Here is a 144,179-nt window from a genome sequence, read left to right as displayed (position 1 = left end):
CACTGCTCCTCTGCTGCCTTTCTCCACCTTTCCCCCCCCCTTTACATTTGCTGTACATACAGTCCCCTGTATTGGCACCTGTATTGGCAAAATTTTATTTTCGGACGATGTGTTTTGGTGGCCGAAATTCCGGTGCATCCCAAGTAAAAATAAACCTCCATGAATGCGATGATGATAAGAGACAAACTCCATTCACATAGTGCTCCATACATTTACTATTGGATTCCATCGCCTGAAGACAAGGCTGCCAACAACTGAGTCCTTGAGGTCATAGTGTGCAGTTGAGGCCGGAGGTGTTCTCTCCCATTCTGCTGGAATCATATAATCCTTTAATCCTGCTGCTTAGAGCTGGTCACCGGTGATGTGTATAAGGATTAGATGACTTCATAATGTACACCCTCATCACCCATGTATGTCTGGATACGTAGGTTAGAATATTTCACTTAACAGGGCAGTCAAGCTATTCTGTCAGTCAACAAAATTCTGGCAATGTCAGAAAATCCCTGATGAGAGCTCAGTTGTCCCTGTCATAGGTAATGAGCTTAAAGTGTTCCTAAACCCAGGACCCTGCATTCACTATATCTGGTCTCCCCGGACCCTGCATTCACTATATCCGCTCTCCCCGGACCCTGCATTCACTATATCCGGTCTCCCCGGACCCTGCATTCACTATATCCGCTCTCCCCGGACCCTGCATTCACTATATCCGCTCTCCCCGGACCATGCATTCACTATATCCGCTCTCCCCGGACCATGCATTCACTATATCCGGTCTCCCCGGACCCTGCATTCACTATATCCGGTCTCCCCGGACCCTGCATTCACTATATCCGGTCTCCCCGGACCCTGCATTCACTATATCCGCTCTCCCCGGACCCTGCATTCACTATATCCGCTCTCCCAGGACCCTGCATTCACTATATCCGGTCTCCCCGGACCCTGCATTCACTATATCCGGTCTCCCAGGACCCCACATTCACTATATCCGATCTCCCCGGACCCTGCATTCACTATATCCGGTCTCCCCGGACCCTGCATTCACTAAATCTGGTCTCCCTGGACCCCGCATTCACTATATCCGGTCTCCCCGGACCCTGCATTCACTATATCCGGTCTCCCCGGACCCTGCATTCACTATATCCGTTCTCCCCGGACCCTGCATTCACTATATCTGGTCTCCCCGGACCCTGCATTCACTATATTTGGTCTCCCCAGACCTTGCATTCACTATATCCGCTCTCCTAGGACCCTGCAATCACTATATTTGGTCTCCTAGGACCCTGCATTCACTATATTTGGTCTCCTAGGACCCTGCATTCACTATATCCGGTCTCCCCGGACCCTGCATTCACTATATCCGGTCTCCCCGGACCCTGCATTCACTATATCTGGTCTCCCCGGACCCTGCATTCACTATATTTGGTCTCCCCAGACCTTGCATTCACTATATCCGCTCTCCTAGGACCCTGCATTCACTATATTTGGTCTCCTAGGACCCTGCATTCACTATAATTGGTCTCCCCGGACCCTGCATTCACTATATCCGGTCTCCCCGGGCCCTGCATTCACTATATTTGGTCTCCCAGGACCCTGCAATCACTATATCCACTCTCCCCAGACACTGCATTCACTATATTTGGTCTCCCAGGACCCTGCATTCATTATATCCGGTCTCCCCAGACCCTGCATTCACTATATCCGGTCTCCCTGGACCGTGCATTCACGATATCTGGTCCCCCAGACCCTGCATTCACTATATCCGGTCTCGTTAAACCCTGCATTCACTATATCCGGTCTCCCCGGACCCTGCATTCACTATATCTGGTCTCCCCAGACCCTGCATTCACTATATTTGGTTTCCCAGGGCCCTGCATTCACTATATCCGGTCTCCCCGGACTCTGCATTCACTATATTTGGTCTCCCCGGACCCTGCATTCACTATATCCGCTCTCCCCAGACCCTGCATTCACTATATCCGCTCTCCCCAGACCCTGCATTCACTATATTTGGTCTCCCAGGACCCTGCGTTCACTATATCCGGTCTCCCCCAGACCCTGCATTCACTATATCAGCTCTCCCCGGACCCTGCATTCATTATATCCGCTCTCCCCGGACCCTGCATTCACTCTATCCGCTCTCCCCGGACCCTGCATTCACTATATCCGCTCTCCCCGGACCCTGCATTCACTATATCCGCTCTCCCCGGACCCTGCATTCACTATATCCGATCTCCCCGGACCCTGCATTCACTATATCCGATCTCCCCGGACCCCGCATTCACTATATCCGCTCTCCCCGGACCCCGCATTCACTATATCCGCTCTCCCCGGACCCCGCATTCCCTATATCCGCTCTCCCCGGACCCCACATTCACTATATCCGCTCTCCCTGGACCCTGCATTCACTATATCCGATCTCCCCGGACCCTGCATTCACTATATCCGCTCTCCCCGGACCCTGCATTCACTATATCCGCTCTCCCCGGACCCTGCGTTCACTATATCTGGTTTCTAGAGGAGTTTTTTAGCTGTAAAAATGCTCTAACGCTGAAAAACACAGCAAAACGTGGTAAAACGCAGTGAGTCGCAGAAAACTGGCATTTTTGGATGTTTTTTGTCAAACCGCCCCCCCCAGCCCCAATTTTTTGTATTTGGTAAGTTCTCATGCACACGGATGTTTTTACAGCGGCTGTTTTTGGCTTTTTTTTTTTCTTTTTTTTTTCTACAGCTAGTAAACCTCCCAGCATCTTATTCTAGGTGTCCATACACACATAGACTGGAATCAACGTTTTTTAGCTACAAAGAGCAGGACTAGTGGCTTTCTAGAGGAGTTTTTTAGCTGTAAAAATGCTCGAACGCTGAAAAACGCAGTAAAACGCCGCAAACCAGCGTTGTTGGATGTTGTTTTGACCAAGAAAAAAAAACATGGGAAAACGGTAATGAAAAAACTCTAAATAAAGCTGAAAAACTCACGTTTTTAACGTGACTTTACACATCTAACATTACCAGCGTTCTCAAAACACGGCTCCAGTGTGCATGAGGACTAAATGATCACATTCCCTCTGTTCTCAGCTGCATAAGATGCTCGGAGAGCTAGGGGAAGAGAAACGGCAGCACACTGATCTTCCCAGTAAATGGCTGTGCAGCCAGGAGTGGGCTGTCAGCAAAAGTCTGATCATTGGAGGAGAGCAGGCTGAGAACCCTGCACAGCCAGAATACTAACCGTGCTGTGCTTGCATGCCTAGTGTTGTCAGTTTTTAATAGGGAACTAGAGGGACTGGCAGGAGCACCAGAGATCTGACACAAGGGAAGCAATACAGAGAGAACAGGAGACTCTTCCATAGAAGTACATGGTACAGTAGACACATATCAGGAATATGAAATGTCGGGATTACCTATTCTTTAATCCTTTTGTAGGAGTTGAAGCATCTTATCTTGGAAGCTGCGGATGGTTTCCTATTTGTGGTATCCTGCGAGACGGGCCGGATCGTCTACGTGTCTGATTCTGTGACTCCGGTTCTCAATCAGCCTCAGACCGAGTGGTTTGGGAGCTCCTTGTATGACCAGGTCCATCCAGATGACGCGGACAAGCTGCGGGAACAGTTATCTACAGCAGAGAATGCCATGACAGGTAAGTGGCCATTGGGCTAATAAACCGATCCACGTGTGACTTGTTGCCTGGGCAGTGTGTGTCACGATTGGTGTCTTACTTGCAGGACGCATTTTGGATTTGAAAACTGGCACAGTGAAGAAAGAGGGCCAGCAGTCCTCTATGAGGATGTGTATGGGTTCCCGGAGGTCGTTTATCTGTAGGATGAGGTAAAGGTTTTCTCGTTTTCTGCATTAGCTATATTAATAGTCGCAGTGAAACAGGCAAATGACTAAATAGACAGTAAAAATACATATATACGTGTATTCCTCAGGGTTTCAGCCACATTTGTTATTTACAGTGAGGAACAGAAGTACTTGAACCCCCTGCGATTTTTATAAGTTCTCCCACTTAGAAATCATGGAGGGGTCTGAAATTCACATTGTAGCTGCATTCCCACTCTGAGAGACAGAATTTAAAAAACAAAATTCAGGAAATCACATTGTATGATTTTTAAAGAATTTATTTGTCTTGCATTGCTGAACATAAGTATTTGAACACCTGAGAAAATCAGTGTTAATATTTGGTACAGAAGCCTTTGTTTGCAATTACAGAGGTCAGACGTTTCCTGTAGTTCTTGACCAGGTTTGCACTGCAACAGGGATTTTGGCCCACTCCTCCACACAGATCTCCTCTAGATCTGTCAGGTTTCGTGGCTGTCGCTGAGCAACACGGAGTTTCAGCTCCCTCCAAAGAGGTTCTATTGGATTTAGGTCTGGAGACTGGCTAGGCCACTCCAGAACCTTGATATGCTTCTTACGGAGCCACTCCTTGGTTATCCTGGCTGTGTGCTTCAGGTCGTTGTCATGTTGGAAGACCCAGGCACGACCCATCTTCAATGCTCTGACTGAGGGAAGGAGGTTGTTGCTCAAAATCTCACAATAAATGGCCCCATTCATCCTCTTCTTAATACAGTGCAGTCGTCCTGTCCCCTTCACAGAAAAGCACCCCCAAAGCATGATATTACCACCCCCATGCTTCACAGTAGGGATGGTGTTCTTGGAATGCAACTCATCCTTCTTTTTCCTCCAAACACGACGAGTGAAGTTTAGACCAAAATGTTCTACTTTGGTCTCATCTGACCACATGACTTTCTCCCATGCCTCCTCTGGATCATCCAGATGGTCATTGGCAAACTTCAGATGGGCCTGGACATGTGATGACTTGAGCAGGGGAACCTTCCGTGCAATGCATGATTTGAAACTATGACGGCGTAGTGTTCTACCGACAGTGACCTTTGAAACTGTGGTCCCAGCTCTCTTCATGTCATTGACCAGCTCCTCCCTTGTAGTTCTGGGCTGAATCCTCACCTTTCTTATCATCAGTGATACCCCACGAGGTGAGATCTTGCATGGAGCCCCAGTCCGAGGGAGACTGACAGTCGTCTTTAGCTTCTTCCATTTTCTAATAATTGCTCCAACAGTTGATCTATTTTCCAGCCTTTTGGAGGTCCACAATTTTGTCTCTGGTGTCTTTTGACAGCTCTTTGGTCTTGCCCATGGTAGTAGTTGGCTTCTGACTGACTGTGGGGTGGACAGGTGTCTTTAAAGAGCTCAGACAGGTGCTACTAAGTTAGATTAATGAGTGGAGTAGAGGTGCCCCCTTTTCTTGGTGATCAGTGGAGCTTTGCCTCCTTGTCCTGGTGATCAGTGGAACTTAGCCTTCTTGTCCTGGTGATAAGTGGGACTTTGCCCCCCTTGTGCCGGTGGTCAGTGGAACTTTGCCCCGTTGTCCTGGTGATCAGTGGAACTTTGCCCCCTTGTCCTGGTGATCAGTAGAACTTTGCCTTCTTGTCCTGGTGGTCATGGGAACTTTGCCTTCTTGTCCTGGTGATCAGTGGAGCTTTGTCCCCTTGTCCTGGTGATCAGTGGAACTTTGCCTTCTTGTTCTGGTGATCAGTGGAACTTTGCCCCCCTTGTGCCGGTGGTCAGTGGAACTTTGTCCCCTTGTCCTGGTGATCAGTGGAGCTTTGCCCCCTCGTCCTGGTGGTCAGTGGAACTTTGCCCCCTTGTCCTGGTGGTCAGTGGAACTTTGCCCCCTTGTCCAGTTGGTCAGTGGAACTTTTCCCCCTTGTCCTGGTGGTCAGTGGAAGCTTTGTTGTGTTTTTCTTTTAAGACAAAAGATGTTAATGTGTGGGTTGTTTTCTCTAAACTATAACCTCAGTATTCGGGTTTAATTGCACTGCTGGCACTTTGCGATAAATAAGGGGGTTTTGGGTTGCAGTTTGGGCACTCGGTCTCTAGAAAGGTTCGCCATCACTGAACTAGTGGGTTGAACAACCAAAAATGAATTTCCGATCCACACATTTGATGTGGTTGGGGGAAGCACTCCCGCTGTGCTATTGCATTTTGCTGGCAGGGGGCCTTCCCTGATGAGGAATTTTACAGGTAAGTCAAAGTTCCTATTTAGTTTCAGGTGATCATATGCTACTTACTCTAAATATTTTGCAAAAGCTGGCGAATGTTTTCTTTTTTAAAGTCAGACTTTAGGCCCCTTTCACACAGGACGGATCTACTTTGCTTAGCAGGGGATCGGTCTACTGAGACATGGACTGAGCCCGCTCTGGTCAGGTGTAAATGGATCAGCTGTCCGTTTACTCCCAATTACCTCCGATCTGCTTACATTTTGTGTTAAGTGGACCGGATCGGATCAGAGTTAGGCGGGTGAAAACAGACACAAGCCCATTTACACCCGCCGGCCAATAGAGATGAATAGAGCGTCCAATCAGGTCCACCTGAAAAACTGCAGTGAAAAACAAAAACAAAGCATACCAACCTTGCGCATCACCTCAATTAGCAATTGGTAAATTTATTGATTTAAGAAATATACTCACAAAAGTAGCAATATAAAAGGCATATAGAATCCAAAATCGAAGCGCTGGATTAGGAGACACGTGTGAATCCCATCGAAAGGGAACACTCCCAGGGTAAATCTGACACGTTTCAAAGGGGGGGTCCCTTCTTCCTCCAAACCACCTGAAAAACTGACAGGCGGACCCAGGGGCGGACTGACAACTCATGGGGCCTCCGGGCAATAGGGGATCATGGGGCCCTCTGTGTCCTTGTCCAAACTCAAAACAGCCTATGAAAAAGGTACCAGGGGCATCTCATGGGGCCCCCTACTGACCCCGGGCCCTCGGGCAGTGCCCGTTTTTCCAAATGGTCAATCCGCCCCTGGGCGGACCTGATCGACACGGTCACGTGAAAGGGGCCTAAGAGTCTGAAACTCACAATGCTCAGTAGTGAGGAGGTTTTCTATTGTATGCTGGTTCTGTTTTCAGTTGAGATCTTTGCTAAACTTTGGTGAATGTTTCACCTTCTCAGGTGTGGAAACACTGCGGTTGACCCCGCCTCCATGAACAGGCTGAGTTTTTTGAGGAACAGATGCAGGTAACGGTCCTTAGCGACTTTTACTGTTCGACGCTCATGTTGTAAAAATGTTGCCTTATTATTCTTTTTTTTTTTTTTTTAATTTTCTTTTGAAGAAACGGTCTGGGCCCACCCAAGGACGGGGAGCCGCAGTTTGTGGTTGTGCACTGCACAGGGTATATCAAAGCTTGGCCACCTGCAGGTAGGAATGTCATTCTTTCTATTAGTAAAGGACGCTATTTTACGTATCTTTTGTAGCTAAATTAAAGCGGAACTTAAGTCAATACTGCTCTTTTCTACAGTATATTTAATATAAAAATGCTATTTTTTTTTAATATTTTTAGTAAAAATGTGTTTTCAGGTTCTGCTGTATATGTCCATGAACACATTCCTTTTCCAGGCCCACAGTTTCCTAGAAGTCACCATGTTTTCTAATATAGGAGCAGGTGGAACATTCACAGTCTCGTTTTATGCCCAAGCACACACTATTTGTATATAATAGGTGATATGAAAACACTGCTACACTTTCCCTTGTTCCAGATCTTTTGAGCACTGCCCTTGATCCGTGTCTTCCCTATACAGTCCCTTTTTGCTTCTTTCTCTTGCACTGCCCCGCTGTGTGTCTTCAGCACTGCCCCATTGCATGCCCCTTCTGTACTGCCGCTGCGTGCTGTTGTGCCTCCTCTGTATGTCTTTGCTGCAGTGCCTCTGTTTGTCTTACCTGTAGCGCTCCTGCTTTCTGTCTCCTACACTGGCCAAAGCTACTGCACAAGCCGTCCCGAGGTCCTGAGAGATCCATGAAATGATGTCAGCAGACCAGGATCTCGTGATAACTTCTCCCTGCTCTGCTGACCTGTGAGAGCTTCTCATTCTCGGCAATCTTCTGGTGCCGGGACATGAAGAGAACTACGCATGTGTAAAGCTGCCAAGTGAGGACAGTAAATCTGATTATCTGCTAAAAGGTACATTTCTTTGCTTACCGCACTGCCTAGGGATCAAACCGTCTGCGGTTCATGATACGTTTTTCATTGTTGACTAAAGTTCCGCTTTAATTTTTTACATATGGAGATCGGGAGTTATAAGTCTGATTGCTACATGCTCAGTCTGGTGTGGCAGCTCGGATGTTAATGGTAGACAAATGGGGGTTTATTTACTAAAGCTGGAGAGTCCAAAATCAGACTCCCTTCTGCATAGAAACCAATCAGCTTCTAACCTCAGCTTGTTCAATGAAGCTTTGGCAATGAAACCTGGAAGCTGATTGGTTTCTATGCAGAAGGGAGTCTGATTTTGGACTCTCCAGCTTTAGTAAATAAACCCCATGATGTCAGTGTTCATGGAAGGAGATCAGTCAGAACAGGCAACTGGTTTCTTTTAGTGCTGGTTTCCTTCTAGGGCCTCGTTCACACTGGGCATACTAAGTCTCCACGCACACGGGGTGTTTTGAGAACGCTGGTAACGTTAGCAATGTAAAGTCAGGTTAAAAATGTGAGTTTTTAATTTTTTATTTTTTTTAGCGTTTTGCTTTAGAGTTTTCCTGCGTTGTGCCACATTTAGCAGCGTTTTTCCGCATTTGCGGTTTTTAGCAGGTTTTCTTTACCCCAAAAAATATTTTTTTTGCCAAAAAAAGGTCCAAAAATGCAGCATTTTACCGCATTTTGCCCCATTTTTAAGAGTTAGAGCGTTTTTACAGCTAAAAAAACAAAGTACGAGTCCTGGGTTTTTTGTCCAGCCAAAAAACGTTGATTACAGTCTGTGTGTGTATGGACACATAGGATAACATGCTGGGGGGTTATCCTCTGTCCTATGTTTGGATGTTTTTTGGGTCCAAATAAGGTCCAAAAACGCCGATTTGCAGCGTTTTTCAGCGTTAGAGCGTTTTTACAGCTAAAAAACTCCTCTAGAAACCCACTAGTCCTGGGTTTTTTTCCAGCCAAAAAATGTTCCTTCCAAAAAAAACTTGGATTACAGTCTGTGTGCATGGACACCTAGGATAACATGCTGGGGGGTTATCCTATTTCTGGACCTTTTTTTGGTCCAAAAAAGTCCAAAAACGCTCGTTTGCATCATTTTACCGTGTTAGAGCGTTTTTCCAGCTAAAAAACTCCTCTCGAAACCCACTAGTCTTGGTTTTTTTTTCCAGCCAAAAAACTCCCCTGCTAAAAAACATTAATTACCGTCTATGTGTGTATGGACACATAGGATAACATGCTGGGGGGTTTACTGGCTGTAGAAAAAAACGTCAAAAGCCAAAAACAGCCGCTGTAAACACGTCAAGTGTGCATGAGGACGTCATTGGATTACAGTCTGTGTGCATGGACACATAGGATAACATGCTGGGGGGTTATCCTCTGTCCTATGTTTGGACGTTTTTTGGGTCAAAATAACGTCCAAAAACGCCGATTTGCAGCATTTTTCCGCATTTGCAGTTTTTAGCAAATTTTTTTTGCCAAAAAAAGGTCCAAAAATGCAGCGTTTTACCACATTTTGCCCCATTTTTAAGAGTTAGAGCGTTTTTACAGCTAAAAAAACTCAGTACACTGAGTCCTGGGTTTTTTGTCCAGCCAAAAAACGTTGATTACAGTCTGTGTGTGTATGGACACATAGGATAACATGCTGGGGGGTTATCCTCTGTCCTATGGATGTTTTTTGGGTCAAAATAACGTCCAAAAACGCCGATTTGCAGCATTTTTCCGCATTTGCGGTTTTTAGCAGGTTTTTTTTACCCCCAAAAATTTTTTTTTGCCAGAAAAAGGTCCAAAAATGCAGCGTTTTACCGCATTTTGCCCCATTTTTAAGAGTTAGAGCGTTTTTACAGCTAAAAAAACTCAGTACACTGAGTCCTGGGTTTTTTGTCCTGCCAAAAAACGTGGATTACAGTCTGTGTGTGCATGGACACATAGGATAACATGCTGGTAGGTTATCTTCTGTCCTATGTTTGGACGTTTTTTGGGTCAAAATAACGTCCAAAAACGCCGATTTGCAGTGTTTTTCAGCGTTAGAGCGCTTTTGCAGCTAAAAAACTCCTCTAGAAACCCACTAGTCCTGGGTTTGTTTTTCCAGCCAAAAAACGTTCCTTCCAAAAAAACTTGGATTACAGTCTGTGTGCATGGACACATAGGATAACATGCTGGGGGGTTATCCTCTGTCCTGTGTTTGGATGTTTTTTGGGTCAAAATAATGTCCAAAAACGCCGATTTGCAGAGTTTTTCAGCGTTAGAGCGTTTTTACAGCTAAAAAACTCCTCTAGAAACCCACTAGTCCTGGGTTTTTTCCAGCCAAAAAATGTTCCTTCCAAAAAAAACTTGGATTACAGTCTGTGTGCATGGACACCTAGGATAACATGCTGGGGGGTTATCCTATTTCTGGACCTTTTTTTGGTCCAAAAAAGTCCAAAAACGCTCGTTTGCATCATTTTACCGTGTTAGAGCGTTTTTCCAGCTAAAAAACTCCTCTCGAAACCCATTAGTCTTGGTTTTTTTTTCCAGCCAAAAAACTCCCCTGCTAAAAAACATTAATTACCGTCTATGTGTGTACGGACACATAGGATAACATGCTGGGGGGTTTACTGGCTGTAGAAAAAAACGTCAAAAGCCAAAAACAGCCGCTGTAAACACGTCAAGTGTGCATGAGGACGTCAGCATACGTGTTTTCCCGCAGGTGTTCCATGCATCCCCTTGCAGGCAGCCCTATTGATGTCAATTGGGACGCAGTAGCTGTGCGGACTCAGACGCTGCTCCTAATCTGACATCCGTGCGGGTGCATGGCCTCAAACGCAGACAGTGTGCGTCTGGTACCATGCACCCCAACAGATGTCAGATCAACTGACATCAATCAGACTGCCTGTTTGGGGATGCACAGAACACCTGTACATCCCGTGCGGGTAAACACGGCCCTCAATGGGAATATGTTTTAGTAAGCCCCATTTGAACGAGGCCTAAAAGAACTTGCTGCCGAATTGCTTGGAATTCTGGGTTTCTGAAATCTACATTAATTTTCCCACTATACCTATTTAAATAGTTGCATCTCCAGCCAGAGGTTACAGACATTTTGTGGGAGGTTCACCATTTAGAACCATTGAACTCTTGGGCAGGGCCAGATTTACCATTAGCCCCAATAGGCTTGTGTCTGTAGGTGGCAGAGGCAAAGAGGCCCTTTACAGTTATCAAGCAATTTTTTCCCCTAATCAATGATAGAAATAAATTAATCTCTTAAAATTTACTTATACTTTACCAGACTATTCCAAACCAGATTAGGACCAGGAAAATATTCTATGTAAATGAGGCAATCCTGTTCACCCGTAAAAGAAAAGTATGGCTTTCTGTATAATAATAAAAAAAAAAATCTATACTTTCCTAGGTGGATGTAACATCAATCCGCCAGCTCTGCACTCAGAAATGAGCGATCAAACAGCTGATCGCTCAATTCTCCCCTCTACTCTGAACACAGAGCCGCGACTGACAATCTCTGGCTTTCTGCTCTGCCCCTCCAACTCAGGCTGTGGAGGGGGCAGGAGCGGCTGGCTCAGGCTTTCTGCAGCTCGCTGATAGGCTGAGCCAGGTGCCAATCCAGGCTTCTAGGTAGATCCCGACAATATGTTCGGGATCTTTTCAGAACCAGGACCAGGAAAATATTCTATGTAAAAGAGGCAATCCTGTTCAGCCTTAAAAGAAAAGTATGGCTTTCTGTTAAAAAAAAATAAATCTATACTCGCCTAGGTGGATGCAGCATCAATTCGATGCTGCATCTCTCCCGCCAGCTCTGCTCTGAGAAATGAGCGATCAAACAGCTGATTGCTCAGTTCTCCCCTCTACTCTGAGCAGAGAGCCACGAATAACAATCTCTGGCTCTCTGCTCTGCCCCTCCAGCGCTTACGGGAGCGCCAGGCTGTGGAGGGGGGCAGGAGCGGCTGGCTCAGGCTCTCTGCAGCTCGCTGAGAAGCTGAGCCAGGTGCCAGTCCAGGCTTCTAGGTAGATCCCGACAATATGTTCGGGGTCTTTTCAGAACCAGGACCAGGAAAATATTCTATGTAAAAGAGGCGATCCTGTTCAGCCTTAAAAGAAAAGTATGGCTTTCTGTTAAAAAAAAAAAAAAAGAAAATCTATACTCGTCATGTGGATGCAGCATCAATACGATGCTGTATCTCTCCACCAGCTCAAACACAGCTGATCGCTCAGTTCTCCCCTCTACTTCGAGCAGAGAGCTGCAACTGCGCTTACTGGAGTGCCAGCCTGTGGAGGGGGCAGGAATGGCTGGCTCAGGCTCTCTGCAGCTCGCTGATAGGCTGAGCCAGGTGCCAATCCAGGCTTCTAGGTAGATCCCGACAATATGTTCGGGATCTTTTCAGAACCAGGACCAGGAAAGTATTCTATGTAAAAGAGGCAATCCTGTTCAGCCTTAAAAGAAAAGTATGGCTTTCTGTAAAAAAAAAAAATCTATACTCGCCTAGGTGGATGCAGCATCAATTCGATGCTGCATCTCTCCCACCAGCTCTGCACTGAGAAATGAGTGATCAAACACAGTTGATCGCTCAGTTCTCCCCTCTACTCCGAGCAGAGAGACGCGACTGACAGTCTCTGGCTCTCTGCTCTGCCCCTCCAGCTCTCACTGGAGCGCCAGGCTGTGGAGGGGGGCAGGAGCGGCTGGCTCAGGCTCTCTGCAGCTCGCTGAGAAGCTGAGCCAGGTGCCAGTCCAGGCTTCTAGGTAGATCCAGACGATATGTTCGGGATCTTTTCAGAACCAGGACCAGGAAAATATTCTATGTAAAAGGCAATCCTGTTCAGCCTTCAAAGAAAAGTATGGCTTTCTGTTAAAAAAAAAAAAATCTATACTTGCCTAGGTGGATGCAGCATCAATCCGATGCTGTATCTCTCCGCCAGCTCAAACACAGCTGATCGCTCAGTTCTCCCCTCTACTTCGAGCAGAGAGCTGCAACTGCGCTTACTCAGGCTCTCTGCAGCTCACCGAGAGGCTGAGCCAGGTGCAGTCCAGGCTTCAGAACCAGGACCAGGAAAATATTCTTTATAAAAGAGACAATCCTGTTCAGCCTTAAAAGGAAAGTATGACTTTCTGTAAAAAAACAAATCTATACTCGCCTAGGTGGATGCAGCATCAATCTGATACTGCATCTCTCCCGCCAGCTCTGCACTGAGAAATCAGCGATCAAACACAGCTGATCGCTCAGTTCTCCCCTCTACTCTGAGAAGAGAGCTGCGACTGACTGGCTCTCTGCCCCTCCAGTGCTCACTGGAGTGTCAGGCTGTGGAGGGGGCAGAAGCGGCTGGCTCAGGCTCTCGGAGAGGCTTAGCCAGGTGCCAATCCAAGCTTCTAGGTAGATCCCGACAATATGTCCGGGATCTTTTCAGAGCCTGGACCGGCTCTGGGACATCAGCTGACAGCAGGCTTCAGCCCATTGTCAGCTGAAAACAGGTCACAGGAGTGCAGAACTAACTGCATTCTTATGATCCATAGGAAAAGTGTAACCACAAAGCTTTGACTATACTTCTTTTTCAAGTATGGACAATAATGTGACCCTGTCACCAGATTACTGTTTGCAGGCTGGATATATCCTTCAAATGTGTGAACGTAGCACAAGTATATTCTGTGTTCAAGTTGGTACACACGGATAAATAGGTTGGTACATATGGATACATTTACATTTTTTTATTGCATTAGAGGCTTGATACCTTAATACAACTTTGTTTCCAGGGATTCATTTGGTTCTTTTGCATTTAGCGCAGTACACACGGATAAATTAATTAGTACACGCAGATATATGAATCATATAGTGATTTTATTTTTATTTATTTTTTTACACAGTACTGCGTGGCACTGTATTTATTTATTTTTACACACATTTATTTTCTTTTACTTGTGGGAACACATGTGTGTGCAGCGGTATATAAAGTTGTAGGAGTGATTGCGCTTTTGTAGTTTTTTTTTTTTTTTTTCCCCTGCTTTATGCGCACAAGGTTTTCCGAACACTGGCCAAACGCTTTGGTGGCATCAGGCTCTGACACTCCTGGAAATGTCGGAGGTTGAAGGGAGCTACCAAGGCATTTATTGACAAAAGGTAAAACAAATTATAGTAGGAGCTTGAGTAAGTATTGGCTTCATACATTCAGCGTAATGTTCGGCCTACAAAACCTAACTCAATAACATTCGCTCATGTTACTTTTTGATACGGAGAGCTGGATTAAATTCTGTTCTTCTGTGTGTAGGTGTTTCCTTACCAGATGATGACCAGGAAACTGGACAGAGCAAGTTCTGCCTGGTGGCTATTGGCAGATTGCAGGTAAGTTGTTTTTGCAGCTCATGATGAAAAAAATGAGTGTGCAGTTTACATACTGTAAGTAGAGTTCCCATTTAAAGTCCTATACATCCTTAACCTTACTAGTGGTAATCCTGAGTGTGGCTCGGGGTTAATTTACAGTACTAAAATCACTAACCCCGATCCACACTCGGGATTACGCTGTAGTCCTTGTCCTGCAATTCCCCGATGTCCTCCTGCTGTGTCCTCTGGCCGATGTCCTCCCGCTGTGTCCTCTGACCGATGTCCTCCCGCTGTGTCCTCGGGCCCATGTCCTCCCGCTGTGTCCTCGGGCCCATGTCCTCCCGCTGTGTCCTCGGGCCCATGTCCTCCCGCTGTGTCCTCGGGCCCATGTCCTCCCGCTGTGTCCTCGGGCCCATGTCCTCCCGCTGTGTCCTCGGGCCCATGTCCTCCCGCTGTGTCCTCGGGCCCATGTCCTCCCGCTGTGTCCTCGGGCCCATGTCCTCCCGCTGTGTCCTCGGGCCCATGTCCTCCCGCTGTGTCCTCGGGCCCATGTCCTCCCGCTGTGTCCTCTGGCCGATGTCCCCCCGCTGTGTCCTCTGGCCGATGTCCCCCCGCTGTGTCCTCTGGCCGATGTCCTCCCGCTGTGTCCTCTGGCCGATGTCCTCCCGCTGTGTCCTCGGGCCGATGTCCTCCCGCTGTGTCCTCGGGCCGATGTCCTCCCGCTGTGTCCTCGGGCCGATGTCCTCCCGCTGTGTCCTCCACACGATGTTCTCCCGTCTTCCCGGTTCCCTTCCCTGTGAGCGCCGTGACGCAGAGGGGGCGGAACTGGCGGGACATTCAAAAAGTAAACCTGACATACACACAATACATTGTAATCTGTTAGGATTCCATTACGGTATCAAACCATTTCACCTAAATTATTGAATTACATTTATTATTATTTTTTATAATTATTTATTATATTATTATTTTGTGTTTCAAACTTTATCATACCCGGGATGTTTACTAGACTTTTGTTTGCACAGATTTAGGATTTTGGACAGATTTTGAGTTATTCCTAAGAATTGCAGGCCTACAATATAAAACAACACATTTCCATGCAAAACAATGTACCGCTTTGACATTCAAAAATATTGACATAATCAGGTTAAAATACTATTTACATTTTTTAAGGAAGGCAGGTTAGTCATAAAGTTGTCACACTAACTGAAGCGTACTTAAGCTGCTAAAGTTGATCTGGGCCTCTAGTTTTCGACGACCACTGGTAATGGTGAGTATGTTTCAATTTAGCCACTTCCTGCCAACCTGGCACATATATGCGGCCTCTCGGGAGGGGGGGGGGGGGTAAGCTTTCAACGCCGAGCGTCCGCCTATATGCGTCCCTAGGTAAACACTTTGCAGAGAGCGTGCTCCTAGCACAGTAACAAACCGGTACCGGAAAGTTCCCGATGCATATTTGCAATCAGGAGGTTTCTAATCATGTACAAAAGGGATAACAGGCGCTCGGTGTGGCAGTCCATGTATGTTTGATGAGTTCCAAATGGGCAGGGGTAAGGGTAGTCCAATAGGCACTAATCATGTGACTGCTAGTCACAGCGGTCACATGATCGGAATGCCCACCTCCACCTCCCCACATTTAGAACCTCTTAAAGCAGCGGTTCTCAACCTGGGGGTCGCGACCCCTTTGGAGGTCGAACGACGCTTCCACAGGGGTCGCCTAAGACCATCGGAAAACACATATTTCCGATGGTCTTAGGAACCGAGACACCGCTCCTCGCCGCCGTCGCCGCCACCGCCGTCTCCAGGTGTGGGCGGGATGACATGCCGCCCCTGTCATCTGGACACACCTCGAGATCAATCCTCGCCTGTGATTGGCCGCCGGCACTGTAGCTCAGGAGAGGCACACAGGCGGCCAATCACCGGCAAGGAGGTGGAGCTTGGAGAGGAGGAGCCGAGCGGCACCACGAAGATCGAGCGAGTGAAGAGGAGGAGAGCGGCCGGAGAAGGAAGACATCTGACAGGTAAGTGTCGGTACCATGGGAGAGGGAGGGAGCGAGCGAGCCCAGGCTGGAGCAGGGGTCTGCAAGGTAAGTATCATTGGTGTCAGTGGGAATAGTGCCCCATCATTGGTGTCACTAATACCAATGATGGGGCACTATTCCTCCCACTGACACCAACGATGGGACACTATTCCTCCCACTGACACCAACGATGGGGCACTATTCCTCCCCCAAATGACACCAACGATGGGGCACTATTCCTCCCCCACTGACACCAAGGATGGGGCACGATTCCTCCCCCCACTGACACCAAGGATGGGGCACTATTCCTCCCCCCACTGACACCAAGGATGGGGCACTATTCCTCCCCCCACTGACACCAAGGATGGGGCAATATTCCTCCCCCCACTGACACCAAGGATGGGGCAATATTCCTCCCCCCACTGACACAAAGGATGGGGCACTATTCCTCCCCCCACTGACACCAAGGATGGGGCACTATTCCTCCCCCCACTGACACCAATGATGGGGCACTATTCCCCCCACTGACACCAATGATGGGGCACTATTCCCCCCACTGACACCTATGATGGGGCACTATTCCTCCCCCCACTGACACCAATGATGGGGCACTATTCCTCCCACTGATACCAATGATGGGGCACTATTCCTCCCACTGATACCAATGATGAGGCACTATTCCTCCCACTGACACCGATGATGGGGCACTATTCCTCCCACTGACACCGATGATGGGGCACTATTCCTCCCACTGATACCGATGACGGGGCACTATTCCTCCCACTGACACCGATGACGGGGCACTATTCCTCCCACTGACACCAATGACGGGGCACTATTCCTCCCACTGATACCAATGACGGGGCACTATTCCTCCCACTGATACCAATGACGGGGCACTATTCCTCCTCTCACTGACACCAATGACGGGGCACTATTCCTCCCACTGATACCAATGATGGGGCACTATTCCTCCCACTGATACCAATGATGGGGCACTATTCCTCCCACTGATACCAATGATGAGGCACTATTCCTCCCACTGACACCAATGATGGGGCACTATTCCTCCCCCCACTGACACCAATGATGGGGCACTATTCCTCCTCCCACTGACACCTATGATGGGGCACTATTCCTCCTCCCACTGACACCTATGATGGGGCATTATTCCTCCTCCCACTGATACCGATGATGGGACACTATTCCTCCCACTGATACCGATGATGAGGCACTATTCCTCCCACTGACACCGATGATGGGGCACTATTCCTCCCACTGACACCGATGATGGGGCACTATTCCTCCCACTGACACCGATGATGGAGCACTATTCCTCCCACTGACACCAATGACGGGGCACTATTCCTCCCACTGACACCGATGATGGGGCACTATTCCTCCCACTGACACCAATGACGGGGCACTATTCCTCCCACTGACACCAATGACGGGGCACGATTCCTCCCACTGACACCAATGAAGGGGGCACTATTCCTCCCACTGACACCAATGACGGGGCACTATTCCTCCCACTGATACCAATGATGGGGCACTATTCCTCCCACTGATACCAATGACGGGGCACTATTCCTCCCACTGATACCAATGACGGGGCACTATTCCTCCTCTCACTGACACCAATGACGGGGCACTATTCCTCCCACTGATACCAATGATGGGGCACTATTCCTCCCACTGATACCAATGATGGGGCACTATTCCTCCCACTGATACCAATGATGAGGCACTATTCCTCCCACTGACACCAATGATGGGGCACTATTCCTCCCCCCACTGACACCAATGATGGGGCACTATTCCTCCTCCCACTGACACCTATGATGGGGCACTATTCCTCCTCCCACTGACACCTATGATGGGGCATTATTCCTCCTCCCACTGATACCGATGATGGGACACTATTCCTCCCACTGATACCGATGATGAGGCACTATTCCTCCCACTGACACCGATGATGGGGCACTATTCCTCCCACTGACACCGATGATGGGGCACTATTCCTCCCACTGACACCGATGATGGAGCACTATTCCTCCCACTGACACCAATGACGGGGCACTATTCCTCCCACTGACACCGATGATGGGGCACTATTCCTCCCACTGACACCAATGACGGGGCACTATTCCTCCCACTGACACCAATGACGGGGCACGATTCCTCCCACTGACACCAATGAAGGGGGCACTATTCCTCCCACTGACACCAATGACGGGGCACTATTCCTCCCACTGATACCAATGATGGGGCACTATTCCTCCCACTGACACCAATGACGTGGCACTATTCCTCCTACTGCAAAATTACAGTTATGAAGTAGCAACGAAAATAATTTTATGGTTGGGGGTCACCACAGCATGAGGAACTGTATTAAGGGGTCGCGGCATTAGAAAGGTTGAGAACCACTGTCTTAAAGGGTCGTGAGGTGGCAGCGGCGGCAGGAAGCATTTAAAAAAACAGATCACTTCAAAGTTTCACAAGTGCAGTAGGTTTAATTGTGAGGTTCATAAAAACCCATATTATTGTCTATAAGAATCATTGTATCATAATGGTCAAACTCCGTCTTCCAAGCACCATACATAGTAGGACAATAGTCTCGCTGTTTACAAAGCATTTTGCGTCTTTTGATTGCAGCAATAAGTGGTTTTTTTTTTTTTTAATACAGGTGACAAGTTCTCCTAACTGTACAGATATGAATAGTGTATGCCAGCCAGTAGAGTTCATCTCCCGACACAACGTCAATGGCATGTTCACATTTGTTGACCATCGGTGTGCTGCCACCGTGGGCTACCAACCACAGGTGAGTAGATGTATGAGTCAATTAGTGCTGAGGTTGTTGTTTCAGATAGGTCTTAATCACATGCCTACTACCTGCCCAGGCCAATTGTCAGCTTTCAGCGCTGTCGCACTTTGAATGACAATTGCGCGGTCATGCAACATTGTACGCATTTGACATTTTTAGCATTTTTTTCTCACAAATAGAGCTTTCTTTTGGTGTTGTTTATCACTGGGTGTTTTATTTCTCACTAAACAAACAAAAAAAATACCAAAAGTTTTGAAAAAAAAATGTTTTCTTAGTTCCTATTATAAAATTTTGCAAACAGGTCATTTTTCTCCTTCACTAATGTGCGTTGATGATGCTGCACTGATGGGCGCTGAAAGGCGGCACTGATGAGGCATCACTGATGAGGTATCACTGGTGGGCATTGATGAGGGTGCACTGATGGATGCTGAAAGGCGGCACTGATGAGGCATCACTGGTGGGCATTGATGAGGCTGCACTGATGGGTGCTGAAAGGCGTCACTGGTGGGCATTGATGAGGAGTTGCTGATGAAGTTGCACTGATGGGCACTAATAGGCAGCTTTGAAGAGCACTGACTGGCGGCACAGATTGGAAGCACTGCTTGGCAATGATGGGCACGTTTGGAGCTGCTATATTAATCATGACACTAATCGGTGCCCTGCTTATCAGTGTAGATGTCTCCTTTCACCCTTGACAGTTATTGGCAGTATTTTCCTCATACTGTGACAGCATGAAGAAAATACTGCATATAACAGGCAAGTGTGAAAGGAGACATCTACACTGATAAGCAGGGCACTGATCACATGGTGATCAGCTGTGACTGGACACAGCTGATGATGTGGTAAAAGGCCGCTGTGATTGGCCCTTTACTGTGTCATGTGATCAGGTGTGTCCGAAGGACGCAGGAATCACAGAGAACGCTGGGTGTGCGCTGCAGGGGGGGGGGGGCACGATTCTGGGAGGACGTCATATGACGCCCTCCCTGAACTTGATGACCGCGCTGTGGCCATCATTCGGCTATAGCACGGTCAACAAGTGGTTAAGCCAGCCATAGATGGTTTGAATTGATTGGTGCAAGCAGCTATTATAGCCAATTAAAATAAATAGTGTAGCTCTAATAATACTAACAATTACGTGTTAAAATGCACAAACTCTATATACATCCCCTACATATATATATCCAAGGTGATAAATCAATACATTAAAAATTAAACTAATTGTGTCATACGTGAATTCCCTCACGGGGAATATTTTGTGAAAAAAGTGACAAACACACTCCTATTTGCACATTGTGAAACAATATGTATACTGGTGCACAAAATTGGTGAACAAATAATCAATTCAAAAAGTCCAAAATGATATAATAATAGTAATAGGATAATTTGTGGTGATACCCCACACTTCACTCTTCATGCAAGAATATATAATGTGCCGTATACGTGGTACACACGTGCCAATCCTTTACCAGCCAAAATACCCCCTCACCTCCTTCATTAGACCCCACAGGGGCAACACGCTTTGAGGATCAAGTGATCCTATCAGAATGGGTCCCTCTCAGGCTTTCCCCTTACGTCTCCAGCCTCCAACAGACTAACAGCCAGCTCCTCACAGGATCATGATAAGACACAAGCAGAGACCCTCCATAGTGCCACCGGTTTTTATTGCATCAAATTTAAAACGACAATAAGTATTACACTCACATTTACCCACGAGTTTTCCAGCTTTTTACCACATGCTATGGGTGTACTCAACAGGGTGATCCAATATGGCCCCCACGCCGGAAATGACATCACCGGAAGCTCCTCCCCACGTACCGACGCGTTGCGCCACGCCAACCTCGTGACTTCATCAGTAATCACTGTCCAGCTCGTGGTTGCAAGAAAAAAAAAATGTACTCCATCTATGGCCTGCCTTACACTGGTATTGTGCACCAGTCTTTTTTAGTCTGGGGGCTTGAAATCCCATGATAATGCACTCTTGCATTGTGCTGGAGCGCATTATTGCAAAATCTCAATTACCCCGCTTTCATGTTAGACAAAGGACCTCCCTAGTGCCTCGAGTTGGTAGAAGCCAGGATCCGAGGTAAGATTTTTACTTTTTTTTTTTTTTTTTTTTAACCACATTGTTACGATTTTGGCACCCTTTTGTAAAGTTTTTTTCCTTTATTGGGGCATAGTAGTCTGTCATTTTAAGTTGATCTTGAAATTTTTAGCAGTAAAAATGTAATAAAGTGCACAGAAATATCACCAAAATGCAATAAACAAAATGCTTGTGTGTTTTTTGTTTTTTGGGTTGTTTTTTAAAGCAGACATGTAAATGAGCTCCTTGTGCAGCAACTGTGGTCGTATTGAAGGGTTTGTTCACCTTTACAGAAAGAAAAATGTAAAGATGGACTAACTCTAGATACCCTTACCCACCCCCACCTACCCCCACCACTGCCGGTCTCTACTGTGCTTACTTCCAGCATTGCCAAGCTGTCAGCACGCCTGCAGCTGCTGCAGCGGTCCAAGGATTTGAAATCCCGACTCCTCCAGGATGTATATGACAGCACTGACCAATCAGAATTCATTTGGTCCAGCTGCTGCAGCGGTCCAAGGATTTGATATCCCCACTCTTCCAGGATGTATGTGACAGCACTGACCAATCAAAATCCATTTCGTCCAGCTGCTGCAGCGGTCCAAGGGTTTGAAATCCCGACTCCTCCAGGATGTATGTGACAGCACTGACCAATCAGAATTCATTTGGTCCAGCTGCTGCAGCGGTCCAAGGATTTGATATCCCTACTCTTCCAGGATGTATGTGACAGCATTGACCAATCAGAATCCATTTGGTCCAGCTGCTGCAGCGGTCCAAGGATTTGATATCCCTACTCTTCCAGGATGTATGTGACAGCACTGACCAATCAGAATCCATTTGGTCCAGCTGCTGCAGCGGTCCAAGGATTTGAAATCCCCACTTTTCCAGTTTGGAACATGAGGGAACCCTTGTCAACATGACGGGATGCTTTGGGGTTTGTTAGGCAGCTTCATACCATGTTGGGCCTCTTCTCTTCCCCCCACCATCCCATTGAGGGCATGTGGTCTGGTATGGTTGGGTGTCTTGGGTAGTCTTTTTTTATTGTCTAGGATAGAGTAGGAAAGGGTTAAAACCTCTGCCAGGTTCTTTCTTGTCCTTTATCCCACCGAGGAAATTTTCTTTCATACCCTGTCCTGGAGAAGCAACTGGAACTGAGCAAAATCCTACATAAAAGGAAAATCCTCTCATAGACAGCTGTAAATGAAGCGGATGTCTCCAGTGGGAGATTTCCACCCCACCCCAGTCCCCATTCCCACTATATTCTATTCCCTGTGCTGTTGCAGTTTGCAGCCACTAGCAGGAGTTCACAGTAAATGTTCACATTCTCAATTCTCATTCTCGTTCTCAATTTAGGAACTCCTGGGGAAGGACATAGTGGAGTTTGCCCACCCAGAAGACCAGCAGCTTCTCAGAGACAGTTTTCAGCAGGTAATATGTGAATGTGGACCTTTACACTTGGTGTTGCATACTTAGAAATGTTTATGATCTGTATGCAGGATATTAAATACTCCAGTCAAAACCAAAAAGGAAACCTTAGAAGCATCCAGAAAGCACACTGTTGAATATGGTATCGGAGCCTAGAGGGAGTTGTGGCATCACCCCCTCCACCATGGGACCGCTAGGCACCATAATAGGTGGTCAAACAGTACACTATACCTGGCAAAACCAAGTATTTTACAGTGACTGTGCCAGTAAAAGGCACTGTAGGAGAGTGCTAGAGAGGCAAGTATCAGCGGGTCAGGGAGCCGCATAACAAAGACTCTTGTCATTTATGCCTGAATGGGTGACGTGACATTGTCTTTTGGTCACGGCTTTTTTCCAGTGGGAATGTGAGGGAACACAGTTACAGCACCTCCAGCACTGAAGGTATGTAAAAACAAGGGGTGCTAGGGTGTGCTGGAGAGTCTATGGCTGCTGGGGAATCAGTTGTTGCAGTGGGTCTGTTGTTGCTGGAAGGGATCTACTTTTGAGGAAGGAGTCTATTGCTGCTGGCTACTGAGGAATCCATTGTTGCAATGGGTCTATTGTTTTTGGTAGGGGACCTATTGTTGCTGGGGGGTCTTATGTTTCTTGGGGGGGGGGGCGGGGGCGGCGTCAATTGTTGCTGGAAGGAATCTACTTTTGAGGAAGGAGTCTATTGTTGCTGGCTGCTGGGGAATCCATTGTTGCAATGGGACTATTGTTGCTGGTAGGGGACTTTTTGTAGCTTGGGGGTTTTATGTTGCTTGGGGGGGGTGTCAGTTGTTGCTGGAAGGGATCTACTCTTGAGGAAGGAGTCTAGTGCTGTTGGGGAATCCATTGTTGCAATGGGTCTGTTGTTGCTGGTAGGGGACCTATTGTTGCTGGGCAGGTATTATGTTGTTCGGGAGGGGGGGCCAGTGTCAATTGTTGCTGGAAGGGATCTACTTTTGAGGAAAGAGTCTATTGTTGCTGGCTGCTGGGGAATCCATTGCTGCAATGGGTCTCTTGTTTTTGGTAGGGGACATATTTTTTCTGGGGGGTCTTATGTTGCTTGGGGGGGTGGTGTCAATTGTTGCTGGAAGGAATCTACTTTAGAGGAAAGAGTCTATTGCTGCTGACTGCTGGGGAATCCATTGTTGTAATGGGTCTGTTGTTGCTGGTAGGGTACCTGTTGCTAGGGGGTCTTATGTTTCTTGGGGTGGGCGGTGTCAGTTGTTGCTGGAAGGGACCTACTTTTGAGGAAGGAGTCTAGTGCTGCTGGGGAATCCATTGTTGCAATGGGTGTATTGTTGCTGGTAGGGGACTTATTGTTGCTGGGGGGGGTTCTTATGTTGCTTGGGGGGGCAGTGTCAATTGTTGTTGGAAAGGATCTACTTTTTAGGAAGAAGTCTATGCTGCTGGGGAATCCATTGTTGCAATGGGTCTGTTGTTGCTGGTAGGGGACCTATTGTAGCTGGAGGGTCTTATGTTGCTTGGAGGGGCAGTGTCAATTGTTGGAAAGGATCTACTTTTTAGGAAGGAGTCTATGCTGCTGGGGAATCCATTGTTGCAATGGGTCTATTGTTGCTGGTAGGGGACCTATTGTTGCTAGGGGGGTCTTATGTTGCTTGGGGGGGCAGTGTCAATTGTTGCTGGAAGGGATCTGCTTTTGAGGAAGGACTGTACTGCTGGGGAATCCATTGCTGCAATGGGTCTATTGTTGCTGGGATGGACAGGAGGGGCTGATGGGAAACAACTGTGTACAGCTACACAAGCAGAGCTGCTTGCCTGTATAGCTGTGCGTGTGTCAGCAGAGGGGATGCGATCTGCTTGTCAGCTGCCTATAACTTTTGAAGGGGATTGGCTTGCTTGTGCGTTTGTGGTAACGCGCACTGTATAGAAACATTCGGCTCTAGTCCCATCTGGAGCTTGCCACCAAGAGTGGCCCCAAAGGATTCTGCAAAGAAAACCAGGGCTAGCACTGCAAAGAACCAGTTGGATAAGAAGGAAAGAACAACTTTAATACATTATGAAGCCTCATAAATTGTAAAAAAAAAATGAATGTTTTAATATCACTTTTAAGTAATTTGAGTCGGCTATCAAATTGTAACACAGTTGCTGTGCTGGGGTGGAATTATTAGTTCTCTGATTGTTTCTTTGCTTTGTATTGTTCTGTAAGATGTGCTCGGCTCCTAATTCTTTCTCTCTTTCAAGGTGGTGAAATTAAAAGGCCAGGTGTTGTCTGTCATGTTTCGGTTCCGGTCCAAAAACCGTGATTGGCTGCTGATGAGAACCAGCTCATTCACCTTTCAGAACCCGTATTCCGATGAAATAGAATATATCATCTGCACAAACACCAACGTGAAGTACGTAGATTTACTGTCAGAATCCTAATCGTGTACTGCATCATGTATAGGACATATAGGAGGAATACCTGTCACTCTGTTCAGGTGATCGTTTTGCAGGAGGAGGAGGAGGAGGAGGAGAGGAGCCATCTTATTTCAGTTGTGAAGGTTGAAAGCTCTGCTCCATTATGCCCATTACCTCTGGCAGTGGTTTGAGGATGAATAGATATAGATACCTTCACCGGCCACTTTTTTAGGACCACCTTGCTAGTACCGGGTTGGGCCCCCTTTTTCCTTCAGAACTGCCTTCATTCTTCGTGGCATAGATTCTACAAGGTGTTGGAAACATTCCTCAGAGATTTTGGTCCATATTGATGAGTTACTGTTGCCTTTCTATCATCTTGAACCAGTCTGCTCATTCTCCTCTGACCTCTGACATCAACAAGGCATTTTCCACAACTGCCGCTCACTGGAGATTTTCTCTTTTTCGGACCATTCCCTGTAAACTCTAGAGATGGTTGTGCATGAAAATCCCAGATCAGCAGTTTTTGAAATACTCAGACCAGCCCATCTGGCACCAAAAATCATGCCACGTTCAAAGTTACTTAAAATCCCTTCTTTCCCATTTGGATGCTCAGTTTGAACTTTAGAAAGCCGCCTTCACCACATCTAGATGTCTTAAATGCATTGAGTTGCTGCCATGTGATTGGCTGATTAGCAATTTGTGTTACCAAGCAATGGAACAAGTGGCCCTAGTAAAGTGGCCAGTGAGTGTATACTTGTACAGGTGTACCTCGGTTTACAAATTTAATGCGTTCTCCGGGACGTTTCGTATTGTGAAAAATTCATAAACCAAAACGCGGTTTCACGTAGGAATGCTGTCACTATAGGTCAGTGCTGGTTTTTAAATGTAATTACTGGCTTTTTTTTTTCCCTTCACTATAGCTCAGAGAATCGGCTGTCACTTTCCCCCCCCAGCTAGAAGAAAGTTTCCTTTTGGTTTATTTCCCTGAGTTAAAAGAAACAATGTTTCCTTTTGGTTTATTTCCCTGAGTTAAAAGAAACAATGTTTCCTTTTGGTTTATTTCCCCAAGATAAAAGAAACAATGTTTCCTTTTGGTTTATTTCCCCAAGGTAAAAGAAACAATGTTTCCTTTTGGTTTATTTCCCCAAGATAAAAGAAACAATGTTTCCTTTTGGTTTATTTCCCCAAGATAAAAGAAACAATGTTTCCTTTTGGTTTATTTTCCTGAGTTAAAAGAAACAATGTTTCCTTTTGGTTTATTTCCCCGAGATAAAAGAAACAATGTTTCCTTTTGGTTTATTTCCCCAAGATAAAAGAAACAATGTTTCCTTTTGGTTTATTTCCCTGAGTTAAAAGAAACAATGTTTCACAATATATCTTACATTGCAGCCGTTTATGACGGACAGATTGCTGAAAATCCCTCACATGTCTTTGTCCTTTTTTCTAGGAATACCAGTCAGGAGGCGCGACCTGCTCTCTCCAGCACTATTCCGAGGCCTCCACTAAGTCAGAGTATCTCCCACCCTCTGGAAATGGGCTCTGGGCAGCTTGCCACCAGGTTAGAAATCATACAGTGTCATGATGGAGTGTCACATGTAGCCGCTATAATTAACCATTTCCATACCGGGCACTTTTACCCCTTCCTGCCCAGGCCAGTTTTCAGGTCTCAGCGCTCTCACACTTTGAATGACAATTGCGCGGTCATACAACATTGTACCCAAACTAAAATTTTATCATTTTCTTCACACAACTAGAGCTTTCTTTTGGTGGTATTTAATCACCGCTGGGGTTTTTATTTTTTGCTAAATTAACAAAAGAAGACCAATAATTTTGAAAAAAACAAGTTTGTCTTTATTTCTGTTATAAAAGTTTGCAAATAAATAATTGTTCTTCATAAATTTAGGCCGAGATGTATTCTGCTACATGTCTTTGGTGAAAATAACCCAAATTAGGATGTATTATTTAGTTTGTAGGAAAGTTATAGATTTCACAAACTATGGTATAGATCTGAACATTGATCAATCCTGAAGTACTGACAGCCAATCTAATTTCTTGAGGTCCAAGAATGTCAGAACAGTACAGATATCCCCCAAATGTCAGGACAGTACAGATATCCCCCAAATGTCAGAACAGTACAGATATCCCCCAAATGTCAGGACGGTACAGATATCCCTCAAATGTCAGGACAGTACAGATATCTCCCCAAATGTCAGGACAGTACAGATATCCCCAAATGTCAGAACAGTACAGATATCCCCCAAATGTCAGGACAGTACAGATATCTCCCCAAATGTCAGAACAGTACAGATATCCCCCCAAATGTCAGGACAGTACAGATATCCCCCAAATGTCAGGACAGTACAGATATCCCCCCAAATGTCAGAACAGTACAGATATCCCCCAAATGTCAGAACAGTACAGATATCCCCCCAAATGTCAGAACAGTACAGATATCCCCCAAATGTCAGAACAGTACAGATATCCCCCAAATGTCAGAACAGTACAGATATCCCCCCAAATGTCAGAACAGTACAGATATCCCCCAAATGTCAGAACAGTATAGATATCCCCCCAAATGTCAGGACAGTACAGATATCCCCCAAATGTCAGGACAGTACAGATATCCCCAAATGACCCCTTTTTGCAGAGTAGACAGTCCGACGTACTTCATAAGAGGCATGGCGAGTTTTTTGAAGTTGTATTTTTTGTCATAATTTTTCGGAAAATGAAAAAATTTAAAAAATTAGTTTCACAATTTTTTTTTTTTTACATACTGTCACCAGTGCAGTACAGCGTCATCATAACTGGCATGGCGGTGATCAGGGACACTGACTGGTGACAGTATGAAAAAAATATATATATATATATATTTTTTTTTTTCATTTTTTTTTCATATTTCACTATGACCAAAGTAGTACAATGTTACCATAGTGACATTGTACTACTTTGGGGAAGTGATCAGTATTTTTTTTTTTTTACACAATTTGCTTACAGCAAAGAATTACTTTGCTATAAGCAAGCATTTACCTGAATGACATCGATTCATTCAGGGTTTTTTTTTTGGTTTTTTTTTTTGTGCTTAGCTGTGATTTGGCCACAGCTAATCACATGACATGTGCATGTGACCTGCTGTGACCATTCACAGCTAGACACTAGTATACAATGGATGGCATGAATGAAGCCATCCACTGTATACAACTGTCATGTGACCTGCTGTGATTGGTCACAGCAGGTCACATGGTACCTGCAACAAGGGCCGATACTCAGATCTGTCTTCAGCTGTGTCCGAGGTACACGGCCGGTGACAGATTGCGCCGCTGCGCCGCTCTGCAGGAGCGCAATCTGCGCATGTACGGGAGGACGCCATATGGCATCCACCCGGAACGCTGATGACATTTGCCGCCCGCCATTCGGCCATAGGGCAGGCGGCAAATGGTTAATACTCTGCAAACTCTGTACTCCTTTGCTTCGGGATGGACTCGGCTAGGGTTATGGTTTTTTGTCCGGACGCAGCGGCCATATTGGTTTCCCTCCCTGCATGAGAGTACACCCATGATGTGAGGTGAAAAAGCGCTGTATCCAAAGTTACCATGTGAGTTGGAAAGTTTGTTATGCCATATTATTTACAATAAACGGTGTTACACTATGGGAAGTTTCTGTTTGTGCCCTATATGACGTGGTGAGAGGAGGTGGAGTGGAAGTCCTGAGGTTCCTGCCTGAGTTGCCTGGAGGAAAGGATTGCCTTTAAGGAGAGCCTTTTTGCCTTTTGGCCCTGTGTGGGTCGAGGAGGGGAGGTGAGCAGGCATTTCTGCCGTTGGAGGATTCCTTTCTTGAGCACTAGAAGTGAAGATCACAGAGTGTTTCACATTTTTTTGCATGGATTATTTGAGTTTTTTTGAAACACTGAGTTTATTTATTTATTTAAAAAAAATATTTTTTTGATTTAAGAAGCAATTTTTTCTAATTTGTTATAGGGTTCACCACAGATATATGTATTTACTTATCGCAGTATCACTATATATTTTTTTTGATATTCAGTTGTGTCACAAGTATCACGATTTGTCACATTTTTATGAATCAGCAGTATTATGTCAATTGGTTTTATCACTGTTATTTGGGTATATTTTATGAATTGTATATTTTGGTATTTTTATCACAGATCTATTATGAGTTAATAGTATATGGGTATTTATTAGAAGTGTTTATGTAATTCTTCACTTATTGAATAATTTTTTAGATAATTTGGGAGCGCTTCACTATTTTAATGCAGGGCTAGGGTTATGGTAACATCACAGATATCCTGGACAAGGCACTCCTTGCTGCCCTCAACAGACCGGGGTAGTCCAATGTCACTGGATACAAAGAAAAACAGAGGAGGCGCACCGGCCTAGTGCATTATCAAAAAAAAAAAGTTTATCGGAAGGATAAAAAGTAAGTATCGTACTCACAATAGGCAAACAGGTCACACTAAACTGCGGTGTCCAGTCCACACTGCATATAAGTCCAAAAAATGGAACCCTGGACTTCCAACAGGCTAACAACACATTTCGGGGTCTCAACCTCTTCCTCAGAGCCACCTTGAAACATGTTAGCCTGTTGGAAGTCCTGGGTTCCATTTTTTGGACTTACATGCTATGTGGACTGGACACCGCTGTTTAGTATGATGTGCCTTTGACCTGTTTGCCTATTGTGAGTATGATACTTACTTTTTATCCTTCCATTACATTTTTTTTGCAATAATGCACTAGGCCGGGGGGGCCCTCTGTTGGTTTTTCTTTGTATCCAGCCACTATAATTACAAGTCTATAAAAAAAGCACAATTTCAGTCTATATAATCATTTCAGCGGAGCTCAGTGAAGTCTGTTTACAGGTCAGTGTGATCAATCCCATTTGAATACAAGTGTTGCTTTTTGCTGCCCTCTAGGGATAGGCTGTAGCAGTGCTGGGATCCTGTTATCTGCAGTAGCCTGGAATGTAGTTTACATTCTTCTCTGACATACCAGCAACTCTTCACTCTCTGTCTGCTGGTGCCCCATCATACCAAACACACGGGTGGGGGTTTACTAAAACTGAAGCATGCAAAATCTGGTGCTTCTCCGCAGAGAAACCAGTCCGCTTCCAGATAATCAACTCCTGCGACTTAAAGTATTACTAAACCCCCCACAGTACAATCAGTCTGTAGATGCAGTAAAGCACGCTTGTTATACTCACTGTGGAACCTAAGGGGTTAATCCTCTGCATTGTGTAAAAAGCCCGTTTTGATCCTGTCTTCTCTGATTCTCCTTTTGTTCAAATGTCCACTTATCTCCTGATAAGACAGACTGTACCGTAGCCATTCTGTACATGCTCAGTTTAGTGTTTATTGCTAGAGAGGTTTTTCTTTTTCTTGGGAGAGTGCATGTGATCAGCACAGGGCCAATCGGCCCTGTCCAGACAGAGGTCAGGGGTTCTGCATTCTTCTAGAGCAGAAAGAAAACTCCTACAAGCTTTAACCAGTGCTCAGCTGAACACTGATAGAAGTCACAAGACTGCTTTAACTGCTGATGAGAAAAGGTATTTAGCAGTTTATATTTACTAAAATAATTGCATTTCCATGTTCTGTGGGAGAGCGGTTATAGTGAATGCAGGGTCCGGGGAAGAGAGGAGAATATAGTGAATGCTGGGTCCAAGGAGACCAGATATAGTGAATGCGGGATCTGGGGAGAGAGGATATAGTGAATGCAGGGTCCGGGGAGAGCGGATCTAGTGAATGCAGGGTCCGGGGAGACCGGATCTAGTGAATGCAGGGTCTGGGGAGACCGGATATAGTGAATGCGGGGTCCGGGCAGACCGGATATAGTGAAGGCGGGGTCCGGGGAGACCAGATATAGTGAATGCAGGGTCCGGGCACACCGGATATAGTGAATGCGGGGTCCGGGCAGACCGGATATAGTGAATGCGGGGTCCGGGCAGACCGGATATAGTGAATGCGGGGTCTGGGGAGAGCGGATATAGTGAATGCGGGGTCCGGGGAGAGCGGATATAGTGAATGCGGGGTCTGGGGAGAGCGGATATAGTGAATGCAGGGTCCGGGGAGAGCGGATATAGTGAATGCGGGGTCCGGGGAGAGCGGATATAGTGAATGCAGGGTTCGGGGAGACCGGATATAGTGAATGCGGGGTCCGGGGAGAGCGGATATAGTGAATGCAGGGTTCGGGGAGACCGGATATAGTGAATGCGGGGTCCGGGGAGACCGGATATAGTGAATGCAGGGTCCGGGGAGAGCGGATATAGTGAATGCAGGGTCCGGGGAGAGCAGATATAGTGAATGCAGGGTCCGGGGACACCAGATATAGTGAATGCGGGGTCCGGGGAGAGCGGATATAGTGAATGCAGGGTCCAGGGACACCAGATATAGTGAATGCTGGGTCCGGGGAGAGCGGATAGGGTGAATGCAGAGTTCGGGGTTTAGTAACACTTTAAACAGTCATTTTTAAAGCTGAACTTTGCTTTCCCAGCAAGATCTGCTTTTATAGTGTACCTACCACTTCCCTTTCAGAAATTCTGCATAAGAAGTAAAAACACCTTTAGAGGAAAAGTTAGATAATACTCCTGGCTGTAGTGCTGGAGGTGACCTCACCATCCTGCTAACATGGTCCCAGGGAACGCTGAGTACTTCAGCTCGCAGGAGAAGATGTTCCAGAACAGTGCGGGATCGTTTATCAGGAGACATAGGCTACTCCTTGTTCTCCAGGATTTCTCCTGAAGGAAGATTCACCCTTGTCTGGGCACTAAGAACTCGGTCACACTGAGTGCAACTTGGCATGCGATTTGCATGACATGCGACTTGCAAATCGCACCCTACTGTCCGTAATTTCAGCGGTCATACTCTGCTTGAGTCGGAGCCGCACCGATTTCTAAAGCAGTACATGCACTACTTTCAGTGTGATTTGCATAGACACCTGCGTCAGATGTCTTCCAAATTGCACCTGAATTCAGCTTGTCCCCCGACTTCACTGTAAGTCGCACGATTTCAAAGTCAGGCTTGATGTGACCGGGGTGTAAGGGTGGAAACCCGGAATAAGATCAGATTTTTCACAGAGCAGCAAGGGGTACCAAACTAGAAAAGCGCACTTTGCTATTCGGGCGCAAGGTCCACGTTAATAGAAACTTCTTAAAAAGATCGAGTCAGCCACTGCTGACTTTCTCTTTTTAAAATGCCAGTTACTTGGGTGTCATGCTGATCCTCCAGCGACTGTCACTTTGAATCAATGACCCAGAAAAATGAAGGATTTCTGATGTTCCTGCTCCACGTTTCCATTACAGGTCAAAGACTTAGAAAGCATTGAAGCCAGAGAGTCCACATACAGTCACACAACTACCATTTTTAGAAGGTGGTCAATCGTAGATACACATCAGTTGTCTCTGGATTTTTTTGTTCTGTGGTTCTGTACTTTGCACATTCGGACCCAATCACACTTAGGTGTACTGTTGTGTTGCATCAACGTGCATCATGGTGCATGTTTACACGTCAATTACCACTCGCCCTCCTGAGTATTTCCCCCCCCCCCCCTTCCTGACCAGGCAGTTTTTTGCCATACGGCGCTGCGTTACTTTAGCTGACAATTGCGCGGTCATGCAACGCTGCACCCAGATGAAATTTACGTCCTTTTGCCCCCACAAGTAGAGCTTTCTTTTGCTGGTATTTGATCGCCTGTGCGTTTTTTTTTTTGCTCTCTAAACAAAAAAAGACCAACAATTTTGAGAAAAAAAAATTCATATTTTTGACTTTTTTGCTATTAACCATTAGCCGCCCGGCCTATAGCCGTTTTGCGGCCGCAAAAATGCTTTAGCTTTCCAGGGTGTACGCCATTTGGCATCCTCCCGCACATGCACAGTTCGCGCGGTTGCAGAGCCGCGCAGCGGCACTATCTGTCACCGGCTGTGTAACTCAGACACGGCCGATGACAGATCTGAGTACCGACCCCCGTTGCCGGTACCATGTGACCTGCTGTGACCAATCACAGCAGGTCACATGACAGTTGTATACAATGGATGGCTTCATTCATGCCATCCATTGTATACTAGTGTCTAGCTGTGAATGGTCACAGCAGGTCACATGCACATGTCATGTGATTAGCTGTGGCCAAATCACAGCTAAGCACAAAAAAAAAAAAAATGAATCGATGTCATTCAGGTAAATGCTTGCTTATAGCAAAGTAATTCTTTGCTATAAGCAAATTGTGTAAAAAAAAAAAAAAAAATACTGATCACTTCCCCAAAGTAGTACAATGTTACTATGGTAACATTGTACTACTTTGGTCATAGTAAAATATGAAAAAAAAAAATCTTAAAAAAAGTAAAAAAAAAATGTAATAAAAAATTAATTAAAAAAGAAAACAAAATATATATATATATTTTTTTTCATACTGTCACCAGTCAGTGTCCCTGTTCACCCTCATGCCAGTTATATGAAGACACTGTACTGCACTGGTGACCGTATGTAAAAAAAAAAATTGTGAAAATAATTTTTTTAATTTTTTTAATTTTCCGAAAAATTATGACAAAAAAAATACAACTTCAAAAAACTCGCCATGCCTCTTATGAAGTACGTCGGACTGTCTACTCTGCAAAAAGGGGTCATTTGGGGGATATCTGTACTGTCCTGACATTTGGGGGATATCTGTACTGTCCTGACATTTGGGGGATATCTGTCCTGTTCTGACATTTGGGGGATATCTGTACTGTTCTGACATTTGGGGGATATCTGTACTGTCCTGACATTTGGGGGATATCTGTACAATTCTGACATTTGGGGGATATCTGTACTGTTCTGACATTTGGGGGATATCTGTACTGTTCTGACATTTGGGGGATATCTGTCCTGTTCTGACATTTGGGGGATATCTGTACAATTCTGACATTTGGGGGATATCTGTACAATTCTGACATTTGGGGGATATCTGTACTGTCCTGACATTTGGGGGATATCTGTACTATTCTGACATTCTTGGACCTCAAGAAATTAGATTGGCTGTCAGTACTTCAGGATTGATCAATTTTCAGATCTATACCATAGTTTGTGAACTCTATAACTTTCCTACAAACTAAATAATACATCCTAATTTGGGTTATTTTCACCAAAGACATGTAGCAGAATAAATCTCGGCCTAAATTTATGAAGAACAATTATTTATTTGCAAACTTTTATAACAGAAACAAAGAAAAACTTGTTTTTTTTTCAAAATTTTTGGTCTTTTTTTGTTAATTTAGCAAAAAATAAAGACCCCAGCGGTGATTAAATACCACCAAAAGAAAGCTCTAGTTGTGTGAAGAAAATGATAAAAATTTTAGTTTGGGTACAAGGTTGCATGACCGCGCAATTGTCATTCAAAGTGTGAGAGCGCTGAAACGTGAAAAATAGCCTGGGCAGGAAGGTGTAAAATTGCCCGGTATGGAAATGGTTAAATATGTTCAGTAAAATATTAAAAAAATCGAATTTCTTCATAAATTTAGGCCAAAATGTATTCTGCTCAATGTCTTTGCAAAAAAAAAATCCCAATGCGTGAAAATTAATTGGTTTACGTGAAAGTTATAGCATCTACAAATGGCGGTATATATACTGGAATGTTTATTTACTTACTAGTAATGGCGGCAATCAGCAACTTATAGCGGGACTGCGGCGAGCTTTCTGACACTGGGTGGGAACTGACTTGGTGTCACTGACATCCCCAGTGACACCAATACAATGATCCGTGCTAATAAAAAGCACTGACACTGTACTAATGGCACTGGGTAGGAAGAGGTTAACATCTGGGGCGATCAAAGCGTTAACTGTGTGTTGTTTTTGTGCTGTATGTGTTTTACTAGAGAAACATGCTGCTTTGTACCTCTCTGCTGTGCAGAGAAGTACACAGCAGCATGTGCTTGCTATGTGCGCTGTGTGCTTTACTGTAAGCACACTGCTTTGTATGTCTCTGCTATGCAGAGGCATACAAAGTAGTGTGCGGGAGCTGACATGAGAGATCTGTGTTGTTTATACACAGGTCTCTCCCCCGTCGGAGATACTCGGCGATCACCGGGTACAGGGTTTGCACCAAGTGTGGAGGTGCACTGAAGCCGGAGTGTCCATACAGACATTCTACCCTCAATGCAACTGTGCTTCCTTCCCGGCACTGCAACTGTCAGCCAGCACAGCAGGGAGGAGTTTTGTACCTGCGTGGGCAGCGCCTGATGGGGATTTACAGACACTAGTTCCCCATCAGGTCCACTCCCCTTATGATCGGCAGTGGGCAGATCTTTAGCCAATTGAGAGAGCCTGCTATTGGCTATAGAGTCTGCCTGCTGTCAGTTACAAGGCCTGATGGGAAACTGATGTGTCAGCTTCCCCTTCATGCTCTGCCCAAAGCAGCATCGCTGGTTGTAAGGAGGCTGTAGGCTGTGAAGCAGATGGTGTACTTAACAACCAGTGACAGGGAGGGTAGCAGTGGTAAATATGCTACACTGTGTACAGGGACAGGCATGCTTCCTGTCTCTGTACAGCAAGTTATTGGAGGCCTTTATTACCTCCGCAGACAATGTCCATCGGCAATGTCCGTTTATTGGTGTGAGAAGGACGGGAGCGTTGCCGATGCGGGGGGGCGTTTCTAAATGTCCCCCTGCATCCATTGCCTGTGTGCACTCGCCGCAATCTGTGCCCACTGTGTCCACAACGGAACACAGATCAATGTACAGGACCACTGTGTGAGGTCCCAATTCTTGTAATTGGCCAATTACACTGTTCAACAAATTTTTATTTTTTGCCAGTTTTGGAAACAAAAGGATCCATTTCTTAATGAATTTCACATTCTGAGTTCAAATATAACAATGAAATTTGTCAATTGGCTCTAGTTTTTCTGTAAACGGAAAGTTTTCTACTATAGGCGTAATGACTACATAATGCACAATAATTATATAGATAGATGTCTTTCCACAAATATAAAGCAAGTGATATTGACTACATAACAAAGCCTAAATGGCATAATATATTGCATAGGATTACCAAGAAAAATTATAGCCATAAGCTAAGTTGAATCATTTTAATACTTAGGATTCTCACTAGTTTTGTCTTCAGTTTGTGTCGGTTTTCTTCTCTTGGCTTTTCTCTTGTATTCGAGGAAAGGGCTATCTCTTACAACTGCACGTGACTACACGCTTCAGGTTCTTCCTCACTTGACTCAACCACGAAGGATTCTGGTGCTTTAGGAATTGGTAGCCCCTCTCCATGAGGAACTGGACGTATTGCCGATGGAATATTTGGATATTTGGTGCACAGATAACTTTTCCTTCTTGTTTAGCCCTTTTACAATTGGAGGCACCATACAAAAGTAACAATTACTAACATGATCTGTTGGCTCTCTCCAAATCATTGGCACAGCGAAAGGCATAGATGCCTTTTTTCCATTCAACCATTGCTCCAGTGCCGTCCCACAAGAATTGCAGCATATATGTGGTGCCCAGCTCTTGTCCTGGTCTCCTATCTTGCAGCCAAAATACAAGTTGTAGGCTTTCTTAATCATTCCTGTTATCCTCCTTTTTTGTGAGATAAAAGTTATTTCACCGCAGATATAGCAGAAATTATCTGCTTTATTCACACAAGTTCGAGGCATTACTGAGTAGCCTATATAAGCATAAAACGAAATGTAAAGACGCTGTCCAACTACAATCAGCTACAGATACTGCAGCTTTTATGCAGTGAAGTGATGCAATTAAAGGCTAATATTGCATCATCTCAGTATACATGCAATTTTCTATTGGTCACCAGTATCAATTGCGCAATATGCAGCTGAAGTTGCATCATAATTTTGAATGGCTTACGTCATTAGATGGGTAAATATATCATGGAAACTAGAGCCAATCAACATTTTTTAGGGTCATTTTCATTTTCAGCACCCCAAAATTATGTAAGATTAGCTAATTTTATGCCCAAAACTTTTTACCTGTTGAACAGTGTTAGTGATCACATGAACAGTAGTAAACAAGATGTCACTTCCTGACATCATTGCTTACCTCTAGTGAATTCTGTGAATGATCACAGAGATCACATGGTACAAGGCTATGGACAACAGCCTTGTACCATGTGACAAGCTGTGACCAATCACAGATCACTCAGTATTTCTCAATGGCTGCAGGCATGCAGTCAGAGAGAAGGAGAAATAATTGCTTTTACAGCCTTTATGGGTGTAAAAGCAATCCGTGTAAAAAAAAATCTTCTATTGCCCCCTACAAGTTGTAAAGTGTCACTATGGTGACACTGCACTGCTAGGGTGACAGTATGTAAAAAAAATAACCCAAAACAATAATATTAAAAAAAAAAAGGAAACAAATTTAAAAAAAATTATATATTTTGTTTTATATAAACTGAAATGTGGGTTATTTTTTTTTTTTTTAAACAGCTGAGTACATTTCGGCCAAGATTTCTGAAGAAAAATTATTTATTTGCAAACTTTTATAAGAAAGACACTTTTTTTTCAAAATTGTTGGTCTTTTTTCATTTGTATAGCAAAAAAAATTTAAATCCCAGTGATGATTAAATACCACGAAAAGAAAGTTTTATCTGTCTAAAAAAAAAAAAAATGCAAAAAATTAGTTTGGGTGCAGGCATGACTGCGCAATTTTCATTCAAAGTGTGACAGCACTGAAAGCTGAAAACTGGCCTGAGCAGGAAGGGGGTGAAAGTGTCCAGACTGGAGGTGGTTAATTGGATTGTCCTATTGCATGACGTAGATAACACTCCAATGTTGTTCACATTGTATTAGCGTCAGACAGTGGTTACACACAATGTCATTATCTGAAGATTTATTATGTTTATATAATATATATATATATATAATATTTGTTGTTCTTTGTCTGCACAGGCAGCAGCCTCCGCCGCAAGCTGAACTGGATGTAAGCAGCAGAGATAATCTGGGCTCATACAATCACACACAGGTGAGCCATTCTACGTATCGCCAATCCTACTGACAGCCTGATTGCAATGTGCTATATATATATATATATATATATATATATATATATATATATATATTGAAGTATGTATGTTTGTTTCATTGATGGGATTTAATCTTCACTGATAGGGAGGAATAAATACCTGCAAAGCAGCTCCAGGAAACCCTTACCTGCTCTGTGCTGTGGTTTTGCACAGAGCAACCCTGGTTCTCCTCTTCTTGGATGTCAGTGACACCAAATCCGTTCCCCCCTCAGTGTCAGAATGCCCGCGCAGTCCCGCTATAAGTCGCCGATCGCCACCATTACTAGTATAAAAAAAATATATATATATCCCAGTATATATACCGCCATCAGGGGCGGACTGACCATTTGGAAACTCAGGCACTGCCCGGGGTCAGTAGGGGGCCCCATGAGATGCCCCTGGTACCTTTTTCTTAGGCTTTTTTGAGTTTGGGCAAGGACACAGGGGCCCCTTGATCCCCTATTGCCCGGGGGCCCCATGAGTTGTCAGTCCGCCCCTGACCGCCATTTGTAAATTATATAACTTTCACATACACCAATTAATTTACACGTATTGAGATTTTTTTTTTTAGCAAAGATGTCACAGAATACATTTTGCCCTAAATTTATGACGAAATTAGATTTTTTTGTATTTATTGTTTGGACATGTTTAATAGCAAAAAGTAAAAAATATATATATTTTTTTTTTCTCAAAATTGTCGGTCAAAAAATAAAAACCGCACAGGCGATCAAATACCACAGAAAGAAAGCTGTATTCATGGGAAAAAAAGGACGTAAATTTATTTGTGTGCAGCGTTGCATGTGGCACCTCACCCCCTCGGTCTCCGCCCGAATCACACACCTACTAAGCGACATATCAGATTGGATGTCGCTCCACTTCCTTAAACTGAACCTCTCCAAAACCGAGTTTCTTGTCTTCCCCCCAGCCCGGACCCCACCCCCCACTGACTTCTCCATCACATCCAACAACGCCACCATCAAACCCGCCCTGCAGGCCAGAGTACTTGGTGTCATTCTGGACTCCAACCTATCCTTCCAGCCCCAAGTCCAATCTTTAACAAGCTCGTGCAGACTCCACCTCCGCAACATCGCCAAAATCCGCACGTTCCTATCCCCAGAAACCACTAAACAGCTCATCCACTCCCTCATCATATCACGACTCGACTACTGCAACTCCCTCCTCACTGGCCTGCCTCGCCACAGGCTATCCCCGCTTCAGTTGATCCTGAATACGGCTGCCAGACTCATTCACCTTTCCAACCGCTCCGTTTCCGCCACCCCCCTCTGCCAATCCCTCCACTGGTTTCCGATTGCGCAACGGATCAAATTCAAAATCCTAACACTGACGTACAAAGCTGTCCACCATACTGCCCCGAACTACATCACCGACCTAATATCCAAGTACCACCCAGCACGCACACTCCGCTCCTCACAAGACCTCCTTCTCTCTAGTTCCCTGGTCTCCTCCTCCCATGCCCGCCTCCAGGACTTCTCCAGGGTGTCACCCATCCTTTGGAACTCCCTGCCCCAACCCATCAGATTATCACCTACTCTCCTCTCCTTTAGGCGCACCCTGAAAACCCATCTCTTCAGGGAAGCCTACCCCACCCCCTGCTAACTTGCCGACCTCCTCCACTCTTCCTACCACTCCATCCCCCACAGCTATCTCCTCCCGTGCCACCATCCCCTCCCTCCTAGATTGTAAGCTTGTAAGAGCAGGGCCCTCAATCCCCTCATGTTTTGCATTGTATTGGTATTGTTCTGTCACATGTTCTGTCCCCCTTTGTAATGTACAGCGCTGAGTGAACTATTGGCGCTTTATAAATACTGTATAATAATAATAATAATGGCGAATGTCCTTCATCCAAGACATGAGACAGACTCTGTCTGACTTGCTGCAGCTTCTATGTGTTTGTCACTTTGAACCTCCTGTTTAAATCGTCTCTTTTCATTTTCTCAAACAGGCGCCAGTGCAGCCAATAGCGACAGCAGTTTCTGATCACAGCAAAAGCCTGGAGAAATCCGATTCTCTCTACTGCCAGGAGAGAGATCCCAGGTTTGCTGAAATCTACAGTGGCATCAACTCAGGTGGGTCACAGAGCAGCGTGGCAGTATGTGTTCTTTGTATTATTTATGTACATACATTTTATGGAAGTGCTCAATTTACCATCATCCCCAGTAATAGAGACCAAAAAATGAAACCAGTTAAAGGCAGACATTCTCCGCACAAACGCCTTTCCCAGCGGCAACCGTTTGCGCAGCACTTTACAAAATGGTAAAAATATTTCTTTTTTGGGTGGTAAAGGGTCATTTCTGCCACTGGAGTCTCTGAGAATTGTCAGGGAGTGATTCAGCCTGTAAGGTTTTATGCAGAACTGAAAAACTTGGTTTTATTTGGCTGCGTTTGTAAAACCTGCGATCTTTCCCATTACAGACCAGAACAAAGCACTTAACCCCAGTGGGGTCCCTGGCAACCAGCAGCTTTTCCCGCAAGCCAGCACTTTCACCCCGGCCCCCCGTCCCGTGGATAACTTCAGGTAAGTCCTGCCTGCTGTCAGATGCCCACGATGCAATGTATGTTGTGACCAAATGGAAGAGTTATGATGGTGAACATAGATCCTGGATGAGGACAGATGGGTATTTGGTGCGCTCGGTAGAGGCTGGGGTGGGTATTACAACAATAATATATAGTCAGAGCAGGGGCGGACTGACCATTCAAATACTCGGGCACTGCCCGAGGGCCCGGGGTCAGAAGGGGGCCCCATGAAATGCCCCTGGTACCTTTTTTTTATAGGCTTTTTTGGGTGTGGGCAAGGACACAGGGGCCCCATGATCCCCTATTGCCCAGGGGCCACATGAGCTGTCAGTCCGCCCCTGAGTCAGTGTATAAACAAAACCAACGAAGGGAAAGTCCATGTGACCCAAATGTCAGTCTACTACCGTGTGATTCCAAGAGTGTTTGCATCAGCGGCTGGCAGCTTCAGAAGAGCTAGAAGGGAGAAAACACATGGAGAAAAAAGTGCGCCATCTATGTGCAGCATTCATTACACATGCTTCCAACACGTGGCACCTCCCTGTATGCTAAAAATTGTTTATAGTGTTACTAAACCCACCACAGTACAATCAGTCTGCATATGCAGTAAAGCATGCTTGTTATACTCACTGTGGAACCTAAGGGGTTAATCCTCTGCATTGTGTAAAAAGGTTGTTTGATCCTGACTTCTCTGATCCTCCCCTTCCAGTGTCCCCCTCTTATCTCCTGATAAGACCTATCGTGTGGTGTCACTCTGCACATGCTCAGTTTGGTGTGTGGTTTTTTTTCTTGGGAGAGTGCATGTGATCAGTATAGGGACAAACAACACTGTCCAGACACAGTGTCAGGGTTCTGCATCCTTCTAGAGCAAAATGATAACTCCTCTTACAAGCTTTAACTAGTGCTCTGCTGGACACTGATAGAAGGCATGAGACTGCTATATACTGCTGATGAGAAAAGGTATTTAGCAGTTTATATTTGCTAAAATAATTGCATTTCCATGTTCTGTGTACTGTGGGAGAGCAGATATAGTGAATGCAGGGTCCGGGGAGAGCAGATATTGTGAATGCAGGGTCCGGGGAGAGCGGATATAGTGAATGCAGGGTCCGGGGAGACCAGATATAGTGAATGCAGGGTCCGGGGAGACCAGATATAGTGATTGCAGGGTCCGGGGAGACCAGATATTGTGAATGCAGGGTCCGGGGAGAGCAGATATAGTGAATGCAGGGTCCGGGAGACCAGATATTGTGAATGCAGGGTCCGGGGAGACCGGATGTAGCGAATGCGGGGTCCGGGGAGACCGGATGTAGCGAATGCGGGGTCCGGGGAGACCGGATGTAGCGAATGCGGGGTCCGGGGAGACCGGATGTAGCGAATGCGGGGTCCGGGGAGAGCGGATGTAGCGAATGCGGGGTCCGGGGAGAGCGGATGTAGCGAGTGCGGGGTCCGGGGAGAGCGGATGTAGCGAGTGCGGGGTCCGGGGAGAGCGGATGTAGCGAACGCGGGGTCCGGGGAGAGCGGATGTAGCGAGTGCGGGGTCCGGGGAGAGCGGATGTAGCGAACGCGGGGTTCGGGGAGAGCGGATGTAGCGAACGCGGGGTCCGGGGAGAGCGGATGTAGCGAACGCGGGGTCCGGGGAGAGCGGATGTAGCGAACGCGGGGTCCGGGGAGAGCGGATGTAGCGAACGCGGGGTCCGGGGAGAGCGGATGTAGCGAATGCGGGGTCCGGGAGAGCGGATGTAGGGAATGCGGGGTCCGGGAGAGCGGATGTAGGGAATGCGGGTCCGGGGAGAGCGGATGTAGTGAATGCGGGGTCCGGGAGAGCGGATGTAGGGAATGCGGGGTCCGGGAGAGCGGATGTAGGGAATGCGGGGTCTGGGGAGAGCGGATGTAGTGAATGCGGGTTCGGGGTGAGCGGATGTAGTGAATGCGGGGTCCGGGGTGAGCGGATGTAGTGAATGCGGGGTCCGGGGAGAGCGGATGTAGTGAATGCAGGGTCCGGGGTTTAGTAACACCTTAATGAATGCTGCACCTAGTTGAAGCTGCTTCTTTTTCCATGTGTTAAATGGATCCTGGAACTGGGTGGAAAAGGGGTAAAAACAAACAAATAATCAGCATAAGGGGGTAAACGCATGGAGTTTTATGGGGCACATCCTAATCTATAAATTTAGAGCATTGAGTATTTTGTTTGCCATTTTGGTCTCTCGGTCACTTTTACCTTTGTTAGTATTTTTCTTCATTAGCTGTGATATAAATGAACAAAATGTAATTAAAAAATGTTCAGAAATGACATTTCCGTTCTGGTTTCCGCAGTCTGGTTGTTGGTTTATGGGTCGGTGTCCATAGATGTGTATTATGTCCCTTGTCATTGTAGGAATAGTGGAATGGTCTCTCCAGCCAACATAATCCAGCAGCCTGTTTCTGCCGGTCAGATCCTGGCTCAGATATCGCGGCACACAAGCCCAACGCAAGTCACCGGCACCAACTGGAGCTCAGCCGCAAGGCCATCCTTCACCTCTCAGGTATGGAAAGCCCCCACATGTATTTGGTACTGCTCTCTAGACATGCCAGTCTGTTCATTCTTCTGATCAGGTCTGTCAGGTCGGTGACCTCCCCATTCCGTGCCGCAGTTAAGTAATACAGCTTGGTCAGCGACCTGACTCCTTCCTGCTAATGTTTTAGCAATTGCCCTTTTTTTTTGTGAAAATGTTTTCCCAGCTTTTTTTCTCCATTATGCCACAATGACAGCAGCAAAATGGTTAGCACTTCCGCCTGGCAGTACTCGGGTCGTTGGTTCGAATCCCAACCACGGCACCACCTGCTTGGAGTTTGCATGTTCTCCCTGTGCCTGCGTGAGTTTCCTCTGAGTACTCCGGTTTCCTCCCACACTCCAAAGACATGCTGGTAGGTTAATTGGATCCTGTCTAAATTGTCCCTAGTATGTGTATGTATGAATGGGAGTTAGAGACCTTAGATTATACGCCCCTTGAGGGTTAGGGACCTTAGATTGTACACCCCTTGACGGTTAGGGACCTTAGATTGTACGCTCATTGCAGGGGTCAGGAATAAGTAGTGTAGAGATCAGTCCTATGTAACACACATTGCAGGGGTCAGGAGTAAGTAATGCAGAAGTAACATTACATGTATGGAGCAGCCTCACAATCTTCAGTCTACAGCAGAGACGTGTGAGCCATGCCTCCTGTTCAGGAATCACCATGGATGGGGCAGTCACTGTATACAGCGACTGAGCAGCACAGTGGCTAAATGGTTAGCACTTCCGCCTGGCAGTACTCGGGTTCTTGGTTCGAATCCCAACCACGGCACCACCTGCCTGGAGTTTGCATGTTCTCCCTGTGCCTGCGTGGTTTTCCTCCGGGTACTCTGGTTTCCTCCCACGTTCCAAAGACATGCTGGTAGGTGAATTGGATCCTGTCTAAATTGTCCCTAGTATGTGTATGTATGAATGTGAGTTAGGGACCTTAGATTGTACGCCCCTTGAGGGTTAGGGACCTTAGATTGTACACCCCTTGAGGGTTAGGGACCTTAGATTGTACGCCCCTTGAGGGTTAGGGACTGATGTGAATGCACAATATATGTATGTACAGCGCTGCTTAAAAAATTGATGATGCTATATAAGTACTAGTAGTAGTAGTAACAAAGAACAAAAACAAAAGCGCACTCACCTTGCACATTACCTCAGTGAGTAAAGGGTGAATTTATTAAATTGAGACGTATACTCACAAAAGTAGCAATATTAAAAGCATATAAAATCCAACATCAGCGCACTGGGATAGCAGACACGTGCGGGTCCCATCGAGAGGGGAGACTCTCAGGATGAAGCTGATGCGTTTCGATGGAAGAGTAGTTCTTCCTCAGAGCTCTTTGTTACAGCTGTTATTGGGCTTCCCCAGCCTTGTGTTAGAGCTGCACAGCCTATGATCTGCCACCGGATGAACTTTATATATGGTGCAACCCGCTGAATTCTGATCTGGGGCTCTGAGCACAGGAGGTTTTGTTTCTGTTTCCAGTAGTAGTACCAGCAGCAGCAGTAGTATTAGAAGTACCAGCAGCAGCAGTAGTAGTAGTACCAGCAGTAGTAGTACCAGCAGCAGTATTAGTAGTAGAAGTAGTAGTAGAAGAACCAGCAGCAGTAGTAGTACCAGTAGCAGTACCAGCAGTAGTATTAGTAGAAGTACCAGCAGCAGTTGTAGTACCAGTAGCAGTACCAGCAGTAGTATTAGTAGAAGTACCAGCAGCAGTTGTAGTACCAGTAGTCGTAGTAGTATTACTAGTAGAAGTACAAGCAGTAGTAGTAGTATTAGAAGTACCAGCAGCAGTATTAGAAGTACCAGCAGCAGCAGTAGTAGTACCAGTAGTAGTAGTAGTACCAGCAGCAGTAGTATTAGTAGTAGTACCAGTAGTAGTAGTAGAAGTACCAGCAGCAGTTGTAGTAGTATGAGTACCAGCAGTAGTAGTAGTATTAGAAGTACCAGCAGTAGTAGTACCAGTAGTAGTATTAGTAGTAGTAGTAGCAGTACCAGCAATAGTAGTAGTAGTATTAGAAGTACCAACAGCAGTAGTAGTACCAGTAGTATTAGTAGAAGTACCACCAGTAGTAGTATTAGTAGTAGTACCAGTAGTAGCATTAGTAGTAAAGTACCACCAGTAGTAGTATTAGTAGTAGTACCAGTAGTAGCATTAGTAGTAGAAGTACCACCAGTAGTAGTATTAGTAGCAGTACCAGTAGTAGCATTAGTAGTAATAGTACCAGTTTTTAGACGCTCCATCTGTAGTAAAACATATTCAACTGAGATGAATTCATGTAACCGCACTACAACAGAGTGCCTAGACGTAGTTCCAGATCTGTTTAATGCTGCTTTGGTTCTCTTCTGAGTCCCCCAATCCTTCGTGTGCACTCCTGGAATCTTTAGATTCAGAATTCTAGTGACTTGCCCCATGCAGGATCCTCAGGGACCTATAGAGAGGCTCCCAATTTGGATTAATAGATGGTAGGTGATTTGTGAGTCCTTCAAACAACAAAGTTTGTATCCCCATGCTATTGGTACTCCCAAGGTAAATTGAAGAGGCATTCAGCAAAACAAGTAATGAGAGGGGAAGCAGGACCGCTACTCACATACACTTAATGACAGGTTCACTTTAAATGCAGATCTGTGTTGGCTTTACTCCATCAGGTTCTCCATTTGGTTTGCAGGGTGTCTGTCGCATGACTGCACTGAGTGGTTAGAATTGGTAGTCTAAATTAAACGCATCCAGTTTGTAAAATGTGTGTGTGTGTATATATATATATATATATATATATATATATATATATATAATATACACATAGGCATACCTCGGTTTAAAAATGTACTGTGTTCTGTTGGCCTTTTCGTGTTGTGAAAAATTTGCAAAGTGAACTGCGGTTTCCCATAGGAATGCATTGAGAACCAATTAATCTGTTCTGGGGGTCAAAAAAAAGTAAAAAAAGTATTTTATCTGTTCAAAAAACTTTATAAAGTGCACTTTAAAGGCATAAATACTTTACAGGGACATGATTAAAAATGTATTTGTAAATGCGTTGAAAACCAATTAATTCGCTCCTATTGCGAAAAAAAATTCATAAATGCATTGAAAACCAATGAATCCGTTTCGGAGGTCAGAGAAAAGTCAAAAAATAGTCTTATCTGTTCAAAACTCTTTATAAAGTGCACTTTAAAGGCATAAATACTGTACAGGGACATGATTAAATTAATTTGTAAATGCGTTGAAAACCAATTAATAAAATCGTATTGCGAAAAACATTTGTTAATGCATTGAAAACCAATTAATCCGCTCCGGAGGTCAGAAAAAAAAAGTCTCATCTGTTCAAAACGCTTTATAAAGTGCACTTTAAAGACATAAAGACTGTACAGGGACATGATTTAAAAAAATTTTTTGTAAATGCATTGAAAACCAATTAATCCGTTTGTGTTGCAAAAACAATTCGTAAACCGAGGCATTTATTTTCAATGGATTTTCATTCGTAAACCGAAAATTACGTTAACCGAGGCGTTCGTAGGCCGAGGTACACCTGTGTGTGTATATATGTATGTATGTATGTATAGATATATATATATATATATATGTATGTATGTATGTGTATGTAAATATATATATATATATATATATCAGATATAGATTGTGTCCTTTTTATGAATGGGACCATCAATTTGGATTATTTAATAATTTTCAATCAAATTCCCTCGTTTCTTCCCCAGCTTCCGTTATCATTTTCTGTCTTTGGCCAAGGTGGTGTTGACCCGATATGATAGCAGACAGAATATTGAGAGATCATTGTGCTCTTCTCTCTACAGACTAGAAAGACCCAATCTCCTCCATTCGGTATGGGCAACTTCCAGACAACACCCACCAACTTCAGCCCGTTGTCCTCCCAGAGTTCCACATCCTCTCCAGCCGGAGCTGCCTATCCTAACCTAGCCAACAGGACCAACAGCTTTGGTAAGGCCATGGCTCTGTCGGACCATCCTATCATGCATCCCATATCCCTCTGCAGTTGACTTCAGTTCTCTACCGCACTCTCCAAAGACGGTGCACACTGGGGAGAAATTGTTGCATAACAGTCGATCTTCCACCACAGTCCGTGTATGGCAAAGCAATAACATCCACAGACTGGTGACTGTCAAAAGAGTAAGTGCACCTCAGAATGTTGAATTTCGGGAAGACGTGACCAACCTACAGCAAAGCCGTATGTATGTGTTGTAATGACCAATGTGTGTCACATCTACTAGAGAGCCTACCACTGTCCTGAAGGTTTGGCTAATGGAAGACCGTCTGGTATCAATTACTTAACCCCTCGCCCTCCAGAGGATTTCCCCCCCCTTTCTGACCAGGCTATTTTTTGCTTTACGGCGCTGCGTTACTTTAACTGACAATTGCACGGTCATGCAACGCTGCACCCAAATGAAATTGACGTGCTTTTTTTCCCCACTATTAGAGCTTTCTTTCGGTGGTATTTGATTGCCTGTGTGCTTTTGTTGTTTTTTTTTGTGCTATAAACAAAAAAAGACAATTTTGAGAAAAAAGCGTATTTTTGACTTTTTGCTATTAAATACGTCCAGTAAAAATAATCAAATTTTGTCATAAATTTACGCCAAAATGTATTCTGCTCCATGTCTTTGCTAAAAAAAAAAGTAATTCGTTTACGTGAAAGTTATAGTGTTTACAAATGGTGGCATATATACTGCAATCTTTTTTTTCTATTTTTACTAGTAATGGCAGCATTCAGCGACGTATACCTGGACTGCGGCGAGCATTCTGACACTGGGGGGAACTGACGTGGTGTCACTGACATCCCCAGTAACACCAATACAGTGGTCAGTGCTAAAAAAAAAAACAGCCACTGACCCTGTACTAATGGCACTGGGCAAGAAGGGGTTAACATAAGTGGCGATCAAAGGGTTAACTGTGTGCTGGGAGTGTTTTACTAGGAGGCTGTGTCTGTGTGCTTCACTGTAAGCACACTGCTTTGGATGGCTGAGCTGTGCACAGCCATCCAAAGCAGTGTGCCCAAGCTGACAGGGAGGAGAACAGTTAGTAAACAAAACAGTTTTCCCCGTTGGAGATGTTCAGCAATCACCGGGCGCTGGTGACTAATCACCGGCCGGGACCCAGTGATTGACAGTCGCAAGCGGCAGCGCGGGTAGGGCGCGCGCATCCTACCCAATACTGCATAATCATGTATATACACATGGTTTTGCGCACCCGTGCCGTCCTGTAGCAGTATATCAGCTATATGGCGGTCAGGAAGCGGTTAAAGTATACTCCCCATATAGAAGACAAATAAAATGAAGCTGTGTATAAAAGTAGGTTATACTAGGCAATCTCACATACAGCTAGCAGCATAACAATCCTCTGCACCGCACCCGGCGGACTCTCGGAATCAAAGTGCATTTCCTAGGTTTTAGAAAGTTAGTTCTTAGGCACACCTGAGGCATTCCACAATTATGGAGACCAACAAGAGGCACCTACGTGGTATTATGAAGTGGTAGAGGTAATATTTAATTGAAGAATTTGGGGGGCTCCCGAGAAATTGTATGCCACTAGGGGTATATTCTGGTGGTGCCTGCTTTGATACACACAGCCTTTTGTTACTGGTACTCCTGTATGACTAACTTACTTATCCGCTTCCCATCCGCCGTATAGTAGAAATACTGCTACAGGGCGGCAGGGCTGCGCAAAATCACGTATATATACGTGATTTTGTATTTCCGTGTAGGGGGCGCGAGCGCCTCCCCAACCCATGCAGCCACTGGTGGCTACAGCTGTTGATCGCCAAGGAACACTGATAGGGGAGAGGTCTGTATGTAAACAATACAGATCTCTCCCCTGTCAGCTCCTGCACACTGCTTTGTATTGCTCTGCATAGCAGAACACTACAAAGTAGCGTGCTTATATAGTAAAGCGCACACATAGTAAAATACTCCCAGCATGCAGTTAACCCTTTGATCACCCCAGATGTTAACCCCTTCCTGCCCAGTGTCATTAGTACAGTGTCAGTGCTTTTTATTAGCACTGATCAATGTATTGGTGTCACTGGGGATATCAGTGACACCAAGTCAGTTCCCCTTCCAGTGTCAGAATGCCCGCCGCAGTCCCGCTATAAGTCGCTGATTGCCACCATTACTAGTATAGAAAAAAAATTTCCAGTATCTATACCTCCATTTGTAAACGCTATAACTTTCACGTAAACCAATTAATTTACACGTATTGGGATTTTTATTTTAGTAAAGACATGGAAGAATACATTTTAGCCTAAATTTATGGAAAAATCAGATTTTTCTTTTTTTTTACTGGACATGTTTAATAGCAAAAAGTAAAAAATACTGTTTTTTTTCCTCAAAATTGTCGTCTTTTTTGTTTATAGCACAAAAAATAAAAACCGCACAGGCGATCAAATACCACTGAAAGAAAGCTCTATTTGTGAGAAATAAAAGGACGTAAATTTAATTTGGGTGCAGTGTTGCATGACCATGCAGTGTCAGTTAAATTAATGCAGAGCTGTATCTCAAAAGAATGGCCTGGTCAGGAAGGGGGGGGGGTAAATCCTCAGGAGGGGGTGAACTAAGTGTTGAACTCCATCCAGTGAGATTTATTTTTCCTTTAGTTCCCAACAGCTGCTGGGTAGGTAAGCCACCCTTTAGACATTTCTTGTATCCATCAAACTCTGCTGGTGTCGTATTTGCTCTTGGTTTATCAAGTCTGCTTGTTTGATGAAACCATTATGAATTTTTTGTTTTATTTTATATAATAGAGAGCGCCCCAGAATTGGCACAGTAGGGATGGTCACACCTCCAAGGTGGTCAAGGAAAGCTCACTGCTGAAGTTCCCAAGAGCTTTAAGTAGCAAGATTTGTGCCGTTTTGGCCGTTTCAGGAGGCTTAAGTAGCAAATCAGTGTTGGTTGGACTGACCCTTTAACAGAAATGGCATCTGATTGGGTGCTGTGGGTTATGTACATGACTCTTTCTGCTACCTATAGGTGTGCTGTTACACCAAAACAGGCTGTCCTGCCAAGTTGGCCGCTGAAGCTTAATTAACATTAAGCTTCAGCGGCCAACTTGGCAGGACAGCCTGTTTTGAAAAAAGAGAAAAGTCCATCCAGTTCAACCATAGAAAAAAAAAAAAGTTACAATCCTATACCCACAGTTGATCCAGAGGAAGGCAAAAAAACCCCCAGCAAAGCACGATCCAATTTGCTCCTGCAAGGGAATAAATTCCTTCCTGATCCCCCGAGAGGCAATCGGATATTTCCTGGATCAACTTTACCTATAAATGTTATATCCAGTTATATTCTGTGTATCTAAGAAAGAATCCAGGACTTTTTTGAAGCAATCCACTGAACTGGCCACAACCAACTCTTGAGGGAGTCTATTCCACATTTCACAGCTCTTACTGTGAAGAAACCTTTCTGTGTTTGGAGATTACATTTCTTTTCCTCCAGACATAAAGAGTGCCCCCTTGTCCTCTGTGATGACCTCAGAGTGAATAACTCTACACCAAGTTCACTATATGAACCACTGATGTATATATACATGGAGATCATATCCCCCCTTATGTATTATACATGGAGATCATATCCCCCCTTATGTATTATACATGGAGATCATATCCCCCCTTATGTATTATACATGGAGATCATATCCCCCCTATGTATTATACATGGAGATCATATCCCCCTTATGTATTATACATGGAGATCATATCCCCCCTTATGTATTATACATGGAGATCATATCCCCCCTTATGTATTATACATGGAGATCATATCCCCCTTATGTATTATACATGGAGATCATATCCCCCCCCCTTATGTATTATACATGGAGATCATATCCCCCTTATGTATTATACATGGGGATCATATCCCCCCTTATGTATTATACATGGAGATCATATCCCCCCTTATGTATTATACATGGAGATCATATCCCCCCTTATGTATTATACATGTTGATCATATCCCCCCTTATGTATTATACATGGTGATCATATCCCCCCTTATGTATTATACATGGAGATCATACCCCCCCTTATGTATTATACATGGAGATCATATCCCCCTTATGTATTATACATGGAGATCATATCCCCCCTTATGTATTATACATGGAGATCATACCCCCCCTTATGTATTATACATGGAGATCATATCCCCCCTTATGTATTATACATGGAGATCATATCCCCCCTTATGTATTATACATGGAGATCATATCCCCCCTTATGTATTATACATGGAGATCATATCCCCCCTTATGTATTATACATGGAGATCATATCCCCCCTTATGTATTATACATGTTGATCATATCCCCCCTTATGTATTATACATGGTGATCATATCCCCCCTTATGTATTATACACGGTGATCATATCCCCCCTTATGTATTATACACGGTGATCATATCCCCCCCTTATGTATTATACACGGAGATCATACCCCCCCTTATGTATTATACATGGAGATCATATCCCCCCTTATGTATTATACATGTTGATCATATCCCCCCCTTATGTATTATACACGGAGATCATATCCCCCTTATGTATTATACATGGAGATCATATCCCCCCTTATGTATTATACATGGAGATCATATCCCCCTTATGTATTATACATGGTGATCATATCCCCCCTTATGTATTATACATGGAGATCATATCCCCCCTTATGTATTATACATGGAGATCATATCCCCCCTTATGTATTATACATGGAGATCATATCCCCCCTTATGTATTATACATGGAGATCATATCCCCCCTTATGTATTATACATGGAGATCATATCCCCCTTATGTATTATACATGGAGATCATATCCCCCCTTATGTATTATACATGGAGATCATATCCCCCCAGATCCTTCTCCACCATTGATTCCCCCAGTTGTACCCCCCTAGTATGTATGATGCATGCATATTCTTAACCCCCAAGAGCATTACCTTACATTTATCAACATTAAACCTCATTTGCCACATAGTTGCCCAATTACACAGAGCATTGAGGTCGGCTTGTAAATTGGAGACATCCTGTAAGGACGTTATTCCACTGCACAGCTTGGTGTCATCTGCAAAGACTGAAATGAGATTTTTAATCCCAGACCCTATATCGTTTATAAAAATATTAAAAAGTAAGGGTCCCAACACTGAACCTTGGGGTACACCACTGACACCCCTAGACCATTCAGAGTATGAATCATTAACCACTACTCTCTGAATATGATCTTTTAGCCAGTTTTCTATCCATTTACATACAGATTTTTCCAAGCCCATAGACTTTACCTTACACATTAGCCGTGTGTGGGGAACGGTGTCAAACGCTTTTGCAAAGTCCAAGTATACCACGTCCACCGCCACCCCTCTGTCCAAGTATACCACGTCCACCGCCACCCCTCTGTCCAAGTATACCACGTCCACCGCCACCCCACTGCCCAAGTATACCACGTCCAATCCGCTTCCCCTCTGTCCAAGTATACCACGTCCACCGCCTCATCTCTGTCCAAGTATACCACGTCCACCACCACCCCTCTGTCCGAGTATACCACGTCCACCGCCACCCCTCTGTCCGAGTATACCACGTCCACCGCCTCCCCTCTGTCCAAGTATACCACGTCCACCGCCACCCCTCTTTCCAAGTATACCACGTCCACCTCCACCCCTCTGTCCAAGTATACCACGTCCACCGCCACCCCTCTGTCCAAGTATACCACGTCCACCGCCACCCCTCTGTCCAAGTATACCACGTTCACCGCCACCCCTCTGTCCAAGTATACCACGTTCACCGCCACCCCTCTGTCCAAGTATACCACGTCCACCGCCACCCCTCTGTCCAAGTATACCACGTCCACCGCCACCCCTCTGTCCAAGGTTTTGCTCACCTCCTCATAAAAAGAATCAGATTTGTTTGACAACTTCTGTCTTTCATGAATCCATGCTGTCTGTTGTTTAAAATATTTTTTTCCAGCAGGAACTCATCTATGTGGTCTTTTTATTGAACTCTCCAGTATCTTCCCAACTATAGAAGTTAAACTAACAGGTCTATAATTACTTGGTAAAGATTTTGACCCCTTTTTATCGTTTATTGTTTTAATGTCTTTATCTATGAACACGTCAGCTTATTATTATTACTATACATGATTTATATAGGCTAACCCTTTGAGGACAGACGGTACAGTTACAATACAATTCAATACAGGAGGAATCAGGGGGCCTTTAGAGCTTACAGTCTCAGAGCTTAAATGTGTTTTAATGGTGTAACCTACCTTGTCTTTGCAGCTACAGAAGTGGGACAGCCACGGGTTTCATTCCAGACGCGGGCTGCCGATGCAGTAGGAGTTTGGCCTCAGTGGCAGAGTCAGCACCATGGGCCAAACACCGCAGACGCACATGTCCAGGCACAAGCCAGCCAATCAGAAGTTTTCCCTGTAAGTTCTACCTTATTTACTTTCCCTTATACAGTGGCTTGAAAAAGTCTTCATACCCCTTGAAAGTTTCCACGTTTTGTCATGTTACAATCAAAGACATACATTTATTTATTTATTTATTTTTTATTTGATGTGATAGACCAACACAAAGTGGCACATAATTGTGACGTGGAAGGAAAATGAGAAATGGTTTTTAAAATGTTTTACATATCTGTGAAAAGTGTGGCGGCATTTGTATTCAGCCCCCCGGAGTCAATACTTTGTAGGACCCCCTTTGGCTGCAATTCCAGCTGCAAGTCTTTTTGGGGAAGTCTCTACCAGCTTTGCACATCTAGAGAGGGACATTTCTGCCTATTCTTCTTTGCAGAATCGCTCAAGCTCTGTCAGATTGGATGGAGAGTGTCTGGGAACAGCAATTCTCAAGTCTTGCCACAGATTCTCCATTGGATTTTGGTCTGGACTGTGACTGGGCCATTCTAACACATGAAGATGTTTTTATCTGAACCATTCCATTGTAGCTCTGGCTGGATGTTTTGGGTCGTTGTCCTGCTGGAAGGGGAACCTCTGCCCCGGTCTCACGTCTTTTACAGACTCTTACAGGTTTTCTTCTAAGATTGCCCTGTATTTGGCTCCATCCATCTTCCCATCAACTCTGACCAGCTTCCCTGTCCCTGCTGAAGAAAAGCATCCCCACCACATGATGCTGCCACCACCATGTTTCACAATGGGGATGATGTGTTCAGGGTGATGTGCAGTGTTAGTTTTCCATCACACATAGAGTTTTGTTTTTAGGCCAAAAAGTTAAATTTTGGTCTCATCTGACCAGAACACCTTCTTCCATGTTTGCTGTGTCCCCCACATGGCTTCTCACAAACTGCAAACAGGACTTCTTGTGGCTCTTTCAACAATGGCTTTCTTCTTGCCACTCTTCCATAAAGGCCAGATTTGTGGAGTGCACGACTAATAGTTGTCCTGTGGACATATTCTCCCACCTGAGCTGTGGATCTCTGCAGCTCCTCCAGAGTTCTCATGGGCCTCTTGGCTGCTTCTCTGATTAATGCTCTCCTTGCCCGGCCTGTCAGTTTAGGTGGACGGCCATGTCTTGGTAGGTTTGCAGTTGCGCCATACTCTTTACATTTTCAGATGATGGATTGAACAGTGCTCCGTGAGATGTTCAAAGCTTGGGATATTTTTTTATAACCTAACCCTGCTTTACACTTCTCCACAACTTTATCCCTTGCCCGTCTCGTGTGTTTCTTGGCCTTCATGATGCTGTTTGTTCACTAATGTTCTCTAACAAACCTCTGAAGGCTTCACAGAACAGCTGTATTTATACTGAGATCACATGACACACAGGTGGACTCTATTTACTAAATGAGGTGACTTCTGAAGACAATTGGTTCCACTAGATTTTAGTCAGGGGTATCAGAGTAAAGGGGCTGAATACAAATGCACGCCAAACTCTTGTAAAAAAATTTCAAAAACCATTTATCATTTTGCTTCCACTTCACAATTATGTGCCATTTTGTGTTGGTCTATCACATAAAATCCCAAAAAGATACATTTACGTTTTTGGTTGGAACATGACAAACTAAACAATTTCAAGGGGTATGAAGACTTTTTCAAGGCACTGTACAGCTTATGAGACCCAAATGCTGGTCAGTGATTTCCAGATACCCTAGAACTGGGTTTCTCAACCAAGGTTCTTCCAGAGGTTGCTAGTGGTTCCTTCAGAAATGAGCAATTTCTGCCTCTCAGATAAGTTCCCACTGACACCACTGAAAAGGGTAAAAGGATCATTCTTCCTTCTGACCATCAAGCGTTGCAGATGTAGTAATTTTTGGCAGGGGTTCCCTGAGACCAGAAAGTTATTTCTAGGGTTCCTCTGCGTTGAGAAAGGCTGCTATAGAGGAAGTCTTGTCGATTTTTACAAGGTTGGGTTTCTCTTTCCTTCCTAGGACATGCTGTCCATGCTTGGAGACCAGACCTCAAGCTACAACAGCGAAGAGTTTTCCGAGCTCAACATGTTCCAGTCTTTTGCGGAGTAGAAAATGGTGTTTCTAGCACACTGTATGAAACCCAGATGCCTATAAACTGAGCACCCTCCTCTCTTCATGAAGGCTACTCAATTCTCAACCTTTGCTAGTGTAAAGGAACTGACCGTACCATTTGTGGTGAGAAGAGTGGGGGAAAAAAAAAAAAAACCACAAAAGACCTCATATCCAGAGCTTGGGAGGAAGACGCACAAGACATCACGAAATTGCCTTCCTTGTGAATCTCAGGAGATGTCAACACGAAGCTCTCCAGCCCTCACCAGCTTTAAATCTCACGTGTTGTGCCACCAAATTTATGTTCTGCGAAACCTTCCTCCCAGGAACACGAAGCACACCTCAATACTTGTCCTCCAGAACACATTTCATTTTTCTAACACGACCCTAAAATCGATCATTTTAGGCTCAATCAGGGATACGATTTGCATAGGATAATCACAATTGTAGTAGGTGCCTTTTTTTTTTTTTTTTTTTTAAATGTCAGGACAGGAAACTATTGTTCGCTAGAGAAGACCCCTATAAATATCTTCTACCTGAGGCATTCTCCCTACCCGCGGTGGGCTGAAATGACTATGGAGGTGAGACATGAAATGTCCGCCATATTCTGCTTATTCGTTTATTAATTTAACGCTTCGGCTTACCAGCGGATTTATCGTCTCGCTCCTCAGCGGAAAAAAGGTCTGGAAATAATGGACTCTAACATTTCCTGGGCCTGCAGAAAGATGCCAAAAATCCTGATGAAGATGCAGGTTAAAACATCTTATTTCACATTATTTCATAGAAATACAAAATGGGTTGCTGTGAAGTTTTTCAGTTACGACTTCCAAATCTGTTGGGAATTTGCCAGCCACCGTCGCGGCGTACTACCGGAACTGTCTTTTCCAGTCTGGTTTTAGAAACCTTGAAGCCCGACTGAAGTTTCACACCTTTTTATCCCTCTATAGTCCTGAACCCTTGCATGTTATCATTTGTGATGTTTACTAGGAAATGCCATATCATGTTTACTAGGAAATGCCTAACAATACCTTCTCTCTTAGTGAAAGCGATTTTTTTTTTTCCACCCTCACACTGCAGTGCTCTGTGCTGGAAGAGCTGAATATTGGCCACACCCCTCATCGTTGCAGGAAAAGGGAGGGGGGCATTAAACCTGATCATTTACATGACAGTCAACTAATGGGGTGCATATTTAGGCTACGTGAACATGGGCGTACCAAAGCAGCAAGGTTTTAGTGGTGCAAATGTTGTATGCATGTCAATTTTGTGTATTAGTTAGGCTTATTTTGCAGTTAGGAGGGAAGGGGGAGGGGTAAAAATAGGCTGTTGAACCCCTTTCTTACCACCCCCTCCTTAATCTGCAAAGGAAACTAGACCAGGGTGTACATGTGCAAACATTATCCCCTCCACCGCATTCAGAAAAGCAGTAATGCCACTGAATACAAATTATTCACGTGAATGGTGGATTAGTTAGGCTTAGTTTGCGGTTGGGAGGGTGGTGGTAAAAGTAGGCTGTTGAGCCCCTTTCTTACCACCCTCTCCTTAATCTGCAAAGGAAACTAGATCAGGGAGCAAAAAGTATCCCCTCCACTGCATTCAGAAAGGCAGTAATGCCACTGAATACAAAATATTCACGTGAATGGTGTTTTAGTGGTTGGGAGGGTGGTGGTAAAAGTAGGCTGTTGAGCCCCTTTCTTACCACCCTCTCCTTAATCTGCAAAGGAAACTAGACCAGGGTGCAAAAATGATCCCCTCCACCGCATTCAGAAGGCAGTACAGCCACTGAATACAAAATATTCACATGAATGGTGTATTAGTTTGGCTTAATTTGTGGTTGGGAGGGTGATGGTAAAGGTAGGCTGTTGAGCCCCTTTCTTACCACCCCTCCTTAATCTGCAAAGGAAACTAGACCATGGAGCAAAAATTATCCCCTCCACTGCATTCAGAAAGGCAGTAATGCCACTGAATACAAAATATTCACGTGAATGGTGTATTAGGCTTAATTTGCGGTTGGGAGGGCGGTGGTAAAGGTAGGTTGTTGAGCCCCTTTCTTACCACCCTCTCCTTAATCTGCAAAGGAAACTAGACCAGGGTGCAAAAATTATCCCCTCCACCGCATTCAGCAGGCAGTACTGCCACTGAATACAAAATATTCACATGAATGATGCTTTTCCACAAATGCAAGCCAAATGCTAGGCTTGAGGTCGCAACATGTTATTACCATTCTAACAGCCCACTCAGCTGTCATAAAAAAAAAGGCATAATTAGGCAGCAGCATTGCCTGTTGAATGCCTGAGAGCCACACCTGTACCACTCTGAAAAGCATTCCACTACAGATCACTCTTCACAGAGCAACCCGGGTATAAACATAACCTACAGCATTAATGCAGCCTGTCGGTTGCTAGTGCACAGGCGGTTATTGCCATCTAGCGCCCTTTGTTGCTAGGACACAGGTAGCTATTCCTGGCCACTGTCTTTTGTTTCTAGGATGCAGGCGGCAGTTGCTGCCTTGTATCCATTGCTAGGATGTGGGTGGCTCTTGTACCCCAGGAAAAGTGGAGGTAAGACCAGGAAAAGTGGAGGCAAGACCAGGAAAAGTGGAGGCAAGACCAGGAAAAGTGGAGGTTGTTAGTACATAGCCTGTGTGTGTGTGTCTGCATGTCTGTTTCTGTGAATTCAGCCGGGCTTTAGGACGGCCACCTTTGTATTATAGACACATGAAAATGTCCACTGTTTTTAAGCACTTCTCGGAATCCGTCACCTCTCCACAGTGTTAGTTCAGTAAGGGTTTTATGAAATTAATTTTTTGTTTTTTACTTGGACACCGACACAAGCGGAGATTAAAATTCTGTTGGAAAATCGGAAAACCACGGACCGTTGTGTGCCGCGAAGCCAGGCGTAGTTGTCATCACACAAGGACAGTTGTATTTTTGATTTGATAAATCGAATTTTAGACTCGTTCTCTATCAGAACTCTTCACAGGCCCATAGCCGATTGTCATTTGACGTCATCAGGGAGACCTATAGCCCCTGGCCGGCGTCCGCTTCACTTTTTATTATCGGTGACGTATAACCTGTTTTGATGTAGACAAGATAGACCCGGATTATCCATCTTGTATTACGTTACACACTTTTAAGCAGGATAAGCACATTTATTCTTGGCTTTCCTTTGTGCGTTTCTTTGAAACTTTCCTTCTGTGTAAAGTGTTTTATGTGTATACTATATGAAATAATATAATTTTATGAGAATTTTTATTGGTTCCTGAAAGTTATTCTTGTTTTCCTTTTGCATTGCATTGAATTTTTGCAAGTATAAGATCACGGCACATGTAGCAGAACATTGTATTGAATGCTTACTGTTATATTCCTTTCCTGGTGCCAAACCATAGCGGCATACTTGTGGTAGCATCCCCCACCTACTTCCACATATGTACCGCCATGTTGGCACCAGGAAAACTGAAGGTGGTATCAAATACTGTAATATTCCTTTCCTGGTGCCAAACCAGGGCGGCATACTTGTGGTAGCATCCCCCACATACTTCCACATATGTACCGCCATGTTGGCACCAGGAAAACCGAAGGTGGTATCAAATACTGTAATATTCCTTTCCTGGTGCCAAACCATGGCGGCATACTTGTGGTAGCATCCCCATCTACTTCCACATATGTACCGCCATGTTGGCACCAGGAAATCAGAAGGTTGTATCAAACACTTACTGTCATTTTCCTCTCCTGGCGCCAAACCATGGCGGCATACTTGTGGTAGCATCCCCCACCTACTTCCACATATGTACCGCCATGTTGGCACCAGGAAAACTGAAGGTGGTATCAAATACTGTAATATTCCTTTCCTGGTGCCAAACCAGGGCGGCATACTTGTGGTAGCATCCCCCACCTACTTCCACATATGTACCGCCATGTTGGCACCAGGAAAACAGAAGGTGGTATCAAATGCTTACTGTAATATTCCTTTCCTGGTGCCAAACCAGGGCGGCATACTTGTGGTAGCATCCCCCACCTACTTCCACATATGTACCGCCATGTTGGCACCAGGAAAACCGAAGGTGGTATCAAATACTGTAATATTCCTTTCCTGGTGCCAAACCATGGCAGCATACTTGTGGTAACATCCCCCATCTACTTCCACATATGTACCGCCATGTTGGCACCAGGAAAACAGAAGGTGGTATCAAATGCTTACTGTAATATTCCTTTCCTGGTGCCAAACCATAGCGGCATACTTGTGGTAGCATCTCCCATCTACTTCCACATATGTACCGCCATGTTGGCACCAGGAAAACAGAAGGTTGTATCAAATACTGTCATTTTCCTTTCCTGTTGCCAAACCATGGCGGCATACTTGTGGTAGCATCCCCCACCTACTTCCACATATGTACCGCCATGTTGGCACCAGGAAAACCGAAGGTTGTATCAAACACTTAATGTCATTTTCCTCTCCTGGCACCAAACCAGGGCGGCATACTTGTGGTAGCATCCCCCATCTTCTTCCACATATGTACCGCCATGTTGGCACCAGGAAAACAGAAGGTTGTATTGAATACTGTCATTTTCCTTTCCTGTTGCCAAACCATGGCGGCATACTTGTGGTAGCATCCCCCATCTACTTCCACATATGTACCGCCATGTTGGCACCAGGAAAACAGAAGGTGGTATCAATTGCTTACTGTAATATTCCTTTTCTGGTGCCAAACCATGGCGGCATACTTGTGGTAGCATCCCCCACATACTTCCACATATGTACCACCATGTTGGCACCAGGAAATCAGAAGGTGGTATCAAATACTTACTGTAATATTCCTTGTGGAAGTAGGTGGGGATACTACCACATGTATGCTACCATGTTGGCACCAAGAAAGTTGAATACAGGAATGTTCTGAATGGACAAAGCTCCAACACATTGCTATTGGCCTGTCACTATGATGGGGTTCTTCACTACCCAGTAGGGATGTGTGTGTGAGGATGGGCAAGGTCTGTTATTACAGGCCTGAGATTTGCCTTGGCATTCAGATGTGGAGGAGACAATCAAAGCTGCTGCAGATATGGTCACCTGGTGCCACGCATGGGCCTATAGCAATGTTTCCCAAACATACCCTGAAACACCGCCAATGGGTTTTGTTTTCCTTAAAGCTGAACTCCACGTACGATCTTTATTGCATGTTTACATTCGTCCAGCTTGTACCAATGTAAGTAAGCATATCTCATACCTGGGGAAGGGGGAGCACTGAGGAAGCCGACAATCACTGTAGTAGTCAGTGCTACTACTATGATAGCCATGATCTTCCAGTTCCTCTGCTGTGCGGCTTCCCCACTGTACAATGACCACAGGAGATTGCTTGCTCAGCGCTGCCACTGTTCATGGAAAGCCTTGTACCTTTTTCAATGAACACACGGTGCTCTCAGATTGGACGAGATGGAGAGAAGGGGTGGTGGTGTCACGTACCTTGATTGGAGGCCTTCCCTCTGTTGTCCGAGCACCCCTGAATATGGTGACAGAGGTACAAGGCCCAAAGAAGCAGAGCTTGGTAGCAGGTTACTGCCAGGGACAGAGATGTAGTCATGGTAAACCAGGGTCATACATGGTAGGGCAGAAGGAATCAGCCAGGTAACAGGCCGAAGTCAGTACCAGGAAACCGGCAGAGAAAGGTCCAGTAGCAACCCAAGGTCAGTAACAGGAAGCAGGCAGAGCGTAGTCAGAGGCAAGCTGAGGTCAGTATCCAGAAGGTCAGGAGCAAGCAGGGTCAGCAACAGATCAGTCAGCAGGAACACGGCTCATGGGGAAGCTGATGACTATTCAGCAATTAGCACATATCAGGGACTCCTTTAAATAGGCAGGTTGGCACCATTCTTGGGATTGGGCATGTGCAAATGAATGTGGATGTACACACCAATGTCAGTGCATGCTGGTTATTGGTCCGAGTTTGTCTGTATGCTGGCACATGTGCATGAGCATTAGTTAGCTGTATTAGTTCTATGATGGAGGGGGGTCATGACCCAGAAGTGGTCAACTAATACAGCGATTGTCAGCTTCACCAGGTATGAGATATGCTTGATTACATTGGTCTAAGTTGTTGTCATAACCTCACCACTCATCCTCTCCACCTCACCTAATCAGAGAATACCTTGTGTCTATTGAAAAAAAAAAATACAAGGTATTCTGTGAATAGTGGCAGTGCCTGGAAGATTGTGGATTTCACTGTGTTGACAACTACTACTGTCAGCTTCCCCAGCGACCTCCCAGGTATGTGATATGGATACTTACATTGGTCCATGCTGGATAGACGTATGCAATAAAGATCATTCCTGGAGTTTAACGTAAAGTGATACTAAACCCTGGACCCTGCATTCACTATACCTGATCTCCCGGACCCTGCATTCACTATATCTGCTCTCCCCAGACCCCGCATTCACTATATCCGCTCTCCCCGGACCCTGCATTCACTCTATCCGCTCTCCCCGGACCCTGCATTCAGTATACCTGATCTTCCGGACTCTGCATTCACTATATCCGCTCTTCCCGGACCCCGCATTCACTATATCCGCTCTCCCCGGACCCCGCATTCACTATATCCGCTCTCCCCGGACCCCGCATTCACTATATCCGCTCTCCCCGGACCCCGCATTCACTACATTCTCTCTCCCCGGATCCCGCATTCACTACATCCGCTCTCCCCGGACCCCGCATTCACTACGTCCGCCCTCCCCGGACCCCGCATTCACTCTGTCCGCTCTCCCCGGACCCCGCATTCACTATGTCCGCTCTCCCCGGACCCCGCATTCACTCTGTCCGCTCTCCCCGGACCCCGCATTCACTCTGTCCGCTCTCCCCGGACCCTGCATTCACTATATCCGCTCTCCCCAGATCCTGCATTCACTATATCTGCTCTCCCCGGACCCTGCATTCACTATATCCGCTCTCCCCGGACCCTGCATTCACTCTATCCGCTCTCCCCGGACCCTGCATTCACTATATCTGCTCTCCCCAGATCCTGCATTCACTATATCTGCTCTCCCCGGACCCTGCATTCACTATATCCGCTCTCCCCGGACCCTGCATTTACTCTATCCGCTCTCCCCGGACCCTGCATTTACTATATTTGGTCTCCCCGGACCCTGCATTCACTATATCCGGTTCCACAGTGAGTATAACAAGCATGATTTACTGTATACACAGACTGATTTTATTGTTGTGGGTTTAGTAACACTTTAAATGCAACTAATGAATACAGCTGTGCTTCTTCCTTCTCATTATAGAGTTGCCTCACTAATTATACCACCAGAAGCAGTTGCCTGTAAGGCCCATGTCACACTAGCAAACCTGTGTCTAGTGGGACTTCGCCAGTTACGAGAAATGGGGGGAGACTTACCTGATTTGTATGAGTTTCTCCCTCTGTCACATATAAAGCTGAGAAGAGTCACCGTTGAGAGCACTGCGGTGAGGGAATGGTGCACACGAGCAGGTAAGTCCCTACTCCCCACTGTGTCCTCCAAAGCCATCCTGCCTATGACGAGTTCTCGATGTGACCGGATCACCAGCGTGAAATGGCCTTAAAGGATAAGTTCACCTTTTAAACAAACATAATAAATGCACATTTTTTTTGCAGGTAAAAAAATGTGCATTTATTATTTTTGTCTGCCGGAGCCTGGGAAGCATTGCACCACTGATCACTAGATCACTGATGCCATGCAGGTCTCCTGCAGACCTGTCAGAATATCTGCTTGCTCCTGCATCCTGTACAGCAGACAGATATTCTGACAGGTCTGCAGGAGACCTGCATGGCATCAGCGATCTACTGATTTACTGAAGCTTCAATGACGCTCCACAGCACAATGGTAGTTCATTGAAAACTACAAACTGGCAGCCGCTAAAGTTGTCGGGACTTGCAGTTCATTCAGTCACGGAAGTCCGTGAATGAATGATACAGCCGCGTGGGCGGCACACCGCGCGGCCGCGTTGTTTTTCAAATTTGACAGTATGGGGGGACTTCTCCCCGTAATATCTGGCAGGGAGCGGTGGCTGTGGCTATGGGAACATGTTACATGTTCCACCCTAAAAATGGGTGGAATATGTAACCTGTTCCTAAAGATGAACTTATCCTTTCAGATAACTTGTTCTGAGAAATATGGAGGCTTCCATTGTCAGAAAATGACCCACAGACCTGTCTGCCATGATATAGTGAAAATCTGAGACTGGAGTGCTGCTCCATAATGTAGCCTCCCTAGCGGTCTGATTATGTCCATATTTCTGTGCTCAAAGCGGTACATTTTTTGCATGGAAATATGTATTTTTTTTTATTGTAGGCCTGTAATTTTAGGAATAACTCACTGAAATCTGACTGAACAAGAGTCTAGTAAACATCCCGGGTATGATAAAATTTGAAACTTGAAATCATAAATTATAATTTGATAAATAATCATAAAAAATAATAAATTTAATTCAATAATATAATCAAACCAAAAACACTGAAATTTGAAATAGAGCGCCAAGTTCACACATCACTGAGTTCAGTCGCAGAATCGTTTTCAGTGTCTGATGACGAATTTCCCCCACTAATTATTATCACTCAATTCTGCAAGTGGTTCTGATTTACTATCGCTGTTCTCTAGCCGGTCTAAAACCGCTTTTGACCTAAAGGGACGCTTTTTGGACGCCATGGACGTTTCTCAGTTTCCAGGCAGAAAGAACATTCAAAATGCAGGCAGGGCGCCGGACAAAGCACTCGGGACAAAATGTATGTGAAATGGTTTGATACAGGAATGTTTTACTATGTGATTTTAGTGAATGTCACTTTTACAACTTTCAAATTTCCCACTGTCATGACGTCACAGGGAACGGAACCTGGAAGACCAATGCCAGCATCCACTGGAGGACATTACACGGGACACTGCAGGAGGGACATCGCGGGAGCGCAGGACAAGGTGAGTGAAGAAGAGTTCCCAGAGCAGCGTTGCAGTGTATTCCCGAGTGTAGCTCAGGGTTAACGCTTGTGGTGCTGAAACTTTACCCCGAGCTACACTCGGGAATACCGCCAGGGAGGTTAAACATTCAGATAAAGATTCTTTCCCAGGGTGAGATAAAACAACTTCATCGAAAAGCTAATGCATTTTGGGGGTAAAAGATCCGCTCAAACCAGCTGATGACATGTTCTGCGCTTCAACAATTTGGTTAAAAAAATTGAGATTTTGTACTCCGTCCAGTAGACATTATCCCTCATTCTAAGCCCTGATTCTCGAAATGCATTGATCTTGTGATAAAGTCTTTCACCTCACCTTGGAATAAATCTATATCTGAGCAATAAAATTGTGGTGTGTTGCTTCAATATCTGGTTTCCTCAGAGGCCAACCATTGAAATCCACTGTCTGGTCAAAGCTGCCCGCCCCAAGAATTCAGACAGACTGGGAACTGTGGACAATCCAAGTGAAGAAATGTCACCAGCACACCCAAGAAGTCCTCAAAATAGGTCCAATGCTTTATTTCGTGGTCACATGGTAAACAAAAGGCAACATTTTGGAGCCATGCAGGGCCCCTTTGGCAGAAGAGTGACAATGGCCATACGCATATATGCGGCTGTGGAGTGGGTGGGCCTTAACAGCCAGCTGCAGGATATATGCATGCTGTCTTGTTATGGGGTGCGCTCCATCAACACGCTGAAAACTGGGACTGAGCTGACAGCTCATGTTCAGGTACTAACTTTCAGGAGCTGGTAGGACAGGCTCCCAATGACATCAGCACTGTGTAGCCAATCACAGTGTCGCATGATCGGGAGCACTTCCTACCAGCCTTGGGCATGATGGCCCAAGGTACTAACTTTTGGGAGTTAGTGCTGATGTCAATGGAAACTTGTCCTACTAATTCCCGAAAGTTAGTACCTTGGGCCGTCATGCCCAAGGCTGGCATAAAGGGTTTCCAATCATGCGGCACTGCGATTGGCTACACAGTGCTGATGTCAATGGAAACTTGTCCTACTGTGTAGCTAATCACAGTGCCGCATGATTGGAAACCCTTCCTACCAGCCTTGGGCATGACGGCCTAAAGTACTAACTTTCGGGAGTCAGTAGGACAAATTTCCATTGACATCAGCACTGTGTAGCCAATTACAGTGCCGCATGATTGGAAACCCTTTCTACCAGCCTTGGGCATGATGGCCCAAAGGTACTAACTTTCGGAAGTTAGTAGGACAGGTTTCCATTGAGATCAGCACAGTGTAGCCAATCACAGTGCCGCATGATCGGGAGTACCTCCTACCAGCCTTGGGCATCACGGCCCACGGTTCTAACTTTCGGGAGTTAGTAAGACAGGTCTCCATTGACAGTACTGTGTAGCCAATCACAGTGCAGTATGATTGGAAACCCTTTCTACCAGCTTTGGGCATGATGGCTCAAGGTACTAACGTTTGAGAGTTAGTAGGACAAGTTTCCATTGACATCAGCACTGTGTAGCCAATCACAGTGTCGCATGATTGGAAACTTTCTACCAGCCTTCGGCATCATGGCCCATTTAAAGCACTGGCTCCTGCCACCGTAAATGGGTTAAAGACCCAGCACGTACAAAAAAAAAAAATATCTGCTGAAATGCTCTCAGCTCCCTAATACCTGTTGTGGGCTGACAACACACAGCTGTTTTGTAGACGGATTGGTGTCAGCCCTGCCCAGTGTTGTTTGCTAAACTACTCAACTGCTCCCACCTCAGATCTCTACAGCATAAAGTCTTAGGGTGGACTTCACTGGCAGGATCAGCGGGTATTTCTGGTTCTTTACAGGACTTAGAGAAAACTGTACATGCCGATGCACTGCTGCAGCACATATTTTTTTTCAATGGAGACTTTGTGAGAAAATGTGGGGTTTAGCTACCATTTGTGGGCTTGGCTTAATATCACAAATCTAAAACATCCCAAACCTTTGTAAGGGAGAACAACAGTGCTTTCAGTTGCTACCCACCTCCTCCATGTCTTGTTGGCTGATTTGTCTGAAATAAAGAAGAACGGATATCCCGCAAGTACAGCACAGATCATTTTATTCTTGCAATGAAAAGAAGACCAAATACAAGGTACGGAAAGCCAACATAGTGAAGCCAGCACAGGCATTACAGCCCAAATGTGCTCTTACACATAGCTAGGTCCAGAAAGGATGTCCAGCATTTCCACTCTCACACAATCGGATAGACGCCGGAGTTGGCGATTCCACAATGGTTGTCACGATTTCTGGCCATTTTGCCGTACCCTCTCTCACCCCAGTTTTTGCCCCAACTGCAAAGAACGTATACAAATTATATTACAGATGCAGAAATTTGGCACATTCTTTGACTATTCTGTATGGAATTCTAGTAGAATGCTGCTTTTATAGTAAGTGCTATCATTAAATATTATCTCTGGATGTCCTGAATCACCACTGTTTATCCTAATCCTCCCCTTCAGTAGACATCATGTGACCAACTGCCTAGGTACATGGCCACGTGACTGGCTGATCTCCAAGCTTAGTTGTTTTTGAGGCCATAGTTAGTTTTTTAGGACTGCTGTCATCTTTGCTGTATTTCAGAGAGTAGGGAGGGCAGGAAACGCTTGCCCTCCATAGGATTCCCCCCCCCCCCCAAACCAGGCCGTTTTTTGCGATACAGCGCTGCGTTACTTTAACTGATTGCGCAGTTATGCGACGCTGCACCCAAATGAAATTTACCTCCTTTTTTTTCCCCACAAATAGAGCTTTCTTTTGGTGGTATTTGATCGCCTGTGCTTTTTAATTTTTTGCGTTAAAAAAAAGACTGACAATATTGAAAAAAAATATTTTTTTTTTACTTTCTGCTCTAAAACATGTCCAGCAAAAAAAAAAAAAATCAAAATTTCTTCTTAAATTTAAATTCTGTGACATGTCTTTGCTAAAAAAAAAAAAAATCCTGATGCGTGTAAATTAAGCAGTTTATGTGAAAGTTATAGCATTTACAAATGGCAGTATATATATATACTTTATATATTTTTTTTTATACTAGTAATGGGGTCGATCAGCGACTTATAGCGGGACTGCGGCGGACATTCTGACACTGGGATGGAACTAACTGCCAATGACACTAATATAGTGGTCAGTGCTAATAAAAAGCACTGACACTGTACTAATGGCACTGGGAAGGAAGGAGTTAACGTGGGGAAATCAAAGGGTTAATTGTGTGTTTTACTAGGGAAACATGCTGCTGTGTATTGCTCTGCTATGCAGAGCAATACACAGCAGCATGTTCTTGCTGGCAGGAGTGAGACCTGTGTTGTTTACACACAGGTCTCACCCCTGTCGGTGTTACTCGGTCATCATCAGGTGCCGGCGGACATTCTGACACTGGGGTGGAACTGCCAATGACACTAATATAGTGATCAGTGCTAATAAAAAGCACTGACACTGTACTAATGGCACTGGGAAGGAAGGAGTTAACATGTGGGGCAATCAAAGGGTTAATTGTGTGTTTTACTAGGGAAACATGCTGCTGTGTATTGCTCTGCTATGCAGAGCAATACACAGCAGCATGTTCTTGCTGGCAGGAAAGAGACCTGTGTTGTTTACACACAGGTCTCACCCCTGTCAGTGTTACTTGGTCATCATCAGGTGCTGGCGGAGAATCTCCGTCTGGGAGCTGGTGATTGACATCCGTAGCTGCCAATGGCGGTGCGGGTAGGGCGGCCCCTATCTGGAAATGCAAATCACATATATATATACACACGTGACTTTGTGCAGCCCTGCAGCAGTATTTCTGCTATAGGGTGGAGGGCAACTGGTTAAAAGTAGGAGCTGGTGACTGTACTAATACAGTCTAGTAACATTTCTGTATACCTTTCTTACAATAGATAAAGGATCATATGGAACCTAGCTCCTTCATAAAATATGTGTTCAATACCCAATCCTCCATGATATTCTCCTGTTTTATAGCGCAGTTCTGCAGAGCGAGGTAAGTGCTGGATACACCTCGTTAAATAAGATTTTTTTTTTTTCCTGGGTCAGACCTGCTGCCATACTAAGAGTCAGGAGAGGCTAGCACAAAAACCTTACATTGGCATGATAATTGTTTAATATTTATGAAGTTCTCATTTCAATTTTTTTCCCTTTATTTGCAAAATGTATACCTGTTTTTAAACAGCCAGTAGGCCGTTCCATTTTCTGTACCGTATCCAGCTACCAGAACTGCATGTTTAAAGTCCTCTGTACGGCAGTTAGGGTCATAGTACACACCTAGAACACAAAAAGCAAATATGTAAAAAAAAAAAACAAAACAAAAAAAAAAGGGGGTCAGCTTACAATTCTGTACATTATAAAGACTGGAAATGAAAATATATTGACACTATACAGCCTAAAGTATGACAAAAAGTTGACAACCCCTCCACGTTGTTGAGTTTCAATGTTTCCAGTGAATGGTTCTATTAATGCCACATCATACAAAGATATTTTAGGCAACAGACTGCATCCAACTATAGGAACCCCGCCCTATGCTACTGTGACCCTAAATAAATTTAGTGTTCTTGATGGGCTGTAACCAATCTGAGCTGTTATTTACCCCTTCTGGGCTCTGCAGGTTTTCCCTAAGTTGGACCATAGACCATGCATATTTCTTTCCTGCAACCACGGTTCAATTCCCAACAATTGATCAACTTTGGTACATTCAGACTGCCGATACATGGTTCAAATCTTGTCCGGTTCCTGCTGAACCAGCAGAGATTCGAACAGTCTATGGCTGGCTTAAGCCTGGTGGGGTTGACTGGTTCCACTTGTTGCTGGAGAAGATTCCAAGAAGCAATGCTGGAGGGTCAACTCCCTGAGTTATGGATATCTGACCCAGCCATTCTCTTAGGAGCTGTATTCAGAGGTTTGGCTTGGGGAGATGGAATCTTCTCCAGCAACAAGCAGAACCATTTCCCCAAGCCAAGCCTGGCGGCGAGGGTAGGGTGGCACGCGCGCCTCCTACCCGGAAATGAAAATCAAGTATATATACGTGACTTTGCGCAGCCCTGCAGCAGTATTTCTGCTATAGGGCGGCAGGGAAGCAGTTAAAGTAGGCACTTTTGTCAGTATAAACGCTTGCATGAAGCCAAAATGGGGCTTTGTGTTGTATAACTGGAATGCAGTTAGGCTGCATGAGTCGTAATTAATGTGTTTTTTATTTTTATACAGTAGTGTCGTGCTGCAGCAAGGGACACAATGCTCTGTGCTGGCATGACGTTGAAGATCCAGCAGCGGCTCAACACAGATCAATGGTCCAACACCCCCCACACAGTGCTCCAATCAAGAGTGCTCACACTCCCCGAGCAGCTCTGTTGATTGGAGCACTGTGCAGGGGGTGTGTCAGAGTGCTGGAGTCCCAGATTACTGTGTTCGCTGTTGATCAGCAATCCAGATCTCCAACTGGCAAAGGCTGCAGCACGATGGTACAGTAAAACAAAAAATAAAAAAGCCGCACACATCACGGATTATGCAGCTTTACTGCACTGTAGTAACAAACGCAAAGATGCAATTGGGCTTTACTGACTGACATTAAGAAAATGATTGCTGTAAAATGCTGTGATATCCATGTGTCATCCCGAGGCCAACCACCAATCTGTAGCATCTACAGTCAGGTCCATAAATATTGGGACATTGACACAATTCTAACATTTTTGGCACTATACACCACCACAATGGATTTGAAATGAAACGAACAAGATGTGCTTTAACTGCAGACTGTCAGTGTTGACATGAGGGTATTTACATCCAAATCAGGTGAACGGTGTAGGAATTACAACAGTTTGCATATGTACCTCCCACTTGTTAAGGGACCAAAAGTAATGGGACAATTGGCTTCTCAGCTGTTCCATGGCCAGGTGTGTGTTATTCCCTCATTATCCCAATTACAATGAGCAGATAAAAGGTCCAGAGTTCATTTCAAGTGTGCTATTTGCATTTGGAATCTGTTGCTGTCAACTCTCAAGATGAGATCCAAAGAGCTGTCACTATCAGTGAAGCAAGCCATCATTAGGCTGAAAAAACAAAACAAACCCATCAGAGAGATAGCAAAAACATTAGGCGTGGCCAAAACAACTGTTTGGAACATTCTTAAAAAGAAGGAACGCACCGGTGAGCTCAGCAACACCAAAAGACCCGGAAGACCACGGAAAACAACTGTGGTGGATGACCGAAGAATTCTTTCCCTGGTGAAGAAAACACCCTTCACAACAGTTGGCCAGATCAAGAACACTCTCCAGGAGGTATGTGTGTCAAAGTCACCAATCAAGAGAAGACTTCACCAGAGTGAATACAGAGGGTTCACCACAAGATGGAAACCATTGGTGAGCCTCAAAAACAGGAAGGCCAGATTAGAGTTTGCCAAACGACATGTAAAAAAGCCTTCACAGTTCTGGAACAACATCCTATGGACAGATGAGACCGAGATCAACTTGTACCAGAGTGATGGGAAGAGAAGAGTATGGAGAAGGAAAGGAACGGCTCATGATCCTAAGCATACCACCTCATCAGTGAAGCATGGTGGTGGTAGTGTCATGGCGTGGGCATGTATGGCTGCCAATGGAACTGCTTCTCTTGTATTTATTGATGATGTGACTGCTGACAAAAGCAGCAGGATGAATTGTGAAGTGTTTCGGGAATATTATCTGCTCATATTCAGCCAAATGTTTCAGAACTCATTGGACGCTTCACAGTGCAGATGGACAATGACCCAAAGCAGACTGCAAAAGCAACCAAAGAGTTTGTTAAGGGAAAGAAGTGGAATGTTATGCAATGGCCAAGTCAATCACCTGACCTGAATCCGACTGAGCATGCATTTCACTTGCTGAAGACAAAACTGAAGGGAAAATGCCCCAAGAACAAGCAGGAACTGAAGACAGTTGCAGTAGAGGCCTGGCAGAGCATCACCAGGGATGAAACCCAGCGTCTGGTGATGTCTATGCGTTCCAGACTTCAGGCTGTAATTGACTGCAAAGGATTTGCAACCAAGTATTAAAAAGTGAAAGTTTGATTTATGATTATTATTCTGTCCCATTACTTTTGGTCCCTTAACAAGTGGGAGGCACATATGCAAACTGTTGTAATTCCTACACCGTTCACCTGATTTGGATGTCAATACCCTCAAATTAAAGCTGACAGTCTGCAGTTAAAGCACATCTTGTTTGTTTCATTTCAAATCCATTGTGGTGGTGTATAGAGCCAAAAATGTTAGAATTGTGTCGATGTCCCAGTATTTATGGACCTGACTGTATTTGCAGCTGTACGTACCGATTTTTTTTTTTTTTGTGTGTATTAACTAGTGGACTGCATTACTGCAACACATTTAAATGTGCGCCATCATGTCCCAGCCTATCATATTTCAAAGTGTTAATAAATAAGGACTCTTTCACACTGGGGGCTAGGAAAATAGGGGGTGGGGCATAAAAACAGTCGGCTGAGCCATGGCTTTTACACCCCCCCTAGAATTCTAACATTGCAACCTGACAGGTTGTACACACGCTGCACTCGTGAAGCAAAAGCAATTTAAATCGGACTGCAGAGTATAACGGGCAGCATCACATGTCAAACTTATCCGTTGAGATCAATAGGGCAACGTCACAAACACGAGCCAAATGCTTGGCCTGCAGTTCTACCGTGGTGTCACAATGTAAAATTGCCATTCAACATTTAAAAAAAACAAAAAACAGGCATCAGTAGCGCCACTTTTAGCCCAGGTTCACACCTAAGTGTTTTCTGACGCATTTTGCAGAAACGCAGTACAGTCCATTTAACATGATTTCCTATGGGACAGGTTCACATCTCCGCGTTTTCACCCGGTTTTTGGAAAGGGCCAGGGACTTTTCTGAACACAAAACTTTGCGTTTTTTTTGTTATATAGACCTCATTAACCGCATGCCGCCCAGCCAATATACATATATGGCGGCAGGGCGGCACTCACAGGCAAAACCACGTTTTAAAACGTGTGTTTTGTAAACAAATAGGGGGCGCGCGCGAGGCGCACCACCGCCCTATTTGTCCCGCGGATCACCGCCGCAGATGTCAGTCGCCGGGTCACAGCCGCTCCTTAGCGGCGGCAAACAGTGACAGAGAGCACAGCTGCAGTAGCTGTGCTGTCTGTCACTTCCCTGTCAGCTCGAGGATGAGCTGATCGAGAAAGAAGAGTTTCTCTTTCTCGATCAGCCTTGTCCCGCCCAGTACACACCCCGCCCCCTAGTAAAACACTCCCCTCACTCCTATAACCCTTCCCTGCAAAATAAAGTTAACCCCTTCCTCCCCAGTGCCATTAGTACAGTGTCAGTTTTTTTTTTTTTTGCACTGATCACTGTATTAGTGTTTTTGGGGATGTCAGTGACCCCAAGTCAGTACCCCCCAATGTCAGAATGTCAAAAAAGTCAAAAACCAGTGCGAAAATGCAACACACAATTCAGAAACGCCTCAAACACAACTTGCATAGGTGTGCACCTAGACTTAATGCCTGCCAGCTGCTGCCATGCTTGCCTTCTGAAAAGTGATCCGCTGTGGATTGCTTTTCAGAAGGTGGTAAGCATTACTGCTTGCTGAAAGAGCCCTAAGACTGTAGATCTGACTTGTGCACAGGGTACAAATACTTCATACACACCTTTTGCGTACATTTGGAAGGAACGTTGAATACATTTTATTGACACAGACACGGGTCCCACGGTTGCCACAGCCTTTTGAAGGGACAGTTCATTCCCACGTGGCAATCTCTTGTAACTGCGGCATGTAGCAGCCTTAGGAGCAGAGATGCAGGTGCCTTGCTGGTGAATGGATAAAAGCAATATTATTACGTTCAGGATTCATGGTGTGAAGTTTCTGACAACTTGTTGCCTTTGACAACCAAATAAAGTTGAACTCCAGGCACATATAAAAGACACAAATTATTCAACTCTAAGCTCAATAATATATCATTAAATGTGAGCAGTATAAATCCCTGCTATGTATATAGCTCCTGTACAGCAGTGCAGATGGGGGGTCAGAGAAGCAGCACAAGTAGCCAATCAGGTGTGTTGTAGTACAAGAAACACATTGACAGGAGGAGAGAGCAAAGTGACTGAGATGAGCTGCTTCTTCCTTTCCTGCTCAGTCACTGGCTGGGGGTGGGACAAGACCTGCAAGTGTTATTGAACAAATCTCAGTACAATACAGTTAAAATTTACAAATCTACAATCTACAAATGAAGTAGAACCAGACTAAGGTTTGTGGACAGGACACGGGTCTGTGAAACTAGTTAGAGCAGGGGGTTCAAACTGAAAGTTTTGGGAGGGTAGGAGGACACTGTGATCAGTGGGAGTACAAAATTCCCCAGCATCCAAGGGAGTAGACACCGTATCCATCTAGGAGTTCTACGGCAGTAAGTAAAATACATAACGCCTCCGGTCAGTATGAGGAGGAATAGTGCCCCATTGTTTGTCTCAGTTGAAGGATTGGTGCCCCGTCGTTGGGGGTCAGTGGGAGGAACGGCGCCCCGTCGTTGGGGGTCAGTGGGAGGAACGGCGCCCCGTCGTTGGGGGTCAGTGGGAGGAGCCGCGCCTCGTCGTTGGGGGTCAGTGGGAGGAGCCGCGCCCCGTCGTGGGGGTCAGTGGGAGGAGCCGCGCCCCGTCGTTGGGGTCAGTGGGAGGAGCCGCGCCCCGTCGTTGGGGTCAGTGGGAGGAGCCGCGCCCCGTCGTTGGGGTCAGTGGGAGGAGCCGCGCCCCGTCGTTGGGGTCAGTGGGAGGAGCCGCGCCCCGTCGTTGGGGTCAGTGGGAGGAACGGCTCCCCGTCGTTGGGGTCAGTGGGAAGAACGGCGCCCCCTCGTTGGGGTCAGTGGGAGGAGCGGCGCCCCATTGTTAGGGTCAGTGGGTGGAACGGCTCCCCATCGTTGGGGTCAGTGGGAGAAAGGGTGCCCCCTCGTTGGGGTCAGTGGGAACAATGGCACCCCCTCGTTGGGGTCAGTGGGAGGAGCGGCGCCCCGTCCTTGGGGTCAGTGGGTGGAACGGCGCCCCGTCCTTGGGGTCAGTGGGTGGACCGGCGCCCCGTCCTTGGGGTCAGTGGGTGGAACGGCGCCCCGTCGGAGTCAGTGGGAATTGCACTCCATTGTTGGGGTCAGTGGGAGGAACGGCGCCCCAACGTTGGGGTCAGTGGGTGAAATGGCGCCCCCATGTTGGGGTCAGTGGGTGGAATGGCGCCCCAACATTGGGGTCAGTGGGTGGAATGGCGCCCCATCGTTGGGGTCAGTAGGAATTGCGCCCCATCGTTGGGGTCAGTGGGAGGAATAATGTGCCTTATGGGTGTCACTGAGAAGAATAGTGCCCCAAGGGCTGGGTAAAGGCAAGAAAAGGGTTGAAACTGGCCCGTAGGCCACAGTTTGGAGACCTCGGAGTTAGAGCATCATATAACAAGAGGAGTCTTCAGATAAGGAGTAGATCATATAGATGTATAATGTCACATAGGTCACATACATTCAATGTCCTGAGGCCCTAAAGGCGTCTTTGTGGTCACTGTGTTGCTTTGAGTAAGGCTCGGGTCACACTGCTGTGACTTCTAGTGCGACTGCATTACAACGTCAATGTGGCTTTCATGAATCATACCACTACTGAGTGTAAGGCACATTACTGAACTCACAAAACCCTCTGAAATCGCAGCCACAGTTGCAAAGATAAGACAAAGAAATGACTTCCTGGTGACTTTTGTGGTTTTAACATTGACGTCTGTGGCCGACGATCACTACAAGGCATGAAGAAAGACCCGCTGAAGATTAAAGTCTGCGGCGTCTCCTCATGTGCCCCCGCCAGCTGGCCGGGGCTCCTGACAGGTTCCGTCAGTGATAGGAGGGCAGGCTGCAATGCATTTCCGAGGCTCCGCCTCCTTTATCAAACTGCGGGAGCGCAAGGAGAGACACCGCAGACTTTCATCTTCACCGGGTCTCTCTTCATGCCTTGCAGCGATCGTCGGCTCCACCACTCTGGAGAGAGCGGTCTCTGCATGCTGCACTGACCCGGGACGATGACCGTGGGGGGTTTTACATGGAAGTGCTCTTTGAATAAAAGTTCTTTGATTTTACTCACACTGACCTGGCGCCTGCTGTGGTCCTTCAACATGGGAATGTGTGTCGCAATGGGCTGGGGTAACGCACGTACGTGTAAGATAGGATTTGTGAATGTGTGCGTAGCAATGGGTTGGGATAACGCACGTACATGTAAGATGGGATTTGTGAATATGTGCGTAGCAATGTGTTGGGGTAATGCATGTACCTGTAAGATGGGATTTGTGAATGTATGTTGCAATGGGCTGGGGTAACGCGCGTACACGCAAGATGGGATTTGTGAATGTGTGCGTCGCAATGGGCTGGGGTAACGCGCGTACATGCAAGATGGGATTTGTGAATGTGTGCGTCGCAATGGGCTGGGGTAATGCGCGTACATGCAAGATGGGATTTGTGAATATGTTGTATTAGGCAGTCCATTCATTGTCAATGTGCTACCAAAGCGTCACAACCCACATATAACTGGATATTTTTTTTAAACACTGTGGTTCACATCTGTGCTTTCTGGGGTGTGCTGCCTAAGCGCATCGGGGTACCAAAATAAAAGGAATAGCACCACAATGTGCATTTTAGCATCAGTTATTTAGAAACATTCTCCACAGGATCCTGACAGTATCTCTCATTACCTTTCCTCGGTATGGATATGAGGATTCCAGTGCCAGTCCATGATCCTTGATGTAGTTAAAAGCCTTCTCCTTATTTCCACCCTTGCATCCATTGTTTCCGTATTTCCCACTGCAATCCACAAGCTGCTGTTCGCTCAGTGACTGCAACTTTCCTGTCTTCAGCTTCATCTGGCATTCCAGAGAGCCTGTCGTACTGAAAGCCCAGCAAGAGCCGCACGATCCCTGCAAATATGTACTCTTTATTTAAGACATCATGCATGTACACAGTCATCCAATAATCAATGTAAAAGAAATACATTAAAGTATGCCAACATTAATGGTAATACTTGTTTAGAGACATCAATCTGGTGTAATATTGGTATCTTTTTCTCGCTTCTTTTGGTAGTTTCAATATATGAATATTATTATTATAATACAGTATTTATATAATGAAACCACCCAAAATAATGAAACAGAAAACTAATATATAACAATCTTTAAAAAAAAAAAAGCTAAATTTTTTTGAATCCACCCAGACCTAGGGGTGTATTTACCACAAGGCCTTTGCCTAGGGTGGCATTTTTCAGGGAGGCAGCCCTCCCTCTCGGAAGAACGGACACATGCAGCATGGGGACCTGGTGGGTTCTGAGAGATGCTGCGGGTTTCATGACGGTGTATGCACAGCCCAACTCTCGTTCCCGGGGATGTCCGGAGCTGTGAAGGGGAGTATCTTTCTCAAGGCGGGAGGGGTGTTGTTGGTCAATGTCAGGCTATCTGTACTGGGGGGGGGGGGGGGGGTGCCAATATTTTTGTTGCCTAGGGCAGCACAAAACCTAAATACGCCACTGCCCAGACAAACGAATATACGACACAGATCATGAAAATGAACTGCTTCAACACAACGAATATGACGAAATTAAATTCTTCAATGAGCGATTGCATCTAGTGTTGCACCGAAATGAAAATTATGGTGCCAAAAACAAAAATTTAAAATCCACTTGGCAGAAAACAGAAATGCAGTTTTTAAAAATGAATATTTTTTTGGGAAAAAAATACACTGATAAAAAAAAAAACAATATATACCCCAATTTTTTTGTAAAATATGAAAGAAGATGTTACGGAGAGTAAATAGATACCCAACATGTCACGCTTTAAAACTGCGCATGCTCGTGGAATGGCGTGAAACTGCGGTACTTAAAAATCTCCATGGGTGATGCTTTAAAAATGTCTACAGGGTAGCAGTGTAATGTTACAGAGGAGGTCTAGTGCGAGAATTATTGTTCTTGCTCAGACGTTCGTGGTGATACCTCACATGTGTGGTTTCAACATCATTTACATATGTGGGCATGGCCTACGTATGCGTTCACCACTACGTGCGAGCACGGGGCGGACTGGGGCACTTTAAACTTTTTTTTTTTATTTATATAAAGTTTTTGGGTTTTTTTGCACTTTTATTCTTATCATAAGAAATGCATGCATCCCTTGTGATAGAAATAATTAGTGACAGGTCCTCTTTATGGAGAGATATGGGGTCAATAAGACCCCACATCTCTCTGCAATGTAAAGCATTGGATCAAAAAAAAAGATTTGATCTAGTGCCCTAAAAAACAAACGGCCGGAACTGGAAGTCACATCGCTCCGGTCCTTCATGGGCATAGAGATGAGTGGAGGCCATCTTTCCTTCACTCTTCTCTATGCCCAGCGCCGGGATAGTGTGTTGGTTTCTCAGGTAAGGCTGACAACTACCGAGGGACGGGGCTTTTTCGGCACTTGTATCGGTGCTTTTTTTTCCATTTCGGCCGACAGCCGAAAGGGGTTTTTTTTTGCCCGAAACGTTTCAGCCACCGAAATTTCGGTGCATCCCTAATTGCATCCAAACCAAAATTTAAATTTCCAGCATGTCCAGGTCTAAAAGTTACAGATAAAACATATGACATGTAGTCTCAGAGATGATAAGTAACCCTCACAGAGGCGGAAAGCTAGAAAAATCAGTTGTATCCAGCTCAGCAGGTGCATGGGGGATCCTTAATACAACATTTGGAGGAATGCCCGAAATCCCTGCAGTAAGTGCCACATACATTAGGAGGACCTACCGCCCTATGTCTTGCCCTGAGACTACTAATCCCATAATATCTAGGCCAGGGGTGGACTGACCATTTGGAAACTCGGGCACTGCCCGAGGGCCCGGGGTCAGTAGGGGGCCCCATGAGATGCCCCTGGTACCTTTTTCGTAGGCTTTTTTGAGTTTGGGCAAGGATACAGGGGCCTCATGATCCCCTATTGCCCGGGGGCCCCATGAGTTGTTAGTCCGTCCCTGATCTAGGCATCACAATGTGGGGAGTGTTCAATACTAAACATTTACAATTGTCTTCTCTCCCTCGTAGCAGCGAAGCGAGGAGGAAAACAAAACGGGGGTGAGGGACATGGTTCCTAACCCTATTAGGGAACAAATAAGTAGTAAGGCTGGACTGAAGGACAAAGAAAGAATAAAATAAAAAGGGGGGGGAATTGGGAGGGGTGGAGAAATTTCCCTTCCCTCACGAAGAGCAATTGGTATCTAAAGACATCGCTGGGCAGGTCTTAGCCAATGGATGTTAAGGATATGAGGAGCTAACTAGTGTGTCAATGTACTGAGAAGAGCAAGTAGACACCGTCCACGGCACCCATCTGTCTCTGAATTGGTCTTCTCTGTCAGAGTGAGGCCGTCAAACTTTCCATACATCTAATTTAATTGAGTCTGGCAAACCAATGGCTTAAAGTCAGCAGGGAGATTTGCTTCAAGAGATCAGGAATGCAAGCCCGAGCTGTATTGTACTAAAGTACTATCGGTGATTTCTTCTAACGATGCAAAGGTACTGATTGCACTTTGTTTCTCGGATCAGAGGACACCAACTAAGGAAACAGCAGTAATGCAAATTATCATAGATTTTTCAGCAAAATTACTAGAAGTATCTATACAAATTTGCAACAAATTAATTCATTGATGTGCAGGCAAACCTCTTCTGAAAGAAGTTGTAATCCTCCACAAATTCTATTAAAGATGCTTTAGCTTGGGTTCCAATTTAGGAAAAACTTACGTTAAAGCAACCTTATCAGGTCTTTTCATAATTCCCAAATCCAGCTCCATGTAAGAGTTAGAGGTATCATACTCACCTCTCAAGTGGGCCAAGTGTCCTACCTTCTCTCTGTTCTGGCCTCGCAGCCTCCACCAGGTTCTTTAGCATTCAACACTTCCCGAACTGTCATACTTGTGTCCACCACTGTTCAAGGTGGTTCTTTCCTCCAACCACCAAGTCTCTATAGGATGATCTAGTGATCTAGAAGTGTCAGAGGAATAAACTGCATAGAGCAGTGGAAGACATACTCAACACTCCCAGAAGTGTTGAATATTATTATTATACAGTATTTATATAGCACCAAAAGTTTGCTCAGCGCTGTACATTATAATGGGAGACAGTACATGAGACAGTACAGTAACAATACAATGCGATACACGAGGGGTTCGAGGGCCCTGCTCCTTGGAGCTTACAATCTAGGAGGGAGGGGAGAGTGGTACAGGAGGGAATAGCTGTGGGGGTTGGAGTGGTGGGAAGAGTGGAGGAGATCGGCAATTAGGTGAGAGCTGGGAAGGCTTCTCTGAAGAGATGGGTTTTCAGGGTGCGCCTAAAGGTGAGGAGGGAAGGTGACAGTCTGACGGATTGGGATAGTGAGTTCCAGAGGATGGGGAAGGCCCTGGAGAAGTCCTGGAGATGGGCATGGGAGGAGGAGACCAGGGAACTGGAGAGTAGGAGGTCTTGTGAGGAGCGGAGAGTGCGTTTCGGGTGGTAGATGGATATCAGGTCGGTGATGTAGTTGTGGGCAGTGTTATGGATAGCTTTGTACGTCTGTGTCAATATTTTGAATTTTATGCGTTGGGCAATCAGAAGCCAGTGGAGGGATTGGCAGAGAGGGGAGGCGGATACGGACCGATTGGTGAGGTGGATGAATCTGGCCGCAGAATTCAGGATAGACTGAAGCGGGGATAGCCTGTGTTGGGGTAGGCCGGTGAGGAGGGAGTTGCAGTAGTCAAGTCGTGATATGATGAGGGAGCGAATGAGTTGCTTTGTGGTTTCAGGAGTTAGGAACGTGCATATTTTGGAGATGTTGCGGAGGTGGAGTCTGCATGAATTTGAAAACTGAAGAGACTTATAGAGGCTATACGGCAAGAACAGAGGGAAGTTTGAAGACATGGGCTATCGTAAGGTGACTATAAACACTCCTCTCCTTCATGAGGCTGGCGTTGGGAATTGATATATTGACCAGGGTTGCTTTCAAGGCACTGTTTATTAACATTCAACAAGAGCGTCTTTATTTCTTCACTGTGAAGACCACAGGTCAAGAAGACTGTCAAGAAGGTGTAGGTGGGAGGTACTGGAACTAAACTTGGTTTCATTTCTCAGTATAAAGAGAAGTCCACAATGACCTTTTAACACAAAGCGGCCTCAAATGTCCTGATGAAGGGGCAACCAATAGTCATAGAAACATGTTGGCTTCTTGTCTTTGGACGTGTGATAAAAAATGTACTCGTGGACTCCTGCACCCTAGGTGTGATACTTTTTTTTTTTCAACCATACACCTTCCGAAGTAATATACAACAGTGCATTCTTAAAACAAATTCATGTGACCAGGACCTTACAGTACTCCATGTAGTATTTGGAAGTGGGGACGCTAGTCTATAGAGGAAAACGTCTTTTAAGTTGTATACCTGGTTCTTCACTTTTGTGACACAGCGTTTAGTTCTCCAGTCAATCGAATTTGGAACTTTAACATCCCATTCATCTACTCCACTTGTGGAATTCAACTCTGTGATGTCAGGAGCCATAACGCCCATCATTGTAGCCACCACTTCCTCTGATGTCTGAAAAGAAAGAATAAAAACAAGATCTTTGCACTGCCCACCAATGCAAGGAGGCGCTGCTTCGCTGACCACCAATGCAAGGAGGCGCCTCTTCGCTGCCCACCGGTGCAAGGAGGCGCCTCTTCGCTGCCCACCGGTGCAAGGAGGCGCCTCTTCGCTGCCCACCGGTGCAAGGAGGCGCCTCTTCGCTGCCCACCGGTGCAAGGAGGCGCCTCTTCGCTGCCCACCGGTGCAAGGAGGAGCCTCTTTGCTGCCCACCGGTGCAAGGAGGAGCCTCTTTGCTGCCCACCAATGCAAGGAGGCGCCTCTTCGCTGCCCACCAATGCAAGGAGGAGCCTCTTCGCTGCCCACCAATGCAAGGAGGAGCCTCTTCACTGCCCACCTATGCAAGGAAGCACCTCTTCACGGTCCACCTATGCAAGGAGGCACCTCTTCACTGTCCACCTATGCAAGGAGGCACCTCTTCACTGTCCACCTATGCAAGGAGGCACCTCTTCACTGTCCACCTATGCAAGGAGGCACCTCTTCACTGTCCACCTATGCAAGGAGGCACCTCTTCACTGTCCACCTATGCAAGGAGGCACCTCTTCACTGTCCACCTATGCAAGGAGGCACCTCTTCACTGAACACCTATGCAAGGAGGCACCTCTTCACTGAACACCAAGGTAAGGAGGCGCAGCTCTTTACTGACCACCAAGGCAAGGAGGCACCTTTTCCACTAAACACCAAGGCAAGGAGGCGCCTTTTCACTGACCAGCACCCCTTACTGAATACTAATGTCAACAGGCAATTTTAGAAGGGCCACCAATAAATAAAGACACTTTTCACTTTCCATCAGTGTAAGAGAGCACCATGCCGAGCTTCAGGGTAAGGTGGCCCTTCAATACTGACCACTCATGACTACAATTTTCACTGTCTTGGTTTATTTTGAGATCCTTATTATGTTTAATTTATTACTGAAGATATTTTTGTCATATACTGGAAGCAGATACAAAGTGTTCTCTAGTGTTCTCTCCTGATGGTATGGTATGATGGATAAGTATCTGCCTATGTGTCTCAGCATTGAGGACACCATTGATCAGGCACCATTGAGGACCGTAAACGCAGTGGTTGGCCAAGGAATCTTAATGCAGCAGATAGACACATCATGCTTACTTCCCTTCGAAATTGCAAGTTGTCCAGCAGTGCCAACAGCACACAACTGGTGGAAACCAGTAGGACATGGGTACATTAATCTACTGTGTGGAGAAGTCTGGCTAGAAGTGGTCTTCATGGAAGAATTGCAGCCAAAAAGCCATACCAACGACTTGGAAACAAGGCTAAGCAATGCACTATGAACTGAATTAATGATGAAAACATAGGAACTGGGCTGCAGAAAAATGACAGCAGGTGATCTGGACTGATGAGTCAAAATTTGAAATGTTTGGCTGTAGCCGGAGGCAGTTTGTTCACCAAAGGGCTGGAGAACGGTACAATGAGGAGTGTCTGCAGGCAACAGTGAAGCATGGTGGAGGTTCCTTGCAAGTTTAGGGCTGCATTTCTGCAAGTGGAGTTGGAAATTTGGTCAGGATCAATGGGGTCCTCAATGCTGAAATATACAAGCAGATACTTATCCATCATGCCATACCATCGGTGAGGGTTGCGACTGTCCCCAAATTTATTCTGCATCAGGACAACAACCCCAAGCATACAGCCAATATCATTCAGCAGTATCTTCAGTGTAAAGAAAACCAAGGAGTCCTGGAAGTAATTGTTTGGCTCCCACAGAGCCCTGATCTCAACATCGAGTCTGTCTGGGATCACTAAAAGACAGAATGATTTGAAGCAGCCTACATCCACCGAAGATCTGTGGTTAGTTCTCCAAGATGTTTGGAACAACCTACCTGCCGAGCTCCTTCAAAAACTTTGTGCAAGTCTACCTAGAAGAATTGATGCTGTTTTGAAGATAAAAAACAAATATTGATTTGATTTGGATTTTTTTTTTATTTTTACTAGTAATAGCCGATAGTGTCCTGATCAGAATCAGGGGTCCCCAGTGCTGCTACGGTGTTTCTGTACTTGCTGAAAATGTTCATAGCCTGAAAAATGAAAACAAATGCAGGCACCAAATCTAAGGACTCGTCATCTGCAATATATTCCATTTTTGTTGTTGGGTTTAGTTATCCTTTATTGAGATTCTCCTTTTCTAAATAGCTCCCCTTTAGTGAAGTGTGTTAACCGCTTCCCCGCTCCCTATAGCAGAACTACTGCTGCAGGGCGGCAGGGCTGCGCAAAACCACGTGTGTGTGTGTATATATGTATGTGATTTTGCATTTTCGTGTAGGGGCGCGTGCGCTGCCCTACCTGCGCTGCCATTGTGGCTTTAGATGTCGATCACCGGGTCCCGGGCAGAGATTCCCCACTGGCACCCAGCGATCGCCGAAAAACAGTGACGGGAGAGACCTGTGTGTAAACAACACAGATCTCTCCACTGCCAGCTGTAACATGCTATTGTGTATTTCTCTGCACACCAGCATGTCTCCCTAGTAAAAAACAGTTAATCCGTTGATCGCCCCAGATGTTAACCCCTTCCTGCCCAGTGGCATTCTGACACTGGGGGGAACTGACTTGGTGTCACTGACATCCCCAGTGACACCCATACAGTGATCAGTGCTAATAAAAAGCACTGACATTGTACTAATGACACTGGGCAGGAAGGGGTTAACATCTGGGGTGATCAAAGGGTTAACTGTGTGCTGTTTTACTATGGGGCTGTGTGTTTCACTGGAAGCACACTGCTTTAAATGGCTCTGCTATGCAGAGCCATACAAAGCAGTGTGCAGGAGCTGACAGGGGAGAGATCTGTATTGTTCACATACAATTCTCTAGCTCCGTCGGTAATGCTCCTCGATCAACAAGTGTCGGCGAGTAATTTCCAGCCAGGAACCCGTGATTGACACCAGAGGCAGCGAATAGGGCGTGCACCCCCTACATGGAAATGCAATATATATATATATACACACACACACACGATTTTGCACACCTGTGCTGCCCTGTAGCAGTATTGCCACTATAGGGCGGACGGGAAGCAGTTAAGAAATGTTGATATTTGCATAACTCCTTCCAATGCTTACATAAGGACTTGAGAGGAGTGCTGAAGCAGAGTGCCGTGATGTTTTCAGGAAACTATGTACAGCACCCTGCTGGCCCCTCCCACCATTTATGATCTGCCTGCATTACATAGAGAAGAACAGAGACTCAGTGATGTTTTCACCAGGTGTACAATAAAATATGTAATGAAAATGGAAAAGTGTTCCTTCATTTCATTTTATCTTAGTTTCAAATTACTGCACAAATTTGGAAACACATTTTTACCATATCTGCCAGATTGTTCATTCCAACTTCGTAAGTGTGGAGCCCCAGGCCGTACTCCAGATTGTGGGTGGTGACAAATTTCAGAGTGTCTTCCCAGATCATCCGTCGTTTCATCTCTTCCATCTATGATGTCAGGACATGGAGATCATAATCACAACATCCAGGATAGACATAATACAGATGTAGCGTCATATAGAAATGCCTCAGGTACTAGTCACAGGTAATATTTCTGGTGGAAAGATTTTGGAGTCACCAAAATTTACATGAAGCAGATGAATGATGAAATCATTTGTACCCTTCTAAAACTAAACATCAGACTTTACAGGCGTCTTCATATGAACCAATCACATTGGTGATGAATCAAAACAAAAATTAAAAAAAGAAGGTGCTGTATGCACTTTATGTATCTTTTTAACCACTTGAGCTCCTGAGGATTTACCCCCCCTTAATGACCAGGCCTTTTTTTTGCTGTTTGGCGCTGCACTAATTCAAATGATAATTGCACGGTCATGCAATGCTGCACCCAAACGAAATTTACGTCCTTTTTTTCACACAAATAGAGCTTTCGTTTGATGGTATTTTATCATCTGTGCGCTTTTTATTTTTTGCGCTATAAACAAAAAAAAAAACACGAAAATTTTGAAAAAAAACCAATATTTTCTACTTTCAGCTATAAAAAATATATTGTAAACTCAAAGTTAGTCATAAATTTAAGCCAAAATGTATTCTGCTCCATGTTTTTGGTAAAAAAAAATCCCAATAAGTGTATATTGATTGCTTTCTGTGAAAGTTATAGCGTCTACAAACTATGGTATAGATCAGGGGTGGGCAAACTTTTTGACTTGAGGGCCGCAATGGGTTCATATATTGGACCCGGGGGCCGGACCAAGAGTAGATGAATGATGTGTATGTGTCATCCATAGTAAGTATAGTAATATTCCCCCATAGTAAGCATAGTAATTCATCCCCCATATAGTAATTCATCCCCCATATAGTAATTCATCCCCCATATAGTAATTCATCCCCCATAGTAATTCATCCCCCCTATAGTAATTCATCCCCCATAGTAATTCATCCCCCATATTAAGTCCCCAAGTCCCCCCTGTGTCAATTCACTTACCTTTGCTCCGCGCGTTCCTCTCGCCGTGTTCCCGCGCCGTTCCGGTGTAGCATGAAAATCTGTCTCCTATGAGGATCTGTCCCCCTCTACGTATCTGCGCATGTGCCAGTTTCAGGCATTAGCAGCCGATCGGCGATCTCCGGCACATGCGCAGATATGTCGAGGGGGACAGATCCTCATAGGAGACAGATTTTCATGCTACACCGGTCTTCAGGGCGGACTGTGAGAGGAGCCTAGCTCCGCGGGCCGGATTAAAAGGTCCGCCGGACCGTAGTTTGCCCATTGCTGGTATAGATACTGCAATTTATGCCTTTTTTTGCTATACAGCGCTGCACTAATTCAAATGATAATTGCGCGGTCATGCAATGCTGTACCCAAACAAAATTTACGTCCTTTTTTTCACACAAATAGAGCTTTCTTTTGGTGGTATTTTATCACCTGTGCGCCTTTTTTTTTTTTGCGCTATAAACAAAAAAAACACGAAAATTTTGAAAAAAAACAATATTTTCTACTTTCAGCTATAAAAAATATATCGTAAACTCAAAGTTAGTCATAAATTTAAGCCAAAATGTATTCTGCTATATGTTTTTGGTAAAAAAAATCCCATGCATTAGCAGGCAAACTGGCGTTATATGGGAGGGGCGCTAACACTATCGGAAGTCACCAGTGACACTAATACAGTGATCAGTAAAAATCTGTTCACTGTAATCAATGACACTGGTGACAGGGCATTGAAGGGGTTAACTGGGGGGGGGGTGGGGGGGCGATCAAGGGGTTAAATGGGATTACTGGTGTACTGGCGGGTAAACTGGCGCTATCTGGGAGGGGCGCTAACACTATTGAAAGTCGCCAGCGACACTGATACAGTGATCAGTAAAAATCGGTTCACTGATCAGTGACACTGGTGACAGGGCAGTGAAGGGGTTAACTCGGGGGGGGGGGGGGGGGGGCGATCAAGGGGTTAGACGGGATTACTGGTGTATTAGCGGGAAATCTGGCGCTATCTGGGAGGGGCGCTAACACTATCGGAAGTCGCCAGCGACACTGATACAGTGATCAGTAAAAATCGGTTCACTGATCAGTGACACTGGGGACAGGGCAGTGAAGGGGTTAACTGGGGGGGGGGGCAATCAAGGGGTTAAACAGGATTACTGGTGTACTGGCGGGCAATCTGGCGCTATCTGGGAGGGGCGCAAACACTATCGGAAGTCGCCAGCGACACTGATACAGTGATCAGTAAAAATCAGTTCACTGATCAGTGACACTGGTGACAGGGCAGTGAAGAGGTTAACTGGGGGGGCGATCAGGGGGTTAAATGTGTCCTAGGTGTGTTCTAACTGTGGGTATGTGCTGTTTTGCTCACTGTTTGGATGTCTTCTTCTCTGTCTGGAACGGAATGTGTCCAGGCAGAGAAGAATGACATCATATCCTGTCCTGTGTAAATGTCAACACAGGACAGGATAGGACAGGGACCGATCATCTGATTTCAGCCAGACATCACTGGCTGAAATCGAATGATTGATCCCTCCGGGATCAAATGGTGTCACCCGCGGGTTGGCGGGAGCACGCGTGCCCCCTGCCGGCGAAAATGTTGGGAGCGTGGAGCCCGTTTTAAAACGTGGTTTTGCGCCTCAGTGCCGCCCTGCACACGTATATTTGCAGTGGCAGGGCGGCAAGTGGTTAAAGTGTATCTAAACCCCCCAAAAATACTGTAATATATTGCAGCTTAACACACCTTACATGTGGTGACCGCATTAGTATTTATTCTTTCAGACTTCTTTTCTAGTTTATTTTCACCAAGTGATCCTGCCAGTAACAAATTTCTTATCCTAAGGCAGTGGTCTCCAAACTGCGGCCCAGGGGCCAGATGTGGCCCCTTGCTTGCCTTTATCCGGCCCTTGGGGCACTATTCCTCCCACTGACACCAATGATGGGGCACTATTCCTCCCACTGACACCAATGATGGGGCACTATTCCTCCCACTGACACCAATGATGGGGCACTATTCCTCCCACTGACTCCATCGAGCAGCTGGGTTGAGGGCCTAGAGGAAATTGCTGCTGCCCTTTCATACCACGATGCTTGTTCTACTAATTTACAGAAAGACCGGATTACTAAGTATGGAAAACATATTGGATTCTTTGGGCACTGTAAGAGACCACACAGCAAAATACATACAACCATTTATTGACATAAAAGAGTCATATAGTCTTTATAGGACCCATAGTTTTTTTTTTCTTCTGTATTAATAGGATTTGGCACCAAGAAGCTCTTTTGGTTATTTTTCATACTAATTTACAGAGTAATCATAAAATCTTATAAACAAGGACAAGATGGTTTCATGCCAAAAATGGTACAAGAAGATCCTGAAGAAGCCACGTGACAGTGGTGTAACGCGTGGAGCTCATTGACGTCATTTCCGGGTGGAGCTCGGTGATGCACTTCCGGTGACGTATTTCCGGTTTTCGGCAAACACGATTTCCTATTACACCCATAGGATATGGGGAAACTGCTTGTACACTTCTGAGAACATGTGAGTTTTCTATCTACTTTTCTTTATAATAAAACTACATATTGCGCTATGGAGATCTCTCTTTGTGCTTAAATCTTCCATGGTCCATGGACATATGGCTGAGGCATCGTATATATTGAGATTTTGAGTCGTGGGGCAAGTTATATCCTGATGTCGCTTTTTTGGAATATCATTTAAATAAATGATTTGTGACCTCTAGGGGTCGAATGTTGGAGGTGAGGAGGCACTCTGGATATTTAGGATTGATTCACTGGAGTGACACTTTGGTCTGAGCACTATCTGAATGCAAAAGCACTTTAATATATATATATTTTCTTCACAGAAGAGTGATAGCATGTTTTTTGCACATGATTATATTATATGTATATTTATTGTTATTTAAACACTTGGCACCTTTCACTGTGATTTTAAAACCTTTGTATTTATTAAGACACTATTTATGTACCCAAGCACCTGGTCACTTTCTATTTTTGCTGTGTGTGCACATGTATAACCAGTTTTAGCCATTTGGGGGCAGACTGGTCTTATATGAATTTTTTTTATATAATTTTAGCACATATATTATTTAAGTATTAGTCACTTTTACATTTGTGTATAAAATTTTGTTTTTTTTTAGCATTATTATAGCAGAGCGCTTCATCCAATATCTTGATATTTAAAAATGGTACAAGAACTAAATATCAACACCATACAGAGACATGCACAACTCTGCCCAAGTTACATCACCAACCTTGCCTCATAATATCACCCAAGCCAACCTATTTACTCTTCCCAAGAGCTGATGCTTTCTAGCGCCTTCCTCACCTCCTCCTATACTTGTCTCCAGGACTTCTCCAGAGCCTCTTCCATTTTCTGGAACCCCCACCTCAATCAATCCAGCTATCTCCTACTTGGTCTGCCTTTCGATGATCCCTGAATACTCATTAGGGAAACCTGAAGAGATGAGTCTTACTTTGGGTACAAGGACATATTCCAACATAAAACATCTGACGGGGAAACGCAAAACTCATGGGTTTCAGTAACATTTTACCAAATTAAAAAAGAAGAAAAAAGCGCCACTTACAAAAAACACCAAAGTGTCAGCAGCATATCCCACCCAAAATAAATTTTGTCAACAATAATCCAAATTAAAAGGTATGCGCTAATAACAAACTTATACAAAAGTGTATGTCATCATCCAAAAAACATTAGTGTTTTAAATAAATTAGAGTGTCCAAACATAAATTAGTGTCCAAAAAATATATATATATCTTCAGTGACTTGAACCAATTGTGAGAAATCCACCACTAAAGGAGATTAAATGAACTCACCAGAGCCAATGGCTGGTCAGATTATAAACCAGCAACAGCGCTTGTGCTCTGGGAGCAATGAATCCGATGTCCAAATAGATATGGTGATGTTTCAGATACTTCCAGATAATAATCACAGCCAAAAAAGGGTTGAGATACAGTTAACGCTCACCGCAGATCTCTCCCATACAGCACAGACCAGCAAGGCTCTCTAACATCCACATCAAATAGGCTACGCCCAACCGGTTTCGTCACACCGACGTCATCAAGGGGCCTTGATGACGTCGGTGTGACGAAACTGGTTGGGCGTAGCCTATTTGATGTGGATGTTATTGAGCCTTGCTGGTCTGTGCTGTATGGGAGAGATCTGCGGTGAGCGTTAACTGTATCTCAACCCTTTTTTGCGATTGAAGCTGGTGTCTGTTGGACACCTTGTTTGTGAGTTTCCTTATACCTTTTTTATTAAAGAGATAAATGAAAAAAACGTATTGCACCATTATGTTCTCTTTTTTGTCCCTGAGTGTACTGCATGCTCTCATGGAGGTATGAGACAGAGTGGAGAAGTTCATTATAAGAGCTTGGGCTGCAAAGTTGTTTGTCTGTGATTATTATCTGGAAGTATCTGAAACATCACCATATCTATTTGGACATCGGGTTCATTGCTCCCAGAGCACAAGCGCTGTTGCTGGTTTATAATCTGACCAGCCATTAGCTCTGGTGAGTTCATTTAATCTCCTTTGGTGGTGGATTTCTCACAATTGGTTCAAGTCACAGAAGATATATATATTTTTTTGGACACCAATTTATGTTTGGACACTCTAATTTATTTAAAACACTAATGTTTTTTGGATGATGACATACACTTTTGTATAAGTTTGTTATTAGCGCATACCTTTTAATTTGGATTTCAGTAACATTTTGACTGCTGAAGCCAGATTACAAAGTAGATGTGTTTATTATACAAGCATGTAGCTAGACCTTCATGCAGGGAGAGCAGAACAATACATAGTGTTGGATTCAAAGTAATGCTCTAACTGTCTTGGAAACCATTACCAAATAAAGGTCCTCATCAACCCCAAATAAAGGTCCTCATCAGGATTTTTACGTTACCTCATTCATGTAGACTTTCTCGTGTTTCGTAGTCCATAGCTTCCAGTGGTCATCCAAGGTAGAATCAGGACCACCGTGAACAGACATTATAATGATGAGCAAGCACGCAAGGCTGGTTACAGGGGGGCCCATTATCTTACAATGCTGGGTCTGGAAAAAAAATATTGATTTAAATTTAGGGGATTTTACAAGTTTATACCAACTGTTCTGTCTAGAGCAATACTCCAGGGAAACCTCCCTTCAGGAGCTTACAAACAATTTACTAACTGTTAAAGCCAATAGCCACAACTCCAGTTGACCACCAGCCTTTTCAGCCCCACATCCAGTCATTCTCCAGATCTTGCTAACTTCATCTTTGTAACATTTCAAAAATGGATATTCCAGATGGACTGTATGCGCCCCATGGGACATAATATAGAATTAGATATCAATAGTTTTATTGATAACAGCTAATTAGGACTATTTAGATATCATCCTATATGTACATTTATGTATGAATTTTTTGTCATTGTTCCTATAAGTGCACTTATTTTATGTTACCTCAAAATTATGGGTTTCTATTTTCCATTATGATGATATTCTTGTTTAGATAATATTATCATTCTTATTATTTTTAATATTTAGCATGTACTTGTGGCTCACGGATCTATAGGTATATGTTATGTTTTATAATTGCATCGAATGTATATACATGGTTGAGTGAATTATCACTGGCCCTAGATGTGATTTTCACACAGTAGGGTATTTATAATGTATGTACATTTTTTCGCTTGGCAGATCATATATATGCCGATATTTATGTATGACCACCAGGTTTTTACATGATTTTTTATATGAATTTTAATTTTAATTTTATTTTCATGTATATATATTTTTATTTAAATTTGGGATGTATTTATCCAAAATTGTTTTGTTATGATAAGTATGGGCGATATAATAAGATTTTGGATTTATTAAATTAAGATCCAATCTTGTTTTTTGCCCATAGCTATATCACTTTACACAGGTGCTTATTATCTATAGATGCATTATCCCTGATGTCCTTAGTATTCAATCGAATCATTTCTGGTGCTTACAGCATTGATTTCAGCTGTTTGCTTCTATGTACCCGATGTCTGGCGTTTGCGCATGCGCCATCGGGTCGGACTACAACAATATGGCGCCTGTTGCGCGGACATCTGACATAGGGAAAATGGCGCATGACGTACTGCGCATGCGCCACCGTTCGTATTTAAAGACTGTCATTTTGCGTCCACCACTGTAAGCTGCACCCCTATGAGTACGAGCCATTGCTCGAAACGCGTCAGGGAAAGCTACAGCAGGTCGGACGCCTCACCGCCGGCGCCACGAGGGGCCCCGGCGGCCATCTTTGATTTTCATTTGGTCAGTATACTTTTGCTTGTCAGTTTTCCTGCTATCCTGTACCTCTAATAAAGACACCTGAGGATATTACACTATGTGGCCCTTTCTATTTATTTGAGCATTGGTGAAAACCGGCCAAATCTACGGAAAAGCTACATCTATGTGGATACCAGGCCTTGAGGGATATGCTGACCAGATCTGACCAGACCAGGATGAGGATACAGGAGGTCCAGTGATATTTTACACAAATGCGCATAAAGATTGCGTATCTGGTGAGTGCGCAGTCTTCATATTTTATCACCTGTTGGTCCTTTATACAGGACGTTTGAAGATCGTCCCGGATCTCAAGAGCACTCCTTCATTGGACTGTTTCACTCTCCTCACTCTATGGCCACCATCTAGTGGCGTTATTAATTTCAGTCACTGTTTATCACTATTGTGTATCACTAGTGGTTTATTTATTATTGTGTCTAGTTATATAGCGCTGCACCTCCTCTTTCACATTTATGCTATTGAAGGTCTGATACGGTGCCTTTGTTTGGTGTACAGCTGCTGCTCATTATATATTCACACAAGCGCTCACTTATCTTTTGCTTTTTTCGATTACTCATTACCCATTTTTAGTTGAGCTGCTAGTTGTGTCAAGCTTAAATGGCTGACATATTTGAGATGAGGTCCATGAGACCAAAAATATCAGATGATGTTTTTAGTATAGAACAAGAGTCTGATGATATTAAAGGACTATTTACACAGTTGCATAACCTAACCTCATCTGAAGTTAGGACATTATGGGACATTTCCTTCTTAGATAAATATATTAAGGAACAAATGGTCCCTCGGTCCTTAAGATGGAATGTTCCTCCTGAAACAGGAGATACTAATAGTATAGTAGAATGGTCACAGTATTTCAATCTGGCTGGGCTAGATCTACTTAAATTTTTAATTACACGGAAAAAAAAGAAACTCATCTATCTAGATACGGAAATTAATAAGGTACGAGAGAAACTCATTCCATTTAAGGATAGGAATGATTACCAATTAGAATCTGAGAAATTGAAACAATCTCTAGAACACACTGAAAAGGAACAAAAAACAAAAAAATGTAAGAAGTATATACGTGATCATAGGGACTATGCCTTAAATAAAGTTTTTAAATGGCAAACTGATGCAGATGAACCTGCTATTGTGTCCTCTACACCTATGGAGACTAATTCACATACACCCAAACCAAAGAAAAATAATAAAGGCGGAAAGGCTTCTAATCATCCTCGCCATGTACATCAGTACCAATCTCAACCACCTGGGGAGAATAGAGTCTCTTATAATAACAATATACCCACGTTTAATCGTTTTGAACCATTGAGGTCTATGTCAGACGATAATATAGGCTCTAGAAATTATGATTGGTATCCCAATCAAGGTTATAGGGATAACCAATTTAAAAAACCATATCAACAACAGGGCAAGAGATCCTCCAATAATAATAATCACAATAGAGGATATGGCTATTACAATTCCCCAAGAAGGAATTATGGAGCCCCCTATAGACCTGATGAGTTCATGACACCTACACCTAGAACACCTCAGCAGCCATTCAGGCAACCATCATATGCTCCGCCATATAGGAATGATACCTATTATCCCCCAACAACTAATTATCCCACATACCAAAGTGATAATCATAATCCCACCCCGGTTCATTTTTTAGACCAGGGAAGCTCACGCAAAAGAAACGTTCGAGCAGGGGAAAAAGGGGAGGTAAAAGGGTCAACAAACCCGAAAAAGAGGAAACTATAAAGGGTAAGGGGATTTTCAACCTTAGTGGGAAAGTACTAACTCCCCAAGAGCTGGACCTATTAGACAGGGGATTAAAATTTGCACCAAATAATAAATTGGACAAATTTCACACATATATTGATATACATAGATTTGTAAGATCAATATCTTTGAAAAAATACTTTCATTCGAATCCAATTGTCAAAAACACTACTGGTATAAATATCCAGTCAAACTTAAGGAATGCATCCCTATTCAATCCTCCCCCACAAACACATAGCTATATTAATGTCTTTAAAGAAACAGTACTTAAAGATTTAGCTGCTGTGAAGGTAAGGAATTATAAAGACCATCATGGGACTTCCAAAGCTATTAACTCCCTCCTTAACCAGAAAGACCTAGTTATAAGGCCTGCAGATAAGGGAGGGGGTGTTGTATTAATGAATAAGGATAGCTACAATAAGGAAGTATATAATATTCTTGGAGATGTGGATACATATTGCCGTCTACCAAAGAACCCTTTGATTGCATATAAAAAATCTCTCAAAAATATCATAGTTAAAGGATATTCGGATAATGTTATAAACAAGAGAGAGAAGGAGTTTTTATGTCCATCGGCCCCTAGAGTACCGGTCATGTACATTCTCCCTAAAATACATAAAAATTTGGATAATCCTCCCGGCAGACCCATCATAAGTGGTATTGGATCTCTGTGCTCTAGAGCAGGACAATACATAGATTATTTCCTGCAACCACTAGTACGGAAAACGCCATCTTATCTGCGAGACACGAAACAAGTGTTACAGGATATCCAAGGCCTTCATGTGGATGATAACACATTTCTGGTTACAGCTGACGTAGCTTCTCTGTACACGAGTATTGATCACACAGAAGGTATGCAAGCAGTAGACTTTTATCTCAATGAATCTACTTTGTCTCTCTCACATAAAAAGTTCATTCTTACCCTTTTGGATTTTGCTATGACTAGAAATTATTTCTGGTATGATAGCAACTTCTATTTACAAACGAGGGGTGTGGCTATGGGAGCGAAATTCGCCCCAAGCCTGGCAAATCTATTTATGGCGAGATGGGAGGAGGATGTTATATACGCCAGAGATTGGCCAGAATTATACTTTTATAGGCGATATATTGATGATATACTGCTTATTTGGAAAGGGGATGAACAAACATTAGTCAACTTTTTCGGTACCCTTAATAATAACACCCTAAATATCAAACTAACTTTTGAGTATAGCAAAACTAGCGTGAATTTCCTAGATTTGACATTAATAAACCAAGAAGGTACCATTATAACCTCTTCCTTTTTCAAAGGAACAGACCGTAACGGTTACATTCCCATTAGTAGTTGTCACCATCCACTATGGCTCTCAAACATACCGAAAGGTCAATTCTTGAGGTTGAGAAGAAACTGTACTTCGGTTGACACCTTTTTCTCACAGGCATCTGTCCTAAAAAACAGATTCTTGGAAAAGGGATATGACGAGATATGTCTTAACCGTACTATGCAGGAGATAGCAAATATGGATAGGGATTCCTTACTCGCTAACAATACTTTACAAAAATCACAAAAAATTTGTCCCTTTGTGACCACATTTTCCAGACAATACAAGACCATTTCTAGAATCATTAATCAGAACTGGAAAATTCTGAAGGCGGATCCAGTGTTAACTAAAATCCTCCCTGACAGACCGGAGATTACTTATAGAAGAGCACAATCTCTGAGAAATTTCATAGCCCCGAATGTTATAGATCCTCCTAGGAATATTTCCTTTTTGAACAACACTACCAGTTTTTTCCCGTGCAACAAGTGTATTATATGCACCTGTAATAGCAAAAGGAAAAAGAGGGTAGAGAGTTTTACATCAACCAGTACTGGCAGGACATTTAAGATCAACAACTTTATATCATGTCATAGCAAATATGTCGTGTATCTTTTGCAATGCCCGTGCAAAAAACAGTACATTGGGCGCACCATCAGAAAATTGAAGGATAGACTCCGTGAACATGTTAGCAACATCAAAAAGGGTTTTAAAGATCATTCTTTATCACTGCATTACAGGACCCATCACAATAGGGACCCATCTTCATTACAGTTTGTGGGTATCAATACAGTACAAGCCCATTGGAGGGGCATAAATAGAAAAAGAGCAGTCTCACAAATGGAAACAAAATGGATATTCCAGATGGACTGTATGCGCCCCATGGGACATAATATAGAATTAGATATCAATAGTTTTATTGATAACAGCTAATTAGGACTATTTAGATATCATCCTATATGTACATTTATGTATGAATTTTTTGTCATTGTTCCTATAAGTGCACTTATTTTATGTTACCTCAAAATTATGGGTTTCTATTTTCCATTATGATGATATTCTTGTTTAGATAATATTATCATTCTTATTATTTTTAATATTTAGCATGTACTTGTGGCTCACGGATCTATAGGTATATGTTATGTTTTATAATTGCATCGAATGTATATACATGGTTGAGTGAATTATCACTGGCCCTAGATGTGATTTTCACACAGTAGGGTATTTATAATGTATGTACATTTTTTCGCTTGGCAGATCATATATATGCCGATATTTATGTATGACCACCAGGTTTTTACATGATTTTTTATATGAATTTTAATTTTAATTTTATTTTCATGTATATATATTTTTATTTAAATTTGGGATGTATTTATCCAAAATTGTTTTGTTATGATAAGTATGGGCGATATAATAAGATTTTGGATTTATTAAATTAAGATCCAATCTTGTTTTTTGCCCATAGCTATATCACTTTACACAGGTGCTTATTATCTATAGATGCATTATCCCTGATGTCCTTAGTATTCAATCGAATCATTTCTGGTGCTTACAGCATTGATTTCAGCTGTTTGCTTCTATGTACCCGATGTCTGGCGTTTGCGCATGCGCCATCGGGTCGGACTACAACAATATGGCGCCTGTTGCGCGGACATCCGACATAGGGAAAATGGCGCATGACGTACTGCGCATGCGCCACCGTTCGTATTTAAAGACTGTCATTTTGCGTCCACCACTGTAAGCTGCACCCCTATGAGTACGAGCCATTGCTCGAAACGCGTCAGGGAAAGCTACAGCAGGTCGGACGCCTCACCGCCGGCGCCACGAGGGGCCCCGGCGGCCATCTTTGATTTTCATTTGGTCAGTATACTTTTGCTTGTCAGTTTTCCTGCTATCCTGTACCTCTAATAAAGACACCTGAGGATATTACACTATGTGGCCCTTTCTATTTATTTGAGCATTGGTGAAAACCGGCCAAATCTACGGAAAAGCTACATCTATGTGGATACCAGGCCTTGAGGGATATGCTGACCAGATCTGACCAGACCAGGATGAGGATACAGGAGGTCCAGTGATATTTTACACAAATGCGCATAAAGATTGCGTATCTGGTGAGTGCGCAGTCTTCATATTTTATCACCTGTTGGTCCTTTATACAGGACGTTTGAAGATCGTCCCGGATCTCAAGAGCACTCCTTCATTGGACTGTTTCACTCTCCTCACTCTATGGCCACCATCTAGTGGCGTTATTAATTTCAGTCACTGTTTATCACTATTGTGTATCACTAGTGGTTTATTTATTATTGTGTCTAGTTATATAGCGCTGCACCTCCTCTTTCACATTTATGCTATTGAAGGTCTGATACGGTGCCTTTGTTTGGTGTACAGCTGCTGCTCATTATATATTCACACAAGCGCTCACTTATCTTTTGCTTTTTTCGATTTCAAAAATACGCTCTTCCTAATCAATGAAACAACCAGGCTACTAATTCACTTCTTTTTCTCTCACCTCTATTTCAACTCCCACCTCATTGGCCTACCTCTACACAAGCTACCCCCTCTTTAGTCTATTATAAACGCCATCGCCAGACCCATCCATCTTACCAACCCCTCGGTGTCTACCACCCCTCTCTGCCAATCCCTCCGCTGGCTTCCTCTTTCCCACTGAATAAAATTCAAACTATTAACACCATACAGAGACATCCACAACTCTGTCCAAGCTATATCACCAACCTTGTCTCATAATACCACCCAAGCCAACCTCTTCACTCTTCCCAAGAGCTGATGCTTTTGAGCTCCCTCCTCACCTCCTTCTATACTTGTCTCCAGGACTTCTCCAGAGCCTCTTTCATTTTCTGGAACCCCCTACCTCAATCAATCCAGCTATCTCCTACTTGGTCTGCCTTTCGATGATCCCTGAATACTCATCAGGGATCATCGAAAGGCAGACCAAGTAGGAGTATATCCCTGAATACTCATCAGGGATCATCGAAAGGCAGACCAAGTAGGAGTATATCCCTGAATACTCATCAGGGAAACCTGAAGGAGATGAGTCTTACTTTGGGTACAAAAGCATATTCCAACATAAAACATCTGATGAGGAAACCCAAAACTTATGGGTTTCAGTAATGTTTTGACTGCTGAAGCCAGATTGCAAAGTAGATGTGTTTATTATACAAGGATGTAGCTAGACCTTCATGCAGGGAGAGCAGAACATTACATAGTGTTGGATTCAAAGTAATGCTCTAATGGTCTTGGATGGGTGGGAGCCTAGCTATCTGATTGCTTTGAAGTTGCATTCTGGTTTCTGGTGGAGTTCACTGAAATGTAAATGGACTTTCACACAAGTATGTTACTTCCCATAGCTCCTTTAGATAGCAATCTTCCCAGCTGGAGGTGTACATAGCATTCTAACACAAGAAATACGGCTGTTACATGATAAGACTTCTAATAACAGAATATACATTCAATATAGCCACTAAAAAAAATCCTAAATGTTTGACATATAAAAACATCATAGAATAAAATATAATAATATTTGTCCCAGTAAGACCGTAGTATACATAGTATGTTTAGTTGTACCGGCTTGAAAAACAGAGTGTCTCTGGACCAGGGACGGACTGACCATTCGGGCAGTCGGGCACTGCCCGAGGGCCTGGGTCAGTAGGGGGCCCCATGAGATGCCCCTGGTACCTTTTATATGCTTTTTTGGGTGTGGTTTGAGTGTGGGCGAGGACACAGGGGCCCCATGATCCCCTACTGCCCGGGGGCCCCATGAGTTGCCAGTCCGCCCCTGCTCTGGACACCATAAAGGCTCCATGCACACTAACTCAAAAAACGCTTGATGAAAAATGCTAATAATAGTGTTTTTGTGCCGGCTTGTAGTAGCGTTTAGAAGGAGCGGTTAGGAGCATTCAGCATTTCCTTCTGCCAGGAAAACGCTCCCAAAAACTCTGCAAAAATATTTTTTTTCTGCTCCTAAACGGTGAAGCTTGAAAAAACGCTACTAGTATAAAATACTGTGCATAGATGCATAGGAGAACACTTAGCTTCTAGGAGCAGGAAAAAAAATGCTCATAATAGCTTCTAGGAGCAGAAAAAAAATGCTCATAAGAGCTTCTAAGAGCAGAAAAAAAATGCTCATAATAGCTTCTAGGAGCAGAAAAAAATGCTCATAATAGCTTCTAGGAGCAGGAAAAAATGCTCATAATAGCTTCTAGGAGCAGAAAAAAAATGCTCATAATAGCTTCTAGGAGCAGAAAAAAATGCTCATAATAGCTTCTAGGAGTAGGAAAAAAAGCTCAGAATAGCTTCCAGGAGCAGAAAAAAATGCTCATAATAGCTTCTAGGAGCAGAAAAAAATGCTCATAAGAGCTTCTAGGAGCAGAAAAAAATGCTCATAAGAGCTTCTAAGAGCAGAAAAAAAATGCTCATAAGAGCTTCTAAGAGCAGAAAAAAAATGCTCATAATAGCTTCTAGGAGCAGAAAAAAATGCTGATAATAGCTTCCAGGAGCAGAAAAAAATGCTCATAATAGCTTCCAGGAGCAGAAAAAAATGCTCATAATAGCTTCCAGGAGCAGAAAAAAATGTTCATAATAGCTTCTAGGAGCAGAAAAAAATGCTCATAATAGCTTCTGGAAGCTTAAAAAAACATTGGTCTGCATGGAGCCTAAAAATGCTGACAGTTATGGTTGCTACTCACCAAGACAGGTTTATTCACAGCTGCTGCTGGTGTAGGAATAGTAAAATTGGAGAACTACTCCCTGCTTTATATATTCCTCAGAATCACTGTTCATTTAGCAATTTCCAATAAGCCACCAGACTGTGGTACATGAATTGGTTAATGATAGGCGTTGCCTTAACTCCCCTTACTCTGGAGGATATCAGTGGTACCAGTCACCCAACCAAAAGCCAAGATAACCATCAGTGTGAGTTAAAGTAAAGTTGCAAATTCCCGCTAGAAGAATACAGTGTAATTCTGCATCCAGAAAATCTTTGAATAATCTGTTATATACAATACAGGCGTACCTCAGTTTACAAATTTAATGCGTTCTCATAAACTGAAACGCGGTTTCCCATAGGAATGCATTGAAAACCAATTAATCCGCTCCAGAGGTCAGAAAAAAGTTTAAAAAGTCTTTTATCTGTTCAAAACTCTTTATAAAGTGCACTTTAAAGGCATAAATACTGTACAGGGACATGATTAATCAAGCAATAACTCGATGCAAGAAACCACTCTAACACCTCCGGCACTTCCACGCTCGACGCCACGTGCTACCACAGACTCCATCATGCACAGATGCGGCGCTATAAACCTCCCAGGCACAATGCATCTTGGGGAAACTTACTTTGTATTGCGAAAAAAATTTGTACAAAATTTGTAAACCGAGGCATTATTTTCTTTTACAATGAATTTTATTATAGACAGCACAACAACAAAGAAGCAGTCAGAGACAAGCTCATTGACGCAAAAAAATAAGGTGTACAATTCTGTTGATAAAGGACATAACAAATGCACTGAAGTATTAACACGGAGAGAAATGGAGTACAAAAAACAAAATCTATAAAAGGATGGAATGAAACCCTATAAATTGCATTAACAGCAAACAAGTGGTGACCAATGAGCTAGTGGGCAAAGGCCAAGGATAGTCACCAAAGTCGCATACAGATGATAGGAAAAGCTGAGTATGGAGTCTCACTGGATGCACATTGGAACTCTACACCAAGGACTCTCGAGAAAGTCCAACCAGTGTATAAAACATTACAGGCAAGATTCTCTAGGGCAGGGCTTAAAATTTTAAGTCCTGAGCTACTAGCCAGGCCTTAAGAGTTACTCGCCACCAACAAACACACACAAACAGAGACGCCTGTACACACACAGAGACATGTACATACACACACAGAAACATGTACACATACATGTACATACACGCAGACACATACATGTACACACACACCTATAAAACGTTGCAGTACTTCGTTGTTCACGCACAGAGCCGGGTACTGCACTCTAGGGGGAGGCAGAGAGCACAACACACACTCCTTGCATTGCTTTCACTGCGCTCAGCTATTGAGCAGTCTCACAGATCCGGCCTGAGCTCCGAGCCTGCTCAGCAAGACGGCCCTGGGGGACACACTCGCCCCCACCATAATTTCCACTCGCCATTGGCGAGCAGAAATTTCAAGGCCTGCTCTAGGGGTATCACAATCAGCGCATGTAACATAAAAAACTGGCAGAAACAACAGAAAGAAAGGAAAAGAAAAAAAGAGAAAAGCGGACAAAGGAGAAACAAGAATAGTAAAGACAAAGAAAGGGCTCCAGGGGATCGCTCCAGCACAGTCGTATATCGACAGGAGGGTCTGGTCAAATCTAGACGGTTGAGCCACATCAATCCAGGGGCCCCAGATCTGCAGAAACTTAGTGTGGGTGTCTAACAGTATAGCCGTTAGCTTCTCATTAACCATAATAAAATTCATCCGATTCTTAACAGCTTCAAAGCTGAGAAGAGGGGTTTTCCAAGCTCTCACAATCATCAATTTGGTAGCCATAAATAGATGCGATGCTAACTGCCGCTCAGGACGGAGTAGGCCTACTCCGAGGCATTATTTTCAATGGATTTTTAATCGTAAACTGAAAATTACATTAACCGAGGCGTTCGTAAACCGAGGTACCATGACCAAAGATTTCTCAACACCTATAAAAGCTTGTTGGACATTCAAAAACCATGGACAGTTAGCCTCCACTTTGTGTCTATAACTGCGTTCAATTTGGGAATGGCAATTTGTGCCAATTCAGCCAAAAGAGTTATCTGAGCTCAGATACTCATAAGCCCAAAATCGAAAAAGAGGGGGTGGGACTTTATAGGTACCAATAATAAAAAAAAAATAAAAAAGACTGTAATAAAAATACATAGCTTTATCAACAAAGTTTAAAAAGACTTTTCATACATAAAGCAATAAATGTATTTTTTATTTATTTTATTTTAGGTACTTCTACAGCGCCGTCAATTTACACAGCGCTTTACATACAGTCAGGTCCATAAGTATTGGGACATCGACACAATTCTAACATTTTTGGCTCTATACACCACCACAATGGATTTGAAATGAAATTAACAAGATGTGCTTTAACTGCAGACTGTCAGCTTTAATTTGAGGGTATTTACATCCAAATCAGGTGAACGGTGTAGGAATTACAACAGTTTGCATAGGTGCCTCCCACTTGTTAAGGGACCAAAAGTAATGGGACAATTGGCTTCTCAGCTATTCCATGGCCAGGTGTGTGTTATTCCCTTATTATCCCAATTACAATGAGCAGATAAAAGGTCCAGAGTTCATTTCAAGTGTGCTATTTGCATTTGGAATCTGTTGCTGTCAACTCTCAAGGTGAGATCCAAAGAGCTGTCACTATCAGTGAAGCAAGCCATCATTAGGCTGAAAAAACAAAACAAACCCATTAGAGAGATAGCAAAAACATTAGGCGTGGCCAAAACAACTGTTCTTTTTAAGAAAGAACATTCTTAAAAAGAGGGAACGCACTGGTGAGCTCAGCAACACCAAAAGACCTGGAAGACCACGGAAAACAACTGTGGTGGATGACCGAAGAATTCTTTTCCTGGTGAAGAAAACATCCTTCACAACAGTTGGCCAGATCAAGAACACTCTCCAGGAGGTAGGTGTATGTGTGTCAAAGTCAACAATCAAGAGAAGACTTCACCAGAGTGAATACAGAGGGTTCACCACAAGATGGAAACCATTGGTGAGCCTCAAAAACAGGAAGGCCAGATTAGAGTTTGCCAAACGACATCTAAAAAAGCCTTCACAGTTCTGGAACAACATCCTATAGACAGATGAGACCAAGATCAACTTGTACCAGAGTGATGGGAAGAGAAGAGTATGGAGAAGGAAAGGAACTGCTCATGATCCTAAGCATACCACCTCATCAGTGAAGCATGGTGGTGGTAGTGTCATGGCGTGGGCATGTATGGCTGCCAATGGAACCGATTCTCTTGTATTTATTGATGATGTGACTGCTGACAAAAGCAGCCGGATGAATTCTGAAGTGTTTCGGGAATATTATCTGCTCATATTCAGCCAAATGCTTCAGAACTCATTGGACGCTTCACAGTGCAGATGGACAATGACCCAAAGCAGACTGCAAAAGCAACCAAAGAGTTTTTTTAAGGGAAAGAAGTGGAATGTTATGCAATGGCCAAGTCAATCACCTGACCTGAATCCGATTGAGCATTTCACTTGCTGAAGACAAAACTGAAGGGAAAATGCCCCAAGAACAAGCAGGAACTGAAGACAGTTGCAGTAGAGGCCTGGCAGAGCACCACCAGGGATGAAACTCAGCGTCTGGTGATGTCTTTGCGTTCCAGACTTCAGGCTGTACTTGACTGAAAAGGATTTGCAACCAAGTATTAAAAAGTGAAAGTCTGATTTATGATTATTATTCTGTCCCATTACTTTTGGTCCCTTAACAAGTGGGAGACACATATGCAAACTGTTGTAATTCCTACACCGTTCACCTGATTTGGATGTAAATACCCTCAAATTAAAGCTGACAGTCTGCAGTTAAAGCACATCTTGTTTATTTCATTTCAAATCTATTGTGGTGGTGTATATAGCCAAAAATGTTAGAATTGTGTTGATGTCCCAATATTTATGGACCTGACTGCATATATTGTATATTAGTCCCTAACCCTCAAGGGGCGTACAATCTATGGTCCCTAACTCACAGTTTAAGTCTGGGCTCTGACTAGGCCATGCAAGGACATTCACCTTCTTCTCCTTCAACCACTATGGACTCATTTTTGCTGTGTTCTTGGGTCATTGTCATGTTGGAAGGTAAACCTTCTTCCCATTGACAACGTTCTGGCAGAAGACAGCAGATTGTCCTCAAGAATTTGATAGTATTTTGCTCCATTTTTCCTTCCATCCTGACTAGTGCTCAGAGAACACCCCCCCCCCCCCCCATAATAGGATAATACCACCTTCATGCTTTTATGTAGGAATGGTGGTACTTCGATGGTGAGCTGGACTGGATTTCCGCTACACATATCGTTTAGTGTTGAGGCCAAATAATTCAATTTCAGTCTCATCTGACCAGAATGCCTTTTACGATGTGGCCTCAGAATCTTCAAGGTGCATTTTGGCAAAGCTCACTGGTGACTGCATGTGTCCTTTCTTGAGGAGCGGCTTTTTACTTGCAACCCTCCCATACAAGCCACATTGGTGGAGAATTTGTGATCTTGTTGTCACATGCACAAAATGACCTCTCTTTTGTCATCAATTCCTGCAACTGCTTCAGAGTTTGCTGCAGGCCTCTTGGTAGCCTCTCTGAAAAGTTTCCTCCTGGTTTTTTTCATCCAGTTTGGAGCAACATCCTGATCCAGGGAGGGTTTGTGTAGTACCAAATACCTTCCACTTCTTAATAATAGACTTCACTCTGCTTCTAGGCATTGATAAAGCCTTTGAATTTTTCTTGTATCTATCTCCTGACTTGTGCCTGTCCACAACTTTATCCCAGAGATCTTTTGACTTTGCCTTGCCACCCATAGTTGATTGTTTGCTTCAGTTGCACTACCGGGGACTGAAATGCTCCAGAAAAGCTCTTTTCATGCTGAGCTAATCAAAATGACCACAGCTAATTACAGTTGACAATCAAATGGCTTTGTGTGCCATTGAGAAGGTGATTAGCTACACCTGATTAAGTTTACAAGTCATTTTTTGGAGGGGGGGGTGATCATTTTTTCCAACTCAGTGATTCTGTTTTTTAATGTTTTTTATTTTTTGTCTGACATGTTGGTGTTATATCTTGAATTTTATAAGTTGCACTGAGTAAATACAGCTGGATAAAGCAAAATCCTGTGTCTATCTTCATTTCAGGATGCAAAGCGACAAAATGTGGTTATTTTAAGGTGGTGGCGGGGATGATTCTTTTCTATACCCATTGTATCTAAGAGAATAATGGAGGCTGCCATTGCTGACCTTTCATTTTGGTAATCCTAGTTTCCTGGCACCAAGCAGATGGCTTCAATGCTGTCAGTGTTACTGACCTGGAAACAAATTTACAGTCGTTTCGACCCTTTTCTGGCATTCATTTTCAGCATGGTTGTTTTGGGCTCTTGACTGAAAAGTACTGAAGTCAGACATAGCCAGCCATCGATCATATTTTATTGAAGCCTTCTCCTGGTAACGCTCGGGATTATATACTGAGACTGCTATTGCTACAGTGAGGAACAGAAGTATTTAAACACCCTGCGATTTTGCAAGTTCTCCCACTTAGAAATCATGGAGGGGTCTGAAATTCACATTGTAGGTGCATTCCCACTCTGAGTGACAGAATGTAAAAAACAAAATTCAGGAAATCACATTGTATGATTTTTAAAAAATTTATTTGTCTTGCACTGCTGAACATAAGTATTTGAACACCTAAGAAACAGCAAGAATTCTGGCTCTCAAAGACCTGTTACTGTGCCTTTAAAAGGTCCACCTCTACTCCACTCATTAATCTAACTTAGTAGCACCTGTCTGAGCTCTTTAAAGACACCTGTCCACCCCACAGTCAGTCAGACGCCAACTACTACCATGGGCAAGACCACAGAGCTGTCAAAAGACACCAGAGACAAAATTGTGGACCTCCACAAGCCTGGAAAGGGCTACGGGGAAATTGCCAAGCAGCTTGGTGAAAATAGATCAACTGTTGGAGCAATTGTTAGAAAATGGAAGAGGCTAAAGATGACTGTCTTTGTCCCTCAGACTGGGTCTCCATGCAAGATCTCACCTTGTGGGGTATCACTGATGATAAGAAAGGTGAGGAATCAGCCCAGAATTACAAGGGAGGGGCTGGTCAAGGACATGAAGAGAGCTGGGACCACAGTTTCAAAGGTCACTGTCGGTAGAACACTACGCCGTCATGGTTTCAAATCATGCATTGCACGGAAGGTTCCCCTGCTCAAGTCATCACATGTCCAGGTCCGTCTGAAGTTTGCCAGTGACCATCTGGATGAGCCAGAGGAGGCATGGGAGAAAGTCATGTGGTCAGATGACACCAAAGTAGAACTTTTTGGTTTAAACTTCATTCGTCGTGTTTGGAGGAAAAAGGATGAGTTGCATCCTAAGAACACCATCCCTACTGTGAAACATGGGGGTGGTAACATCATGCTTTGGGGGTGCTTTTCTGCGAAGGGGACAGGATGACTGCACTGTATCAAGGAGAGGATGAATGGGGCCATTTATTGTGAGATTTTGAGCAACAACCTCCTTCCCTCAGTGAGAGCATTGAAGATGGGTCGTGGCTGGGTCTTCCAACATGACAACGACCCGAAGCACACAGCCAGGATAACCAAGGAGTGGCTCCGTAAGAAGCATATCAAGGTTCTGGAGTGGCCTAGCCAGTCTCCAGACCTAAATCCAATAGAACATCTTTGGAGGGAGCTGAAACTCCGTGTTGCTCAGCGACAGCCCAGAAACCTGACAGATCTAGAGGAGATCTGTGTGGAGGAGTGGGCCAAAATCCCTGTTGCAGTGTGTGCAAATCTGGTCAGGAACTACAGGAAACATTTGACATTTGACCTCTGTAATTGCAAACAAAGGCTTCTGTACCAAATATTAACACAGATTTTATCAGGTGTTCAAATACCTATGTTCAGCAGTGCAAGACAAATACATTCTTTAAAAATCATTCAATGTGATTTCCTGAAATTTTTTTTTAAATTCTGTCTTTCAGAGTGGGAATGCAGCTACAATGTGAATTTCAGACCCCTCCATGATTTCTAAGTGGGAGAACTTGCAAAATCGCAGGGTGTTCAAATACTTCTGTTCCTCACTGTATATACCCGTGCCAAGAACAGTTTGTCACTACAGCCTGCTTTGGTCAAGACATTCATAAAATATATCAGTGTACTATCGACTGCATAAGAGTGATTCCTCCCAAACAAAGTACCAAATATAGGCCCTGCCTACACTCATCTCTGTCACATCATGGCAGGAAGGATTGTGGCCCACATGCTCCCCATTACCTGAACGGCCAGGTATCTCTCTTTGCTAAATGTGTTGACCCAAGTCACCTATATCATCAGGCTGCGAGTGCATACACACAACAGGGTAGTTTCCAGAGGCAAGCCAGGTTCATGTACAATTAGCCTCGCATGACCAGGTCAGAACATTTTAACCCTATTAAATGGAGAAGTACCTTGAAGCTACCGGAGGAAATAGTTTAGACACTAACAGAGATATGAAGAATCAGATAATTTGTAATGACTCGGAAATGGCCACGGAAAAGCAAAACTATGCTGCTGCCAGACTCATCCACCTTACTAACCGTTCCATATCTGCCACCTCTCTCTGCCAATCCCTCCACTGGCCTCCACCCCCCTCTGCCAATCCCTCCACTGGCTTCCCATTGACCAACAGATACAATTCAAAACATCAACAATAACATACAGTGGGGATGGAAAGTTTGGGCACCCCAGCTAAAAATTTGTATTAATGTGCATAAAGAAGCCAAGGAAAGATGGAAAAATCTCCAAAAGGCATCAAATTACAGATTAGACATTCTTATAATATGTCAACAAAAGTTAGATTTTTGTTTCCATCATTTACACTTTCAAAATAACAGAAAACAAAAAAATGGCGTCTGCAAAAGTTTGGGCACCCTGCAGAATTTATAGCATGCACTGCCCCCTTTGCCAAGCTGAGACCTGCCAGTGTCATGGATTGTTCTCAATCATCGTCTGGGAAGACCAGGTGATGTCAATCTCAAAGGTTTTAAATGCCCAGACTCATCTGACCTTGCCCCAACAATCAGCACCATGGGTTCTTCTAAGCAGTTGTCTAGAAAACTGAAACTGAAAATAGTTGACGCTCACAAAGCTGGAGAAGGCTATAAGAAGATAGCAAAGCGTTTTCAGATGTCAATATCCTCTGTTCGGAATGTAATTAAGAAATGGCAGTCATCAGGAACAGTGGAAGTTAAAGCAAGATCTGGAAGACCAAGAAAAATATCAGACAGAACAGCTCGCAGGATTGTGAGAAAAACAATTCAAAACCCACGTTTGACTGCACGATCCCTCCAGAAAGATCTGGCAGACACTGGAGTTGTGGTACACTATTCCACTATAAAGAGATACTTGTACAAATATGGTCTTCATGGAAGAGTCATCAGAAGAAAACCTCTTCTACGTCCTCACCACAAAAATCATCGTTTGAACTTTGGAAATGAACATATAGACAAGCCTGATGCATTTTGGAAACAAGTTCTGTGGACCGATGAGGTTAAAATTCAACTTTTTGGCCGGAATGGGCAAAGGTACGTTTGGAGAAGAAGGGGCACAGAATATAATGAAAAGAACCTCTGTCCAACTGTTATGCATGGGGTTGGATCAATCATGCTTTGGGGTTGTGTTGCAGCCAGTGGCACAGGGAACATCTCACGAGTAGAAGGAAAAATGGATTCAATAAAATTTCAGCAAATTTTGGATGGTAACTTGATGCCATCTGTGAAAATGCTGAAGTTAAAGAGAGGATGGCTTCTACAAATGGATAATGATCCTAAACACACCCGAAATCCACGGGGGATTACATCAAGAGGCGTAAACTGAAGGTTTTGCCATGGCCTTCACAATCTCCTGACCTCAACATAATTGAAAATCTATGGATAGACCTTAAAAGAGCAGTGCGTGACAGACAGCCCAGAAATCTCAAAGAACTGGAAGACTTTTGTAAGGAAGAATGGGCAAAGATACCTCAAACAAGAATTGAAAGACTCTTGGCTGGCTACAAAAAGCGTTTACAAGCTGTGATACTTGCCAAAGGGGGCAGTACAAGATATTAACTCTGCAGGGGGCCCAAACTTTTGCAGATGCCATTTTTTTGTTTTCTGTTATTTTGAAAGTGTAAATGATGGAAATAAAACCTAACTTTTGTTGACATATTATAAGAATGTCTAATCTGTAATTTGATGCCTTTTGGAGATTTTTCCACCTTTTCTTGGCTTCTTTATGCACATTAATACAAATTTTTAGCTTTGGTGCCCAAACTTTCGATCCCCACTGTATAAAACCATTTAGAACTCTGTCCCAAATTACATCACCAATCTTGTCTCCAAATATCACCCAAACCGTACTCTCCGCTCCTCTCATGACCTCCTCCTCTCTAGCTCCCTTGTCTCCTCCTCCCATGCTCATCTCCAGGACTTCTCCAGAGCTTTCCCCATCCTCTGGAACTCTCTACCCCAATTTATCAGACTATCACCTACTCTGCTCACTTTTAGGTGATCTCTGAAAACCTATCTCTTCGGGAAGCCTATCCTGCCCTCAGCTAATAATGGAATCTTCTACTCCTTCTACCAGTCCATCCCCCACAGTTATTACCTTTTGTACCACCAGCCCCTCCCTCCTAGATTGTAAGCTCCCAGGATCAGGCCCTCCTAACCCTCTTGTATTGAACTGTATTGTTGCTGTATTGTCTCCCCTTATATTGTAAAGCGCTGAGCAAACTGTTGGAACTATATAAATCCTGTATAATAATAATTGGGTGGCACAGTGGCTTAGTGGTTAGCACGTCTGCCTTGCAGTAAATGGATAATGGGTTCAATTCCCGACCATGGCGCCTCCTGCATGGAGTTTGCGTGGGTTTCCTCCGGGTGCTCCGGTTTCTTCCCACATTCCAAAGACATGCTGGTAGGTTAATTGGCTCCTGTCTAAATTGTCCTAGTTTCATCCCTGGCCATGCAGGATCTCCTGCATGGTAGGGGTTGGGGAAAGACCTGGCAACCTACCCTGTAAAAATAATTGCTAACAGAATACATGGAAAAGGTTGCTTACGAGTGATGGTCCATGCAATCGCCAAGGGTTGGATACGACTGAATGGATAGATAGATAATGATAATCACTAGGCAAGACAGTGCCAAGTTGCCAAGCCTATGACACAACACAGGACTGTACTCCAGTGAGAATCATCATTATATACTGAATTATAATTGTTATAACCTTTGAAAGCCATTTACATCTAGAGAAAGGAAATTATCATTAGGCAAGACAGAGTTGACATGCCAAAACCATACAACACAGGCTTGGTGTAAGATCAACCCAACTTTAAAGAGTCTTTATTTTTGCAGCATTGGTTGTTGAAAGTCAATAAAAATTAGCCATTAACCAGTTTCCTACCGCGCTATAGCCGAAGGATGGGCCAGGGCAGGCCAGGAGTGGCGTGATTAGGGCAGGCAAGTTGCTTGACCTTTCAATCAGTAAGGCCCAATGGAGGATTTTCTGGCTCTCTGGTGGACAAGTCCGAACCTGCTTATATTTACTTAAAAAAATGTTTAATAAGGCTTTCATGTTTTTATCATTAAAAAGGCCTGTAAATAGATGTAAGCACACATATATACAGTTGTGACCAAAATTATTCAACCCCCAATGCTGTAAAGGGGTTTAGGGACTATAGTGTACATTTGGAATTGTATTCAGAATCAAATCCTACAAGGACGTTGTAACTACCCAAATGCAACTAAAATGACATCAATTGTTTATGTAATACAGTAGTAAATGGTTCTTATGTGGTTTCTTCATTGCCACAATTATTCAACCCCTTAAAGACTACCACTCTGAAGAACAGAGGTTCATACAGGTGCTTTCCATCAGGTATTGAAAACACCTGTGGATGTCACCGAGCAGCAATCAAGCATAATAAGCACCAATTAGGCAGCTTTAAAATGACTGTGATACTCAGCTCCTTCTAGACATTTACTGGTGTGGTTACAAACATGGTGAAGGCAAGAGAATGGTCCAGGAAGACAAGAGAAGAGGTGATTTCTCTTCACAGGAAGGGCAATGGCTATAAGAAGATTGCAAAGATGTTAAACATACCAAGAGACACCTTAGGAAGCATCATTCGCAAATTCAAGGCAAAGGGCACTGTTGAAACGCTACCTGGTCGTGGCAGAAAGAAGATGCTGACTTCGACTGCTGTGCGCTACCTGAAGCGTAGAGTGGAGAGAAGTCCCCGTGTGACTGCTGAGGAACTGAGAAAAGATTTGTCAGATGTGGGTACAGAAGTTTCAGCCCAGACAATAAGACGCACACTGCGTAATGAAGGCCTCCGTGCCAGAACTCCCAGGCGTACCCCCTTGCTGTCTCCAAAGAATAAGAAGAGTCGACTGCAGTATGCCAAAAGCCATGTGGACAAACCACAAAAGTTGTGGGATAGTGTTCTGTGGACTGATGAAACAAAATTAGAACTGTTTGGGCCCATGGATCAACGCTATGTTTGGAGGAGGAAGAACAAGGCCTATGATGAAAAGAACACCTTGCCTACTGTGAAGCATGGTGGAGGGTCAATCATGCTTTGGGGCTGTTTTGCTTCTGCAGGTACAGGGAAGCTTCAGCGTGTGCAAGGTACCATGAATTCTCTTCAGTACCAGGAGATATTGGATGGAAACGTGATGCAGTCCGTCACACACCTGAGGCTTGGGAGACGTTGGACCTTTCAACAGGACAATGATCCCAAGCATACCTCCAAGTCCACTAGAGCATGGTTGCAGAGGAAAGGCTGGAACATTTTGGAGTGGCCATCGCAGTCACCAGACTTAAATCCGATTGAGAACCTCTGGTGGGACTTAAAGAAAGCAGTTGCAGTGCGCAAGCCTAAGAATGTGACTGAACTGGAGGCCTTTGCCCATGAAGAATGGGCGAAGATACCCGTAGATCGCTGCAAGACACTTGTGTCAAGCTATGCTTCACGTTTAAAAGCTGTTATAACTGTAAAAGGATGCTGTACTAAGTACTAAGATTGAATGTCACTTGGGGGTTGAATAAAACTGATAATGCTGTGAGCACAGAAAAGACATTTGTGGTTATTTCATTATAACTGTTATGTTATATTTGTCTGACCTACAAGTGCCTCTTTAATGTAAATGTAAGCAAGATGACTGAATGATCAAAAGCAATGTCAAACTGGCCAAAACACTCAATTTCAGTGGGGGTTGAATAATTTTGGTCACAACTGTAAATGCACGTATGTACATGCACATATTAAGAATCTAACAATATACAAAATGCTGCAAAAAGGATATAAAAACACCAGTTTCCTTTTTTTCTGCAACATGCTTTTAGATGCCAAGATAGCAGAGACATTTATGGTCGGAGAGATTGCAGAAATGTGATAAGACATTCTTATCTTTCCATGTTAGACAGAAGAAGAAGTGACTGTATGATCTGAGGTTTTACATGCTGAGCCCACAGTGCTGAATTGCATAGATGAGTTTCACACAGTGGTGGTCATAGATGGCTTTTCTGCAGAAATAATTTTTTCTCACATTTGTAGTGCTGCTGTAAAATGGTGAATGTTGTGACAAGCTCAGTACATCCAGCACTGAGCCCAGGAGCTTAAGGTCCCATTTAGATAATTGCATTATGGTAACGCATGGCAACGTGCAAGGGTCAGGAGTAAGGCAGAGATCAATTGTATGTATTGCACATTGCAGGGCTCAGGAATAAGTAATGCAGAGATCAGACATATGTAATGCTCATTGCAGGGGTCAGGAATAAGTAATGCCGAGATCAGACATATGTAATGCACATTGCAGGGGTCAGGAATAAGTAATGCAGAGATCAGACATATGTAATGCTCATTGCAGGGGTCAGGAATAAGTAATGCCGAGATCAGACATATGTAATGCACATTGCAGGGGTCAGGACTAAGTAATGCAGAGATCAGTCCTATGTAACACACATTGCAGGGGTCAGGAATAAGTAATGCAGAGATTAGTCCTAAGTAACGCACATTGCAGGGGTCAGGAATAAGTAATGCCGAGATCAGACATATGTAATGCACATTGCAGGGGTCAGGAATAAGTAATGCAGAGATCAGTCCTATGTAACACACATTGCAGGGGTCAGGAATAAGTAATGCAGAGATCAGACATATGTATTGCACATTGCAGGGGTCAGGAATAAGTAATGCAGAGATCAGACATATGTAATGCACATTGCAGGGGTCAGGAATAAGTAATGCAGAGATCAGACATATGTAATGCTCATTGCAGGGGTCAGGAATAAGTAATGCCGAGATCAGACATATGTAATGCACATTGCAGGGGTCAGGAATAAGTAATGCAGAGATCAGTCCTATGTAACACACATTGCAGGGGTCAGGAATAAGTAATGCAGAGATTAGTCCTAAGTAACGCACATTGCAGGGGTCAGGAATAAGTAATGCCGAGATCAGACATATGTAATGCACATTGCAGGGGTCAGGAATAAGTAATGCAGAGATCAGTCCTATGTAACACACATTGCAGGGGTCAGGAATAAGTAATGCAGAGATCAGACATATGTATTGCACATTGCAGGGGTCAGGAATAAGTAATGCAGAGATCAGACATATGTAATGCACATTGCAGGGGTCAGGAATAAGTAATGCAGAGATCAGACATATGTAATGCACATTGCAGGGGTCAGGAATAAGTAATGCCGAGATCAGACATATGTAATGCACATTGCAGGGGTCAGGAATAAGTAATGCAGAGATCAGACATATGTAATGCTCATTGCAGGGGTCAGGAATAAGTAATGCCGAGATCAGACGTATGTAATGCACATTGCAGGGGTCAGGAATAAGTAATGCAGAGATCAGTCCTATGTAACACACATTGCAGGGGTCAGGAATAAGTAATGCAGAGATTAGTCCTAAGTAACGCACATTGCAGGGGTCAGGAATAAGTAATGCCGAGATCAGACATATGTAATGCTCATTGCAGGGGTCAGGAATAAGTAATGCAGAGATCAGACATATGTAATGCACATTGCAGGGGTCAGGAATAAGTAATGCAGAGATCAGTCCTATGTAACACACATTGCAGGGGTCAGGAATAAGTAATGCAGAGATCAGACATATGTATTGCACATTGCAGGGGTCAGGAATAAGTAATGCAGAGATCAGACATATGTAATGCACATTGCAGGGGTCAGGAATAAGTAATGCAGAGATCAGACATATGTAATGCACATTGCAGGGGTCAGGAATAAGTAATGCCGAGATCAGGCATATGTAATGCACATTGCAGGGGTCAGGAATAAGTAATGCAGAGATCAGACATATGTAATGCTCATTGCAGGGGTCAGGAATAAGTAATGCCGAGATCAGACATATGTAATGCACATTGCAGGGGTCAGGAATAAGTAATGCAGAGATCAGACATATGTAATGCTCATTGCAGGGGTCAGGAATAAGTAATGCCGAGATCAGACATATGTAATGCACATTGCAGGGGTCAGGAATAAGTAATGCAGAGATCAGACATATGTAATGCTCATTGCAGGGGTCAGGAATAAGTAATGCCGAGATCAGACATATGTAATGCACATTGCAGGGGTCAGGAATAAGTAATGCAGAGATCAGTCCTATGTAACACACATTGCAGGGGTCAGGAATAAGTAATGCAGAGATCAGACATATGTATTGCACATTGCAGGGGTCAGGAATAAGTAATGCAGAGATCAGACATATGTAATGCACATTGCAGGGGTCAGGAATAAGTAATGCAGAGATCAGACATATGTAATGCACATTGCAGGGGTCAGGAATAAGTAATGCCGAGATCAGACATATGTAATGCACATTGCAGGGGTCAGGAATAAGTAATGCAGAGATCAGACATAAGTAATGCTCATTGCAGGGGTCAGGAATAAGTAATGCCGAGATCAGACATATGTAATGCACATTGCAGGGGTCAGGAATAAGTAATGCAGAGATCAGACATATGTAATGCTCATTGCAGGGGTCAGGAATAAGTAATGCCGAGATCAGACATATGTAATGCACATTGCAGGGGTCAGGAATAAGTAATGCAGAGATCAGTCCTATGTAACACACATTGCAGGGGTCAGGAATAAGTAATGCAGAGATTAGTCCTAAGTAATGCTCATTGCAGGGGTCAGGAATAAGTAATGCAGAGATCAGACATATGTAATGCACATTGCAGGGGTCAGGAATAAGTAATGCAGAGATCAGACATATGTAATGCACATTGCAGGGGTCAGGAATAAGTAATGCAGAGATCAGTCCTATGTAACGCACATTGCAGGGGTCAGGAATAAGTAATGCAGAGATCAGACATATGTATTGCACATTGCAGGGGTCAGGAATAAGTAATGCAGAGATCAGACATATGTAATGCACATTGCAGGGGTCAGGAATAAGTAATGCAGAGATCAGACATATGTAATGCACATTGCAGGGGTCAGGAATAAGTAATGCCGAGATCAGACATATGTAATGCACATTGCAGGGGTCAGGAATAAGTAATGCAGAGATCAGACATATGTAATGCTCATTGCAGGGGTCAGGAATAAGTAATGCCGAGATCAGACATATGTAATGCACATTGCAGGGGTCAGGAATAAGTAATGCAGAGATCAGACATATGTAATGCTCATTGCAGGGGTCAGGAATAAGTAATGCCGAGATCAGACATATGTATTGCACATTGCAGGGGTCAGGAATAAGTAATGCAGAGATCAGTCCTATGTAACACACATTGCAGGGGTCAGGAATAAGTAATGCAGAGATTAGTCCTAAGTAACGCACATTGCAGGGGTCAGGAATAAGTAATGCAGAGATCAGTCCTATGTAACACACATTGCAGGGGTCAGGAATAAGTAATGCAGAGATCAGACATATGTATTGCACATTGCAGGGGTCAGGAATAAGTAATGCAGAGATCAGACATATGTAATGCACATTGCAGGGGTCAGGAATAAGTAATGCAGAGATCAGACATATGTAATGCACATTGCAGGGGTCAGGAATAAGTAATGCAGAGATCAGACATATGTAACACACATTGCAGGGGTCAGGAATAAGTAATGCAGAGATTAGTCCTAAGTAACACACATTGCAGGGGTCAGGAGTAAGTAATGCAGAGATCAGACGTATGTAATGCTCATTGCAGGGGTCAGGAATAAGTAATGCAGAGATCGGTCCTATTTAACGCATATTGCAGGGGTCAGGAATAAGTAACGCAGAGATCAGATGTATGTAACACACATTGCAGGGGTCAGAAGTAAGTAATGCAGAAGTAACATTACATGTATGGAACAGCCTCACAATCTTCAGTCTACAGCAGAGACGTGTGAGCCATGCCTCCTGTTCAGGAATCACCATGGATGGGGCAGTCACTGTATACAGCGACTGGGCAGCACAGTGGCTAAATGGTTAGCACTTTCGCCTGGCAGTACTAGGGTCATTGGTTCGAATCCCAACCACGGCACCACCTGCCTGGAGTTTGCATGTTCTCCCTGTGCCTCTGTGGGTTTCCTCTGGGTACTCCGGTTTCCTCCCACACTCCAAAGACATGCCGGTAGGTGAATTGGCTCCTGTCTAAATTGTCCCTAGTATGTGTACGTATGAATGTGAGTTAGGGACCTTAGATTGTACACCCCTTGAGGGTTAGGGACCTTAGATTGTATACCCCTTGAGGGTTAGGGACCTTAGATTGTACGCCCCTTGAGGGTTAGGGACCTTAGATTGTACACCCCTTGAGGGTTAGGGACTGATGTGAATGCACAATATATATATGTAAAGTGCTGCGTAAATTGACGGCGCTATACAAATACCTAAAATAAAAATAAAATAAATAAATAAAATATACAGAGTACAGATGGGGAAGGTGACAGCTAGAATGCGCTTTTTAATAGTCCAGGAAACTGAAAAGATGGAATCTATGACCTTGAAACAGGGAGGGGTGCTTGGCTCCTGGAAAAGCGTTGGCTGGCTGCTGGATATTTGATGGCAAAGTTTGGCAATCTGTGAAGAGAGCAAACCCCGGCTCTGGGAACAGCAGCCCTGGCTTGTGCGCAGTGAGAGGACAAGTCCCAGAAGCACTGCTCTCCATGAAGACTGGCTCCTTCACAGCCATCTGTCTACCCAAATAGATGCAGGCCGCACGGCAAGGTCAGTCACAATCTACCTGTCACATGGCCATGAGCAACTAGTAGATCACAATTGTCAGGCTGCTGACCCTTGCTGTAAAGGATGACCAGCCAAAGAAGAGATTTATATTTCTTTAGGAATCTGCCAGGCTGAGTTACCCACTGACTTCTTAAATATTTTTTATTTTTTATTTTTTTTTAATCAAAAAGAAACTTAAGTAAAACAAGAGGACATCCAGAGCTCACAATCATCACACAGAATTTAAGGAGATACATGTGTGTGTACTGGCAAGAACGGCACAGAGCCGTGCACACTACCATGAGGCGAATACAGCAACCCATATAAAGAGGTAGTGAGACGTGTCCTAATAGGAGAGTAACTATAGGAGTCTATCCAATACCAGATCAATGGGGGATAGACCCAGTGTGGCTAATCAGTTATCCCGCAGCTTGCTAAACTTTCACTCTCACACTTTGAATGACAATTGCGCGGTCATACAACACTGTACCCAAACTAGATTTTCATCATTTTTCTTCACACAACTAGAGCTTTTTTTTGGTGGCATTTAATCACCACTGTTTTTTTTTTTGTTAAATAAATAAAAAAAAAGACAGAAAATGTTGAAAAAGAAAAGGTTTTTCTCTGTTTCTATTATAAAATGTAGCAAATAAATAATTGTCCTTCATAAAATTAGACCAAAAATTATTCTGCTACATTTCTTTGGTGAAAATAACCAAAATTAGTGTATATTATTTAGTCTGTAGGAAAGTTATAGAGTTCACAAACTATGGTATAGATCTGAATATTGATCAATCCTGAAGTACTGACAGCCAATCTAATTTCTTGAGGCCCAAAAATATCAGGACAGTACAGAAATCCCCCACATAACCCATTTTTGGAAAGTAGACAGTCTGCGGCGTTCAGTAAGAGGCATGGCGAGTTTTTGAAGTTGTAATTTTGTTGTCATAATTTTTTGGAAAAGAAATGAATAAAAATGTTACCATTTTTTTTTTCATACTGTCAGCAGTGCAATACAGCGTCATCTTATAAGTGGTGTGATTGTGATTAGGGACACTGGTGACAGTATGGAAAAAAAAAAAAAAGTATATTTTTTTTTCTATTTTTTTATTACTTTTTTTCTTTTACGATTTTTTTTTTTTTTAACCATTTCAATTCTGGGCACTTTTACCCCCTTCCTGCCCAGGCCAGTTTTCAGGTTTCAGCGCTCTCACACTTTGAATTGCGCGGTCATACAACATTGTACCCAAACTAAACGTTTATCATTTTATTCATACAACTAGAGCTTTCTTTTGGTGGTATTTAATCACCGCCGGGGTTTTTATTCATTGCTAAATTAACAAAAAAAGACTGAAAATTTTGGGGAAAAAAAACAAGTTTTTTTGTTTCTGTTATAAAAGTTTGCAAATAAATAATTGTTCTTATTAAATTTAGGCCGAGATGTATTCTGCTACATGTCTTTGGTGAAAATAACCCAAATCAGTGTTTATTATTTAGTTTGTAGAAAAGTTATAGAGTTCACAAACTGGGATATATCTGAAAATTGATCAATCCTGAAGTACTGACGGCCAATCTAATTTCTTGAGGCCCAAACATGTCAGAACAGTACAGATATCCCAAAATGACCACTTTTTGCAAAGTAGACAGTCCGACGTATTTCATAACATTTTGGGTTTTTTTCAAGTTGTAATTTTTTTGTCATAATTTTTCGGAAAATGAAGAAATTAAAAAAATTATTTTCACAATTTTTTTTACATACTGTCACCAGTGCAGTACAGCGTCATCATATAACTGGTGTGGCGGTGATCAGGGACACTGACTGGTGACAGTATGAAAAAAAGTTGATCTTTTTTTCAATTTTTTCTATTATTTTTTATTACATTTTTTCTCTTTTTTAAAGATTTTTTTTCATATTACGCTATGACTAAAGTAGTATATTATTACCATAGTAACATTGTACTACTTTGGGGAAGTGATCAGTATTTTGTTTTTTACACAATTTGATTGCTTATAGCAAAGAATTTCTTTGCTAAAAGCAAGCATTTAACTGAATGAAATCGATTAATTCAGGTTTTTTTGTTGTGTTTAGCTGTGATTGGCCTTGGCTAATCACATGACAGATGGGCTGTGATTGGCCCAGCCTGTGCATGTGATCGCTGTGACCATTCACAGCTAGACACAGTTGTATACAATGGATGGCATGAAAGGAAGCCATCCACTGTATACAACTGTCATGTGACCTGCTGTGATTGGTCACAGCAGGTCACATGGTGCTGGCAACGGGACAGGTGTCCGAGGTACACGGCCGGTGACAGATCGCAGCCCTGCGGGCACGTGCAATGTGCGATCCGGAAAGGACGTCATATGACGCCCTCCCGGAGGGACGAAGTGTTCACCCGGCCGTCATTTGAATATAGGCCGGGCGGCAAGTGGTTAAAACACTGTGACCAAAGTAATATAATGTTACCATAGTAACATTGTACTATGGGGAAGTGAACAGTATTTTATTTTTTTTTTTACACATTATGATTGCCTATAGCAATGAATTCCACTGCTATAGGCAAGGATTTAACTGAATGAAATCGATTAATTCAGTGTTTTTTTTTTGATTGGCCACAGCTAATCACATGACACAGATGGCCTGTGATTGTCCCAGTCTGTACCATGTGACCAATCACAGCCAGCAATAAAATTGTATGCAAGGATGGCATGAAAGGAAGCCTTCCATTGTTTACAATTGTCATGTGACCTGGTGTGATTGGTTGCAGCATTCACATGGTACCAGCAACAGGCCGGTACACAGATCTGTCATCAGCTGTGTCCGAGGGACACAGCCAGTTACAAATCTTGCCACAGCGCAGCCCCACGGGTGAGCATGAGGCAGCAATCCGGAAGGAAGTCATTTGACGTCCATCCGGGTCGACTAAAGTCCTGCTCGGCCATCATTTTGCTATTGGCTGGGCGGGAACTGGCTAAATGGCAAATGCATCTGGGATTCTGGACTTCTCCCGACCCTGCTAGTAATAGAAGGGGTGGGAGAGACAGACAAGGGCTTTTACATCAGTTCCTTGGCACCTACAGATACAGTAACGTGCTGTCAATCTAAAGGACTGTGGATGGAGGGGAGAGGCCATACAGTGATAGGACTGCCAACAGTGCCAAGCAGCTATAACACCAGCAGCAAGGCTGACAACGCAGCAGTGATTTCCTACAGAAGGAATAGTGTTGTCACCCCATCAAAGGAAGGAATCTAAACAGTTCTTCAGGCAGCCTCAAGATGTATTTATAAAATAACCCAGAGGTCATTTATAGAAATCAGAGAGACCAGTCATACCACCATATGCATACTATATCACATATGTGATTGTACAGTTTGACCATAGGTCTTCTTTAAAGGCTAGGTTCACCTTTTAAAAAATGTGAGGGTTGGTTATGGGGGAGTTTGCACCATGTTACACCCTAAATATGAATGTAACATGGTGCAAAAAAGGTCATGTTCATATCTTGTACATATTGGGTGTGATACAAGGGTTTGGAAAAAAGGCCTGCTTGTGGTATCTTTGATTGGTTTCCAGCAAAACACTTGTTATGCGTAAAAAACACACAAAGCATATCTGAATGGTCATTTTTGGGCAGTTCTTTCCCATGGGACCTTTTGGTCTGGCGCTGATTGATTACATCGTATATATATAAATGAGTGTTTTGGCGCCAGCAGGGAAGGACGTATCTACAGAGCGGTTGCTGCCACATGGTTGCATTGGTGGTATGATAGAGGGCCATTTGGGGCGGCATTCGGGTATAGAAGGTTGCATTTTGGGGACAATATTGATATATGAATACTTACTTACAATTATAGGAGTCATACATCGCTACTTCTGGTGATTGATATTGGAGAATTTTTGGACAAACTACCTAGTGATATTGTTGTTGCTGGGGCGGACATTTCCTAGCTTCCCCTTGGATCCGGGCTTATCAGGTATGAATTTTGGTTTAAGGTGGAGTGATAATGATGGTAGGAGGAATGTACTGATATTCCTTCTGACTTTGCATGGTATTATTACTATCATGCCTAGGTTATCCCTGGGTGAGGCTGTATAGGAGACACTACAGATATTACAGAGATTTTCATCGACATGTAGATAGTGTCGCAGCGGGTTCTCTTTTGTCAGTGAATCATCCTCTGACCTCTGGAATACTATGATGTCATGTCATATAATGTTGTAGACCTCTGGAATACTATGATGTCATATAATGTTGTAGACCTCTGGAGTATTATGATGTCATATAATGTTGTAGACCTCTGGAGTATTATGATGTCATATAATGTTGTAGACCTCTGGAATACTATGATGTCATATAATGTTGTAGACCTCTGGGGTATTATGATGTCATATAATGTTGTAGACCTCTGGAATACTATGATGTCATATAATGTTGTAGACCTCTGGGGTATTATGATGTCATATAATGTTGTAGACCTCTGGAATACTATGATGTCATATAATGTTGTAGACCTCTGGAGTATTATGATGTCATATAATGTTGTAGACCTCTGGAATACTATGATGTCATGTCATATAATGTTGTAGACCTCTGGAATACTATGATGTCATATAATGTTGTAGACCTCTGGGGTATTATGATGTCATATAATGTTGTAGACCTCTGGAGTATTATGATGTCATATAATGTTGTAGACCTCTGGAATACTATGATGTCATGTCATATAATGTTGTAGACCTCTGGAATACTATGATGTCATATAATGTTGTAGACCTCTGGAGTACTATGATGTCATGTCATATAATGTTGTAGACCTCTGAAGTATTATGATGTCATATAATGTTGTAGACCTCTGAAGTATTATGATGTCATATAATGTAGTAGACCTCTGGAGTATTATGATGTCATATAATGTTGTAGACCTCTGGAGTATTATGATGTCATATAATGTAGTAGACCTCTGGAGTATTATGATGTCATATAATGTAGTAGACCTCTGGAGCATTATGATGTCATATAATGTAGTAGACCTCTGGAGTATTATGATGTCATATAATGTTGTAGATCTCTGGAGTATTATGATGTCATATAATGTTGTAGACCTCTGGAGTATTATGATGTCATATAATGTTGTAGATCTCTGGAGTATTATGATGTCATATAATCTTGTAGACCTCTGGAGTATTATGATGTCATATAATCTTGTAGACCTCTGGAGTATTATGATGTCATGTCATATAATGTTGTAGACTTCTGGAGTACTATGATGTCAGGTCATATTATGTTTTAGACCCTTGGAGTACTATGATGTCATGTCATATAATTTTGTAGACCTGTGCAGTACTGTGATGTCATATGTTGTGATATATTGGGCTGATTGGTCAAAATAAATACTGATTTTATGCTAAAATATTTTTGGAAGATATGTTTCAATAAACATGTTTTATACAATAATGTGTTGTTGTACATTTTCTGTACCAGTAAAGTCCCATTTGGTTTTTATTGTTCTTTGTATGATAGTTTAGGGATGTGGTTTTATAATTATGGCTTTCGTGGCCACTCTGTTGTCAGCACCCCCTTCTCTTCCCTGCAGCCACTGCTAACTGACACAGGGAACCCTGATCATGTGAATGGGTCTGGCTGAAAATAAGTCAATATATACACCAAAGGTTAGCCAGCATAGGTGTTAGGAGACGGGGGAGGGCAAATATTTCGGACTAATTCGGTTCAGTCTGGAATTCTACTTTAACCCATCCAAAGCCCATAGATCAGCACTATTTCATCAAGTGACTGTCGAGACCTATGCATTTTGCAGTAAATAAACGGACGGGACATACCTTCATGTCCCGACTCTGAAATCACCTCCTGACTCTGACCGACTCCCGACCTCCCGACTCTGAAGACATGCCACTGTTTTTCTTTGGATTAAAAGAGGTGTTGGACACCTAAAAAAAAAATAAAACAAAACAAAAGGGTGAGTTAGTTAGTACACCCAAAACTGATATACACAAAAAAGATCACATGGGGCATTTTTTTGCTTGTGAAATATGAAGTGTTGCCTTCCATATAATACAAATGAGTAAAAGACTCCTTAATTCTCCTAGATTGTAAACTCTGACGAGCCGGGGCCTCTGTTTCCTCTTCTACCAAATTGTATTGTAACTGTGATGTCTACCTTAATTTTGTAAAGTGCTGCGCAAACTGTTGGCGCTATATAAATCCTGTATAATAATAATAATAATCGGAGGCCTCGGTGCCAGGTTTCAAGCAAAGGAAGCTATCACTTACGTTTTGTCACATTGGAAGGGTCGGCCTGCGTGTCGAACCTGTACGAAAATGTTTGTTCTTTTCACTTGTTCTTGGGTTGTTTTGTTAAAACAAAAACTTAACTGTGGTGTGGAAAACCTTCGATCCGTGCACGTTTCCCGCACCACGTTTAAATCTTACTGCCCTTGCAATCCGCAGTGGGTGTCAGTGCAATCTTAACGATACCCCAAATGCAGATTGATCGCAAACACGGTGAATTTGCCTGCACCGGATCGCGTGGTACAAAATGACCATGCAATCTGGTCGCAGTGTGGCTCCGAAATTGGTGCATATGCGTCTCTTGAGCCCATTCAAAGTGAACATGGTTAAATCGCACCACACTGAATTGCATGTGAATTGCACTGGAATAATTTCCTGTTTCTAATAAAAAGTATCTGATTTAAAAAAGACAAAGGGAGCTGGCAAAGCAAGAGGTTCTGCTCCTTTTTCATTCATTACGCAAAGGCATAATGCTCTGGACACCCTCTGTCATGCATTAAGCCTCGGTTCACACTATACACCGCATATTAATCGCGCAAAAAATTATTCCAGTGCAATTCACATGTAATTCAGTGTGGTGCGATTTAACCATGTTCACTTTGAATGGGCTCAAATCGCACCAAGAAATGCATATGCACCAATTTCGGAGCCACACTACGACCGGATTGCATGGTCATTTTGTACCACGCGATCCGGGGCAGGCAAATTCACCGTGTTTGCGATCAATCTGCATTTGGGGTATCGTTAAGATTGCATTGACACCCACTGCGGATTGCAAGGGCAGTAAGATTTAAACGTGGTGCGGGAAACGCGCACGGATCGAAGGTTTTCCACACCACATTCTAGGCTAAAAGAGTAGGGACACTTATGGGAGAGAGGTTGCTGGGGGGGGGGGGGCATATTCAAAGAAAAAAATTTAAAATGCATATGCAGTACATCTTTGCAATATATGAACATTTCCCCATGTTTTGTCTCAAATGCTAAAAACACAGAAAAATGGAATACCAAGATCAGCCAGAATTCCGGTGATGTCTCAACGTCCTGCAGAGAGCTGACAATGCTGCCTCTGCTGCACTGAGAACCCAAGCAGTGTGGTCAGACTTGCCTAGTCTTCTCCTTCTGGACTGCAGAGCACCTGCCCCTCCTTATTTCCAGAACATAAGAGGGAATTGTTCTTTAGTACAATAAAAGAGAACTGGGCAGGGCTGACAACACAAGTTAGGAGCTCACTGAATTTCTGGCAGATTATCTGGTATTTCTTTCTGTACTTGCAGAATTTTTAAAAGGGGCGAAACACAGAGAAATTTTCACATATTGCAGATACGTGCTGAACTACTTTGAAAATAGTTCCTGCACTATTTTCGGTGATTTCAGGTGCAACATCCATAAACATGTGTGCATGAAGTCGCACAGATATCAGGCAAGTCGCATCTGAAATTGCACTGACCTGCAGCTTTGAAATTGCGTTGCTTCAAGTGAAGTAGTGCGATTTCAAAGCTGCATTCTGTGTGAACCAGGGCTGAGACTCCGTTCACATATCGTCATTTTAACCACTTGCCCTCCAGAGGATTTACCCCCCTTAATGACCACGCCTCTTTTTGCTACTCGGCGCTGCACTAATTCAACTGATAATTGCGCGGTCATGCAATGCTGCACCCAAACAAAATTTACGTCCTTTTTTTCACACAAATAGAGCTTTCTTTCGGTGTAATTTGATCACCTGTGCGCTTTTTATTTTTCACGCTATAAACAAAAAAAGGCCAAAAATTTTGAAGAAAAACAATATTTTTTACTTTCAGCTATAAAAAATATATAGTAAACTCAAAGTTGGTTATAAATTTAGGCCAAAATGTATTCTGCTCCATGTTTTTGGTAAAAAAAAATCCCAATAAGTGTATATTGATTGCTTTGTGTGAACGTTATAGCGTCTACAATCTATGGTATAAATACTGTAATTTACGCCATTTTTCTGCTATACAGCGCTGCGCTATTTTAACGGACAATTGCGCGGTCATGCAATACGGTACATAAATGAAATTTACATCCTTTTTTTCCCCACAAATTGAGCTTTCTTTCGGTGGTATTTGATCACCTGTGCGGTTTTTATTTTTTGCGCTATAAAAAAAAAGGCTGACAATTTTGAGGAAAAAAAACAATATTTTGAACTTTTTGCTATAAAACATGTCCAGTAAAAAAAATGCAAAAATCAAATTTAGTCTAAAATTTCTGCCAAAATGTATTCTGTGACATGTCTTTGCTAAAAAAAAATCCCAATACGTGTAAATTAATTGGTTTACGTGAAAGTTATAGCATTTACAAATGGCGGGAAAGATACTGGGATTTTTCATTTTTATTTATACTAATAATGGTGCCGATCAGCGACTTTTGGCGGCAATCAGCGACATATGGCGGCGACCAGCAACTTATGGCAGGACTGCGGGACAGCGGCGGACATTTTGACACTGGGGGGGGGAACTGACTTGGGGTCACTGACATCCCCAGTGACACCAATACAGTGGTCAGTGAAAAAAAACACTGAAACTGTACTAATGTCACTGGGGAGGAAGGGGTTAACATTTTTAGAATTTGCAGTGTAAGGGGAGTGTTTTACTAGGGGGCGGGGGTGTGTACTGGAGGGGGGGGGCAGGGAGGGGGGAGCTGATCGAGGGAGAGAAACTCTGCAGCTTCTCACAAGCTGTCAGAGAACTGACACAGAACAGGGCTGTGTGTAAACAATGCAGCCCTGCTCTGTGTCAGCGAACACCGGCAATCGCGGGAAAACGGCCGGTAAAAACCGGCCGTGACCCGTCGGCTGACACACGCTGCTGACACCCGCGGGACAGGTAGGGCGCGCGCGCGCCCCCTACCTGTTTTGAAGGCAGCCGTTTTAAAACATGCTTTTGCCTACAAGTGCCGCCCTGCCACCATTTATATGCGGTGGCTGGGCGGCAAGTGGTTAAATAGCAGGGCGGAATTGCCGCGATTGTGCCTGCGATTTCAAAACATGCTGTTAATTCTCTCATCAGCGTGTTCAGGTGCCGTTCATTTCAACAGCACATGTAAATGTGGGGTGTTTTTGCTGCGACTGCTGCACAACAAAAACGCTGAGGTCAGGCAAACAAAATTGGAAAATCCCAGAAACTTCTTTTGAGCGACGATATGTGAACAGAACTTAAAGGGTAACTCCACTGTTGTTGAGAAAAAAAATATTCCCCTCTGGGTGATCTCTGTACATTGGAGGGATTTTAACAAACTTTGTTGCAGATTCCCACCTTTTGCTATTCTGCAGAAATAGCTGTTTGTCCGTGCCCATGCACAGAGCAAATCTGTATGGGAGTGATTTTATAATTATCAATCATTTTATATATTATATATCATTTTTTTTTTTGCTAACTTTTTTTCCCATGCAAGTGGAGTTACCTTTTAAGTGGATTTAACCACTTCCAGACCGGAAACTTTTACCCCCTTCCTGACCAAAGCAATTTTCAGCACTATCTAGCACTATCACACTTTGAATGACAATTGCGCGGTCATGCAACACTGTACCCAAATTAATTTTTTACCATTTTTTTGAGACAGATAAAGCTTTATTTTGGTGGTATTTATTCACCGCTGGGATTTTTATTTTTTTTGCTATGTAAATGAAAAAGTCCAAACATTTTGAACAAAAGTGTTTTTTTTATAACATTTTGCAAATAAATAATATTTCATCATAAATCTTTGCCAAAATTTATTCCGTTATCTTTTTAGTAAAAAAAAAAACAAAAAACAAAATTAGTTTATATCCAAAAATTATAATTTTTAAACATTTTTTTTTTACATTTTTATTTTATTTTTTTATATTATTTTTTATTTATTTTTTTTACATACTGTCACCCTAGCAGTACAGTGTCACAATGGTGACACTGTACTACTTGTGGGGGGTGATGAAGATTTTTTTTTTTTTTACACTGATTGCTTTTACACCCATATAGGATGTAAAAGCAATCATTTCTCTTTCTCTCTGTCTGCATTCTTGCAGCCATTGAGAAGTACTGAGTGAGCTGTGATTGGTCACAGCTTGTCACATGGTACAAGGCTTTTGTGAATAGCCTTGTACCATGTGACCTCTGTGATCATTCACAGATTTCACATGTAGTAAGCAATGATGTCAGAAGTGACATCTTGCGTACTACTTTGCATGTGATCACTGATTGGCCAATCAGTGATCACATGATCGGGACCTCGTACAGAGGTCCCGTCCGACAATTGGTGTTTCACTGTGTCCGGAGGACACAGCGGGCACCGGATCGCGGTGTTGCGCACTCCCAGGGAGCGCGCACAAGCAGGGTGCGGGGAGGCCGTTTATAAACGGCCACCCAACCCTGCAGTGCCACCGTCCGGCCGATTATATGCAACGGCCGGTCGGGAAGTGGTTAACAATGGCCTTACATACAAATGTATGAAAACTTACATTGATCTTTTTCCTTCCATGGCTTTTCTCAACGCTCTCAACAGCGGTCGATAGTTGTCTGAAGGGGTGTTTACCTCGAAAATGTGGTCGATTTCCATGACGGGAAAATTCTTAGTCTGAAACCCACAATGCAGCAAAACAGTTTATTTTACATTTGATCCCCTATCAGCGATCACAAAGCTTGATAGATTACAATGGCAGGAACAGGTAAAGTGCAATTCATCAGAAGAAAAGGGGTGTAGGTCCAATTTTTACAGTATGTAATAAAGCAAAATGAGTTATGGGAGTTATGGGAGGTGTGGGGGTCGGGGGGTGGGGGGGATAGCCCCACTTGGACATGAACAGCACAGAAAAAAAAAGTTGTTTGGAACTTCACTCTCTTAATCAGCATGGGCTATTTCTAATCCTTAACCTCTTGCCGTCCGCCTGCTGTTTATAAACGGCAGGGCGGTGGCAGTCCAGGGGCGGGTTGCTGTTCCTAAACTGCACCCGCCTTTTCTAGCTGTGCGCGCTCCCTGGGAGTGCGCACCACCGCGATCCGGTGCCCGCTGTGTCCTCCGGACACAGTGAAACACCGATCGTCGGACGGGACCTCTGTACGAGGTCCCGATCATGTGATCACTGATTGGCGAATCAGTGATCACATGCAAAGTAGTAAGCAAGATGTCACTTATGACATCATTGCTTACTACGTGTGAAATCTGTGAATGATCAAAGAGGTCACATGGTACAAGGCTATTCACAACAGCCTTGTACCATGTGACAAGCTGTGACCACTCACAGCTCACTCAGTATTTCTCAATGACTGCAAGAATGCAGACAGAGAGAAAGAGAAAAGATTGCTTTTACATCCTATATGGGTGTAAAAGCAATCAGTGTAAAAAAAAAAAAAAAATCTTCATCACCCCCCAAAAGTAGTACAGTGTCACCATGGTGACACTGTACTGCTAGGGTGACAGTATGTAAAAAAAAATAAAAAATAATAATATAAAAAAAATAAAATAAAAATGTAAAAAAAAAATGTTTAAAAATTATAATTTTTGGTTATAAACTAATTTGGATTTTTTTTTTTACTAAAAATATAACGGAATAAATTTTGGCCAAGATTTAGGATGAAATATTATTTATTTGCAAAATTTTAATAAAAAAAAACACTTTTTTTCAAAATTTTTGGACTTTTTCATTTACATAGTAAAAAAAATTAAAATCCCAGCGGTGAATAAATACCACCAAAATAAAGCTTTATCTGTTTCAAAAAAATGGTAAAAAATTCATATGGGTACAGTGTTGCATGACCGCGCAATTGTCATTCAAAGTGTGATAGCGCTGAAAGCTGAAAATTGCCCTGGACAGGAAGGGGGTGAAAGTGTCCGGACAGGAAGTGGTTAAGCTGCTAGCATTAGTAGATAGATAGGAAAATATTATATTTACCTGTTTTAAACTTTTTTTTTTATACTCCTTCAGATACTTCCTGGTTTCCATGCCTAGGCATAGGATGTCATACATCCCATGAGGCGGGAGGGTTCTCATCTCAGCCAATACCTGAGTGAAGGACAGATGGATTCCAGTAAGTAACTGCTACATGAATCATCTGCCCTTACTCAAGATGGCAACTGCCAGAAATGCCAGGAGGTGTTTTTCAGAACAATTTCTCAGCAAAAAAAAAAAAAAAGTATGTAGACATGGATGGACTGGGGAGTTTGCTTTGAATATTAACCTCTTCACACCTGTGTCTCCTGGCCCTTTAAGGGGTTTCAAATGCCGAGAGGCAGGGCGGGGGTTTTAGGGTCATGTGACTGCCGTGATTCGCTGTCACATGATCGGAAGAGGTCCTGATCGCAAGGGGAGACCAGGACCTTTCCATGAGACACCGACATATGCGCTGGGAGCGCGCTTCCTGAGCACATATGTATTTTCAAATGGTACACAAATATATGGGCGCTAGTCGTCCAGGCCCAGCTGCCGGGAGTACGGTTGGTGTCAAGGGGTTAAAAATTAAAAAGCGTTTCTGGTGCTTAGATTAAGTACAGTTTTTTTTCTTACCTCATTCAGTAAAAAGAAAAAAAAAAAAAAAAAAGCATCATTGCCAAATTATACTTACCATTGCCACAGTCCAGCGGCTCAAACAAGAAGAAAAACCTTCTCAGCTCAAGAGAAGTGCAGCGGCATAAATGTAGATGGATAACTTGGTGGATGACCTCAGGTATTCAAATAATGACAGCGGCTTTGCTGCCCTCCAACAGGTCGGGGAAACCCAGAAAAATAGCTGCAAATGACGAAAAACAGAGGGCGCACCACCCTCAGAGGTACCTTTATTTGTATATAAAAGACAGATGTACAGTTGTGTTCAAAATAATAGCAGTGTGTTGAAAAAAGTGAATAAAGCTCAAAATCCTTCTAATAGCTTTTATTTCCATCCACACAAATGCATTGGGAACACAACACATTCTATTCCAAATCAAAACATGAAGAAAAATAGATCACATTTGTGTTGTTCCTCTAAAAAAATGGAAGAAAAGTGAATATTAGACGGTTCAAAAAAATCGCAGTGTTTGTATTCTTCTTTACAAACTCAAACATTCACTATATAAACTGAGAAATGTTTGAAGATTTTGCTTTCCTTTGAATGACTTCATGAATATTTGGTTGTAGTCGCACTGTTTCTGAGAACTGCTGTACATCTGTGTTGCATGGAGTCACCCAACTTCTGGCCCCTGTGATCAGGTATTCCAGCCCAGGATGATTGGACCACATTCCACAGTTCTTCTCTATTTCTTGGTTTTGCCTCAGAAACGGCATATTTGATGTCACCCCACAAGTTTTCTATTGGATTAAGATCCGGGGATTGGGCTGGCCACTCCATAACGTCAATCTTGTTGGTCTGGAACCAAGATGTTGCACGTTTACTGGTGTGTTTGGGGTCGTTGTCTTGTTGGAACACCCATTTCAAGGGCATTTCATGGACTTTATTGTAGACCTGCCACCTTCTCAAAACCACACTGCCATATTTGTGGTGGTAGAGCGCCTATCCAAGATGGCCCATTTTTTGCCACTCAAGGACACGCCCTCCGCTCCCGAGACCGCTCAGCTCTTCATCAAAGAAGTAGTGAGGCTCCATGGAGTTCCTAGGAACATTGTATCAGACTGTGGAGTCCAATTCACGTCAAGGTTTTGGAGAGCCTTGTGCGAGCTGCTAGAGATCAAGTTGTCATTCTCCTCAGCATACCACCCACAGACGAATGGACAGACGGAGCGAACCAACCAGACGTTGGAGTCTTTTCCGCAGGACAATTGGTTGGCTCTCTTACCGTTAGCAGAGTTTGCATATAATAACGCAAAACATTCCGCCACCAACCAATCACCATTTTTTGCCAACTATGGGTTCCACCCCACTTTCCTTCCAGATCTGATTCTAGAAAACCCAGTACCAGCAGCTTGGGATGCTGTAAGTTTTTTACATCTAATAACAAATTACTGCAAGAGGCAATAACACGGGCCCAAGAAGATAACAAGAAAGCATTCGATAAAAGAAGAGGGGAATTGACCTTACACCCAGGAGATCAGGTATGGTTAGCAACAACCAACCTGAGAATGGCCTGTCCATCAAAGAAGCTGGCACCCAAATTCATAGGCCCGTTTCCGCTAAAACGGAAGATCAACGAGGTAGCTTTCGAACTGGCATTACCGGAATCCTTCCGCATACACCCAGTGTTCCATGTATCTCTGTTAAAACCTGCAACTCCTGATCCATTCCTGGATCGCAGATCAAGCCCTCCAGTAGCCTTGGACATTGACGGGGAAGAAGAGTTCGAGGTAGAGGCAATCTTGGATTGCAGGAGGAGAGGAGGTCAGATTCAATACCTGATCAAATGGAAAGGCTACGGGCCAGAAGAGAATTCATGGGAACCAGCTCAGAATGTTCACGCTCCCAGATTAATCCATGAGTTTCAGCGCAACCATCCACAAAGGAGATGTCACTTTGGCATCCGGAGGCTGCCCTTAGGGGAGGGGCAATGTCAGGGATCCCGGCCGCTCAGCGGAGCGCGCATGCGCAGATCACCGACTCGTCCTAGCCGGCGAGCACTGAGTTGTCGGCGATCGCGGCGGCCGCGCATGCACACTAGCGATTGCAGCCGCACCAATGAGAGCACAGGGTGCCCTATTTAAACCAGCCCTGTGCATCTCCAAATTGTCTGATGGTCTTGTTCCCTATACCTGTGTTCCTGCTGATCCTGTGTTCCTGGTTTCCTTGTTGCTGACCCAGCCTGCTTCTGATACTGCTGTCTTCTCCTGCCCTGACCCCTGGCTGGTCCTGACCACTCTCTGTCTGATCCTGATTGCCTGACCTCCCGTTACTGAACCCGGCTTGCGACCCGTTATTCTTCTGCCTACTACTCCGTACTGTTTGCTCCGCTGTTGCAAACCCGGCCTGTCTGACTACGCATACCTCTTCACATCTGGCTCTCACCTGCACCACGCCATTGGCACCTGCCTCTACCACAGCTGGTGTTTCTCGGAGGTCGCATCCTGGTCGCCGGCTGCTTCAAGTCCATCCCCACCATCAGGGGCTCTGGTGAACCAGCAGACTGAGGCTTAGACTCCGCGCCCTGGGGAATTCTGGCCAGTGGACTGCTCCGCTAGAGGCTACAGCCAGTCGGCTACTGACACATGGTGGCGCAAGCATCATGATATGGGGATGTTTCTCATACTACGGTGTTGGGCCTATTTATCGCATACCAGGGATCATGGATCAGTTTGAATACATCAGAATACTTGAAGAGGTCATGCTGCCTTATGCTGAAGAGGAAATGCCCTTGAAATGGGTGTTCCAACCAGACAACGACCCCAAACACACCAGTAAACGTGCAACATCTTGGTTCCAGACCAACAAGATTGACGTTATGGAGTGGCCAGCCCAATCCCCGGATCTTAATCCAATAGAAAACTTGTGGGGTGACATCAAATATGCCGTTTCTGAGGCAAAACCAAGAAATAGAGAAGAACTGTGGAATGTGGTCCAATCATCCTGGGCTGGAATACCTGATCACAGGGGCCAGAAGTTGGGTGACTCCATGCAACACAGATGTACAGCAGTTCTCAGAAACAGTGCGACTACAACCAAATATTCATTAAGTCATTCAAAGGAAAGCAAAATCTTCAAACATTTCTCAGTTTATATAGTGAATGTTTGAGTTTGTAAAGAAAAATACAAACACTATTTTTTTGAACAGTTTAATATTCACTTTTCTTCAATTTTTTTAGAGTTACAACACAAATTTGATCTATTTTTCTTCATGTTTTGATTTGGAATAGAATGTGTCGTATTCCCTATGCATTTGTGTGGATGGAAATAAAAACTATTAGAAGGATTTTCAGCTTTATTCACTTTTTTCAACACACTGCTATTATTTTGAACACAACTGTACGCGTCTTGAGAGTTAGGGACCTTAGATTGAACACTCGAGGGTTAGGGACCTTAGATTGTACACCCCTTGAGGGTTAGGGACCTTAGATTGTACACCCCTTGAGGGTTAGGGACCTTAGATTGTACGCCCCTTGAGGGTTAGGGACCTTAGATTGTACGCCCCTTGAGGGTTAGGGACCTTAGATTGTACGCCCCTTGAGGGTTAGGGACCTTAGATTGTACGCCCCTTGAGGGTTAGGGACCTTAGATTGTACGCCCCTTGAGGGTTAGGGACCTTAGATTGTACTCCCCTTGAGGGTTAGGGACCTTAGATTGTACGCCCCTTGAGGGTTAGGGACCTTAGATTGTACACCCCTTGAGGGTTAGGGACCTTAGATTGTACTCCCCTTGAGGGTTAGGGACCTTAGATTGTACGCCCCTTGAGGGTTAGGGACCTTAGATTGTACGCCCCTTGAGGGTTAGGGACCTTAGATTGTACGCTCCTTGAGGGTTAGGGACCTTAGATTGTACGCTCCTTGAGGGTTAGGGACCTTCGATTGTACGCCCCTTGAGGGTTAGGGACCTTAGATTGTACGCCCCTTGAGGGTTAGGGACCTTAGATTGTACTCCCCTTGAGGGTTAGGGACCTTAGATTGTACGCCCCTCGAGGGTTAGGGACCTTAGATCGTACTCCCCTTGAGGGTTAGGAATCTTAGATTGTACTTCCCTTGAGGGTTAGGGACCTTAGATCGTACTCCCCTTGAGGGTTAGGGACCTTAGATCGTACTCCCCTTGAGGGTTAGGAATCTTAGATTGTACTTCCCTTGAGGGTTAGGGACCTTAGATCGTACTCCCCTTGAGGGTTAGGGACCTTAGATTGTACGCCCCTTGAGGGTTAGGGACCTTACCGGCCTGGCTCCAAGAACTGTAAACCCGACGCTCTGTCACGAATGTTTGAAGACCCCAAGGAGGTCCCTAAACCTGATACCATCCTATCAGCAGGTAACTTTCTGCTATTACAGTCAGAGCTCCTGTCCAAGCTACAAGCCGCATCCATTGGGGCCCCTAACCCACCTGGAATCTCAGTGCAAAACAAGGAAGGGTTGTTAGGAAGGGGGAACAAATCGTGGTACCCGAAGAAGCTCGAACCATGGTCTTAGGCTACTGTCACGACCACCCTTTGGCCGGACACTTCGGAATAAGCAAGACATTAGAGCTAACACAGCGCACATTTTGGTGGCCGAGTATGGCCAAGGACCGTGAGGTCTACGTCAAAACCTGTGCCATATGCAACAGAAATAAGCCTACACGGAGCAAAGCTTGGGGCCTTCTACGACCTTTACCAGTGCCCGACAGGCCATAGAGTATGGTGTCCATGGACTTTATTGTAGACCTGCCACCTTCTCAAAACCACACTGCCATATTTGTGGTGGTAGAGCGCCTATCCAAGATGGCCCATTTTTTGCCACTCAAGGACACGCCCTCCGCTCCCGAGACCGCTCAGCTCTTCATCAAAGAAGTAGTGAGGCTCCATGGAGTTCCTAGGAACATTGTATCAGACTGTGGAGTCCAATTCACGTCAAGGTTTTGGAGAGCCTTGTGCGAGCTGCTAGAGATCAAGTTGTCATTCTCCTCAGCATACCACCCACAGACGAATGGACAGACGGAGCGAACCAACCAGACGTTGGAGTCTTTTCCGCAGGACAATTGGTTGGCTCTCTTACCGTTAGCAGAGTTTGCATATAATAACGCAAAACATTCCGCCACCAACCAATCACCATTTTTTGCCAACTATGGGTTCCACCCCACTTTCCTTCCAGATCTGATTCTAGAAAACCCAGTACCAGCAGCTTGGGATGCTGTAAGTTTTTTACATCTAATAACAAATTACTGCAAGAGGCAATAACACGGGCCCAAGAAGATAACAAGAAAGCATTCGATAAAAGAAGAGGGGAATTGACCTTACACCCAGGAGATCAGGTATGGTTAGCAACAACCAACCTGAGAATGGCCTGTCCATCAAAGAAGCTGGCACCCAAATTCATAGGCCCGTTTCCGCTAAAACGGAAGATCAACGAGGTAGCTTTCGAACTGGCATTACCGGAATCCTTCCGCATACACCCAGTGTTCCATGTATCTCTGTTAAAACCTGCAACTCCTGATCCATTCCTGGATCGCAGATCAAGCCCTCCAGTAGCCTTGGACATTGACGGGGAAGAAGAGTTCGAGGTAGAGGCAATCTTGGATTGCAGGAGGAGAGGAGGTCAGATTCAATACCTGATCAAATGGAAAGGCTACGGGCCAGAAGAGAATTCATGGGAACCAGCTCAGAATGTTCACGCTCCCAGATTAATCCATGAGTTTCAGCGCAACCATCCACAAAGGAGATGTCACTTTGGCATCCGGAGGCTGCCCTTAGGGGAGGGGCAATGTCAGGGATCCCGGCCGCTCAGCGGAGCGCGCATGCGCAGATCACCGACTCGTCCTAGCCGGCGAGCACTGAGTTGTCGGCGATCGCGGCGGCCGCGCATGCACACTAGCGATTGCAGCCGCACCAATGAGAGCACAGGGTGCCCTATTTAAACCAGCCCTGTGCATCTCCAAATTGTCTGATGGTCTTGTTCCCTATACCTGTGTTCCTGCTGATCCTGTGTTCCTGGTTTCCTTGTTGCTGACCCAGCCTGCTTCTGATACTGCTGTCTTCTCCTGCCCTGACCCCTGGCTGGTCCTGACCACTCTCTGTCTGATCCTGATTGCCTGACCTCCCGTTACTGAACCCGGCTTGCGACCCGTTATTCTTCTGCCTACTACTCCGTACTGTTTGCTCCGCTGTTGCAAACCCGGCCTGTCTGACTACGCATACCTCTTCACATCTGGCTCTCACCTGCACCACGCCATTGGCACCTGCCTCTACCACAGCTGGTGTTTCTCGGAGGTCGCATCCTGGTCGCCGGCTGCTTCAAGTCCATCCCCACCATCAGGGGCTCTGGTGAACCAGCAGACTGAGGCTTAGACTCCGCGCCCTGGGGAATTCTGGCCAGTGGACTGCTCCGCTAGAGGCTACAGCCAGTCGGCTACTGACACATGGTGGCGCAAGCATCATGATATGGGGATGTTTCTCATACTACGGTGTTGGGCCTATTTATCGCATACCAGGGATCATGGATCAGTTTGAATACATCAGAATACTTGAAGAGGTCATGCTGCCTTATGCTGAAGAGGAAATGCCCTTGAAATGGGTGTTCCAACCAGACAACGACCCCAAACACACCAGTAAACGTGCAACATCTTGGTTCCAGACCAACAAGATTGACGTTATGGAGTGGCCAGCCCAATCCCCGGATCTTAATCCAATAGAAAACTTGTGGGGTGACATCAAATATGCCGTTTCTGAGGCAAAACCAAGAAATAGAGAAGAACTGTGGAATGTGGTCCAATCATCCTGGGCTGGAATACCTGATCACAGGGGCCAGAAGTTGGGTGACTCCATGCAACACAGATGTACAGCAGTTCTCAGAAACAGTGCGACTACAACCAAATATTCATTAAGTCATTCAAAGGAAAGCAAAATCTTCAAACATTTCTCAGTTTATATAGTGAATGTTTGAGTTTGTAAAGAAAAATACAAACACTATTTTTTTGAACAGTTTAATATTCACTTTTCTTCAATTTTTTTAGAGTTACAACACAAATTTGATCTATTTTTCTTCATGTTTTGATTTGGAATAGAATGTGTCGTATTCCCTATGCATTTGTGTGGATGGAAATAAAAACTATTAGAAGGATTTTCAGCTTTATTCACTTTTTTCAACACACTGCTATTATTTTGAACACAACTGTACGCGTCTTGAGAGTTAGGGACCTTAGATTGAACACTCGAGGGTTAGGGACCTTAGATTGTACACCCCTTGAGGGTTAGGGACCTTAGATTGTACACCCCTTGAGGGTTAGGGACCTTAGATTGTACGCCCCTTGAGGGTTAGGGACCTTAGATTGTACGCCCCTTGAGGGTTAGGGACCTTAGATTGTACGCCCCTTGAGGGTTAGGGACCTTAGATTGTACGCCCCTTGAGGGTTAGGGACCTTAGATTGTACGCCCCTTGAGGGTTAGGGACCTTAGATTGTACTCCCCTTGAGGGTTAGGGACCTTAGATTGTACGCCCCTTGAGGGTTAGGGACCTTAGATTGTACACCCCTTGAGGGTTAGGGACCTTAGATTGTACTCCCCTTGAGGGTTAGGGACCTTAGATTGTACGCCCCTTGAGGGTTAGGGACCTTAGATTGTACGCCCCTTGAGGGTTAGGGACCTTAGATTGTACGCTCCTTGAGGGTTAGGGACCTTAGATTGTACGCTCCTTGAGGGTTAGGGACCTTCGATTGTACGCCCCTTGAGGGTTAGGGACCTTAGATTGTACGCCCCTTGAGGGTTAGGGACCTTAGATTGTACTCCCCTTGAGGGTTAGGGACCTTAGATTGTACGCCCCTCGAGGGTTAGGGACCTTAGATTGTACGCCCCTTGAGGGTTAGGGACCTTAGATTGTACGCCCCTTGAGGGTTAGGGACCTTAGATTGTACTCCCCTTGAGGGTTAGGGACCTTAGATTGTACGCCCCTTGAGGGTTAGGGACCTTAGATTGTACGCCCCTTGAGGGTTAGGGACCGTAGATTGTACGCCCCTTGAGGGTTAGGGACCTTAGATTGTACGCCCCTTGAGGGTTAGGGACCTGAGATTGTACACCCCTTGAGGGTTAGGGACCTTAGATTGTACGCCCCTTGAGGGTTAGGGACCTTAGATTGTACGCCCCTTGAGGGTTAGGGACCTTAGATTGTACGCTCCTTGAGGGTTAGGGACCTTAGATTGTACGCGTCTTGAGGGTTAGGGACCTTAGATTGTACGCGTCTTGAGGGTTAGGGACCTTAGATTGTACGCGTCTTGAGGGTTAGGGACTGATGTAAATTAATGGTGCTATATATGTACCTGTAATAAATAAATAATAATAATTAACCGCTTCCACACCACCCTATAGCAGATATACTGCTGCACGGATGCACAAAATCACATATATATACACTTGATTTTGCAGTTCCCGATAGGGGGCCTCGGCTGCCAATCACTGGGTCCCGGCAGGTGATTCCCCACCAGCACCCTGCGATCTCCGAGTATTACCGACAGGAGAGAGACCTGCATATAAACAACACAGATCTCTTCCCTGTCAGCTCCCGCACCCTGCTTTGTATGGCTCTGCATAGCAGAGTCATACAAAGTAGTGTGCTTACAGTGTACAGCAGACAGTTAACCCTATGATCACCCCAGATGGCAACCCCTTCCTGCCCAGTGCCATTAGTACAGTGTCAGCGCTTTTTATTAGCACTGATCACTGTATTGGTGTCACTGGGGATGTCAGTGACACCGAGTCAGTTCCCCCCCAGTGTCAGAATGCCACTGGGCAGGAAGGGGTTAACATCTGGGGCGATCAACGGATTAACTGTTTTTTACTAGGGAGACATGCTGGTGTGCAGAGAAATACACAATAGCATGTTACAGCTGGCAGTGGAGAGATCTGTGTTGTTTACACACAGGTCTCTCCCGTCACTGTTTTTCGGCGATCGCTGGGTGCCAGTGGGGAATCTCTGCCCGGGACCCGGTGATCGACATCTAAAGCCACAATGGCAGCGCAGGTAGGGCAGCGCACGCGCCCCTACACGAAAATGCAAAATCACATACATATATACACACACACACACACACATGGTTTTGCGCCGCCCTGCAGCAGTAGTTCTGCTATAGGGAGCGGGGAAGCGGTTAACACACTTCACTAAAGGGGAGCTATTTAGAAAAGGAGAATCTCAATAAAGGATAACTAAACCCAACAACAAAAATGGAATATATTGCAGATGACGAGTCCTTAGATTTGGTGCCTGCATTTGTTTTCATTTTTCAGGCTATGAACATTTTCAGCAAGTACAGAAACACCGTAGCAGCACTGGGGACCCCTGATTCTGATCAGGACACTATCGGCATGGAATCTGCATGTCTTCCCTGAGCATACACTGGTTTCCTCCCACACTACAAAAGACATATGCTGGTAGGTTCATAAAAAGCCGTAACAGGTTATCAGTGAATGGCGGCCCTAGAATTAGGCCTCTTTCACACGGCCGTTCCGTTTTTTTCCTTAGTTCAGTCACATTTTTTTTTTTAAACCGGAGCTAAATGGATCAAGACTTCAGGTTTTAACCTCTGTTTTCATATTCGTTTACATCAGTTTTTCATCTGTTTTTTTTTCATCAGTTTCTTGTCAGTTTTTACATCCTTTACGAATGCAAAAACAGATGCAAAAATGTACTGTATATCCCCTTACATCTGTTTTTGATCAGTTTACATCTGTTTACATCAGTTTTTGATCCTTTTTGATCCGTTTACATTTGTCTTTTTGTCAGTTTCTTGTCATTTTCTCCTTCAGTTTGTCAGTTTTTACATCAATTTTTTACATCCTTTACCAATGCAAAAACGGACCGTATGTCTGTTTACATCAGTTATTCATCCGTTTACATCAATTTTTCATCTGTGTTTTTGTCATTTTCATGTCAGTTTTTTACATCCTTTACCAATGCAAAAACAGACTGTATGTCTGCTTACATTCAATTACATCCGTTTTTGATTCGTTTACATACATTTTTTCCAGTTTCTCCATCCTTTACCAATGCAAAAACAGATACATAAACGGACCGTATGTCCACTTACATCCATTTTTCATCCTTTTTCATCAGTTTCTCTTCAGTTTGTCAGTTTTTACATCAGTTTTTTACATCCTTTACCAATTCAAAAACGGACTGTATGTCTGCTTACATCCGTTCTTCATCCGTTTACATCAGTTTTTCATCTGTTTTTTTGTAATTTTCTTGTCAGTTTTTTACATCCTTTACCAATGCAAAAACAGACCACATGTCCCTTTGCATTCATTATATCCGTTTTTTGATCCGTTTACATCCTTTTTTCATCAGTTTCTCCATCCTTTAACAATGCAAAAACGGACCGTATGTCCACTTACATCCATTTTTCATCATTTTTGATCTGTTTACATCCATTTTTTCATCAGTTTGTCAGTTTTTACATACATTTTTTACATCCTTTTCCAATGCAAAAACGGACCGTATGTCTGCTTACATTAGTTCTTCATCCGTTTTTATCAGTTTTTCATCTGTTTTTTCAGCATTTTCTTGTCAGTTTGTACACCAGTTTTTGTATATCCTTTACCAATGCAAAAACAGATGCAAAAACGGACCGTATGTCCACTTACATCCATTTTTCCAATTCACATCTGTTTTTCATCCGTTTACATCCATTTTTTCCATTCACATCTGTTTTTCATCCGTTTACATCCATTTTTCCCATTCACATCTGTTTTTCATCTGTTTACATACATTTTTCCCATTCACATCTGTTTTTCATCCAATTTCAATCAGTTTTTGAACAGTTTACATACATGTTTCATCCGTTTTTTAGCTGTTTACATCAGGTTTTTTTTTCGTCAGTTTTCTGGTCAGTGTTTGCATCATTTTTGTACATCCTTTACAAAGGCAAAAACAGACCGTATGTCCACTTACATCCGTTTTTGATCCATCTACATCTGTTTTTTGATCCGTTTACACAAATTTTCTTCCGTCTTTCACCTCTGTTTTTTTGTCAGTTTCCCGTCAGTTTTTTACATCCTTTACCAATGCGAAAATTAACCGTATGTCCGTTTACATTCATATTTCCCATTCACATCTGTTTTTTATCCATTTACATGCAATTTAATCTGTTCTTGATAGGTTTACATCCATTTTCCATCCGTTTTTGATCCATTTACATCTTTTTTTGTCATTTTCTCATCATCATTTGTCAGTTTTTATATCCCTTACCAAGGCAAAAAGGGACCGTATGTCTGCTTACATACGTTTACATCCATTTTGATCTGTTTATATCAGTTTTTCATCCTTATTTGATCTGTTTACACACATTTTTCATCCGTTTACATCAGTTTTTCATCTCTTTACAACCGTTTTTTCGTCAGTTTCTTGTCAGTTTTTACACCCAGTTTTTTACATCCTTTACCAATGCAAAAACAGAAGCAAAAACAGACTGTAGGTCTGCTTCCATCTGTTTTTGATGCTTTTACATCCATTTTTGAACCGTTTTTCATTCGTTTACATCCGTTTTTAATCGGTCTTTCGTCGGTTTACATCAGTTTTTCATCCGATTTTGATTCATTTACATGCGTTTTCATCTGTTTTTTTTTTTTGCATACTTTACCGATGCAAAAACAGACCACATGTCTGCTTACATCTGTTTTTTATCTGTTTACATCCCTTTTTTTTGTCAGTTTTTACATCCTTTACCAAAACAAAAACAGATTCAAAATGAACCATATGTCTGCTTACATCAGTTTTTCATCCATTTTTTGTCAGTTTTTTACATTCATTTACATCCATTTTTCCCATTCACATCCGTTTTTCATCCATTTACATCCATTTTTAATCTGTTTTTGATCAGTTTACATACATTTTTGATCCGTTTTTGAGCTGTTTACATCAGTTTTTTGTCAGTTTTCTTGTCAGTGTTTACATCAGTTTTTACATCCTTTACCAAGGCAAAAACAGACCCTATGTCCACTTACATCCGTTTTTGATCCGTTTACATCTGTTTTTAATCCGTTTACACATATTTTTCATCCGTTTTTCACCTCTTTACATCCCTTTTTTCTTCAGTTTCTTGTCAGTTTTTTACATCCTTTCCCAATGCAAAAAACGGACCGTATGTCCATTTACATCCATTTTTCCCATTTCACATCCGTTTTCAGCCAGTTTATTCCATTTTTGATTGGTTTACATCCATTTTCCATACGGTTACATCTGTTTTTTGATCCGGTTACATGCTTCTTTTTTTGTCATTTTCTCATCATTTGTCAGTTTTTATATCCTTTACCAAGGCAAAAAGGGACCCTATGTCCGCATACATACGATTACATCCATTTTGATCCATTTACATTATTTTTTCATCCTTTTTTGATCCATTTATACACATTTTTCATCCGTTTATATCCATTTTTCATCTCTTTACATCCGTTTATTCGTCAGTTTCTTGTCAGCTTTTACACCAGTTTTTTAAATCCTTTACCAATGCAATAACAGATGCAAAAATGGACTGTATGTCTGCTTACATCCGTTTACATTTCTTTTTAATCTTTCATTGGTTTACATCAGTTTTTGATCTGTTTTTGATCCATTTACACGCATTTTTCATCAGTTTACATCCATTTTTCATCTGTTTACATCTGTTTTTTCATCAGTTTCTCGTCAGTTTTTACATCGTTTTTTTACATCCTTTACCGATGCAAAAACGGACCATGTTTGCGGAAATGTCTGCTTGCATCTGTTTTTTTTATCCTTTTACATCTGTTTTTTCATCAGTTTTTACATCCTTTGCCAATATAAAAACAGGTGCAAAAATGGACCATATGTCTGCTTACATCCGTTTTTCATCCGTTTTTTCATCAGTTTTTACATCAGTTTTTTACATCCTTTACCAGTGCAAAAACAGACGCAAAAATGGACCGCATGTCCGCTCACATGGGTTTACATCCGTTTTTCATCTGTTCCGTTTTTTTTTAATGGAAGAAAAATTGTTTTTTTTCTCCCTTTCAAAAAAGAAATGTTAACAGATGCAAACATTAATGGATGTAAACAGATGATCATCCATTTACATCCGCTAGTCCATAGAATACACAGGTGTCCGTGTTTCATCTGTAAACGGACACCTGTGTCCGTGTGAAAGAGCCCTTACAGCCCTCCCTTTGACATTTGCGGCACTACCTCACATGCGTGGTGCAATCACCATTTACATACACGTTAGGGACCTATGAATGCGTTTGCATTGTGTGCATACATGAGGGGGACAAGAGAGCTTTTGTATTTTTTCTTACAATTTTTATTATTTTTTTCAATTTTAACTTTATTGCTATCGCAAATGAAAATGGAAAAAAGTCGTGCAGGAACCTTTTTCAAAGTCGCTGTAGAATAGGTCGCGACAATTTGAATGTTTCCATTGCCGGCAATGGGGTGCGACTTTCCATGCAACTTGGAACTATCAAAATCGCATGACAAATGGCACCGGTGTGAACGAGGCCTTCAAGATGAAAATTCCACAGTTCTTTTCCATAACGCCACAAACAGTGAGGGTGAGGCGCGGCGATGCGACATTTATGATACACCCGCCGCACGTCCGCCAGGAATCCACAAACCACAGTGCGTAACTTTATTGGTAAATATTGGAGCTGGCGACCATGGAAGGAACTCTGACTGCTCTGTATATTATTGGATCTGAAGCCAGAGGATCAGCATGGCAGCCAAGCAACCAGCATTTCCAGGAAGTCAGCAATGGCAGCCATAGCCCAGGGTCTACTATTCCCTGCATGGCCAGCACAGGCACAGAGAGGCTTTTATAGGAGGCACTACAAGTCCCATAAGAATGGAGACCAGTCCTGGCTGGCACTTATAGTTCACCACAGCCTGAGAGCTCCAGACTGCCTGTCTAAGCCGGAGGATTCTCCTCAGCACCAGCACCCCTATCCCTGTCCTCCTCCCCCACACTACTCACCTCACTGTCCTCGGCCAGTTCTATGAAAGAGAACACCATACATAAATCCCCTCTCTGCCTTCCCCAGGACTGCTACCTCCACACACAGCTTACAGCCGACTTGTCTCCATAGCGGCGGCCATTTTGTCAACGCTTCCTTGTTTGGCTTCTTAAGCCACTGGACTACAAAAAAATGGAGCAGGCAATGCAACTGAGAGCTCTGAAGTGGAGACAGTGTTGTGCATGTGTGAGCAGGACAGCGTTTCCGGGTCATGTGACTAGACCAGTCAAAGCAGAGTTTCCATATTATATGATTAAATTTATTATGTTATGCTTGTTTCATATTTATATATATTATAATATATCATATTTATTTCAATTTATTTCACACACACACATATATATACACACATATATATATATATATATATATATATATATACACACACACACACAT

The 144,179-nt window shown here is 43.9% G+C and overlaps 2 protein-coding genes across 8 annotated transcripts in view; one reads left to right on the top strand and one right to left on the bottom strand.

Annotated features, from left to right (window-relative positions):
- ARNT (aryl hydrocarbon receptor nuclear translocator) overlaps positions 1-58,822 on the top strand; it is a 125,676-nt gene extending 66,854 nt beyond the window's left edge. For all 3 annotated transcript variants that reach the window (XM_089678969.1, XM_089678968.1, XM_089678967.1), the window contains 16 exons: positions 3,418-3,631; positions 3,717-3,819; positions 6,973-7,038; positions 7,134-7,219; positions 14,235-14,308; positions 18,998-19,132; positions 22,566-22,640; positions 24,867-25,018; positions 26,470-26,580; positions 37,898-37,970; positions 39,974-40,097; positions 40,444-40,546; positions 42,917-43,064; positions 46,896-47,040; positions 53,377-53,525; positions 55,484-58,822. In XM_089678969.1, coding sequence (XP_089535095.1) covers positions 3,418-3,631; positions 3,717-3,819; positions 6,973-7,038; positions 7,134-7,219; positions 14,235-14,308; positions 18,998-19,132; positions 22,566-22,640; positions 24,867-25,018; positions 26,470-26,580; positions 37,898-37,970; positions 39,974-40,097; positions 40,444-40,546; positions 42,917-43,064; positions 46,896-47,040; positions 53,377-53,525; positions 55,484-55,573 — 1,848 coding nt within the window. In that variant the 3' untranslated portion in view covers positions 55,574-58,822. The remainder of the gene's footprint in view (positions 1-3,417; positions 3,632-3,716; positions 3,820-6,972; positions 7,039-7,133; positions 7,220-14,234; positions 14,309-18,997; positions 19,133-22,565; positions 22,641-24,866; positions 25,019-26,469; positions 26,581-37,897; positions 37,971-39,973; positions 40,098-40,443; positions 40,547-42,916; positions 43,065-46,895; positions 47,041-53,376; positions 53,526-55,483) is intronic.
- Positions 58,823-66,584: 7,762 nt separating this feature from the next.
- LOC149461002 (cathepsin K-like) lies at positions 66,585-143,858 on the bottom strand. Of its 5 annotated transcripts, XM_089678962.1 has the most exons (10): positions 143,744-143,760; positions 127,705-127,820; positions 122,783-122,890; positions 90,507-90,656; positions 84,455-84,577; positions 80,948-81,100; positions 76,225-76,446; positions 73,175-73,334; positions 68,688-68,793; positions 66,585-66,833 (listed from the first exon to the last, which is right to left on the bottom strand). In XM_089678962.1, the coding sequence occupies exons 3-10, from the start codon at positions 122,786-122,788 to the stop codon at positions 66,734-66,736; spliced, it is 1,020 nt and encodes a 339-aa protein (XP_089535088.1). In that variant the 5' UTR covers positions 122,789-122,890; positions 127,705-127,820; positions 143,744-143,760; the 3' UTR covers positions 66,585-66,733. The 5 variants fall into 5 exon arrangements, with proteins under 5 accessions (XP_089535088.1, XP_089535087.1, XP_089535092.1 ...); XM_089678961.1 differs by lacking the exon at positions 127,705-127,820 and having other exon boundaries at positions 143,744-143,858; XM_089678966.1 differs by lacking the exon at positions 90,507-90,656.
- Positions 143,859-144,179: the final 321 nt, after the last annotated feature.

The sequence above is a fragment of the Staurois parvus genome, unplaced genomic scaffold (genome assembly GCF_062004578.1).
Source record: "Staurois parvus isolate SC_StPar_1 unplaced genomic scaffold, SC_StPar_1.0 ptg000213l, whole genome shotgun sequence".
Lineage (NCBI taxonomy): Eukaryota > Metazoa > Chordata > Amphibia > Anura > Ranidae > Staurois > Staurois parvus.
Note: the sequence above shows the minus strand (reverse complement) of the source record. Positions and strands in the feature narration are given on the sequence as shown.

Bases quoted from the DNA above. Each gene is read 5' to 3' on its own strand.
- LOC149461002 (XM_089678961.1), bottom strand. The intron at 81,101-84,454 runs GTAAAAATGTGT...CTTTCTTTTCAG, and splicing joins TGAACAATCTGGCAGATATG to ACATCAGAGGAAGTGGTGGC. The intron at 68,794-73,174 runs GTGTGTATGAAG...TTTGTGTTCTAG, and splicing joins CTTCCAAATGTACGCAAAAG to GTGTGTACTATGACCCTAAC.